Source organism: Aquarana catesbeiana, linkage group LG03 (genome assembly GCF_042186555.1).
Source record: "Aquarana catesbeiana isolate 2022-GZ linkage group LG03, ASM4218655v1, whole genome shotgun sequence".
Classification (NCBI taxonomy): Eukaryota; Metazoa; Chordata; class Amphibia; order Anura; family Ranidae; genus Aquarana; species Aquarana catesbeiana.
In genome coordinates, this window is record NC_133326.1 from 271,375,812 (window position 1) to 271,519,990 (window position 144,179).

Below are 144,179 nucleotides of genomic sequence, written 5' to 3' on the forward strand. Positions count from 1 at the left end.
TACCTGTGTAGAGTGCTGTGAGTGCCTGGGTGCTGTGAGTACCCGAGTGCACAAGTGCTGTGATTACCTGTGAATTGTATTGTTGAGTATTAGTGTCAGGAAGCTAGTTAGTTAATTGGACAGAGCATAATTCCCAATCCCCATGAACTTAGTAGGTATGATGACCAGCGGGCACAGAGATGCGACTCGGTGTACATCTTGCGTCATGTATGTGTTCCTTGATCATCTGACCGAGGGCGAATTCTGCTGTGCAAAATGTAGGCACGTTGATTCCCTGGAAGCCCAGGTTCTGAATCTAGGGAAGCAACTGTCAACACTGAAAAGAATCTCCATCCCAAAGGAGAGCTGAGAACGTATCTGGCAGGGACCAGCACAGAGGCGGGTGGAGACAAAGTTGTGCAGGCACCAGAGCAGTGTAGATGGGTGACAGTGAGGAAGGGTAGAGGGGAAAGGGAGGCCAATCCTGAGCTGGAACATCCCAATAAGTACATCACGTTTCGTGACATTGGTGAAACCAGTCAGTGAGCTGCATTGCTAGAGCAGAGTGACGCCCCTAGCTGCCAGGGGAAGAACTCCTCCAGTGAGAGTGGGGGGGAAGCCAAGGGCAAGGAAAGGAAGATTTTAATGGTAGGGTACTCAATTCTCAGAAGGACAAAGAGGGCAAGCTGTCACAAGGACCTGAAGCACCGATCTGTATGTTGTCTACCGGACGCTTGGGTTCATCATGGATCTGGTGGACAGATTACTGGGGGGCTGAGGAAAACCCAGGTGTCATGGTGCACGTTGGCACCAATGACAAAGTCAGAGGAAGATGGAGTGTCCTAAAAAATGATTTTAAATTGAGGAATAGGACCTCCAAGGTAGTATTTTCAGATATATTGCGGGTACCTCAAGCCACACCAGAAAGGCAGTGGGAGATTAGGGCAGTAAATCAGTGGCTGAGGAGCTGGTGTAGAAAGGAGGGGCTTGGGTTCCTTGAGAACTGGGCCAACTTTTCAGTCGGTTACCAGCTCTATAGAAGGGACGGACTGCACCTCAGTGAGAAGGGAGTAGATCTACTGGGAGTGAAGATGGCCGAAAAGTTAGAGGGGCTTTTAAACTAGGCAATGGGGGGAGGGTCCAGACATAGAGATAGCCAGTGTGGAACGTATTTCAGTGGGTTGTATTGGGGGCATTAGTGGTAGGTTGACTAAAACACCTAAACCCATGGTAAGTATAGTAACAAGTCCTATTTGCAACCTCAGAACACCCAATAAGGAGATAGTATGCGTCTGGACAGAACTATAAGGCATGTTCACTAATGCCAGGATTCTGGCGGACAAGATGGGAGAACTAGAGCTGCTACTATATGAGGAGGAATTAGATTTTGTGGGAACTTCAGAGACCTGGTTCAATAGCTCTCATTATTTGCTGGCAACTATTCAAGGGTATTCCCTATACCCCAGGGACAGGGAGGGTAAAAAAGGGGAGGAGTATGCCTGTATATCAAAAATTATAAACAGGTGAATGTGAGGGATGACATCACTAATGGAGCAAGGGAAGAGGTGGAATCCTTATGGGTAGAGTTACAAAGGGAGCAAACCAAGGAGAAAGTAATGCTGGGAGTATGCTATAGGGCCCCTAACCTGAAGGAGGAGGGGGAGATGGACCTTCTATCATAGTTTGGAATGGCGGCAAGGATGGGAAGTGTCATTATAATGGGGGATTTTAATTATCCAGACATAGACCAAGAGGAAGGAACCGAACATTCATCTTAGGCTCGCCATTTCCTAAATGTCTTACAGGAGAATTTCATGGGTCAGATGGTAAATGCACCAACAAGAATTTCATGGGTCAGATGGTAAATGCACCAACAAGAATTTCATGGGTCAGATGGTAAATGGACCAACAAGAAACAATCCGTTACTAGACCTACTGATTACTAACAATGCAGACTTGATCACGGATGTAAAAATACGGGGCAACTTAAGAAAGAGCGATCACAGGTCAATTTGTTTCAGCATGAATCACACAAATAAGAAACATAAGGGGAATACAAAGACACTGAATTTCAAAAGAGCCAACTTCCAGAAACTATGCTCCTTGCTAGAAGATACTAAATGGGATAAAATCCTAGGAACAAAGAACACGGAGGAAAAATGGGTGTGCTTTAGTAGCATATTAAATAAGGGTATTAGCCACTGCATCCCAAAGGGTAATACATTTAAAAGAGCTAATAAGAGCTTTGGGTGGCTTAACGCCAACGAAAAAATTCATATAAAAGCAAAGGAGAAGGCCTGAGGGATCATTATCAGCATTCCAACTGTACATAGAATGTAATAAGAAATGTGAGGCACATAACGGAGGAGAGTAAGAAGAATCCCAAGAAATTCTTTAAGTACAGTACATAAATAGTAAAAGAGGGAGGACAGATCATATTGGCCCCATAAAGAATGATGAAGGGATTCTGGTTACAAAGGATGGTGAGATGGCAAAGGTTTTGAATGTATTCTTCTCCTCAGTCTTCACAAGGGAAACGGGGGGCTTCAGTAACCAAAACTGCAATGTTTATCCTCATGAAACCTCACAGGAAGCAACCCCATGGTTAACAGAGGATAAAATCAGAAACAGACTTGAAAAACTTAACATAAATAAGATGCCAGGACCAGATGGTTTGCACCCGAGGGTCCTTAACCACCTCAATACTGGGCACTTTCGCCCCCTTCCTTCCCAGACCAATTTTCAGCTTTTAGCGCTCTCACACTTTCAATGACAATTGCGCGGTCATGCAATGCTGTACCCAAATAAAATTTTTATCATTTTGTTCACACAAATAGAGCTTTCTTTTGGTGGTATTTATTCACGACTTCGTTATTTATTTTTTGCGATATAAGCGAAAAAAGAGCGGAAATTTAGGGAAAAATAACAATATTTTCTTCTTCTTTCCACTAAAATTAGAGGAAAAGCGATTTAACCCGGAAACTGCGTAGAGGGTTCTTTAAGATAAGAATTTGTCTCTAGTAGACTGTCTTTGGACAGGATTTATAAGATTAGAAGTCCTTTTGGGAAGGACTTGTGGACGCCAAGTGGTTCCCTACCATTCTTTTGCTTCTTCTCTTTCTATCGCTACATGCTCAATAAGAGTATAAGTTTGAATAGAGAATAAGTAGTAGCGTATAAGTATAAATAATAGAGTATAAGTTGCATGATATTTAATTGATTGGTGGAGCCTTGTACGGTAAGACAACGGCTACTGCCCATGGATTTTTTTGGTCTAATTAGGAATGGGAGAAACGAGTAGCAAACAGTACCCCCCGCCCAATCTCTGGGAAACATGCAAAGATTATGTAGCTAGAGTATGTGGAACGGATTATTCTTTAATAAATCCTTTTGTAGATGAACTGACAGCATGGACAGAGAGTATGCATAGCAGTTCCCCTTTTCCACGGGTGGGTGCCAACGATGAATTCCATATGGACATGGTCAGAGGACTCTGCCTGGGGGACAAAAAGGCATTCCCATGGTATATGGGGGACCCCGAGTGGGACATAAAGTACATGAGAGAGGCAGGGGAGAACTGGGTAAATGTAGCCCCTTATTGGCGCGATACGCAGCCAGAAGGGAATAAAAAGAATAAGTGGGACAAAAAGAGTTTGAATACAAAACCTCTCGCTGTCTTTTACAGCAGAACAATTGCACTTATTGGAAGCAAAAGTAAAGCCAAATACAGCCAGCCGCCCCCATCCTTTTGCCCATTAACCCATTCCTCAGCATACTGCCTGATGCACCCTCTCAGCCACCACCACCTGCCTACACACCCCTGTATCCCAGCATACCTGTGTGCAAGGCTTCAGGGGATGACGAGTTGATCCAAATAGCCGCTCCTTCGGTGGCAGCGGCTCCACCTCCACAGGTACTCCACCAACAGATACCCGTGGAGGTGCAAGTCGAGGAAGCTTTAGACTCTGATGAAAGCGAGGCAGGATCAGAAATAATTGTTGAAAAGAAGACGTTAGAAACCCTTATGCAGCCGTTACCATAGCAGTTTTAAGATACACAAATGCATTAACCATTTCATCATTCCATTTTACAAGGTCAGGGCTGTTGGGCAAGGCAGACTGTCTCAACATGTCGTCATAGTAGGAGCAATCAGGTATCCATTGGCGGCAGTAACCAATAATACCTAAGAAGGTTAGAATTTACTTCTTGGTGTGTGTGGGCGGGGCAGACCCACGAGAGCCGCAGCTCTTTTTGTGACTGATTCTCCTTTCACCATGAGACAAAGCGAAACCAAGATATTCAACTGTCTCCTGACACCATTGTAACTTTTTTTAGAAGCTTTGTGACCTGTCCGAGCTAGATGTTCTAACAAAAAACAGAATCTTTCCGACCGGCTTCCTGGGAGGGACTACACAATAGTAGGTCATCGTTGTACTGAAGAAGGACGGAACCATGGCTGGGTGCCCAAGACTGTAAGGTGGCCTGGAGAGCTATTGAATAGACTGCAGGTGAGTCTATATATCCTTGTGGAAGATGATTCCAGGTTATCTGGTGCCCTCCAGTGCGGTAAGTATATGGAATTCTCTCAGTGGTTTCAGCAAGGAGCACAGATAATTTCAAAGACCTTTTAGATAGGCACCTAAACGACCACAACATACAGGGATATACAAGGTAATATTGACATAAAAGCGCACACACACAGGTTGGACTTGATGGACTTGTGTCTTTTTTTAACCTTACCAACTATGTAACTATGTCCATCTAAAGCTGGATACACACTATACAATTTTCTTTAGATTTACCAAAACCATATAATATGAGGTCAAACCTAAACACTTTCAATTTGTATGCAATCAGTTGAAGGTAAATCTAGAGCCCCATACACACTATCAAATCTGAAGGAAAAACTCAGCAGAAAAACTGATAGTGTGTATGGGGCTTAAAGGAAATCGAACAAAAGTTGTATCGTGTGTATCCAGCTTACAGTGCCTTAAAAAAGTATTCATACCCCTTGATATTTTCCACATTTTGTCATGTTACAACCAAAAATGTAAATATATTTAATTGGGATTTTATGTGATAGACCAGCACAAATTGGCACATAATTGGAAGTGGAAGGAAAACGATAAATGATTTTCAATTTTTTTATTAATAAATATGTGAAAAGTGTAGCATGCATTTGTATTCAGCTCCCCTGAGTCAATACTTTGTGGAACCCCCTTTCGCTGGAATTACAGCTGCAAGTCTTTTTGAGTATGTCTCTACCAGCTTTGCACATCTAGAGAGTGACATTTTTGCCCATTCTTTATTGCAAAATAGCTCAAGCTCTGTCCAATTGGATGGAAAGCATCTGTGAATAGCAATTTTCAAGTCTTGCCACAGATTCTCAATTGGATTTAGGTCTGGACTTTGACTGGGCCATTCTAACACATGAATATGCTTTGATCTAAACCATTTCATATTAGCTCTGGCTGTATGTTTAGGGTCATTGTCCTGCTGGAAGACAACCCTCTGCCCCAGTCTCAAGTCTTTTGCAGACTCTAAAAGATTTTCTTCTAAGATTGTCCTGTATTTGGCTCCATCCATCTGCCCATCAACTCTGACCAGCTTCCCTGTCCCTGTTGAAGAAAAGCATCCCCACAACATGATGCTGCCACCACCATGTTTCATGGTGGGGAGGGTGTGTTTAGGGTGATGTGCAGTATTAGTTTTCTGCCAAACACAAGGAGAAGGAGGCGCCTCTGGGTGCAGACGTTTAAAACAATTTATTAAAACAAAGCAACAAGTGGTATAGCACTCACATTTGCGTGGTCAATGTAAAGCATAAAAGTGTCCCAGATCAATCCAGGGGGTTCGTGGAGTCATTTCATCTCTGCTGGTAGATGTAGGGGTCTGGGCTGTCTCACAGCGCTGGATGTGCTCGGCCGAGCAGTAGAGACAGGCACCAGAGCGAGGCTTGAATGGCAGCCGATCCAGTCGAGGGATGATGACGTCACACGATGTGCACATCGTGTGACGTCATCATCCCTCGACTGGATCGGCTGCCATTCAAGCCTCGCTCTGGTGCCTGTCTCTACTGCTCGGCCGAGCACATCCAGCGCTGTGAGACAGCCCAGACCCCTACATCTACCAGCAGAGATGAAATGACTCCACGAACCCCCTGGATTGATCTGGGACACTTTTATGCTTTACATTGACCACGCAAATGTGAGTGCTATACCACTTGTTGCTTTGTTTTAATAAATTGTTTTAAACGTCTGCACCCAGAGGCGCCTCCTTCTCCTTGTGTTTTGCAGTACCTTTGGGATAATGGCTTTCACTCCCACCAGAAGGCTGCCCTGAATGTGGACTCTACACATAACTTTTGCCCCCTTCACTCACTGTGTTACATTATGGACTCAGTTCTCATGCTATATTTATGAGATATATATATACAATGTTTTTTTAAAATCCATCTTTGCACATTACTGTTATCTGGATATAGCTGTCATTACTTGCGCCGAATACTTGTTACTTAGTTTTCTGCCACACATAGCGTTTTGCTTTTAGGCCAAAAGAAAAATTTTGGTCTCATCTCACCAGAGCACCTTTTTCCACGTTTGCTGTGTCCCCAACATTGCTTCTCGCAAACGGGACTTCTTATGGCTTTCTTTCAACAATGGCTTTCTTCTTGCCACTCTTCCATAAAGGCCAGATTTGTGGAGTGCACAACTAATAGTTGTCCTGTGGACAGATTCTCCCACCTGAGCTGTGGATCTCTGTAGCTCCTACAGAGTTACCATGGGCCTCTTGGCTGCTTCTCTGATTAATGCTTTCCTTGCCGGGCCTGTCAGTTTAGGTGGAAAGCCATGTCTTGGTAGGTTTGCAGTTGTGCCATACTCTTTCCATTTTCAGATGACTGATTGAACAGTGCTCCATAAGAGGTTCAAAGCTTGGGATATTTTTTTTTATAACCTAACCCCGCTTTATACTTTTCTACAACTTTATCCCTCTAACAAACCTCTGAGGTCTTCACAGAACAGCTGCATTTATACTGAGATTAAATTACACACCAAAACACTCTGCTATGTCTCCTGAATATGGGGATAGCACATGTGTGAGACTTTTACACAGCCTAGATCATAGAGGGGCCCAAAATCCAAAGAGCACATTTGGGCTTTCAAGAAGCATAAATTATGCATCTAAATTCCTGACTACATAACACATATTTGGAGGCCCTGGAGCACCAGGACAGTAGAAACACCTACAAAATGATTACATTTTGGAAAGCAAATACCCCAAAGTATTTTTTTAGAGGCACAGTGAGTCTTTTGAAGACTTGATTTGTTGCTATTACATGAAGCAGAGGCAGAATTACACCCCAGAACACATTCTACTACTCCCTCTGAGTATGGCGATACCACATGTGAGACTTTTTCACTTTTTGGACTGATTATGTACCTGGCATTGTATCTTGTGTATCACACAAAGCAACCATTTGTACCAAAACCCATGTACTGTAATGGTTGCCTCTATACGAGTGATCAGGGATTATAGCTTAGTGTAGGGTCCTCTATAGCAGTCCAAGTTCCTAAAAGCCAAGCAAGCCTAGCCTATTGGTACATGGCTGCCCCCAGGAATATCATGTTCACTGACCAGGAAGTGCAGGAAGCTAAAGAAAGGAAGAACAAGAGAGTCCCTGTGGTTCCAGGAGTGCAGCTGTCCGCAGGGGATGGTTGGGACTGGTGTCAGTCAGACGTATAGATGGGTCAGTTCAGGCACCAACAGAGACACGATCAGCAAACAAGCAAAGGATCGGTCTAGGCAACAGGCAGAAACGTGGTTAATAAACAGGCCAGGGTCAGTACAAGGACCCAATGCAAGGACAGTTGTAAAAATCCTGACACAGGAAATAATACCTAGATGGGGATGCCGTTGCAAATTAACTCAGATAATGGCCCAGCTTTTGTTTCCAAGGTATGTCAGGAGTTAGTCAGAACCCTGCAAATAGAGTGGAAATTCCACATTCCCTATCACCCACAAGGCTCGGGTATAGTGGAAAGAATGAACAGGACAATCAAGGACAAGATTAGGAAAGCTACGGGTGGCACATTTGGCAAATGAAAAACTGTGCTCCCTGCAGTTTTAGCAGAGATTAGAATGACTCCTTCCAAGATTAATCATTTGTCACCCTTTGAAATTTTGATGGTTCGCCCATTATCCACCACTTGGGCCAAGAAACCTCTGGTAATAGAACAAGGTGACCTGGGCATGATACAAGAAGAATATTGCAGAAATTTGATTATGGAATTGAATGGCATCTACGGTAAAGTATCCTCTTTTCTCCCGTTACCTTCACAGAAACCAACGCATGAATTCCAGCCTGGTGACACGGTGATTCGTCAGCTGAACCGGACCAAGAAGCAAGACTATCCCTTTGGCCCACCCACTACTGTCATCACAGTGACCAGAAACGCTGTCCTTACAGAACAATCTGGAGTGTGGATCCATGCAAAGAGGTTAAAGAAAGTACCACAAAGGACCCAGAAGCAAGACACAGAGGTGTCCGTTTATGAAGCAGTGATCAGCGGTGATCCCGAGGATCACCGCTGATCACAGTCCATAAACAGTTTATGAAACAGTGATAATCGGGGGAGAACATGTTTGAACTTGTTCTCCCTCCGATTATCTCTACACACGGAGAATCCTCATTGAATGACACAGAAAGGGCCAGTTTATGAAGCGGTGATCTCACCGCTTCACTGGTGATCTGAGTCAGAATTCACACTCCCAGGTTCACCAGCTCAGAAGTGGTGAATCTGGGAGTGAAGAGGAAATCTGGGGGGATCTGAGGGGGAAGGAGGAAGATTTTTAACTTCCTTATGCCTCGTTTAGACCCCCCAACACTGTAAGCATGTCCCCCTGTCATATTTATGTGTATACATATATATACATATATACATATAATGTGTATATGTATATATATATAATGTATGTGTATATACATGTATATATAATGTGTGTGTGTGTATACATATGTATATAATGTAGGGGGACTCATTATTTTATTAACAGTAATTCACACCGTCTGTCCATGTATTGAGCGGTGATAATTTATCACTGCTTAATAAACTGACATCTCTGTATTTCTGGTGCTGTAATCTCGTAAAGTCTCACGAGATTCCAGTATCAGGAGCCTTTCTCCACTGTTGAAAGCATTTGTAGATCTCTTCACTCCTCCAAAGGTGAAGCGATCTACAAAGCTTCATAAACTGGCACACAGAGGAGAAAAATCTTCACTGTGAATGCCGGAGAATGAAGCAGTGAATAGATTTCACTGCTTCATAAACGGACACCTGATAAAGGAGGTGAAACAGGTGATATAAATCCTAGAAGAGCGAGTGAAAAAGGTGACAGAGATTCTGAAACAGATGACCTCACTACTTTCTCCACAGACTTCTGGAAAGATCTTGTGCCTGCTCTTTATGCTGGCACTGATAGTGTCTTTTGCCCACTTGGATCATTACTAACTGTATCTACCACCCTGAGAACTTGGGTGCCATTGGTATTATATGTGGCCGCCCTAGTAATGAGACCATGACCCGAAACAAGAGAGAGACTAATGCACAGAGCCCAAACTCTTTTACTGATAAAATGTTGTTGCTTCAGTTTAAATACTCTTGCGCCCAGAAATCAGGATATGAGAAGTGCTGGGTATGTAGTAAATTGCACCCCAGCACGGCTTAAATCCCCCTAATGGTTGTTCCCTTGAATATAACCCCATTTCTGAATGGTACCCCTCCTGTGACCATAACCAATGACATGAGGTGCACCAAGATGGCACCACCTCAGACGAGGTCTAGTGAGGAAACGCGTAAGGCGGGGCTACGCACACACGTAATTTCCGGTCTAGCGAAGTTCCGGTCTGTGGAACGCATGCCGACCTAAAGCGCTTGTTGATTTTAAACTGCATTGGGTTGGACATTACCACCCATTGGCTTTTTTAAAAAGAATTTTTTTTAATAAAATACTTTTCGGATTTACACTATGGGAGCCAATCTCTTTTCTGTATGAGGACACAATATCGGGGTTAAGGAGAGTGCCAAACTCTGACCCAGGGTTAACAGTGAGTTCCAACGGTTCCTTGAGAATCTGGAGTCTTTGGAGTTCCTTGGTAGGGATGGGCCGAACGGACCCCTGTTCGGTTCGGACCAGAACTTCCGAAAACCGAGAACATTCGGACCCGAACAACGAACCCCATTAAAGTCAATGGGACCCGAACGTCAAATATCAAAAGTGCCCATTTTGAAGGCTTAAATGCAAGTAATTAGGCATACAATGGTTATAGGGGTTCGGGTCCTGCCCTGGGGGACAGGATCAATAAAAAAAAGTTTGTGAAAAAAGTCATTTTTTAAATGAACAGTGATTTTTTGATATTTAAAGTGAAAGCCTAAAAATGAAAAATTCCTTCCAATATAGTGCCAGGGGGTCCCCTTAGTCTAACTGTAAAGTGGCAGATCTGTACCATGTCTAGAATCTGCTGCAGCAATAATTGAATTTATAAAGCCAAAAAAATGACATTTTTCCTGCAAGCTGCCTTTATTTTGCTCAGCAACAGCTGGGGAGCCAGTGTGTATGATGAGGCCACAATGTAGTGCACTGGGAACAAGATTAGAGATTTTTTTGGATACATTCTGGTGTCACTTTGACTTTGGATAGAAGTAACGGGTGCGTTAAAATTGGTCTTTGGGTGTCGGTGGAGCCTTCCCACTGTCTTTGGCTATCGTTGGTAAGCCAGTCCACCACCTCCTCTGCATGCTGTGGCTGGATAGCACGGGCAAACTCACTAAACAGAGGAAATGATGCCCTGCCTGAGGACTGACCACCACGTCCACCTTTGCCTGTGGACACATTTGTTGCTGGCCCCCTTACAGTGCCAAGGGAACGTCTGCCTTTCCTTGTTGTTCTCCCAGAAATGATTGGGAGGGAGGGGGCGGTGCTTATAAGCAAATGTAAAGGAGAAGTTGAAATCTGTACGTAGATGCACTTTAATCAATGTAAAAGAGGTGTTTGGTGCCCTTTAATTTGAGTACTCACACTACACAGACACACTCCACGGATACAATACAATATACTGCAATATAATGCGCCAAACGTACAGTGATGCACAGAACTATATGGCATTAAACTGGCAGTAACGCACACACAAGTAAATAGCGTTAAACTGGCAGTAACGCACAAAACTATATGGCGTTAAACTTGTAGTAACGCACACAGACCTATATGGCATTAAACTGGCAGTAACGCACGCAAAACTATACGGCGTTAAACTTGTAGTAACGCACACAGAACTATATGGAGTTAAACTGGCAGTAACGCACACAATACTATATGCCGTTAAACTGGCAGTAAAGCAATCAAATAGATGGCATTCAACCGTCACTACAGTGAAGCTATCTGAACTGTCCTTACTCTAGCTATATACTAATGTCAAGATTACTGACACGGTCTCACTACACTACACTGAGACTATCTGAGCTGTCCCTACTCTAGCTGCACACTATGAAAAGCTGAATGATCGTCCTCCTCACTACACTCACACTATCCCTAGACTGACACTAAACTAATATTCTACACTGACAATTGAAGCAAAATAGCACGGTATAGCACACTAATAGCACTGAACAGAGCCCTGTTCTATCTCTCTCCACACCAAAATCACACTGAAAATGGCTGCCATTGAAAGAATACTTTTATACTGTGGGGCGGGAATGAGCCATGATTGGATAAAGTCATGATGAGTGTCCAATCATGACTCTAACAGTGCTCTGTGCCCTGATTGGCTGAAGCTTTCATTGCTTCAGCCAATCAGGGCTTGCAATGCACTGTTCAATGCCACAATGCATTGTGGTCAGTTCGGGGGGCCGAACAAACAGTCGAACGACCCGTTTGTTCGGCTACTCGCCGAACGTCCGAACAACAAAAGTTGGGCCCGAACGTATGCTCGGGCCAAACCGTTCGCCCATCCCTATTCCTTGGATGTGCTGGAGAAGGGGGTGATCGACCCGGAAGCCACCATATACTCACCACATGCGGTTTGCCCCTGCAGGGTTGCTAGGATATGGTGAGTAGGAATTCAAAAGGGGAGCACAACAGTCACTCATCACCTTGCACAAGTATTGGAAATGAATTCAAGCACAAGTCACTTTGAACACTGCACAAGTCACTTGAATATTGCGTGATCAACGTTTACATAGGATTGGACTGCCTTTTAACATACTAATATATACATATTGTGTTTTTGCACTGGGTTTAGTCAAAACTTTTTAAAGTATACATTCATCATTTCAAGTGTGGTCACAAACACTTTTTATATGTTGGTTTCTCAATTGTTTACACTTATAAGTCTTAGAGGAGACTCTAGGAAAATGTACTCTTATATTAAGGAGTGGTTTATGTATATTGTGGGATTTTGATGAATGCATAGTGTTTCACATTTAAGGTTTATCACTTAGTAGGTGGAATATTTGAGCCATCAAATTTTCCAACACACAATAAGGCAACTTATTTTAGTGCATTCACACCTGAGAAGGTTGAGCCACTAAAATCAACTTTCATTTTATAGGCAGCGCCACTCACCCCTAACTCACACTTTTAACCTCCCTGGCGGTATGATTATTTCGGATTTTAGGTGCTGAAAGCGGTACAATTATTTTGCATGGAAATTTGGCGTGTTATATTGTAGGTCTGTAAATCTTAACAATAACACACTTAAATCTGTCCAAACCAGAGTCCAGTAGATATCCCGGGTATGATAAAGTTTGAAACACAAAAACATAAATTATAATATAATAAATAAAAATAAATAATTAAAAAAATTTTAAAAAAATAGTAATAAAATAAATTTCCCCACAATTCACTATCGCTCAATTCTGCAAGTGTTCTAATTTACTATCGCTGTTTTCTAGCTGATCTAAAGCCACTTTTGACGTAAAGGGACACTTTTTGGTTGCTATGGACAATCTCCAGTTTCCAGGCAGAAAGAACAGTGTATATCACATAAAACTGCATGCAGGGCATAGGACAAAGCACTGGGGACAAAAGGGATGTGAAATCATTTCATACAGTACTGTAATCTGTAAGATTACAGTACTGTATGTGTTATGATTTTTACTTTTTTTTTAATTTGCCGCCAGGCTCCGCCCCCGTGCGTCGCGCCGCTCGCAGGGAACGGAGCCTGGCACGGAGAGGCTTCGGAGGAGGACGGAGCCCTCGGACACTGCGGGTGACATCGCAGGATCCCGGGGACAAGGTAAGTAACGCCGCCCCAGGATCCTGCAATGCGATCCCGAGTGTGGCTCGGGGTTACCGCTAATGGTACTGAATTTTAACCCCGAGCCACACTCGGGAAAACCGCCAGGGAGGCTAAATATTGCTAGCAGAGCTCCTTGTTCGGGGCCCTAAGGGGAGGCTACAGCCTAGCTTATACCCAAGCATGGATCGATTAAAATATATATAAGGTTTGGATAAAACCCTTGAAACTGGAACAATCCCTCCTAAAACGTGAAGCTGCTGCAAAGCAGCGTGAAGATCCTCCAATCTCAGTGGAGTAGCAGATTTGTGGGCATGAATCAAGGAGGAGACGAGGGCTAATTCCAGCCTGTACCTCCGGGTCATCAAACCCCAGACCCAAAAACAGAACATGAAAAAAAAAAAAAGTGTGGCACCAGACTTGGCTGGCTTAGATGTCCAGGACTTGCAACAAACTTGAGCAGAGGACTTGGCCTTAGAAGTGGTAGGGAAAAAAGATAACTTCTGAAATCCAGGAACACATTTTGCCATGGGTACCTTCACTTTCTTTTTAGTAGGTGCTCTTGCTGCACAGGACTTTGTTAACAAAGTTGTCAAAAGACTTTCTAAAAACTCGTTTCCCCGTAGAATATAATTATTTTCAGATGTTTCTTACAAACTGCCCCCACAGACCAGCTTCACAGCCACAAGATCCTGCACACATCTGCAGTGCCATAACAGCCAGGCCAGGACCTTGGCGCAGGGAGTCCACCAAATAGTCTACACGATAGTGTAGACATCCAGTCCTACAAAAAACCACTGACACTCTTGGACACACCCTCTGAGCTACAGGAGGTGTCAGTCATGGCAACTGTGTCCTACGTGATGCATGCAACTAACAGCTCCAGATTTATCTGGAGGAGGAAGGTAATTCACATGAAATCCTAGGAAGAGTAGCTATCAGTATACTGCAAGTTGTTCTGTGGCTCTTAATGTGTAAACGCAGTGTTACTCAGTGGGTAGAACATAATTCTTGTGTTCCTTATTATAGTAGGTGATATTTTCTGTTTTATCTATTCATACACAAGCATAAAGAAATATGGAAAGGGAGTGCAGACGATTGTGCATGCAGTGTAAACTGGACTGCAAAACACAAATCGAAAGCAGCACAATACATAGTATCAATTTTTAAAAACACAAAACAATACATAAAACAGAATGCAATAATTTGCAAATCTTATAAACCCATATTTTATACACAATAGAAAACAAAATGTTTAAACTGAGATTTGCCATTTTAAGAATAAATATGGTAACTTTTAAATGGATGGCAGCAACACCTCTCAAAAAAGTTGACAGCTAGCAAAGCAAGTGATACTAACAAGGAAGAGCTGGAAGAACATTTTGCTACTAATCAGGTTAATTGGCAACAGGTCAGTAACCTGACTCGTTATAAAAAGGGCATCTTAGAGAGTCAGAGTGGCCCAGAAGTAAAGATGGGCAGAGGTTCACTAATCTATGAAAAGCTGCATCTAAAAATTGTCAATTTCAGAATAAATGTTCAATAATAAAAAGCATAGATATCATCAAAAGATTGAGAAACTGGAGAAATATCTGTGCACAAGGGACAAGCTCAAAACACAATATTAGATGCCCGTGATCTTCGGCCCCTCAGACACTGCATTAAAAAAAAAAAAAAAAAAAAAAAAAAAACAGGCATGATTCTGTGATGAAAAAAGTACAATTAGTGCTTTGTGCAAAAAAAATCCTTTGTGTAAAACATAAGTTCTTTAGAATGTGATAAGTCTTTCAATGTCTGTGTTATCAATAAAGTGCCATGCCGTGCTCCCCTTTTATGTGCCCTCACTCACCAGCTCATAATGGGTTAAACACCCTTTATTGGTTACCCTCCGAGCCGTAGCTGTATCTTTTCTCTTAGTATTCCAGCAGGTAGGTTAAAGCTCCTCATATGGGTATAGGAAAATAGAACCAGAAGAATTCTAAAGAAGTTATGGTTTACACAAATTATTTTTTTTTTTTTTGCACAAAGCACTGATTTCACTTTTTTCATCACAGAACCATGCCTGTTTTTTTAATGCACTGATTAAAAAAAAGTGCAATCAGTGCTATGTGCAAAAAAATCCTGTGTGTAAACTAGGTAGGGATCGACCGATTATCGGTAAGGCCGATTGCGGGCCCATATCAACATTTTTCGAAATATTGTTATCGGTCGAATACGAGAGTGATATTGCCAATAATGGTCTCCGCGCGCCGCGGCAATGCACACGTCATAACACCTTTGCGCACTAGGCCTAAGCCTCCCTCTCCTCGACACCAAGGCGGACACGCCAGCCGGCCATTCAGCAGCCACCCACAGTAAGGTGCCAGGCCACTGAGGCCAGCCAGCTAGCAGGCAGCCACCCACCCACAGCAGGCCACAACAGGGTGCCAGCCAGCAGCCACCCACCGCAGGGCACCAGCTAGCCAGCACTCACCCAGCCACAGCAAGGTGCCAGCCAGCATCCACCCATGCACAGCAAGGTGCCAGCCAGCCACAGCAGGGTGCCAGCCAGCAAGCCCACTCACATCAGGGTGCCAGCCAGCAAACCCACCCACATCAGGGTGCCAGCCAGCAAGTCCACCTACAGCAGGGTTCCAGCCAGCCAGCCACCCACCCACATCACGGGGCCAGCCAGCAAGCCCACCCACAGCAGGGTGCCACTGCCCGGTCAGCAAGCCCACCCACAGAAGGGTGCCTTCCATTTTTAACCTTACTCTTTCAAATTCCAATGCAGATGGATTCAGTGAGAAAAAGTAAAAATGTGGTCTTACACTATTTCTCGTCTCAACCATCTCCAGGAAAAGTAGCAGTATGCAATACATGCACAAACAATGTGAGCATGGGATCAACTGCAAAAAACAAAAATATGTCAAATCTTTGAGCTCATCTAAGAGTTCATCATGTTGAATTATATAATGAAGCACAGAGAAAACAAACTGAATCACAAACTGAAATACCACAATCCCAACAACAATAAAAGATAGTTTTTTTTTTTTTTTTTTTTGAAACCTAAGGCCCCTTTCACACTGGGGCGGTGGGGGCGTCGGCGGTACAACAGCGCTATTTTTAGCGCTGCTGTACCGTCGTTCTTGCAGCTGTATTCGGCCGCTAGCGGTGCGGTTTTAACCCCCGCTGGCGGCCGAAAAAGGGTTAAAATCACTCGTACAGCGCGGCTATAGCCGCGGTATTGCCGCGCTGTCCCATTGATTTCAATGGGCAGGAGCGGTTTAGGAGCGGTGAATACACCGTTCCTTCACCGCTCCAAAGAAGCGGTTTGCAGGACTTTTTTCACTGTCCTGCCAGCGCACCGCTTCAGTGTGAAAGCCCTCGGGCTTTCACACTGAACAAACAGCGGAGGCTGTTTAGGGGCGGTTTGCAGGTGGTATTTTTAGTGCAATACCGCCTGCAAACCGCCCCAGTGTGAAAGGGGTCTTAGGCTAAATTGGGATGGAAGATCTGTACAGCTGGACAAAGCAATCACAGAGATGATGGTTACGGATAACCAGCCATTTACAATGGTGTCTGACTCTGGATTTCAGCGGTTAATGTCCATAGCTGAGTCAAGGTACCTACTGAAGAAGGAGAAAAGAATTATTGAACCAAAATGCTGGGAAAGATTCACCAAAAGAGAGTTGAGAAAGAAAAGGCTATGCTGCAACCAGAAAATGCTGCCAACTCACTCTCATTCACGACTGACTGCTCGTCAGGACCAACAGAGTCACTAATGAGTCTTACAAGCCACTTCATTGACAGCGGATGGACAAAAAGGCAATTGGTGTTGAATACAAAGGTGATGCAAGGATCCCACACTGTGGAGTACATTAGAGAAATGTTTCTAGGCATGCTTCAAGATTGGGGAATAAACAAAGACCGAGTGATGCTTGTGCTTCGTGACAGCGGCGCAAACATGGTGAAAGGAATGGGGCTTGTTGAAGTGTCAGACCTTAGATGCATGGCACACACCCTGCAACTTGTGGTAAACAATGGTCTGTCAAGCCAGAGACCTCTGATAGATATAATCGGCATGCTGAAGAGGTGGGCAGGCCATTTCCACCATTCAGTCCTTGCCAAGCAGCGACTGAGGTGCATTCAGGCAGACTTTGGCCTACCCAAAAACAGCCTAAATCAGGCTGTTCCAACACGGAATTCAAGACTTCACATGCTGCAAATGCTTGAACAGAAGCGAGCTCTGAGCATCTATTCAGGCAAACATGGAGGATATAGTTGTCCTACTGCGGATGAGTGGGACATTGTAGCCAATGTGATTGAGACCCTCCTCCCCATAGAGGAAATGACACTAGAGGTAAGTCAATACAACTCATCTGTGTCATCTCATGTGTGAGAGTGCTGAAGATGTTTCTTCAAGAGAATGAAGGACCACGTGGCATTAAAACATTCAGGCAGGTCATGAGGGACAGCCTCACCAAACGCTTTGAGAAGCATGAAGAGAATAAAAATGTTTTGCTGACATGTCTTTTGGATCCTCAATACAAGAATCAAGTTTCCTCTTCTGATGATGTATTGGCCAAGGCAAACGAATGGCTGGCAAAAGATCAACACAAGCTGCTGAAGGTTCCTGCAGAAAGGTCAAGTTTGGAAGAGCCGGTTGCTAATCTGGAAAAGCAGAATGCTGCAAAAACAAATATCAAAAAAGACGAGCAGAAGAGAATCTTCATCGTGGTGGAATTGATGCCATGTTCAGCGTGTTATTGGGGCCACATGCGGAGGATTCTTCTGAATGTGCAGCAATCAGCCTGGATGATGAACTCCATCTGTAATTGAAGGAACCAGTAATTGACAGAATTGGTGATCCTCTTCAGTGGTGGAAAGAAAATGAGTCTTGCTATAAAAGACTTGCCTCATGCTGGAAGATACCTCTCCGCTCCTCCTTCATCTGTACCAAGTGAGCATGTTTTCAATGAAGTGGCAGCAATTTATGAAAAAAACAAAACCAGTTTAACAGGTGAACATGCAGAAATGTTATGCTTTTTGCACTAGAATATTGTTCTACTTAACTGGGAGTATTGAAGAAAGTGTAGTATCAGTGTGCCCTGTCCACTCTCTAGCTTTTTGCACTGCAGTAGTGATTTAAATGTAATCAGTGCAGTGCAATGCACTAACAGTTATACTTTTTCTATGTTTTGTGAAGCCATTTAGGAAGTTGTTTTCCAAGCACTTTATTTTTTTCCAAGTTGTTTACTTTTAGACCTTGTTCATCACACCATAGTGCACTGCAGACAGAGATGTCAGTTTTGAAATCTGTGTGTGCTTTTCTCCCATCACTTTTCATGTGAAGAACGAGCATAAACATGTTCAGTTTATAACAGATTTGTGCATAAAATTGGTGTTATTTTTTAGACGTTTAAATGTACAAAATATCAGCAGGAGATGTGGCAGAAATATCGGTATTGTTTCAGAACAGAAAAAATGATATCGGTCGATCCCTAGTGTAAACCATAAGTTCTTTAGAATTCTTCTGGTTTTATTTTACTATACCCATATAAGGGAGCTTTAACCTACCTGCTGGAATACGAAGAGAAAAGATACAGCTACGGCTCGGAGGATAACAAATCCTTTTCAATACAGGCGGTAAAACCCATTATAAGGGCACATAAGAGGGGAGCAAGTCATGGCACTTTATTGATAACAGACATTTGGAGACTTATCAATCACATTCTAAAGAACTTATTGTTTACACAAAGGATTTTTTTACACAAAGCACTGACTGCACTTTTGTTATGGAAATTTATATGAACTTTGCATGCAGAATATGATTTAAATATTAGGTGATAAAGTTATAGAGTTGTGTATATAAAGTCATATATAACTTATTGTTGAGAAAGCGCTGTCTTATAAGTTTAACCTCTTGCTTACTGGGCACTTAAACCCCCTCCTGCACCGACCAATTTTCAGCTTTCAGCGCTGTCACACTTTGAATGACAATTGCACAGTCGTGCTACACTGTACTCAAATGAAATTTTTATCATTTTTTTTTTCACACAAATGGAGTCTTTTGGTGGTATTTAATCACCATTTGGGTTTTTATTTTTTGCTAAAACAAAAAAAAAAATTTTTGAAAAAATGAACATGTTTCATAGTTTGCTATAAAATTTTTCAAACGGGTCATTTTTCTCTTTCATCGATATTCACTGATGTGGCTGCACTGATGGGCATAGATAAGGTGACAATGATGGGCACTGATAAGATGGTATTGATAGGCGGCACTGTGGGTACTGGTAGGAACCTTCACAATCATGGCCGATGTCCTTCTCGCAGCCGCCGGTGATCGGCTTTTTTCCTCCTCGCGCTATCAGCACAAGGAGGAAAAATAGCTGATTACCAACTCTGTTTAAATCACTTGATCAGCTGTCATTGACTGACAGCTGATCATGTGGTAAGGGGTCGGGATCGACCCCTTACTACGATCTGTTATCAGGCGAGTCTCAGACTCGCTGATCACAGGGCACGCAGGCCGCTCAAGCATGGGAGGACGTCCAGGGACACCCTCCCGGCAAATTAAGTCCACGCTGTAGCCGTCTTTCGGCTATAGCGTGGACGGCAAGTGGTTAATCACCATTATCACAATACACATTGCAGCACAGGGATTACTAAATTTAAACATGACATCACTGCATGGGTTCAGGAATACTTCCAAAAAAAAAAAAAAAAAGCACTGCCTGAACACAGTTCGCTGGGCCATCCAAAAATGCTCTACCATGCAAAGAAGCAGCCACATCTGAAAATCATCCACAAATGCTGCTGTCTTCTCTGGGCCAAAGCTCATTTAAAATGTTCAGTTGCAAAGTAGAAAACTGTTCTGTGGTCAGACAAATCTGACATTCTTTTTGGCAACTATGGATGCCGCAACCTCTAGACTAAAGAGAAGAGGGACCTTTTAACTCATCAGTGCTCAGTTCAAAAGCCTACATCTCTGATGGTATGGGGGTGTATTAGTGCATATTGAACAAGCAGCTTGAACATCTGGAAAGGAAAAATCAATGCTGAAAGATACATTCAGGTTTAGAACAGCATGTGCTCCCATCTTTTTCATGGAAAGCTTTTCATATTTCAGCAGGACAATGATAAACTGCAAACTCCATCTATGACAACAGCATAGCTTTGTAGTAGAATAGTCCGGGTGCTTAACTGGCCTGCCTGCAGTCCAGACCTTCCACCAATTGAAAATATTTGGCGCATCATGAAAAGAAAAATACAGCAAAGTCCCTTGAATGTTAAAGTGATTGTAAAGGATCTTTTTAATTTTTTTAAAATAACAAACGTATCATACTTACCTTCACTGTGCAGCTCGTTTTGCACAGAGTGGCCCCGAACAGCCTGTTCTGGGGTCCCCCGGCGGCTATCGCGGCTCCTCCCCGCATCAATTAACTCCCTTGGGAGCTTCTCCTAGGGGGTTACCTTTCGGGCGCGCTCCAGAGTCCAGCATTTGCGTCCACAGACACGAATGCCAGATTTGGCCCCGTGTCATTGGATTCGAATGACAGCAGCGGGAGTCAATGGCTGTGCTGCTATCAATCTATCCAACCAAGAGCTGGGACCCCATGGAGAGAGGGACAGCACATCCTCGCCGAGGAGATGAAGGGGCTCAGGTAAGTAAAACGGGGGGCGGTTGAAGGTGAAAAAACACGAGCAGTTAGAATCCTATATTAGGCAAAAATGGGACAACATTCCTCTCCCAAAACTCCAGCAACTGGTCGCCACAGTTCCGAGATGTTTACAGAGTGTTAAAAGAAGAGGGGATGCTAAACCTTGGTAAACATGGCCCTGTCCCAACTTTGAGAGGTGTTGTTGCCATCAATTTCAAAATTAACTTATTTTTTTCTTAAAATACATTTTCTAAGTTTAAACATTTTATATGTTTTTTATTTTCTATTTTATTTCTATTCCAAATCATTGCATTTTATTTTTAGGAAGGTTTTATACAGCGACCCAACTTGTTTGGAATTGTTAAGTGGGTGTTATGCCGCGTACACACAGTCGGACTTTTCGTCTACAAAAGTCCGACAGCCTGTCCGACAGACTTTCGACGGACTTTTGGTGGACTTGCAGCAGACTTTTACGAACGGACTTGCCTACATACGATCACGTAGCCAATAGCCGCCCTAGCGTGGGTTTTTGTCCGTCGGACTAGCACACAGACGAGCGGATTTCTGGGTCCGGCGTAGTTACGACGTAAAGATTTGAAGCATGTTTCAAATCTAAAGTCCATCAGATTTGAGGCTGGAAAAGTCCGCTGAAAGTCCGGGGAAGCCCACACATGATCGGATTGTCAGCCAGCTTTAGTCCGTCGGACTTTTGTTAGACGAAAAGTCCGACCGTGTGTACGTGGCATTACTGTAGTGATGTGCTGGATAGTCAAGTGACCTTGCTCTCCATTTTGCAAATCAAATGGTGAAATCTCACTTAAAATAGGTTTTACTTTTTAGGAGGACTTCAGTTGCAAGAGGAAAAAAAAAAAAAAAAATTAAGAATCGTGAGAAAGTTTTAGAGCCCTTGCACACTGGGGCGGGGGGCGGCGTTTTACCGTCGGTATGCGGCTGCTAGCGGGGGGGGTTTTACCCCCCCGCTAGCGGCCGAGAAAGGGTTAAATACCACCCAAAGCGTCTCTGCAGAGGCGCTTTGCCGGCGGTATAGCCGCGCCGTCCCATTGATTTCAATGGGCAGGAGCGGTATACACACCGCTCCGAAGATGCTGCTGGCAGGACTTTTTTTACCGTCCTGCCAGCGCATCGCTCCAGTGTGCAAGCCCTCAGGGCTTGCACACTGGAATGAAAGCAGCGGCACTTTCGGGGCAGTTTGCAGGCGCTATTAGCGCAATAGCGCCTGCAAACCGCCCCAGTGTGCAAGGGCTCTTATGGATTTCAGCAGAAGTGATGCCTATTCAAGGCAGAATAATAAAGGCTTTTACTCAATAGCAATTATTTTAATACAACAAATGAATATAATGGCTAGAAAAAGTGAACCTTTATATTCAGCAATCTCCTTTAGACCCCTTTCACACTCACAGCGCGGCCACTTTAGCGGTAAAGCGCCGCTAGTTTTAGCTGCGCTTTACCGTCCACTAGCGGGGCATTTTTAACCCCCGCTAGCGGCTAAAGGCAGTGGTGCCCATTCATTTTGATGGGCAGGGGTGGTGGAGGAGCAGTGTATACACCGCTCCTCCACCGCCCCAAAGATGCTGCTTGCAGGACTTTTGCTAACGTCCTGCAAGCGCACCGCTCCAGTGTGAAAGCACTCGGGCTCTCACACTGGGGCTGCAGGGGAGGCATTTTTCAAGCACTTTACAGGTCCTATTTTTAGCCCTTTAGCACCTGAAAACCACCTCCAGTGTGAAAAGGGTCCAACTAACAATCTCAACCACTTTCTGAATCTGTAATCGAAGTAGAAGGGCCTCAGTAAGAGGTGACCAAGAACCGAATGGTCACTCTGAGCACCAGAGATCCAGTGTAGAGATGGGACCAGGTTCCAGAATGACAACCATCACTGCAGCCCTCCCCTGATCTGGGCTTTAGGTCAGAGTATAAACAGAAAAGTCAGTGCTACTACCCATATGACACATAGATAGTAGAGCTCCCAGGTGCTCAATCCACAGTCTGGCTGGCTTAGTATAGTAATGTGGGAAAAATGATCTGCACTCCGGTTGTTGCTCTTAAAATTGATTCATTTTATTGAAAAGCCACAGTGGACAAATGCAGATAAAGTCAGTTGATGTGTTTCAGCCTATAAGGCCTTATGTCAGAGTGGCTAGGCAGAAGCCACTCAAAACACAAGAAAGCCCTATTAGAGTTTACAAAGAAGCACCCAAAGGACTCTCAGACTGTGAGGAACAAGATTCTCTGGTCAAGATTTAACTGTTTGGCCTCAATTCTAAAGCGTTGTGTCTAGAGAAAACCACCGCTCATCACCTGCCCAATACCATCCCAACAGCGAAGCATTGTGGTGGCAGCATCATGCTGTGGGGGTGTTTTTGTAGCAGCAGGGATTGAGAGACTGGTCAGGGTTAAGGGAAAGCTGAATGGAGCAATGTACAGAGACCTCCTCAATGAAAACCTGTTCCACAGCGCTCAGGACCTCAGACTGGGCTGAAGGTTCACCTTCCAACATGACAACGCCAAGCCACTGGAGACCGGACTAGATTGACTGCAGAAAAGGCATGTATAGCAATTTTTGCTTTACAGGGTTAGATTAGTCTTCGAATGTAGCTGCCAGTAGAGTTAGAGTTAGTTTTTGGCTGAACTTCCACTTTAGGAACATGTGACATTTCAGTTTTTTATTTTCATTAAATTCACAGACACGTCTAAAATTCTGTTTTCACTTTGTCATTATGGGGTACTGAGTTTAGACCAATGAGGAAAAAAAAAATGAACTTCAAAAACTGTTGTATGGGCTGTAACTAAACAAAACTGAAAAAGTGAAGGGGGTCTGAATACTTTATGAATGTACTATATACAGAAAATACATCAACTTTTAGTTAAAGCGAAACTATACTTACCTGTTCTCTAGCACAGCAATGTCCCAGAGCTCCACATCTGTCACTGACAGTCTTGCACAGGGATATGCAATTAGCAGACCTCCAGCTGTTGAAGAACTACAATTCCCATGAGGCATAGCAGGACTCCGACAGCCACAAGCATGACACCCAGAGGCAGAGGCATGATGGGACTTGTAGTTCTGCAACAGCTGGAGGTCCGCTAATTGCATATCCCTGGTCTAGCAGCTTCTGTGCATTGTTTCCCCAGCTGTTTCCATTTGCCAGGGAGAGATGACGTTATCCCGACATTGCCAAAATTCTTACACAAAGCTGTGCATGCGCAGCTCAAAGTAAAGTAACTTTAATGGAGAAAAGACATAGCATGTCTCTTCTGCATTAAAAATCCCGCCCGTTTGCTTTTTTTTTTTTTTTTTTTTTTTTTTTTTTAGTTAAAGTTTCACTTTAAAGAAAGAGCCAACAAGAATATCATGTGTAATCAGTATTTTATTGCCATGCTACAAAATGATGTTGGCACCAATGAAATGAAGAATGTAGTCCATATCAAAAAAATATATATTTTAATGAACATTTGGTAAGCAATATCAGTACCTGATGCACACCAAAATTAAATTAAAAGCAACTATTCAGAATGGAACACAGTTTTCATCTTAAAAAAGTTGTCTGCATAGTATAATTTGCTTGAACCCTTCAGTGCAAACAGCAGAAGCTACTCTGCAAAATGTGGTAGTCCAAGAAAAGACAACCGTCAGCACCCAGTTGGCTCAGCATAACACATGATGTAGAAACAAAGATTGCCAATTCTCTTGCTGAGCGCTTCCTAGCATTCGAAGGGTCACATATCAAGACAGTATCATGGAATGTTAAGTCCAGATATAAACCCAAAATATTTTTTTAAATGTCATGGAACGTTTGGCAATGCACATCTACATATCTTAAAAAAAATCAAAATTGTCTACACTACCTTTATACAAAAGTTACTGTTTATATACTTTTAAGTATGAAAAAAAAATTTGAATTTATAATGCAAATTAGGAACATACAATAATCTTACAATATCATACAATGTGATAAAAAAAAGGGGGAGAATCATTTTTGGCCTTTATACAAAATGTATATATGTCTGCATTATATAAATGCAACCCTGACATACTGTAACTAAAAACACCAAACCTTCACAAATAGAACTAGATTCCTATACACCCAAAGCCTGTTATGAAAATTAAGACACCAACAGCCACTTTGGGAGAATAGTCTGAATAGTGCTTCATGTGCAAAAAAAAAAAAAGAAAAGTAACACGCTTGAGTGACGTCGCATGTTGGAAGGCTGAAGGCCAGCACTTTTTAACACTCTGTTCGTCAAATGTAAATATACAGTCGTACCAATGGCCTCAATGCAAACTGCTGGTGCGACAAATTTGGCAAAATTCTGGACTTATAAAAAGTTAGTATAAAAATACATACTTGTATATAATTTCACACATTCATACTGTAAATGACATCCCAAAAAATAAAGTTATCTTTAGCTTTAAATGGCAACAGTCTAGATGCAAAAACATAGGCAAATGTCTAGTAAGTTTATAAACTCAAAATTGGCATGTCACTGCAACCTAACTTAATTAAATAGGTAAAAAAAAAGGCAATACAGCTATGCAACTATACAGTACATACTACTACTGTAGAGTGAACCTTATTTAGGAGTACCTGCTCTACATAAATTCCCTTTAGACGAATGCACATGGAAAAAAAAAAAATAAAAATAAAACCCATGAAATAGTGTTAGTGTTTAAGACGTGAATTGTAGATTTTTCCCATTTCTGTTTATACAAGCATTTGTCTTTTGTAAAAAGTACACAAAAAAAAAAAAAGGTGCAAAAAGTGTAACCTGCTCACATGGGTAGGTCAGTACTGTTGTGTCTAGTCTTTCTAGAACCACCATCATCACGTGGCAGTGCTTTCTGCAGGTTGGACATAGCAGCAGTTCTTTCAATGTCTATCACAGCATAAAGCTCTGTGCGTCTGGTAGGAGTTTGCGGAAGAGGAGTGGTAGGGGTCTTCGGTGTCTGGGGGTTGTCAGAGTCACTGCCACCTTCCAAATCAACCTGTATATAATTAAGCTGCCTATGTTCTAAACTTGGGCGTCTTACATCAAAATTAAAAACAGTTGGTGTGCAGTCCCGACGCCTAGAAAACTCAACCTTGTGAGCACTTAGTGGGACAGTTACGTTCTCTGTGTTTACATAGTTATGCATGGGGTCTAGGCTATTATGAAATCCATTTATAGATGGCGTCTTTGGTCCTAAAAGGTCATCTTCTTCCTTACTGGATTTTCGGGCTTCCCAAACAGGAGGAAGAGATGGTAAATTTTCATAGTTTATTAATGCAGTTCTCCTCTGGGCAGAGTTATTAATATTTTGGACATCAGTGGACAAAGGTGGTGGAATACGGACCCTCCTAAGCCCAGAAGGCGGTAGAGATAGTCCATTAACATTTTCATACACCATTTTACTGCCAGAAGGGGTATCTCGGCGTTCATCACTGTCATAACCAGTGTCCCACTCTGTGCTATTAGGGCAGCTAGTGCTGTTATCCTTTCCGACAGCTTGTTCCTCAAGTTTCTCCAGTTTTTTTTTCTCCATCAATTGTCTTTGAACAGGTGTTGGTCCTAAAACAAACTTCACTCCTTCAGGCTCCAGGATAACCTGGGGGTCTCTCTCTGGAATGGAACTGGGCTCCCCTCGGGCTATACTTCCTTCAGCGGTGGAAAGACGTTGCTCAAGTGGTGTCGGTACACTTTGCCTTTGATCTTCTTGCACCCCAGTCGTATTAACATATGTATGCACCTTGAGAAAACACAAAAAGTAGATTCAATAAAATAGAACAAGAGACTTATCCTATAGGTATATATATTTATGGTGGGTGGAATCGAATTCCTGACTCCCTTGCCAAATACTAGTTTGGCACACCGAAGATTCACTACTAGTTTTGGGAACTGTTCACCATAGTAGTAGTGCAATTAGCCTGTGTCATTTGAGTTTAAGTTTCTATGAGATAAGGTATTAACATTGAACAGTGAGAGTGATAGAACCAGTTCACACAGGGGCGACTTGTCAGGCGACTTAGCCGCATGAAAAGTCGCATTCCGTACAATGGAACCGTTCTAATAGGAACGACTCAAGTCGCTCCGACTTAGAAAAAGGTTCCTGTACTACTTTTGGGGCGACTTCAGGCGACTTGCATTGACTTTTATACAGAAGTCATTTTGCAAGTCGCCGCTGAAGTCGTGTGCAGATCGCCTCTGAGTCGCGCTGCCCGTGTGAACCGGCTCTTAAACTGTTTTTCTCCGACGCCAAGCAGCACCAGAACCACCCCATAAATACTGCCGTAACATGGACAATTCATACCCCTATATGTTCTCCATGGTGTCACACAACATTTAGCAAGAAGCATTTATCGTGAACTGAATTAGAAGATGCACACAAAATACACTGAATATAGCTATACTATGGAGCTACTTACATGGTCTTCAGGAGCAAGCAGTGGGTGTGTAGACTCCTCTCCCACAGAAGGAAGGCGTGTGCTCCCTACTGATGGATGTCTACTAGAGGGATGTGAAGATGCATCACCAATAGATGGGTAACGTGGATATCCATTAGGTATACTTGAACCACTAAAACCAGGAGCTGCAGAAGAACAAACAAAACAGATTATATGAGTACTAAGGCTGTACTTTAACCTGAAAAAGCAATTAAAGGGTTTGTCACCAAATGGCCTTAAAATGTATGAACTGCATTTAAGGTAATCCTATTCTGCAGTGCTGCACATGTGGAAACTGGGTGTCAATGCTAGCTTTGCACTCTTGTAAAGTGGGAAGTGAACCTCATCTGTAGTTTTAAGTAAAATGGCTTTTTGTATTCTGCACTAAAACCAAGCCCCATGCCAGTTCTTTTTATATATTCAGAAAATCTACATTTTATGACTTGACAATATACTGTATGTTGCCTTATTGAGCTACTCCAAGCAACGCATACAGGCATTAGGCAATTCTATCCAGGAAACACAGCAACTGTTTCAAAAGTCAAAAAGTTCACGTACAGCAATAAAAACCAGGAAACAGGGAAGTCAACGCTTCTCTACTTTATTCCACATCATAGCTAAAATTAGTTTTAAATATATTTTACAAGGTGTATCTAAACACCAAAAAAAAAAAAAAAAGTTTGACAGCTTATCAGTCCTTAGACGAGGTAACTGCAATAGTTTTCTATTTTCAGGCTTGTTTTCCGATATTTTCACCTAGAAATCCTGTAAATAACACTTCCTGTCCCTGGGTGTCTACATTTTCTTCAGTGTATCTATGGTGGGACCCATGGAAGTCACACAGGCTGGACTTTAACCAACCACTTGATCTCCGGAAGATTTACCCCCCTTCATGACCAGGCCCTTTTTGTGGTATTTCATTGCGTTACTTTTAGGCTTAATGTACACGGGACATTTTTACAACCTCTCCTGAATGATTTAACTTGACAGATAGCAACCCACGTTTAAAACGTCTGTTTTGCCACATTTACATGCCACATTTGCTTTTAGAAGCGTTTGAAAAAAATATATTTATATTTTTTTTAAAATAGCCAAAAATGAAAAACGCCTGTACACGAAACACGGCTAAGTGCGAGTTACCGCGTTTAGAAATGTCTGGCGCTTGAAATGCCTCTAAACTCAGCATCTGAACTCAAATTTTTTGCTTTCCAAAAAAGGCCTCTAAACTCAACTACCTAAAAACGACATTAAACAAACCTGCAGCAGTGTACACGAGGCCTAACCAACAAATGCGCAATCATGCAACGCTGTGCCCATATGAAATTTATGTTTTTTTCCCACAAATAGAGCTTTCTTCTGTGGTATTTGATCACCTCTAGGTTTTTTAATTTTGTGCGCTATGAATAAAAAAAAATAAATAACAGTTTTTAAAAAAAATAAAAGGTTTTCATAAATTTAGGCCAATATGTATTCTGCACAAGTTATAGCGTCTACAAACTATGGTATATATACTGGAATTTTTTTATACACTAGTAATGGCAGTGGGCAGTTTGACACTTTGTGGGAACCAGTGACACCAATACAGTGATCAGTGCTAAAAATATGCACTGTCACTGTACTAATGACACTGGTTGGGAAGGGGTTAAACATCTAAGGCGGTAAAAGGGTTAAATGTGTGCCTAACCAGTGTTTTTTTGTATTATTTGTGGCGCTTTTACTTAGGAATGTGATTCATTTTATTCCCTGCTTTGCAGGGAAAGAAAATCCATCAAATCCCTGCTGACAGAACAGAGCTCTGTTCTCTCTCCCCTCGCAGATCAGAGGGTGCTGGTGGACATTCATTGGCCAGCACCCACTGATTGCTTGTGCTGTGTCGAATCACAGCCGCCCCCCTACCCGGAAGTGATCACGTACTAGGTACTGCCGCCCTATAACTAAGTTATGTACAGCATCTCACAAAAGTGAGTACACCCCTAATTTTTGGAAATATTTTATCATATCTTTTCATGTGACAACACTGAAGAAATTACACTTTGCTACAATGTAAAGCAGTGAGTGTACAGCTCGTATAACAGTGTAAATTTGCTATCCCCTCAAAAAAATCCTCAACACACAGCCATTAACGTCTAAACCGCTGGCAACTAAGTGAAAATATCCAAATTGGGCCCAATTAGCCATTTTCCCTCCCTGGTGTCATGTGATTCGTTAGTGTTACAGGGTCTCAGGTGTGAATGGGAGCAGGTGTGTTAAATTTGGCGTTATCGCTCTCACTCTCATACTGGTCTCTGGAGGTTCAACATGGCACCTCATGGCAAAGAATCCTGAGGATCTGAAAAAAAAAAGAATTGTTGCTCTACATAAAGATGGCCTAGGCTTTAAGAAGATTGCAAAGACCCTGAAACTGAGCTGCACCAAGACCATACAGCGGTTTACCAAAACAGGTTCTACTCAGAACAGGCCTCGCCATTGTCGACCAAAGAAGTTGAGTGCACGTGCTCAGCATCATATTCAGAGGTTGTCTTTGTGAAATAGACGTATGAGTGCTGCCAGCATTGCTGCAGAAGTTGAAGGGGTGGGGGGTCAGCATGTCAGTGTTCAGACCATGCGCTGCACACTGCATCAAATTGGTCTGCATGGCTGTCGTCCCAGAAGGAAGCCTCTTCTAAAGATGATGCACAAGAAAGCCCGCAAACAGTTTGCTGAAGACAAGCAGACTAAGGACATGGATTACTGGAACCATGTACTGAGATCTGATGAGACCAAGATAAACTCATTTGGTTCAGATGGTGTCAAGTGTGTGTGGCGGCAACCATGCAAGGAGTACAAAGACAAGTGTATCTTGCCTACAGTCAAGCATGGTGGTTGGAGCGTCATGCTCTGGGGCTGCACAAGTGCTGCCGGCACTGGGGAGCTACAGTTCATTGAGGGAATGATGAATGCCAACATGTACCGTGACATACTGAAGCAGAACATGATCCCCTCCCTTCAGTGACTGGGCCAAAGGAGAAGTATTACAACATGATAACGAACCCAAACACACCTCCAAGAAGACCACTGCCTTGTTAAAGGGGTTGTAAAGGTAAAAATTTTTTCACCTTAATGCATTCTATGCATTAAGGTGAAAAAACTTCTGACAGAACCGCCGCCCCCAGCCCCCCCGTTTTACTTACCTGACGCCTCGAAAGTCAGCTTCGCGTTCCCGACATCTGTTCCTCCGCTCACCCTGGCCGCTGATTGGCTGCAGTGGATGGATTGAAAGCAGCGCAGCCATTGGCTCGCGCTGCTGTCAATCACATCCGATGACGCGGCGCGCCGGGGGGCGGGGCCGAGTGATACAGCGAGCGGCTATAGCCGCCGGCTGTATCACGGGAGCGCGCCCGCAAGCACTCACCACCGTGCGAGGGAGCTCGCATTAAGGTGGTGAATGCTTGCGGGGAGGAGCTGAAACAGCCGCCGAGGGACCCCAGAAGACCAGGTTCGGGGCCACTCTGTGCAGAACGAGCTGCACAGTGAAGGTAAGTATAACATGTTTGTTATTTTAAAAAAAAAAAAAAAACACCTTTACAAACGCTTTAAAGAAGCTGAGGGTAAAGGTGATGGACTGGCCAAGCATGTCTCCAGACCTAAACCCTATTGAGCATCCTCAAAACGGAAGGCGGAGGAGCGCAAGTTCTCTAACAAGTGGCAATCTGTGAAGCTCTGGTAAACACCATGCCCAAGAGGGTTAAGGCAGTGCTGGAAAATAATGGTGGCCACACAAAATATTGACACTTTGGGCCCAATTTGAACATTTTCACTTAGAGGTGTACTCCCTTTTGTTGTCAGCGGTAATTGCAGCAAAGTGTAATTTCTTTAGTGTTGTCACATGAAAAGATATAAAATATTTACAAAAATGTGAGGGGTGTACTCACTTTTGTGAGATACTGTAGCTGGCAAGAGGTAAAACATGTCTGCCTTTGTTCATCACCAATACATGGTCGATAGAAAGAATTAGTAGATTACAAAAATAAAATAAACATTTTTTGCGGTCTTTTCTGCTCAGAGGAAATGACAAGATCGATGGGTATATTCTTTGCCACATTGTGTTATAGCATTGTGAGTAACATTGTCACAGCAGCGTGCAAATACATGTTTGGATGTATTTTTGTCACTTTTAAGTTTATGCTTTTTTGTTAATATATCATAGCACATTTTAGTTTATGTATTCATAGCTCATAATGTGGACTCAGAATCTGTAGAGGGGAGTGCTTTACCGTCCATTCACATCACACACTAGCAGCAGACCCCATCACGCTTTGTATATTTAGGGGTTATGCACAAAGTAGCACAAGGGATCAGGCACTTTTTGTATATTCTTTACTTGCTGAAAATGTTCCTAGTCTAAGAGATGAAAACTAATGCAGTCACCACATCCAAGCAACATATTTTACATTTACGTTTTGTGTTTAGATACACTTTCATCTGAGTTCTGTAATCCCATGCAACAGAAGCAGCCAAAGGTCTGCAGAGGGTCAATAGGAGTGTGCTCCCAGGCAGGTTGTGAAAAACTTCTGGCAATTGCGTGTGTGAAGGACAGAAAAGGAGCATGTTCTAGCACCACCATTTCAGGTTCATCAGATTACAAACAAAAATGAGCAGGGTGGTCAGGTATAATTCAGTAATGTCTGGATTTAAGAGAAAAATAAATAAAAACAAAGATCTACTCAGCAAGTAGGCCATGCTCACAGTGAACATCTGAAAGTATAATATTCAGTTTTGACAGGAGTATATTTATGGAGGAAGTCAAGAATTTATTTTCTTTGACCAAAGGAATGCTCTGCAGCCAGCATTCTGGGAATGGGTTGTAGTGTTAGAACCACAATAAACTGGAACTTCTTGTGCGACCATGGCTCAGGGTACTGAGGACTTCTTGGTGTGGGTTAATTGTTACTGCGTGTATTTATGTCAACATTCTCTGTGGGTCCCTCATCAACAGAGGACAAGCTGAAAGAAAACTGGTACCTTAGCATTTTAGTATACGATTAGTGCTTACTTGTGGGGGTACGTGGAGTTCTTGGGACATCAAGCTCTGTCTGAGGACTTCTTTCCACCACTGGTTCTTCTACAACACTTATACTATTATTCTGCATGATTTCTTGCAACATATTAAAAAGCTCTTCTGCACGAGCACATTTAAAGGCAAATATTCCTGGAAACAAAAGAAAAAAAGGAATGAGAACTTCCATCATAAAACTCGGAGATAAAAAGCTAGTTACACACAATCTGGGATAATCACAACACTACTGATCATTCACTGTGACGAGAAGAATACACAACATACCAAGATATCCTGCATAAGGAAAGCAATAACACGAGGTAGAGGTTGTATGCTTGGTACATGAGGATGCAAATACTAGGAGACATTTGGGCCTCTAAAAGGACTAAAGAGAAGTGGCAATTATGTAGCTATGAAGTCATGATATGCAATACACTATTTATTTTATTCCTTGGTGTGGTGAAAAAGAAAACTGCCCCCTCCTTGTAGGCCTCTGGGAGAGATGGGAGAGGGAAAGAAGACAAACAGTACAAAGGAGGCATTGATATTGATGTACCGTGCCTCTTTGGACAGCAGAGGGAGCCCAACTTACCAGTACCAGCAAAGACAACCAGTGAGGTCCCAGCTTTGGATTGCTCTTCCTTTTGCAAGCATTAATTTAAAATTAATAATCTTGTTACAAAAGGATCTTTACTGTACGATTTGATTTGCGATCCTTGAGTGCTTATTCAAAACATGCAACATGTTATTTATGACATCATCTTGGCTAACTGATGCTCACTAGATAAGACAACTGTACATTAAAACTAAAATCCTCTAATTCGCCATCCTACTCCTCTTGAGCTAAAACTACAGTAACCGCCCCCCGTCCTATATAGCAAAGCTGCATCCTGCAGTACTGTGTATTTCTCCTTGACAGAAATCCTCTCCGGTACCAGTAGTGTCTGTGCAATGAGGAAGCAGACTTGTACGATTCATCATGGATGTTAAAATGGTTGTAATGGCTTAAAAGTTTTTTTTATCTTAACGTACTCTCCATGTTAAATTGGTTGTAAAAGCAACTTATTTAAAAAAAAAAAAAAAACCTAACAAACGTGTCTATACTTACCTGCTCTGTGCAATAGAATTGCACAGAGCAGCCGAATCCTCCTCTTCTCAGGTTCCCTGCCGGCGCTCCTGGCTCTTTCTCTCTTGCTGGAGCCCCAAAAGGAAACCGATTCCTATAAAGGGCACCAATGCTCCCGAGCCCCGCTGTCTGTCAATAGATGCAGACCCACCCCCACTGTCATCATTGGAGTTGATTGACAGGAGTGGGAGCCAATGGCTCCTGCTGCTATCAATCTGCCCAATGAGCAGGGGGACAGCAGCTCTCTCGTGCATGGCGCTGGACTGGATCGGGCTCAGGTAAGAAGGCTGGCCCATATTGCAGATGTAGCTACGTATAACATTAAAAATAAGTGTCCATACGTTTTCTTTTACGTTCATTGATGGACACAGCTCTGCCTTATTCTTGACCGTAGAGAAGTCCCAACGCAGTGCCACGGTGAGGGGTGGATAACCAAAGAACATGCAATAGCACCTGAGAATCAAGAAACCTCCAATGGCTGCCTGCAAAATGTCACAGCCGAAACACGCATCCAAAGATGCCCAAGCATCCACTTTATAAAAATTTGGTAAAGATGTGGACAGACAACCAGTTAGCCATCTTGCAATAGTGAGACACAGACCTGATGTCGGAACGTCCAGGAGGCACCAAGTGCCCTGGCAAGTGTGTGGCAACAGGGAAGGGAAGGATCTGCCCCTTAAAAAAGGCACAAGCCTGCACTATGGAGAAATCGTGTCAGAGGAGATCGCCAGGCCTTTTTTAGGCCCACCCATATTCACAAAAAAAAAAAAAAATCCAACCTTCGTTAGGCAGTAGCAGACAGGTACATACAAACCGCCCAAACCACATCAAAGAAGTGCAGGGCAACATCCACAGGTAAGGAAGGATGATGTCCTCAATCAGGTGAAAGTCAGAGACCATCTCCAGAAGGAAGGAGGGATGCAGATGGAGAAATACCTGATCCCTGTAGAAAAACAAAAAGAAAGACTTGCAGGACAAGGTCCTCAGCTCCGACACGTGGTGTGCGGATGTGACAGCAACCAAAAGGTGACCTTCTGAGAGAGCGTAAGGGAAGATCCCAAACATTCTCCAAGGAAGGCTTCTGAAGAACTATAAACAGGTACTGGTCCCACAACGGCAACGGAGATTGCACTAGGAGTAGCTACATGCTGAACACCCTGAAACAAGGTACTACTCAAGGAGTGTGTGTGGCCAAATGGTGTTGAAAGAAAATCGCAAAGACAGAAACCCAGCCCCTTAAGTCGTACTCAAGGCTAGCTTCTAATCAAACGCCCTGTTGGATAAAGGCCAACATTCGAGACACCAAGAAGAAACAGTGGTCAAATCTGCAGCCTCATGCCACGAAATGTAAGCCTTCTAAATACGATGAAAAATCTTCTGAGAGGTGGATTTACACACCTTCAACATGGTGGGAATTACAGACACGGGTGTCTCTTAGAACCTGGCTTCAATAGCCAAGCCAGCGATATTATAGCACAGTGGAAGAGTGGTGCTTGAGACAAAAGATCTTCCCGCTGAAGAGCCACACTACGTCAGTGCATCAGAATCACCAAGGCCAATCTGGAGCCACCAGAATGACCAGGACCTCTTTGTGCTCTATCCCGTGCAGCAGATGTGGAAGACGTTTGAGAGAGGATAAAGCATAATGGCTCCAGATGCTTGGTTAGGGACTTACCGAGGTTCAGAAAAAGAATCATGGCTGCCTTTAAACCTAGAGATGGGAAGGTCCATGACAGGAGGTGGAGTCCACTTCCACAGGAGGGCCTCCTCAAAGGATTAATGTACCGAAAGGCATTTTGAAGCAACAAAAAAAGGATACCATGGGCATTCCTAATCCTTGTAAAACATTTATAAAAATAGGTAGGGTAAGGAAAAAAACCTTAGTTGACTGTACTAGCTGAGTACCAGAAGGACAGCCACCACACTGGTGGCCCCAAATACAGGGATATTCTTGAGCAAAACCTGTACCTGTGTGATTTTGAGGCTAGGACGGAGGTTCACCTTCCAGCAGGACAATGACCCCAAACACACTGCTAAAGCAACACTTGAGTGGTTTAAGGGGAAACATGTAAATGTGTTGGCATGGCCTAGTCAAAGTCCAGACCTCAATCCCATAGAAAATCTGAGGCCAGACTTAAAGATTGCTGTTCACAAGCGCAAACCATCCAACTTGAAGGAGCTGGAGCAGTTTTGCAAGGAGGAATGGGCAAAAATCCCAGTGGTAAGATGTGGCAAGCTCAAAGACTTATCCAAAGCTGTGATAGACGCAAAAGGTTCTACAAAGTATTGACTTTAGGGGGTGAATAGTTATGCACATTGACTTTTTCTGTTATTTTGTTTTATTTGTTGTTTGCTTCACAATTAAAAAAAAAAAAAATCTTCAAAGTTGTGGGCATGTTCTGAAAAAAAAAAAAAAAGGTGATGCAAATCCTCAAACAATCCATGTTAATTCCAAGTTGTGAGGCAACAAAACAATGCCAAGGGGGTGAATACTTTTGCAAGGCGCTGTGTGTGTGTGTGTGTGTGTGTGTGTATATATATATGTATGTATGTATGTATGTGTATATATATATATATATATATATATATATATATATATATATATATATATATATATATATATATATATATATATATATATATATATATATATATACACACACATACACACACAGGATATAAAAGTCTACACACCCCTGTTAAAATGTCGGGTTTCTGTGACGCAAACAAAATGAGACCACAATAAATAAATTTCAGAACTTTTTCCACCTATAATGTGTCCTATAAACTGTACAACTCAATTGAGAAACAAACTGAAATCTTTAAGGGGGGAGGAAACAAATAAACTAAAATAATGTGGCTGCATAAGGCAGACCCATTCATGGGTCGAATTTCGGAAGAATTTTCTTTCGAAAACCTTATCTAAGAATTTTCATTCGTATTTCGCACCATTAGTGGGCTGCAGCAACAGCCGATTTTTGTGCGGCAATCAAATTTGAGTAATCGGACATGTTGGAAATTTTTTGAAAAACGAACATTTTTCTAATCAATGATGGGAGATTCGTGTGAGAAATTGTAAATCGAAAAAAACGCGCATGTGCAAGAAAAGAAAATTCCCGAAAAGAAAAGATTCCCAGCCATGAAAATTCTTTTCTGTAGCATCATGAGGTGAAATTGAAGGCTTGGTTGGCCGAACTTCGAAATCAATGGTGGCACCATCGGATCACAAAACACAAATTTTCTGATTTTCAGAAGAAAATTCTTTTGAAATTCGACCATGTATGGCCAGCCTAAGTGTGCACACCCTCTTATAACTGGGGATGTAGCTGTGATTAGAATTAAGCAATCACATTCAAACTCATGTTAAATAGGAGGCAGTACACACCTGCCATCATTTAAAGTGCCTCTGATTAACCCCAAATAAAAGTTTAGCTGTTCTAGTAGGTCTTTCCTGACATTTTCTTAGTCACATCCTACAGCAAAAGCCATGGTCCGCAGACAGCTTCCAAAGCATCAGAGGAATCTCATTGTTAAAAGTTATCAGTCAGAAGAAGGGTGCAAAAAAATTTCCAAGGCACTAGATATACCATGGAACACAATGAAGACAGTCATCAAGTGGAGAAAAATATGGCACAACAGTGACATTACCAAGAACCGGATATCCCTCCAAAATTGATGAAAAGACGAGAAGAAAACTGGTCAGGGAGACTGCCAAAAGGCCTAGAGCAATATTAAAAAGGAGCTGCAGGAATATGACGGAACCCTTTTCTTACGAAGAAAAACATCCAAGCCTGGCAAAATTTTGCAAAAACACATCTGAAGTCTCCCAAAAGCATGTGGGAAAATGTGTTATGGTCTGATGAAACCAAGGTTGAAATTTTTGGCCATAATTCCTAAAGATATGTTTGACGCAAAAACATCACTACACATCACCAAAAGAACACCATACCCACAGTAAAGCATGGTGGTGGCAGCACCATGCTTTGGGGCTGTTTTTCTTCAGCTGGAACAAGGGCCTTAGTCAAGGTAGAGGGAATTATGAACAGTTCCAAATACCAGTCACTATTATCACAAAACCTTCAGACTTCTGCTAGAAAGCTGAACATGAAGAGGAACCTTATCTTTCAGCATGACAACGACCCAAAGCATATCTCCAAATCAACAAAGGAATGACTTCACCAGAAAAATAAAGTTTTGGAATGGCCCAGACCTGAATCCAATTTAAAATCTGTGGGGTGATCTGAAAAGGGCTGTGCACAGGAGATGCCCGCACAATCTTACAGATTTAGAATGTTTTTGCTCTGTAATAAAATCAAAAGGTGCTTCAAGAAAGTATTAGTTTAAGGGTGTGCACACTTATGCAACCATATTTTTAGTTTTACTTCCCGCCACCTAAACGATTTCAGTTTGTTGTTCAACTGAGTTGTACAGTTTATAGGTCACATTAAAGGTGGAAAAAGTTCTGAAATTATTTATCCGGCTCATTTTTTTACATCACAGAAACCTGACGTTTTAACAGGGGTGTGTAGACTTTTTAGATCCACTGTAATATATAAAACTCTTCATACATCTTCACAGATGCAGTGCTGCAATTTGTCCAAACCAAAGCTATATGCTGTTAGATTGCAACACCGAGATACTAGCCATTATGCTACAAAAAAAAAAAAATTCTTACCATTAAACACAACAGAATGGGGGAAAAAAAAACAAAAAAAAAAACACATTGCAATTCTAATTATGTTTATTGTCACATGTACATTTCACTAGAAATGTCAGCATTTAAGTCCCCCCCCCCAAAAAAAGCTAAAACAAGGGCATTTACTTACTATCGATTCAAGTCCCTGGAACTGCTGGGCTTTAGCAGTTATTGAAATTCTCATGTGATCACTAAATCACCGAAATTTCTTAAAAAGGTGAAACTTTCTCTTACACATACCATTCTTTTGTCTTTTAAATGATAGCGCCCAAGCTTTTCCCTCAACTTCTGTTGTGGTGCACGTCAATCACACACCCGTGTACCACTCTGTTCAAACTATATTTCTCAACTATCAATGCACTCAGAGATGGGCTGCTCCTGATGACATCTGATAAAATGCGTAAGGCGGAGCTTGAAGCGGCATTACGTCATTTCTGTTTTCGGAGATCCTTGTCCGTGGAACACAAGGCGTCCTGGCCAATTTTATTGTACTGGCCCCGTAGCACTTTTGTAAGTGATTTTTAACATTTATTTTAATAAATACACATTTATGGATTTACACTATGAAATGCCTTTCTGCCCATCCATCCCTATATGAGTGTACCCAATTACCAGACCTGACGAGGAGGAGACACTGGATAAGGATCAGAAGCAGCTTTAGTGTGGTGCCTTGTACACCTGCAGGGGTTCAGATTTCTGGTGAGTGCGGATCTGAGGGGGGAGCATGCGTGGAGTTCACCCAACTTTCACCAGTGATTTACACTGCACCATTTGCCCAGGCACAAGTCACTTTGGATTAGGATCACCTATATGGATTCATGAACTGTGTTTTTTGTTATATTGATTTCCGTTTTAATATATATCGATATTTTTGCACATCAAGCACTTTATTCATAAGTTTCATACAGTATATTGTGGAATACAAATTTTCACATGAAATCATGGACTCTTTTTTTAATATCTTTTGTGATAAATTTTTATGGAATTTTTTTATGATATTGGCTTTACATATGTGTTTGCGCATTTAAGCACAATTCATTACTGTGCACCTCAGAGTTGCACGCACTAGATTTTTATATGCACATATGATTTAAAGAGACAGTAAACAAAAAATTGTGTACATTAGAAGGGACACAGGTAACAACCAATAAAAGGCAAGGTATATGATTTTTTTTTTCTTGGCTTTAGTGTCACTTTAAATGTTTTCATATGGAAAACGCTAGGTGCTTTATTGTAGCAGAAAGAGTATATGCCACTACTTCTATTATGTTCTTCCTGACATATAATAATAAAAAAAAAAGTCTATAAACTCACCTTGTCCAGTCTGGCACCGACGCCCACTTTCAAAAGAGAAAAGGTTTGAATCATATCCATAGCGGCGTAAGCAGAGGTAAGGCCATTTGACTGAGTCGCGCTTGCGTGTATACAGGATGAGTTCATTTTCTGTCAGCTCCATCACGCCAGAGCCCAACTCATTACCATCATCATCCACATTAATAACCTTTCAGAAATACAGGAAGAAAAAACAACAAAAAAAAAAAAAACACATCCATCACAAAACTGTAAAAGTTTGCAGTGAAACTCCACTTTGTTGAACAAGTTCTCTGAAGCATACATTAACATTCTAAAATCAGGATCCACATTCAAGTTAACCTTCAAACTGAATTCTAGTTCCCATAGCAAGTTGCTGCCCTGCTGGTTAGTAACCTCAGAGGGTCTCTCGCTCGACATGGGTGCCATTCAGAAAACATTCCTTAATAAATACAAGGCGTTGTCTTAATGGATCAAGTGGAGATCATACATCACCAACCCACCTCGTCCAAGCAGAGAATAATTTGCATTCATTGAAAAAAAAGGTAAAGTTCGCTAAACTGTGCCCATATCAAGCAGGTGAACTCCTGAGGTTACTTTGTAGGAGGGCAGCCTTCCGGGCATTGGACCTGGAAGACAGCTAAAATTAGTTTAGTAGCAGTGGCTACTATAGAGATTCTCTTCCACAGGGATCGGTCAGGTATTGAATATGCAATGTAATTACGCACCAAAAAAAAAAAAATATGGAATTAACATTTAACCTAATTTATCCATTTTCAATGTAGCTAAAATACAGGACACCTCAACAAGGTCACCAAGTGTACTCCCTGAAGTCTGTGTGGGTAACTTCCTCTCTCTATGCTTCTTGTTCACACAAGTTTCCAAAGTAGGTTTGGTCATAAGTCGTGGCTGGGAGAAACTTCATGGTACAGGCAATTTTGTTTTATTCGCATGACCTTTGCTTGATTGGCTTATTTTATTGAGCCACTTACACCAGACCATCTCTAAGCAGGTGGCACAACATTGTGTCCAAGTATTATAGCATGCAAAGCCAGCTAATAGTTAGGCCCACTAAAGGCTTCAGATGTAAAGCAATTTGCTGCCAAAATGAGTCCCCGTTTACTAGAAATATATATATGTGCTTTTACAAAACGTCTTTAATAAAATATAAGAATTTAAAAGTGCTCTAACTTACAAAGTTGCTACAGACACTGTTTAGCTTTTAATATACAATTTTAAAATTAACCACCTGTCTAACATCATACTTTTTAAAATGGCAGTAGGGTGGATGTGGTATTCTGGAGTGCCTGTGATCACAGGGTCAGAAGCAAAATGCACAGACACAGTGCAGCTTTGTGGGTTGTGGTCATTGTGACGCCCATTACAGTAATTACAGTTTATAAGTGAGAGCACCCCCCCCCTTCCTCTCACAACGGAGGAAGGAAAATTTCATGAATAAAGGGATCTTAGGGAGGTAGGTAGACACAGATTCAAGGAATGGGAGATTGGAGCGGGTTAAATGCATTTTGTTGTGCGATTTTTTTTGTAAACCCCTTTACATCTCTTCCTCTTTTGCACATCTCATCTTCAGTCTCTGTAGTGCCTGTATATTAACATCTTCACCTCCCTTTAAAAGTGCACATTAACCTCCTCATCTGCATCCTCCCATTGTATGCGACCTGTACATTAATCCCTTTGTCTCTTCACTCTGTGAAAGACTTGAACATTAAAGTGAAATTAGTTTCAATGAAAATTTGCCCTTGGTTAGTATGTATGAGAACTAAAACCTTTATATTATGCATTATTGTAATCGTCGATTGTTTGATTAGAAACAATAGTCTAATCTAGACAATCAGCAAACCTCCTGAGCTTTACTGACAACAGCGTGCCTGTGTAGATGAACGTAGCTGCTCACAGGCACTTCAAGGAACCGTTGTCGGTGGCTGTGTAGGCATCACAGCACAGCTCTGATGTGTCCTGTCCCCACACATGTCCCGTTTCCAGCTGGTCTTAGCATCATCTGTAATGCCCTATGTTTTTTCATGAATGAGGATGCATAACATGCTCATTAAAAGCAGGTTTGACACGTATGTATTGTCGCCATGACGCATACCATATTTGATGGATTAAAATGGTTGTAAACTGCTGGGTGCCTTTTTTTTTTTCAGACCTGCAAGGTAAAGCCATAATGTGCTAGTATGCATCGCATACTAGCACAGAATGTGAAACTTTCCTGAAAATGAAGCACTCCAGCAATGTGCTGTCATCGCTGGAGGCTGCTTCCATCTTTACCAGTCTTCCTTCCGGATGCGCGGACTCCGGCAGTGTGACTGGCCGTAGCTGTCATTTACGACACAGGATTCTGAAGGAACAGCCCGGGTGGCTGTTCCTTCAAGGGGAAGCAAACTTCCATCTTTTGCCTATAGGTAAGCCTATAATAAGGCTTACCAATAGGTAGTGTAAATATCTCCTAAATGTGCACTGTTTAGTGCGCGGGAGGGCTTCGTTTTAAGGTAACAATCTGCTAGTATGAGATGCATACTAGCACATTAAGCATTTACCTTGCAGGTTACCAAAAAAAAAAAAACATAGCACATGCATCCATGACGTCGGCTGCATATATAGTAAATATCTCCTAAAGTGTGCACTTTTAAGAGATATTTACAGTACCTAAAGGTAAGCCTTATTATAGGCTTACCTAAAAGGTACAAGGCAAAGATAAACGTTTACAACCAGCCCTCCTCCTGCGTCACCCAACACCTATGTGTATGTGAAACGGTCCCAGAAGACAATTGAGGAACCATCACATCTGGAAGTGTTAATCTCAATGGTTGCCTGCAGTGTCCACTGGTTCAAATTGGTGACCTCCACACCTTTGCAAGACACAGTAATGACATAGAGATCAGCAGCAGGAACCAGTGAAAGCTGAACGGTACCCTGGAGATCAAAACTCCCAAAAGTTTCACTTTCCCAGCAGATTTTGGGGGACCATTTCTCATGAACATAGGGACATCGGCAGCGCAAGAAGGAAAAAAAAAAACATTTACGTTCTTCTTTTACAAGCTAAGCTTTGCTGAAAAAGTTTACTATAGTGACAGGGTCACTTTAAGCCTTAACAGGTGAAAAAGTTAAAACTTACCTTGAACCTATTTTGCTGGTTATCTACAAAAGCTTCTTTATCTGGACAGCTACAACAGCTACCCATTGCTTCTTTAGAAGACCATGTGATCACTAGAAACATAATATTTAACAGCAGTGTTAGGAGATGGTACACAAGGTCAATGTGTCTCCAGAAACTACAACAAAATATCTGTGCACATGAAATATTTATAATCACAGTATCACAATTACAAAATTTAAGACAAAAGTTTTGACCTTGCAAGCGCTTGGCAGTTTAACCACTTGCAACCCACCCTACAGCCAATATACAGCTCCAATGCAGCTCACAGCCACGCCAGTGCAGCCTCCTCAGAATCCTGATCACAAACACTAGAGCAGCCACCTTGGGGTATTGGCTTTCCAAAATGGGGCAGCAGAATGTGTTTAAGTGCAAGTATGCCAGTGCTGTGTGCAAGAACCGACTTTAAAAGTTCAGCTGCAGTGCACAAAAATGAACGAAAGGTTGCACTGTGGCATTTCAAAAAATTAAAAAAGAAAAAAGTAAACAATGCTCTGCACTTTAAAAGTGCAAGTCACCACTGGCTCAAACTGACATTTCCTGCATTGTAAATGACGGCGTTTTATCACGCAGGCTGTGTGAACTGTCTCTAAAGCCAGACTTACTATTTACACAGGAACAGCTTTACATTTACTAAACGATGTACAACAATTATTTCTCCCCAGCATGTTTTACTAATAGTGCACCTAGACACTTAGATTTTAGACACAGGAAATCACAGCAATGAGAACTTACGTAGATCTGGCCATTAATCTCCATATCCTCTGCTGCAGCATTAGGGCGTCAGTCACGTACCATGATAGCATACCGTACCAAATTCTTAAATAGCCTCCAACCTTTACAGAGAGAAAGGAAAATTATTAGTAACTTCTTACTGGCAACAATGATTTATATTTAGGCACTACACTCACATATTCCACGTAATCTACGCAGGTCACTTACCCAGAATTTCACATCCTACACTCAAATTTCCAAGGTCTTTTGTTCTTGTAATATTTGCAAAATAAATCTTTCTGAATCATTTGACAGAACTTTTTTTTAACCTAGGTATCTTTCTACTATCAGCCATTAGGCAGGTTTTAAACACCCAACGAAAATAGAGTAATTAAAACTATCTGAAAGAGTCATCATAAATGGTAAGGAACAATTGATCAGTCTTAAATGAATGTAACATAAGCATCCCATAAGAATGCATTTACCTGAGAAAATGTTCATCCACCTACACATAAGCAAACACTCCCTGGGACACAGCCTGGAGACATACAGGCAGTTCAAGAAAATTCACACTGCTTAAAGTGAACTTCCACTTTTCAGCCAAATAGGGATAACAACTACTTTAAAGCTACAGGTTCCTATTCACATAGAATCAATGTCATTTTTTTTAATTGCCGCTTACCTCCTCACTTGCAAAAAAGAAAAAAAAAAAAAAAAAAAGGAAGGACTTTGCTCTCCTCTTATGTTTACCACAATGCATCCTGTCTGTAATGTGCTGGCAGATCTTCACCATCAGTTGCACACTGAAACCGGATGAAACATTCATGCTATTTCTCCAGTAATAAAGAACAGCCAACACATATCTGTACAGCATGTGGGGGGGGGGGGGGGGGGGATTACTAAAACTGGAGAAGACAGAATCTGCAGTGCAGAAGTTGTGCATAATAACCAATCAGCTTTCAACTTCAGCTTGTTCAGTAAAGGTCATCATATATTATCCCTATGCTGAGAGAAAAAGGGTCAAATGAGTTAATTCCAGTGATGGGCACAGATGAACTCGTGGCTGCAGGCCTCATTGGAAAAAGCTGAGACTTACAGTTCAGTATAAACCATTTTCTGATACTTTCTGGACACTGGAACTGTTGTGACTTGTAGTTCCAAATAGTCTGTACTGCTTTCTAGACACCATCTCCTTTTTCTCCCCACTATGTACACCCTTTTCAGTAGGAGCCCTTTGCTGCCAGAACCTGGTGTGTTACCAGAGTCCTCCACAGATTGCCCTGACCGCCCTCTCTGCTGTGTGCCTAGAGTCTCCCCACAGATTGCTCTCCCTCCCCTCTGCACAGTGTACCCAGAGTTCCACAAGTCCTCTCTGAATTGTGCCCAGAGTCCTTCACAGAGTACCCTTCCTGGATCCTGTCCCCCAATACCAAGACCACCACACCCTCTACTCAAAACAGTCAGACTTCAGCAGCGTTGAGTCTCTGAACCATTCCACCCCTTATTTCTCCTTGCTGGGCCATATTGCTACCCTGTGGACTAGTTCCCTTACTGTGCCATATTACCGCCCTGTGGACTTTTTCTCCTTTCTGTGCCATATAGCTACCCTGAGGATTATTCCCCCCCTTGCTGTGCCCTATTGCCACCTTGAAGATTACCTCTCCTTTCTTGTAGTCCCAAGTTCCTCAATAAATGCCAGCATGTTGGGTTCTGTGTGATCTGCCTTCAGGTGCTCTCTCAGTTCACCACAGTTTTTATTCATGGGGAAATAGTGTGAATGCTTTGTCGGTTTTGATTGATTTAGAGCTGCTAATTGATGTTGGTGGCTGCTAATGGAGTCAGGCATGTCACACGTTTATTTGATTTGGATGTGCATACTGTCTATCCTAAAGCTGGCCATAGATGGATCAAATCTCTGTCAATTCAGCAGGGACTGGCCATCGATCGACTTCAGAACAACCAGCATGTCGGATTTTTTGCACGTGATCACTACCGGTGGTTATAGCAGCCAGCAGGAAGGCTCCCCGCCAGCAGAACACAAAAGTGCTGTGTTAGGGATTCCCCATCAACACTGTGTTGATGGGGGGAATCAAGCAATTTTTAATCTATGGGCTTAACAAAGGTTTAAAGATATCAAGGGTAGTACATTGATGCACAAAAAACAAAAAAAAAAAAAAAAAAACCACACAACCCTTTCCTTAGTCTTTCACCCAATTACACACTGCAAGCTATTCTAAACAATTGAAGCTGCATTTAAAGTCCTATGTATAAACCTGCTCCAAACCACTAACTAGAAAGGTAAGACATATAATATATATATATTTTTTTTATCAAAGTGACAGCATAAGTGGAAAGAAATACACTTTCAAATGGATATTACACTGCAAATTTAAGTGAACACAATAGCAAATTACAACCTAACAACTCAAAGTGGTTGCGTGTCCCTGTGTTCATGTAACATCCAATGAAGTGATTTAAAATACAGAATGTGATTAAGTTATTCGTGCCATGGACTCTGCACACCAAAATACGTCAATGAAGGGTGAGGCTAGAAAACACACTTTGTATAGGGATTGCAGCTTATATGCACCTTTGTACGATAAGCAAAAAAAAAAAAAAACTGAATGATGAGCCTGCCACACCCAAAATTAAAGCAATTTGCTCTCATTCACACTGAACACGGCTTTGAAATTGTACAAGCTCATATGAACTCGGATGATTTTAAAGCTGCATTTCAGTCCGACATTGGGGCGACTTGAAAGACATCTGTGCAAGCTCATGCACAGATGTCTATTGAAATCGTCCCGAAGTCTCCAAAAGTAGCACAGGAACTACTTTTGGAAATCTTTGCAGCGCCGCAAAGTTGGCGTCGCACCGATTGGGACACTACTATTGCTGGCAATAAGCTCCGACCTGACCTGTCAAATCACGCCGATGTGAACAGGTCTTACAGAAGTTTTAAAACATGAATCAGTGATAACCTGGTTGAATGCTGCCTGTCATATTCAGTACTGGTCATACTCCGTACTAGTGTCCTGAAAGAAGCTGCCAGAAAAGAGAATATTTTCTCATTTGTTACACCAACCAAGGAAAACAATTTCGAGACGCATACAAAAGCACAGTCTACTGTCGCTGTATAAACATTTTTTTTATTTATCCAAGCACTGCTATAGGGTACTCAGGCTGGACTTCATAAATGTCTGCCTTTGTTTGTCTCTATTTTATGGGGATGGGAAAATTTGTTGTTTACAGTAAAACAACCCTTCCAAGTCCACTACAAAAATTATCAATACACTGCATTTCTCGCAATATCAACAGGTATTTTCTGTGCTTGCTGAAAATGTTCTTAGCCTGAAAAAAAAAAAAAAAATGCAGCCACATCCAAGGACTAGTAACCTGCTATACATCAGACACAGCGGGAGCCAATCTGCAGGTCTGGCAGGCCAACATGGCCACCGGCAACCCACAATCCATCGGAAGAGAGTAAGAACAGCGGTCTGCCTATGTAAACAAGGCAGACACTAGTTCTGTCAGACAGGGAGAGAGATCTTGTGTTCCTCCTAATCAGGAGCACAGATGTCTCTCTTAATGCAGTCAGTCCATCCTCCACACAGTAAGAAAGCACACCCAGGAAACACACTTAAGCCTTTGATTGCCCCTGATGTTAACCCCTTCCCTGCCAGTGTCCTTTATACAGGGACAGTGCTTTTTTTTTAGCACTGATCAATGTATTGGTGTCCCTGGTCCCCAAAAAGTGCCACATTTGGGGGGGGGGGGGGGGACAAAAATTTTGTTTGGGAACAACTTCAGCTAAAGTAATGCAGTGCCGTATCACAAAAAAATGACCTGGTCATTAACCACTGGGCACTTAAACCTCCTTCCTAACTAGACCAATTTTCAGCTTTCGGTGCTCTCACACTTTGAATGACAATTACTCAGTCATGCAACACTGTACGCATTTGAAATGTTTGTCCTTTTTTTCACACAAATAGAGCTTTTGGTGGTATTTAATCACCGCTGGGTTTTTTATTTTTTGCGCTATAAATCAAAAAAGACTGAAAATTCGGTAAAAAAAAAAAATTCTGTTTCTGTTAAAATTTATTGCAGAGTATCGGCGAGTATTACATAGTATTGCAGAGTATTGGCACTGAGCAGCGCTGTGGGCTGGATCTGTAGTGCCCACAGCGCTACAAAAGATCTCTCCCTCTCACACTGTACTGATCGTTACAGAGAGGGGAGGGAGGAACCGGCATCATGAGATGACGCCGGTTTGTTTACAAGTGATACTTCGTCATTTGACGGAGCGACCACGTGGTAAACGGCCACCATCAGCGGCCATTTACTGTGATCCGTGATGCCCGGACCAGGCGGTAACAGATGTTCCCGGGTGCGCGCCCCAGGGGGCGCGATTCCGTGAGGACGTCCATGGATGCCCACCCTGAATAAGCCGACTGCGCTGTAGCCGTCTTTGGGCTATGGCCCGGTCATCATGTGGTTAAGGGAGTAAAACCTTCATACTCAGAGCTGCACAATTAATCGTTAAATCGTGATCTCGATTCAACCTCCCTGACGATCTCTATTGCAGAGTTTGCCGATTCTTTCATAAAAGTGGAGAGACTTATCTGCTCACTCAGCTGTCAAAAGAAAACATCCAGTCTGCCAAGTTTTTTAACACAAAACATTGTAACTAACTCTTCCTTCTTAGATCAAAGGGATAAACGTCTGTGTGAAGAAAAAAAATCCAGGCAGTCTGCCAAGTTTTTAAACAACTGTAAATGCAGGAAGTTTAACCACTTGAAGTCTAAATCTTTTTCTGACACTTAAAGTGGAGTTCCACCCACTTTTACAACTCTTCAGTATCCCTCACTAAACTGTGCACTGCAAACGAATTGGATATTTAAAAAAAAAATTTCTCAGCACCTATTGTAAATCTGCTGTATTTATTTTTTACTTCTTCCTCCCTAGCCGTGGCTCATCGCATCATTTCCTGTTTGCAATGCCTTCTGGGAAGGGGCGGCAACTTCCTCTGACACTGCTGTTGCTATGGAAACCTGACCTGAAACCTATTACACTGCTTGTGCTGCACTGAGCATGTGCGAGATCTGCAAGGATGAGATCCAGGAAGAAATACAGTCTGGCTTCAGATGCCCACACTTAAGATGGCTACGGCCTGCTGTAAGTTTATAAAATAACAAACTACTGCTAGAAACGAACAAAACAGACCTTAGTTTACAGACTAACTTTACTAGAATACATTAAGCTTGTGTATTATATGGGCATTTTATTTAAAAAGTATAATTTTGGCCGGAACACCACTTTAAGTTAAAATCAATATTTTTTGCTAGAAAATTACTTGTAACCCCCAAACATTATATATATTTTAGCAGAGACCCACTGTAGTTGCCCAGCGGTCTTTCAAATGCAATTTTTTGGGAAAAAATACACTTAAATGAAAAAAAAAAAAAAAAATAAAGAAAACCGAAAACAGTAAAAGTTAGCCCAATTTTTTTTGCCTTAAATGTGAAAGATGTTGTTACGCCGCGAGAATCGTGATCTATCTTCTAAGCAAAAAAATTGTGATTCTCATTTTAGCCAGAATCCAGCAGCTCTAATACTCATACTCCATGACGCTGCAACTGTATCCTGCCGGCTTTAAGCCTGAGAACTGAGTGATCACATGATTGCTGATCGGTCAGCTCTGAGCAGATAGCAGTGACCGTCAGTCCCCTCCAACACAGTAAACACAGCGCAGGCTCAATCTGATAACTACATTCCCCCGCTGTTTGCATAGCGTTGGATAATGGCTCCACGATCTGCACAAGCGCTGTATTGAAGTCACGCCAGCTGATCAACATATCAGCTGGAGTGGCGTTTGCTACTGCGCATGCGCAGACCCATCCAGGGCATTTTTCATTGGGAGGCATTCCTCGATAGAACACCGGCAACACTCCACAGAAATGATCTAAAACTCGCCAACTTACTTTTACAGATCAGGATGTCACACCACTCCCACAATCTCAATCTTTCCAAAACCAAGCTCATAATATTTCCTAACCCCTTTCATCAACTCATCCCTTCACAGTTATGTTTTGTATTACTTGTTCTTCCCTTTTAGATAGGAGGCTTTGATCATAAGCATACAAACACTAAAATGTGCTGCAATTGTACGGTCTTATTTTTTTTCTTCTTTTAAAACACTGCGCAAACTGTTGGTGCTATATAAAATCGAGAATAACTAGAATTCACAGCGATTTCCCTCTCTATTCCATCTTCGATCAAACTATCAAGCAGGGTACTCCAATTCCTCTCATACTGAATTGATTGTAACTGTACAGTCTGCCTTCATTTTTAAAAGGACTGTGCAAAATGTTGGTGCTATATAAATCCTGTATAATATTTTCACTGGAACAGAGTCAGACGAATTCTTCCCAACAGAAACAGAGCCAAAAGAATTTAAAAAAATAAACACCACTTTTTCTTTCAAATTGTACTTTATACAATGTTCCAGTAGGTGCAGCATAATGTGATGCTCAAACAATGTTGTGCGTCACATCACTGTGATGGAAGGTCTCACTATTCATGACAGGACATATAGGAGGCTGGCCAGAGCAGACATCCGATAATTACTATGGGTGTTTTATAAAAACACTTTTTTGGCCTCCTAGATATTTTATAGGCAATGCGTTACTTGGAGACAAGTACCAATTGGCCATCTTTTCTTTTCCTCTGAATACAACCCCAATTCCAAAAAAGTTGGGACACGGTGTAAAATCTACATAAGAGCAGAATGCAAGGATTTGCAAATCTCAAAATCCCATATTTTATTCACAATAGAAAAAATATGTTTGACCTCTTTGGCGTCTCGGCAAGTGGGCTTTAATGTGCTTAATGCGGCCTAAATGTAAACATTTCCGTGCTGGGAGTGCGTGCCTTGCACAGCTGCCGGCGGGGATCGGAAAGCTCCCAATGTATACTTATGATCAAGAGTTTTTTAATCATGTGACCACTGTGACAGCCAATTACAGCGGTCACATGACCAGAATGCCCGCCCCCACCTTACAGCATGTAGAAGCTCTTAAAGGGTCGGGAGGCAGTTATCACTGTCTGAACACAGTTTGCCGTGCCATACAAAAATGCAAGGTCTATTATGCAAAGAAAAAGCCATATCTGAACATGATCCAGAAATGCCACAGTCTTCTCTGGGTGAAAGCCCATTTAAAATGGTCTGTAACAAAGTGGAAAACAGTTCTGTGGAAAGATGAACTGATATTTGACATTCTTTTTGGCAACCATGGGCACTGCGCCCTCTGGATTAAAGAGAAGAGGGGCCTTCTGGCTTGTTATCAGTACTCAGTTCAAAAGCCCAATGATGGCATGGGGGTGCATTAGTGAGTATGACCTGGCCAGATTGCCCATCTGGAAAGGGACCATATCAATGCTAAAAAAAATATATCCAGTTTTTGGAGCAGCATATGCTCCCATCCAGATGTCTTTTTTTTTTTTTTAGGGAAGGCCTTGTATATTTCAGCAGGACAATGCTAAACTACATACTGCATCTATGACAAAAGCATGGCTTCGTAGTAGTAGAATCAGAGTGCTTAACTGGCCTGCTTGCAGTGCAGACCTTTGACCATTTGAAAATATTTTGTGTATCTAGAAAAGAAATATACAACAAAGGCGGCTTGGGACTTTTGAGCAGTTAAAAACCTATATCAGGCAAGAATGGGACAACATTCTTCTCCCAAAACTCCAGCAATTGGTTTCCTCCATTCCCAGACGTTTACAGAGTGTTAAATGCAGAGGGGATGCTACACTGTGGTAAACATGGCCCTGTCCCATCTTTGAGATGTGTTGGTGCCATATTTTTCAAAATGACTTTTTTTAAATGATGCATTTTGTCAGAATAAGCATTTTATATACGTTTTCTATTGTGAATAAAATATGGGTTTATGAGATTTGCAGATCATTGCATTCTATTGTTATGTAGATTTTACACAGCGTTCCAATACTTTTGGAATTAGGGTTGTACATTTTAATGGCTGTATCATTTTAATTGTAATCCAATATTTGTCAGTATAAAAAAGGTTTACAGTACATGTACACTGAACCTCTAGATCAGATCTCCAAACTATGTCCCGGGGGGCTGGATGTGGCCCTTTTCCTGCTTTTATCTGATTCTTGATGCATTATTCCTCCCACTGTCAGAAACAGTGGGGCATAGTTCCTGCCATTGCCACCGTTAATGGGGCACCATTCCTCTCACTGACCCCAATGATAAGGCACTATTCCTACCCCCTAAAATCATCATCGTTTACTCCTACAGACATGGGGGCATTTTCTACTCGCACAGGCCACAGTCCAGTCCCCGCAACAAATGAAAGACAGTAAAGTGGCCCTTTGTTTAGGAAGTTTGGAGACCCTTGCTCTAGATCAAAACTTACAATTAAATATTCATTCCCCTTTTCGCAAATCACTGTTTAAATACTCTTTTTACCTTTTATACAGGTTATCACGTGACAACAAAACTCCAAGTCCTCTCTGTAATTGGGAGGGCTGACAACAGGGATGAACTGAATAGAGCAGTGACATCATCCACCAGCGTTTACTACTCTATCCGTTGTTGAGGGGGAAGAGTGTGTCCTCTCACCAGCTGCAGCAGGCACGCCTGAGGGGGGAAGAGGACCCGAAGCATTGCAGCCACATGATTGCATGTATAAAACACATTTCTGATAAAGGGCATGCAGGGTCATAAGATGAAAAAAAAAAGGGAGAGGGTGAATATATCAGTGTCATTCATAGCCTTTTCTTCTGCTTCAATTTCTGCAGAAAACAAAAAAAAAAAAAAAAAACAAAAACACAGTGTCAGCTCTTCTTTACAATCATCAGAGCAGGATGGTCAGGGATTGTGTGCATGTGTTATTTTTTTCAGTATACGGATGCTTAAAGCTCTAGTAATTTCTAGACAGATCAGAACTGTTATTCTGAAACATTTCAGAATGTTTATAGAGTTAAACATAATACAAATGCTAACTATATTAAAACAATTTTTAAAAAAAGGCATAAGATACATGTGCACAGTCCCTTGGAAAAAAACAAAAAACAAAAAAAACAAAAAAACAAAACTACTATCATCAACTCCAAATAGAGCACATTTCTTCTCTCCTCCATCTCCATATACTGAGAGCTCACCCAGCATTCTTCCCCTAACAGCACAAGTTTCCCTAGCAACCTTTTGTATACAATATGGACAGCAAGTCAGTTTAAGAGGTTCCTTGGCAACAGAAATTTCTGCTGTTTTTAAAGTGGGAAAGGTCTTTCTTTTTCATTCTCACACTACTTATATCAAACTTGAGGCAACATTAGTGCAGGGTGGTAAGAGGCAGACAGAGGAGTCACATCAAAGGCAGAAAGACCACTTTTATAATGGATGAAGTGACCAGCCTTCATCTAGAACAAGGAAAAAAAAAGGGAGCTTTTGGACTTAAGTAGAAGGGACTTAAGTATAAGGGTGGCTGGAGCTGCACCCAAAAAGTTTTTTTTACCTTAAATGCAGAGAGACTCAATTAACCACTTAAGCCCCGAACCATTTGGCTGGCCAAAAGACCAGAACACTTTTTGCGAATCAGCACTGCGTCGCTTTAACTGACAATTGCGCTGTCGTGCAACGTGGATCCCAAACAAAATTGACATCCTTTTTCCCCCCACAAATAGAGCTTTCTTTTGGCGATATTTGATCACCTCCGCAGTTTTTATTTTTTGCGTTCTAAACAAAAAAAAGAGTGACAATTTTGGAAAAAAAAAAAAAAAAACGCAATATATTTTCTTATATCCCCCAAAAATATATAATTTTTTTTTCCCCTCAGTTTAGGCCGATACGTATTCTTGTACATATTTTTGTTAAAAAAAAAAAAAGAAGAAGGATTGCAATGAGCGTTTGGTTTGCGCAAAAGTTATAGCGTCTACAAAATAGGGGATGGTTTTATGGCATTTTTATTCATTTTTTTTTTTTACTCGTAAAAGGCAGCGATTTTTATCGTGACTGCGACATTATAGCGGACAGATCAGACCCTTTTGGCGCTATTTTGGGACCATTCACATTTATACAGCGATCAGTGCGATTAAAAATGCATTGATTACTGTGTAAATGTGACTGGCGGTGAAGGGGTTAACCAGGAGGGGGTGCTGCAGGGGTTAAGTATGTCCTAGGGATGTGTTCTAACTGTGGTGGGGGATGGGCTACGTGTGACACGACACAGATCACCGCTCCCGCTTAAAGTGAGCTGTGGTCAGTGTCATTAGGCAGAATGGGGAAATGCTTGTTTACATCAGCATTTCCCCATTCTTCCTCTCTGTGAGACGATCGCGGGTATCAAGTCCGCGGGACTCGTGATCACACGAAGCTTGTGGCAGGGTCGTGTGCGCGCCACCACGGCAAATTTAAAGGGACTTACCTGTACTCCCATTTGCCTGTCCGTGCCATTCTGTCGACGTATATGTACATGTGGCGGTCGGCAAGTGGTTAAAGTAGTATTAAAGTCTCTTCCAGTTGTGTCAGTTGTGTTCAGCGATTGATGCTGAAATGTATCCAAAAAGGTATCTATATCATGGTAACTAGATTATTATACCTCGTTAGGAAGCCAATTGCCTGATTTTGGATGGCATCTAATGTACCTACCAAGGCCCAGTGCGTGACTTATGTTAATTCTATTCTACTTATAAAACTGGCTTATCGCCATCGTAATGCTGTCAAAAGGTTCAACCTCGTCTGGCAGAGCTGACTTGACAACCCGAGTCTCACTCCTCCACAGTTAGTGCTGGATAGATTGTTACGATTCTAAACCCACCAAGGAGTTTTAATGGTATTTACCTGAGCTCTGGGCTTTCCTTGTGTTTTCTATACCAGCGGAGATAATTTGACATTCTGTGAAGATGTCGATTAACAAGCTCTGGTGGTTTTGTTAGTTTTTGTTCTACGTTTCTGTACAAAACCCTATATACAGTATCTCACAAAAAAATGTTGTAAATATTTTATTATATCTTTTCTTGTGACAACACTGAAGAAATGACACTTTGCTACAATGTAAAGTAGTGAGTGTACAGCTTGTATAACAGTGTAAATTTGCTGTCCTCTCAAAATATCTCAACACACAGTCATTAATGTCTAAACCGCTGGCAACTAAGTGAAAATATCCAAATTGGGCCTAATTAGTCATTTTACCTCCCCGATGGCATGTGACTTGTTAATGTTACAAGGTCTCAGGTGTGAATGTGGAGCAGGTGTGTTAAATTTGGTGTTATCGCTCTTACTCTCTCATACTGGTCACTGGAAGTTCAACATGGCACCTCATGGCAAAGAACTCTGAGGATATGAAAAAAAAAAAAAAGAAGAAGAAGAGTTGCTGCTCTACATAAAGATGGTCTAAGCCAAAGATAGGCAACCCTGGCACTTCAGCTGTGCTGAAACTACAAATCCCTTCATCCTTCTCCTGTGGGTCATGCCTGTGGCAGACAGTCTTGCAATGCCTCTTGGGACTTGTAGTTCTACAACAGCTGGAGTGTCAGGGTTGCCTATCCCTGGTCTAGGCTTTAAGAAGATTGCCAAGACCCTGAAACTGAGCTGCAGCACGGTGGCCAAGACCATACAGCGGTTTAACAGAACAGGTTGCATTCAGAACAGGCCTCTCCATGGTCGACCAAAGAAGTTGAGTGCACGTGCTCAGCGTCATATCCAGAGGTTGTCTTTGGAACATAGACATATGAGTGCTGCCAGCATTGCTGCATGTGTTGAAGGGGCGGGAGGTCATCCTGTCAGTGCTCAGACCATATATCGCACACTGTATCAAATTGGTCTGCATGGCTGTTATCCCAGAAGGAAGCCTCTTCTAAAAGATGCACAAGAAAGCCCGCAAACGGTTTGCTGAAGACAAGCAGACCAAGGACATGGATTACTGAAACCATGTCCTGTGGTCTGATGAGACCAAGATAAACTTATTTGGTTCAGATGGTGTCAAGCGTGTGTGGCGGCAACCAGGTGAGGAGTACAAAGACAAGTGTGTCTTGCCTACAGTCAAGCATGGTGGTGGGGGTGTCATGGTCTGGGGCTGCATGAGTGCTACCGGCACTGGGGAGCTACAGTTAATAGAGGGAACCATGAATGGCAACATGTACTGTGACATACTGAAGCAGAGCATGATCCCCTCCCTTCGGAGACTAGACCGCAGGGCATTACTCCAACCCCAAACACACCTCCAAGATGAGCACTGCCTTGCTAAAGAAGCTGAGGGTAAAGGTGATGGATTGGCAAAGCATGTCTCCAGACCTAAACCCTATTGAGCATCTGTGGGGCATCCTCAAACAGAAGGTGGAGGTGCGCAAGGTCTCTAACAGCCATCAGCTCCGTGATGTTGTCATGGAGGAGTGGAAGAGGACTCCAGTGGTGACCTGTGAAGCTCTGGTGAACGCCACGTCCAAGAGGGTGATTAAATACCACCAAAAGCTATTTGTGTGAAAAAAAATTATAAAAATGTCATTTGGGTACAGTGTTACATGACCGCGCAATTCTCATTTAAAAGTTCGACAGCGCTGAAAGCTGAAAATTGGTCCGGGAAGGAGGGGGGTGAAAGTGCCCAGTATCGAAGTGGTTAAATACCAAACATGTCATACTTGCCTGCTCTGTGCAGTGGTTTTGCACAGAGCAGCTTGGATCCTCCTCTTCTTGGGTGCCCTGCCGGTGCTCCTGGCCTCTTCCTCTCCTCATTGGCTCACTGGCTGTGATTGACAACCAATGGCTCCCACTACTGCCTCGGCCAATGAGGAGTGAAAGTCCCCAGAGAGAGCGGAGGTTACTGAGCACATCGCCGTATCGAGATGGGGCTCAGGTGAGTATTAGTGGGAGTTGGAGGCCTGCTGCACAGAGAAGTTTTTTACCTTCATGCCTTGAGCTTGTAGAAACACCTCAATTATCTAATTCTAAGCAGTCCCTCCCTAGTTCCTTCAATACAAGTGATACAAATACATGGGATAAATGAGCAATGCAACTGAAGTTTTTTTCTAATTATGAATGCACTAGTAACGCCACAAAAAATAAAAACACAGAATAGGCTGGAAAGGCTGAAGACTTAGGCACTACATATGAATCTGGATTTAAATGATAAAATGGGGCATCACATTTCTATTAGTAAGGTTAGCTGCTCTAGTTCAAGACAGATTGAGAACCCAGTTCTAAGGGTGCCCAATCACAGTCCAGTCCAAGCATGATCCCCCACAACAGAGCTTCGGTATCGAGCAATACTCTTTAGCATACACCGATATTTGTTGGAAAATCTTGTCCAGTTGTGCTTGCCTTTTTTTATGCAGGAAAAGAAAGGAGTTGATAAAGCTGTGCCTGCACTGCAAATCCATGAGGCCAAACTGTGCAAATTATTGGGGTGGGCCCAACCAACTATCCCACTGCCACGGTTTTTGGTGAAATATCTGTGCATCCTAAAGTCCATGTATGGAAGTGCCAAGAACTGAATCAGACAAGCTTTAATATTATTGAGTAGTTGTCCGAGATCGGTTTTCAAATCTGCCTTCAAACATTAGGCGTAATCTAAGAAAAAAAAAAAATATCTTACTACAAACACACAAGTTTGCTTCAGGTTAGGGATACATGGATGACCAACTATTTATTATTCAGCAAAAGTTTTAACAATGTGTAGACAACTGCCTCAGTACATGCAATTTTCATTACGGAGTTAAATCTTCTAGCTTAAATTGTCAAATAAGCATATAACAACTTTGGTGCTTTTTGTGTATTTTAATTGACTATGTGATGCTTGTTTTAACACAACGTTTTAAAAACACATGCACATAAAAACAAGAACAATTTAGCTTTTTTGTACACTGGGTGCATTTTGATCCAAACAGCACGTTTGACCTTTTTCCTTTTTTAAAACAAAATATCTGGACAACATGCAATGGCTAAATCTAGAATCTACACTCGGGTAGATGTGAGCTATTTGTACCATATACAACACATTACTTTTATTCAGAGCACACTTTCATGGTGATCACACCAATTCATCAAATCAAACTTTGTTTTTGACCACCCAGTGCACAAAGACCAGACCACACAACTTGTGCATGAAGGAAAATCAACAGCTACAAAGCGCACAAGAAATGAAATGCAAACCATTCAGAAGCCATATGTTGCAAGCATAGCTGTATTTAAGCTGGCTACCCACTATAAGATCAGGCGAACGATCGTCCGGTTTTCCTCAATGTTTCACAGCAAGTCGAAACAGAGGATGGTACTAATTGTACGAAAATTCTCGTACGATAAAGGCTTTTTTTGTTTAATTTTGCTGTCGTTTATGGTTTCTGATCATGCAGTCTTTTGTATCCAATTTTTCTCATATGAAAACAGTACACATTACATGATATCGTTAGTTCAGTTCACGTACGAGAAAAATTTTTGGAGTTTGTTCCTTCGAAAATTTTCATTTGGAAAGTCTGAATCGGGTGTCGAAAGTTGTGTACACACTCAGAAAAAAAAAAAAAAAAAAAATAATCAAATAATCGGGCCATGTGGGGAATTTTTCTTCCGATGTTCTCATGGTGTACACCATCAGCAGGGATCAGCTCACACATTCCCTGTTAATCAGAGCAGAGTGGGTGGATGACACAACCATGTTTGCTCAGTTTCTGTAGAGATTCGCCCCCTTTATTTTTCCTGTTTACCGTGATCATTGAAAGTGTAAGTAAAAGAAAATCCCAAATTTTGGGTTGTCCCCAGAAAAGTAATAGAGGGGAAATCTTCCAATGGGGACACTAGTTCTGGTTACCCCAAGGCATTCCCTTAACCACTTGGCGACTGGGCCATAGTAAAATGACGTCCTCACTTTGGGGAGGGATATCTGAATGATGCCTGTAGCTTAATGCATCATTCAGATATTCTTTTCAGCAGGCGATTCTGTGCACGATAAGAACGATCATAGCGGCACTTCCGCCGCTTGATCGTTCTTATAGGCAACTGCCGCCATCTGGTGCTTCTCCGGGCTCTCCCGTGCCATCAGGGACCCGGAGAAAGAATCGCCCGCCGCCGGATGACGAGCATAGAGATTTCCGGTGACCAAATTGTCACCAGTCATCTCTATGACCTTCAGAGGCCCGGGCGCGACGTTATGACGTCACGTCCGGACCCCGCATTGTAAACAAAGCCGCGATCGCCAGCATGAGATCGGAGAATTTTTTTTTCTGATCTTATGCTTTACAGCCTGGAGGAGAGATGTGGGGGTCTTATTGACCCCGCATCTCTCCATAAAGAGGACCTGTCACGATAGATTCCTATTACAAGGGGTGTTTACATTCCTTGTAATAGGAATAAAAGTGATCAAAAAAATTTTAATGTAAAAAAAAGTGTAAAAATTAAAAAAAATAAAGTAAAATAAAAAATAAATAATAAAAAAAAGTTTAAAACGCCCCTGTTCCCAGTAGCTCGCGCTCAGAAGCAAACGCACACGTAAGCCCCGCCCACATATGTAAACATCGTTCAAACCACACATGTGAGGCATCGCCATGTGTGTTAGAGCGAGAGCAATAATTCTAGCCCTAGACTTCCTCTAACTCTAAACTGGTAACCTGTAAAAATTTTCAAAGCATCACCTATGGAGATTTTTAAGTACCAAAGTTTGGCGCCATTCCATGAGTGCGCACAATTTTAAAGCGTGACATGTTAGGTATCTATTTACTTGGCGTAACTTTATATTTCACATTGGGCTAACGTTACTGTTTTGTTTTTTTTTAAGCACAAAACTGTTTTTTTTTCCCAAAAAAAAAAACGCATTTGAAAAATAACTGTGCAAATACCATGCGAGATAAAATGTTGCAATGACCGCCATTGTATTCTCTAGGGTTTTCGCTAAAAAAAAAACATATGTTTGGGGGTTCTATGTAATTTTCTAGCAAAAAAATGATGATTTTTACATGTAGAAGAGAAATGTCAGAATTGGCCTGGTAGGCAAGTGGTTAATTTGCAGGAATTTCTTCTCACTTCCTGTTTTGGCTATGGGACAAGAGGTGAAGGTTAATCTCCACAATGGGATGCAGACGACAGGGGGGGGGGGGGGGAGCACCCGACAGAGGTTTTAATCTCCCTTACTCTGTCCAAAACGAAAAAAGAGAAACATTTTTTCTATAAGTTCTACTTCATCAGTCCAATTTCATAGCTAATAGGGTGAAGGCATCAAAACGATAATTTAACCACTTGCTGCCCGCCCACCGTCATATGACGGTGGGACGGTGCAGCTGTTATCCTGGGCCGCCGTCATATGACGTGACGGCCTTTCATGTAAAGACACAGATCCACGTCCTGTCAGAGGAGTGGAGACCGATGGTGTGTTCCTTGTACAGAGGAAAACCGAACGGTCTCCTCCCCTTGTGAATCCCCTCCCCCCACAGTTAGAATCACTCCTTAGGAACATAATTAACCCCTACAGCGCCCCCTCCTGGTTAACTCCTTCATTGTTAGTCACATTTATACAGTAATCAATGCATTTTTATAGCACGGATCGCTGTAAAAAAGTGAATGGTCCCAAAAATGTGTCAAAAGTGTCCGATGTGTCCGCCGCAATATTGCAGTCATGATAAAAATCGCAGATCGCCGCCATTACTAGTAAAAAAAAAAAATTTTTTTAAATGCTATAAAAGCTATCCCCTTTTTTTGTAGACGCTATAACTTTTGCGCAAACCAATAAATATACGCTTAGTGTGATATTTTTTACCAAAAATATGTAGAAGAATATGTATCGGCCTAAACTAAGGAAAAAATTTGTTTAAAAAAAAAATTGGGTATTTATTATAGCAAAAAGTAAAAAAGTGTTTTTTTTCAAACTTGTCACTCTTGTTTTGTTTATAGCGCAAGAAATATAAACCGCAGGGGTGATCAAATACCACCAAAAGAAAGCTCTATTAGTGGGGAAAAAATGATAAAAATTTAATTTGGGTAAAGTGTTGCATGACCGCACAATTGACATTCAAAGTGCGACAGCGCTGAAAGCTGAAAATTGGCTTGGGCAGGAAGTGGGTGAAAATGCCCTGTATTGAAGTGGTTAAAAACACAAAAAGCAGCTCTATTTGTACTGATTTGGGTATTGGGTAATAATGCAGCTTTAACAGTCAGAACCAAGCTAATTATTTTTAACTTTGCCAAACTACCTTGTCTGACAAGAAATACTCAATGTGATGTATAAAAGGAGGCAAAGAAAATTGCAGTATTCATTTTAAAGTTAAAACAAGTGTAATACATTGATCATGTCCAATGCCTACCAGACTATTTTTTCTACTCCACTGGTTTTATTTTTGTGCGTTTTGCTGTTGGAAATTTCACTAATGGAGCTCTAACAGCAGTAAAAAGTAAAAGTGTTAATGCATTCACTGCATTAAAGGTAAAAAAACCCCACAATGTTCAGCTCCTCCTAGCACCTCAAATACTAACCTGAACCCGATCTTGATCCAGCGCTGCTCAAGGAATCAGCAGAGGGAGCCATTCGCTCCCACTGATGTCAATCAAATCTAGTAGGAGGGAGTTGGGTTAAGCCACACTGTGTTAATAAACACTTAGCCTGCCTCAGGATCAAGCCTGCACATATATCACCACAGGAAGCGGCTTCCTATGGTGGCATATTGAGAAAAGGGGAGCCAAGAGTACTGGCAGGTCTCTGCTCAATTTTGTTGTAGCCTATAATTAAAAAAAAAATAAAAAAAAAGTATAATATATAAATATATAAATATATATATATATATATATATATATATATATATATATATATATATATATATATATATATATATATATATATATATATATTTATATTTATATTGAGTCCACAGTGTAGTTTTAAAGCGGCACAGAGAGCAGATATTCATCCATAACACTGTTTTGAAACAGCACTGGAAATCAAGCAGCTCCTAGGTGTCCTCCTGGCAGGGGTTGGCATCAAGGATCAAGTCCAGGAGCTGAAATGATCAGATCCTGGGCTTCTGATACCATTACAGACCACTGCATAGGAACACATTGAATAAGTAAACGTAAAACCTATAATTCTGTATAGTATTTAATATCAGGAGTGTAGTTACATCACAAGCGACGCAATCACACGTCCTGTCATTATGGAGGCCCAGGCAGAGCTGTTTCAACCTCCCCCTACAGCAGTAGATCACTGCTATAGTGATCTCTTGCTATTGTATTAGAAGTGGTCTGCTGCTAAAAAGCTGCATTAAGGAAACAAACAAAAAAAAAAAATAAAAAAAATTAATATATATATATATATATATATATATATATATATATATATATATATATATATATATATATATACACACACATACATATACACACACACACACACACACACATACACTTCATATACAGCATATATTAAGGAGAAAAAGGACTGGGGTTGATATGTATTTAAACTAACTGAGATGTGTTAGTTTAACTATGTATAAAATCTTTGTTATACAAAAACATGCAATACATGCAGGGTAACTAAAAACACAGTACAGCAGTGGCTTGTTGCCTGCCTTGAGGCTCTGTTTGTCCAACATGCCTCATACAGGATGAGTCACTGCAGAAAAATTCAAACCCTGTTTGTAAAAGCTATTGGGGTCTCTAAACATGCTTTCAGCACAAGGGCTAAAGACAGCCTGTAAATATTTTAAAGAAGCCTAATACTTTTTCATTCAACCCAGTGGCCCATATGAAAAAAAAAATAAAAAATTGAAGAGCTCAGGAGGAGCTGCTGTACTGTGTTGGGTACAGTGATCTTCGCCGCTGAGCTTTTGTGTTCTGACAGGACTTGCCCACCCAACCACACCAGAACACACCGGTCAACCCTCAAAGCCATTGGCTGAAAGAGCTGATCGGACGCCAATCGACAGATCTTTTCCAATCAAGCCCCTTTGACCGAAGGCTCTGCCAGACCGACTGTCGTATACACAAAGGCCAAACGTCAGATGGTTTCTATTGAACCAGCCAATGCCACCTGACATTCGGCCTATGTGTATGGCCCTTAAAGCTCCATCTGCTGATTTAAAGAATACAATTTCTCATTTATTCGATGAAAAAAAAAATTATTCCTTCTTAACTGAAAAACAACAAACTACACTAATCCACACACCGTACATTAAAGTGGTAATAAAAGGGGCAGAATTTTTTTTTCAAAACATATGTCACACTTATCTGCTCTGTGCAATGGTTTTGCACTGAGAAGCCCCGATCCCCCTCTTGGGTCCCCACTGGCGCTCCTGGCTTCTCCCTCCGCATAACCACTTTAAACTCTTTGAATAAGCTCATTCCACGCTACTGAATTTTGGAGAACAAATCTCTTGGTGAACTGGCACCCGGGACTGGAAGAGTGCGGGCAGGATATCTGGATTTTTCACACCAAATAACTTCTAGTCTGCTTCATACTGGTGTCAGCATTTGCAAGCAGCCTCTGTACCAATAGCATGCAGGCCCCGCAATGAAAGCATGTGGCACCAAGACCCTGAAGCCAAAATAGGATTTGTCCTTCCTGTGCTATGGGTGCTGAAGGAAAAGGACAACAGTCTCTTAAAACCCTCAAGTAAGAAAAAAAAATGATTAGATGCAAAAATGATTAGATGCAATCAGATTGTGTTTCTGAATTTCTGTTGACATGAGCTCTAGCAGTTAAATTGCTCTAGCATGTGAAACTTGCCTGAAAAATAAACTTTCCAGCGCTGCAATGTCATCGCTGGAGGCTGCTTCCATCTTCATCTGTCTTGCTTCCAAGTTCATGGACTCAGGCTCTGTGACTGGTTGGAGGCTCAATGACGTTCACGGCAGAGGGCTCTGAAGGAATGGCACAGGTGGCCATTCCTTCAGACTGCATGCACCAGTGATGTCACTGGCTGCAACTCCCAAACAGTGCAAGCTTAGGAGAGATTTACACTACCTATAGGTAAGCCTTATTATATGCTTACATATAGGTAAAATTTAGTGATGGAAGTTTACTTTCACTTTAATATCTCAGCAATCTCTCATGAAGCGATCACATGCGAGTGATTGGCTCTGAACGCAAGCATTCTGCGTTCAGGGCTGCTCACTCATGCTCGCTGCGTAAGCGATTACATGCGAGTGGTTTTGATTAGCTGTGCGAGCCAGCAGCCTCCCATTGCAGCTAATTATAGGAACTGGGGTTCTTGCATCTAAATCGCAGTGTGGGTGCATGTACCCCAACAGTTAATACACTGAAGAGGTCCAAAAAATATTCTGAATGAAAAGAATAGTCAGCATTTATTCTCACTATGCTCCCAATTTAGTTCATATGAAGCAGTGAATTGTTACTTTACCCCTAAGGCTTCTTTAACCAGCGTTTATGTTTATTCCTAGAACGCACTGCAAAAAGGTCAAGACATCTAGCGGCTTCTGGCAGTTACAATTTATGCATTATTCCAACTCCAAGGCACTTGAGAAACACATTTGGCATACAGCAAGTCTAAGGTTCAAGTGTTTAAATAAGCCCAGAGAGCACAGAGTCTCACTTATCCCTGGCCGTTGGGAAGGTTTCACATCTCAAAGCACATGAAAAGCATGCATTCTTTACAGCTCCTGGGATATGTCCAAGCCTTGACATTTTGAAGGAGCTGAGCGTGTTACAGATGGAAGGGGCAGGTTTGAGGTACATTTTTACCTATCAGCCTCCTGAGATAAACGCTGACCTGCATAGCTGTTTGTAAGATAAATATACAGCTGACAGAGCTGAGAATCTATGAGGTAATGCGAATAAACAAGGTATCAACAAAACAGGTTTCCTCTGTTTAATGTAATACAAGGCATCTAACAGAACATTCAAAATTACACTTGTGTAGCCTCCCTTTTTGTATAAAACATCAAAAATAGGTTTTATTTGAAAATTTTAAGTAACCGTTAAAAAAAAAACCCATTCATGCAAGAAAATTACAAATGTGGGCAGGAGAAGAAAATAAACCAAGCGATGTACATTTCAAAATTAAAAGTTCTGTTTGAATTTTCCTCTCCAAGCATTTACCCCACCACATACTGTCACCAGGACCAAAACAATCCTCAGTTGAAAAACGGAGGCTGGGAGGAAAGAAAGAAGGAAAAAAAAGAAAAAACTGAACACATTCTCTGGCCTAACAACTTTAAAGGATAAGTGCACTTTAAAAAGAAATGCACTTACCATTTTCCCCCTCCTGACATAACGGTCTCACCCTTTCTTACCACAGATGTAGAGTTACAGTGACCTGACAGCCACGGCCTCCAGGACTGGTTAACATTCAATGCTGCAGGTCTCGCTATATTGGCCTTGCTTAAAGTGATTGTAAAGTTTTTTTTTTTTTAGTAAAAACAAACATGTCATATTTACCTGCTCTGTCTAGTGGATTTGCACAGCCCAGATCCTCCTCTTCTCAGGTCCCTCTTCGGCTCTCGTGCCCCCACAACATGCAGCTTGCTATGGGGGCACCAGAGTAAAGTCACAGCTCCTTATGTCCATTCAGACACAGAGCTGTGGCCCGGCCCCGCCCCCTTCTCTTCTCATTGGCTGACAAGCTGCTGTCTCAGCCAATGAGGAAGGGAGTCCCGGAAAGTCGAAACATTGCTGGAACTAGAGAGGGCTCAGGTAAGTTTTGGGGGGCTGCTGGACAAAGAAGGCTTTTAATTTTAATGCATTAAGATAAAAACCTTCTGACTTTACAATCACTTTAAGCATTGCAACCCCATTGAGTTAAGAAAACTGCAATGTTTGCACAGCTTACCCTTGCATGTTGAATTGTGTTAACTATATCGCTTTACCCTATTCATTACATTGCTGACCTGATACACAAACAAGGAGATTTTGATGCCAAACGGCCTATCATTGCTCTTCAGTTACAACCCTTCTGACTCATTCACACCAGCCGCATTGAACACAAGGGCACATCTGTATTTTTACACAGCACAACACACATCACTTCACGATATTGCACTGCAGTGCGTCACAATGGTGGTTGTAAAGTCAGAAGGTTTTTAACTTAATGCATTCTATGCATTGAGATTAGACTTCTGTGTGCAGCAGCCCCCCTCGACCCCACTAATACATACCTGAGCCCCATCTCTGTCCAGCGATGTCCACGAGTGTCTCAGCCATTCGGGACTCTCCCTCCCGATTGGCTGAGACACAGCAGTGGTGCCATTGGCTCCTGCTGTTGTCAAAGTCAGTTAGTCAATCAGGAGAGAGAGGGACGGGGCCCAACCGCAGCTACATGTCTCAATGGACACACAGAGCTGTGACTCGGCTCGGGTGCCCCCATAGCAAGCTGCTTGCTGTGGGGGCACGCAACAGGAGGGAAGGGCCAGGAGCACCGAAGAGGCACCCAAGAAAAGGAGGATCTGGGCTGCTCTATGCAAATCCACTGCACAAGGGAGGCAAGTATAACAACATTTTTTTTTCTATAAGTATACCAACAACGACTTTACAATGACTTTAAAGGTTATTTTTGTAATTTTAAAATAGACGACATACAGATAATAGAATAGATAGATGCCCTTCTTATGCTGAGTACACATTCAAACAGTCGGTTCAGCAGGAATTTATAATTTTTTTTTTTTTGTTTTTGTATTTATTATTTTAGGCCATCATGTAGCGGATGTGCATTTTGAATATGGACATAGTTTCATGTCACTTTAAACAAAAGCAAGATCTATAGGCGTAAGCAAAGCACAGGGATAAGCTGCATTTCTCTTACTTATTCCTGGCTTCGGCCCTGTCCTCGCATTTCAGGAGGGCTCCGGATGGTCTCTCTGAATCATCTCTTGTAGTGCAGGGCTATCAAATAAGCATTGGAATTGTGAAGGCGAGCCTGCAACCGCAACCAGAAATGCCTTTAAAAAAAGAGGACTCTGTGCGGGACCAGTCACATGGACTGAGGGACCCTACAGTAACACCCATCATCTTATCCCTGCACCCTTACACTAAATGAACATTTACCGCAGCAGCGACAGGCAAGAGGGTAATTGCAAAATTACATTTCCTCTCTGTCCAGTTCAGTTTAAAATGACTGTATCTATAAGGTACATCTCAAGCAAATAAATAAGTTACTTTGCTTCCTCAAAGATCAAGTTGAAAGTGGGAACAGGTTCAGGCAAAGTATGTTTGTCTCAAACCAAATATTATGTTTACTAATGTAGAACAGTAGAGGCATCTTAAACATGCATTTGGCATTATTGTAAAGCAAAATTACACAGTTACACATTCCAGAGCTAGATTTCACCGATTGCTTCAAATATTGAAGCATCTAAGCCATACACGACCCAAAGCCATAACACCACATTTCAGGCATGTTTTTTCTTTTTTTAATCAAAGGTAGTTCCACGATAAAAACAGGTTTGCATATGGACATCCCCCTCAAGTGTTTGCATATGTACAGGGACGTACGAGTAGCCCTGGACGCAGCTTGCATCTAGCGCCACTCACTTTTGTCTGTATGCATGCACACACTTGGATGCGCAGCGACACAATACACATTTTTTTTTCTTTCAACGGAAATGTTTACATGAAGAGTTTTGGCAAGACTGACATTAGCTGACACATTTACACCTCACGCACAACTCAACTTTGTTTGAGCCCACGTTCACATTGGGCCGATTTGGCATGCAATTTGACTTGTCAAAACTTCACCCTTTTGGGTGAAGTTCTGCTTTAACTGCTTGCCGCCCGCCCCCAAATGCCGGCAGGGCAGTGCGGCTCTTGTTCTGGGACGAAGTCATACGACGGTGTCTCAGAATGCCCCCCCCTACACAGCGATCATGGCCACGCTGTGTTGCAAGGACACGGCGCGACCCCGATCTCTGTAAAGAGCCGCGGCTCTTTAACCATGTGATCGGCTGTGTCCAATCACAGCTGGTCACATGTAAACAAGGAAGTGCTGGTAATCGGCCCTCCTCGCCTCACACTGACAGAGTGCGGCATCTCCTCACAGGAGGTCATGTAGGAATGTAATCAGTGCCCTGATTTCAATAGTGCAAAAAAAGTGTCACAAAGCAGTGCCCACACAATTGCCCATCAATGCCAGCTATCAGTGCCAACCAGTGGCAGAAATCAGTGCCCACCACTGCCCACAAGTGTCACAAATAAGTGCCCATTAGTGATGCCAGTCAGTGCTGGCAATCAGTGCCACCTATCAGTGCTGCCCATCACTGCTATCAATGCCCATCAGTAATGCCCATCAGTGTCACCCATCCATGCCTTCTACCAGTGCCACCTAACAGTGCCACCTCAATGCCCACCAGTTCAGCCTATCAGTGCCGCCTCATCAGTGCACATCAGTGAAGGCAAAAAATGACTTAGTTACAAATACACAAAAAAGTAAAAAAACATTTTTTTCCAAAATTTTTGGTCTTTTTTTTTTTTTTTGTAAAATAATAAAAAACCCAGCAATGATCAAATACCACCAAAAGCAAGCTCTATTTGTGTGAAGAAAATGATTTAAAAAATTGTTTGGGTAGAGTGTAGCACGACCGCTCAATTGTCATTCAAAAGTGCAACAGCGCTCAAAGCTGAAAAATGACTTGGGCAGGAAGGGGGTGCAAGTGCCTGGTAGGCAAGTGGTTAGTGCTGGTTCACACTGGGACGACTTAGCCGCCTGACAAGTAGCGTCCCATTCTGTACAATGGAACCGTTCTAATAGGAGCGATGCAAGTCACTCCAACTTAGAAAAAGGTTCCTGTAAGACTTTGGGGGCTTCTGTCGTGTCCAGGTCGCCTGAGGCAGTCGCGCTGCAAGTCGTGCTGCCTCAGTGTGAACCGAAACTTAATGGCACTTTAAAAAATGAGCAGTGATAAAACTGCACGTTGAAACAAACTATATTGAAAACGGTATGTATAAGCTTCAAAAAAGGATAGTAGTGTGTATTCATACTGAAAATAAATAAATCAGCTTGATGTAAATCTATTTCAGAGTGTGTTAAAGAAGAATTCCATGTATGAATATATGTACAGTTACGTCCAGCTCATACCAATGAATATACCATACATGCGAGAACTCCTCTAGAAGCTTGAAAACACTGTAGTAGACACCGCTATTACAGTGGTCTCCACTTGCTTCCAGGTTCCATGCCGAGTGGCTGCCCTGCTACATTCTCAAGAGTTCAGCTGTTGTGCGCGGGAGCCAATCAGAGATTGCTTTGCAATGGAGACATCATTCTTTCCACCACATCCAATCAAAGAATGCTTTGCATTAATTGAGAAAACGCAAAGCATTCTGTGAATGCCGCCCATGCCCAGCAGCCCTCTTCCTGTGTTCAGAATGCAGAGGTACAGCTGCTCAGCACACGATGAAAAGTGAAGAAAACCGTAGTATGGGTGCCTACTACAGCAATTTCCAGCTTTCTTCATTGATCCCACAAGTATGGTACATGCATTGGTCCAACCTGGACCAATCCATGTGTGTAAAATATATCCATATCTGGTAGTTGTCGTCTTTGACACAAAATTAAATAGATTTACATCAAGCTGTTTTTTTTCGCGTATAAAATGCACACTATTATCCCTTTAAAGCTTCTGTACAACAGTTTTCAAATTATTTGGTATCAACATGCAGTTTTTTGGCTGCTCATTTATTAAACAAAGTTAAGATGTACATGAGCTGTAAAATTTGTCAGCTAAGGTCAATCTTGCCAAAACTCTTCATGTGAACAAAAAAAAAAAAAGTGTAATTGTGTTAACTGCACATTAAGGATGAGCTCAGGCGTGTTCGTAACCCACATGTGTGGAGCCCGCCAGGAAGTCGGCACTGCACAGTGCTAATCACAGGCAGCGAGACATTTCTCGATCTCTGCAGCCACAGATTGGGTAAATGTCTCACTGCCTGTGATTAGTGCTGTGCAGTGCCGACTTCCTGGCGGGCTCTGCACATGCGGGTTGCGAATATGCCTGAGCTCATCCTTACTTCACATAAGTGTTTGCAAGTGTACAGGGAAGAATGAGTGGCACTGGACGCAAGCAGCATCCATGCATCCAGGGCCACTCATCCTTCCATGTACATAAGCAAGCACTTGGACATTCGGTGACAAGTGTACAGCAGCCACAATCTGTCATTGATTTGTACAAAAGGCTTTGTGCAAACACCTGTCATTTTCAGGCTGCTTTATGCTGTATGGTCCTCTGCTCTGACTGGACCAGTGTAACTCAAAATATCCATATGCAGAACTCTTCTTTATATATTTTAAAAATCATGTTCATACATACCATCTGTAATTATATTTGTGGTTTGGGGCAGAAATATTTCCTCATTTAAGAATCCACACTTTGTGGTGCACACAATGACTGAGGTTTACTGTACCGTCTCACAATTTAACTCTATATGTGGCAGTTATTAAATTAATTGCAAGTCAGTGACAGCATTTTCTGGCTAACCTACACATCTCATTTTATACATTAAAAAATAAAGCAAAGCAAGGTTGTAAAAGCCAAATATAAAACTAAAAGAAACGATGTGCTCATTGAAAGCACACAAGAATTTCCCTTTGAGGATTCAACAGGAGAGGAGTACAGTCTGAAAATAATTTAAATATGGAGATTTATGGATAGATAATGAGTACCTCCTAAAAGCGTAGGTTTAATAAATCATGCATGGCTGATTTTCCAAGATATTGATGAAAAGCTGTAAGTCTTTTTGACATAGCTATGAAGCACTTAGACCTCAATTTTCTTTGATAAACTTCTCTTGAAGCTGATGCTCAATGGTGCATTCCACATCTTTATACAAAAGTACTGTGGCCCTCTGCAGGGGAGCTTTTGTGAGATGGCCACCTGGCTAGCGTTCATTCACCATTTTATAGAAAATGCAAAGCCCAGAGTGCCAAAGTACAAGGGCTTGCTCTGCCTGCTTTGCAAGACTGCTAAAGTGGATACTAATAGAGAGATCTCATCTCCGGAGTGACCATCATGATTCAGTTCATATTCTCTACTTCTATTAAAAGACAAACTATCTTTCATGACATTACATACTAAAAATGGTCAATACTAAAAAACATATTGATGGTACTTTAGACCAACTGAGACCAGGCACATTTGTCAAATATATTTCAGCCAGAAATGTTAAACATTACATGAATACAGGACATATGAGCCTTTAGAACAGTGGTTCTCAACCTTTCTGGTGCCGTGGGCCCTTGATAAAATTTCCCAAGTTGTGGGGACCCCTAACAGTAAAATTATTTTCGTAGCGTGGGTTGTCAGCACCCATGGCAAGACAAGTAATTTGCGCACCTATCCCACGGACATTTAGCGCTCCCTGACTCTTCCACCCGTACAGTATTAAAACCCCTTATGGTACAATTTAGGATGTAGCACTCTCTTTGTTCTTTTTACTTTCCCTTTTATCTCTCTCTATCATAATTTCTTGTTTTTTTTCCCCCCATCCCTCTTTCTAGCCGTCTTCCTTGTTCTCTTATTCTTTTTCTCCCTTTTTCTTTGTTCCTTCCCCTCTTTTGCTCTCCCTTCCATATATTCTCTATTTTTATTCATTCTCCTACTCCTTGGTGGGTGGGGGTAATGGGATGAGTGGCAGTGCTGGTGGGGGTAATGGGATGAGTGGCAGTGCTGGTGGGGGGTGGGATGAGTGGCAGTGCTGGTGGGGGGTGGGATGAGTGGCAGTGCTGGTGGGGGGTGGGATGAGTGGCAGTGCTGGTGGGGGGTGGGATGAGTGGCAGTGCTGGTGGGGGGTGGGATGAGTGGCAGTGCTGGTGGGGGGTTCTGATCAGCCAACTTAGCTGTTCTTGATGAAGGTCATCTGCTGATCCGAGAACTGTAGTGGGGACTTTTAATGGCAACTATAATCACAGGTAGGCTGGGAGAGCGGGCTTCAGGAACAGCCCAGGACTCGGTGACCCCTGGCAAATCGTCATTCGACCACCGAGGGGGTCCCGACCCCCAGGTTGAGAACCACTGCTTTAGAAGGAACTACAGCATGTGGCAGGGGTAATCGGTATTCAACCCACCCAAAGAGCCAAAAACTTGCTGTTACCAGGGAGCAGCAAAATGATGCAGTTTTAATACATGGGTTACTAGAGAGACAAGTATGGAACTTGTTCTTTTAGAGGTTGTTTATTGAGTACACAAGATAGCAGGATCACTTTAAAGTGCTTCTATACGGAGAGAAAAATAGGGAACAGTCATGTTGACTTTTTGATTAAGGCAGGCCATACATTTAAGCGTTTGTTACCCCCACATTTCATTATACCTGATATGAGCCTGCTGTACCATGTACTTGTATGAGAAAGTATCCTGTTCTCTTTGTATTGCTTCCTTTGTGTGAAATCCCTGGTGTTCCTGCCAGTCCCTCTGCTCCCCTATTAAAAACTGACCACACTAAGCAGGAGAGCACACCATGGTCTAGTTATGCAGGGAACTCAGCCTGCTCTCCTCCAATGATCAGACTTGTCCTGACACACCACCCCTCTGCACAGCCTTTTACTGGGAAGATTAGTTTGCTGCAGCTTCTCCTCCCCCAGCTCTTGTGCAGCTGAGAACACAGGGAATTTCATCAGTTATAAATAAGTAAAAAAATATTTTTATAATTATTTTTTTTATAGCTGTACAGAAATGTTTTGCCTTTCATTTCCATTTTAAACTGAATGGATTGTTTTACAAAGTGAAGGTTTACAATCACTTTAAGCAATTTTCTTTCCTTTAGCCATGACTTGAAGGAAAAGAAAGGTCGCTCTATTCTATTCATCAACACATTCAGTACTGCTGGGGGAATCCCTCCCACTGCGCTATTGTATTCTGATAGCAGACGGTTTCCCCGTCATCAGAATATAACGATTACTACTGCCAACTATAGCCAGCAGCAAAATCCAAAAGAGAAAGACCTGACAGACTGGCTTTACTGAAGCCGATCGATAGATCGACTTCAGTACAACCAGCATGCCCATAAATGGATTGACATTCGACTGGTTCAGTAGGAATTTCAATCCATATATGGTCACCTTAACACATTTAAAGAGCAACTGCAGTCTGCTCATATAATTTGTAATAAAAACATCTTTGCCATTCTGAATCTTTCCTCCAATCACTTTGCATATTATTTTATAAATACTGCAATTCTGTACTTTCCAAAAAATGCTACAGAAATCTCCCTCCACCAAATCTGGCTGCAGCCATTTTAACTGTGGGCAGCTGAAGCTGCTGCCTGTTCACTTCCTGGATTTACACAGAGGCACTCCTCCAGCTCTGCAGCTTTCATTGGCCCTCTATTGACTCACCCCCCTCCCTTCCTGGCAAACTCTCACCAGAGTGAGAAAGAGAGCTGTGCATGATGTCATAAGCCTAGGCTTATTACCAGACAAGAAACAGGAAGTGGGCTGTATAAGGCATTTACTGGCAGAAAAAAAATGTTTTACTATCCAAAGTTAAAACAAGGGCAGAAGATCTAATAGGTGGAAAGTTGATAAAATAAGTGAAGGTCTGCTTTAACGGTGGAAGTAAAGGCATTTTTTGAAATTGTGCCAACACAGGATATTTATGACAGAAGACCCTATTGGTCTCCCTTCTGGTGGGCCCGAAAAAAAAATTGTATTGCGGAGTTTACTACCGCTTTAAAGAGAAATTATGATTAAAAGTCAGCAGCTACAAATACTGCTGGGAAGTTGGGACTTTCACATTTAAAGAAAGTTCTACTTTAAAGCGGAGGTTCACACAAAAATTGAACCTCCGCTTTTTGGAACCCCCCCCCCCTCCGGTGTCACATTTGGCACCTTTTAGGGGGGAGGGGGGTGCAGATACATGTCTAATACAGGTATTTGCACCCACTTCCGGGCGTAGACTCCCACGGGAGTCTACGCCACTTCCCACCCCCCCGCGCTGTCTGCTGGGACACACACAGGTCCCAGAGACAGCAGGGACCGTTCTGATTGCGCAGCGCGACTCGCGCATGCGCAGTAGGGAACCAGGAAGTGAAGCCGCAAGGCTTAATTTCCCGATTCCCTTACAGAAGATGGCGGCGGCAGCACCCGAGAGCCGAGCGACAGTTCAGCCTCGGGTGCCGACATCGCTGGACCCTGAGACAGGTGAGTGTTCTTATTTTAAAAGTCAGCAGCTGCAGTATTTGTAGCTGCTGACTTCCACTTTTTTTTTTTCGCGGGACTCCCTCTTTAAAGTCATTGACCACAAAACAAGCTTCAGAATGAGGCAGAAATAGCTTTCTCAAAATTTCTTTCAACCTATGTTTCCTTTAGGACTACTGACAAGGATAAAATTCAAACAAGTTCATTTAAAAAAAAAGCTGGAAACCAATAGCCGCCAACCATTTAACCAAAAATATCTTAATCACTTAAAATTTCTCTTGTCAGCCAGAGCTACAACAATTAGTCATCATGACTCTTCATTATCTAAACCAAAGAACCCAGCATTAGTATTTTTTCTTTGTGCTGGAATGTGGTTAGATTAACAGAAACCATCTAAAGCAGAAAGAAAAGAACTTAAATATATTTCACAACTACTGTAATGCAAATGGAGGGATTAATGCAAGCTTCAGTTAAAAAGTTCAGAGAGCCCTTGTAACAAAGACATTCTCACGAGTACAATAGGCCAAAAGAAACCTTTTCAATGTGTCATGAAACCACAAGTCACTATGGTGTCCTTTTATGAAACTGAGATCAGCGGCGATCCCGAGTCTCACCGCTGATCTCAGCTCATTACCAGTTTATGAAACTGAGATAATCAGCGGAGAACATGTTCTCCGCTGATTATCTCAGCACAGTGAGAATTTGTAACTGACTTCACAGAAACGGCCAGTTTATGAAGGTGCGATCTCAGCACCTCACTGGCGATCTGTGACAGAATTCTCACTTTCTGATTCACCATTTCAGAAGTGGAGAATCAGAGTGAGAAGCCTGAAACTGGCTGATATTCTGGAGAAAGCAAGAAGTCTTTTGACTTCTTTCTTTCACCAAACAGTCAGAGCACATCTTCCCCACCATTACACACCCCAAAACCAGCAGGATAAGAATTTATAGTATATTATATATATATATACATATACATACATACACACACACACACTTTTTTTTTTTTTTTTTTTTTTAGATGTTCACGTCTCTGGCTGGGTTCACACTTGAACCAGCACGATTCCTGTGCGGGTTTTCACATCGCACCTACATTGACATCTGCGCACCACTGCGGGTGTCAATGTAAAGTTAATGACACCCCCAGATCATTTCACAGATCGCAGTGCGAACTATGTAATGGTGCAGGAATCGGATGGCATGGGTGTTCACACCCATGCCATCCGATTCCAGTGCGGACCAAATAAAGGGTCCTGTACCATTTTGGTGCAAATGCAATATGATTTAGGGCCAGTTCCCACTGCTGCGGTGTCCGAGATCGGATGTGATTCGCACCGCACTATCACATCCGATCTCTGTGCGACGCGATTTCAGCCATACAGATAGTATTGCTAAATTTGCATTGCCCTCGGACCAAACTCTTACAGGACCCTTTTTTTGGTCCACAGCAGAATCGGATCGCATGGGTGTTCACACCCATGCGATTCGATTACTGTCCGAGTTTGCAGATCGCACTGCGATATGCGAACTGATTTGGGGGTGTTGTTAACTTTTAGGCCCAGTTCACACTTGTGCGATGCCGGACATCCCACAGGCATCACATGTTATTCGCAGCACACTGCCATTCACATTACATGCGATGTCTGTGCGGTGCGATATCAGCTGTACAGATAGTATGGCTGATATCGCACCGCATTCGGTGCAAACACGCACAGGACCCTTTTTTCTGTTCGGACCAGAATCGGATCGTATGTTTGTTCACACATATGCGATCCGATTCATGTCCGAACTGTCAGTTCGCAGTGCGATATGCAAGCTGATCTGGGGGTGTCGTTAACAATGTATTGACACTCCCCAGCGATTCGCATATGGCAGTGTGAACAGACATGCGAGTCGGTGCGATGCGGGAACCCGCAGTGGATTCGCAGTGTTCTCGCATCGCACCAGTTTATCAATTTTTTTGTTTATCTATAATGAAATATATTTTATTTTAATTTACTAATAAATATTTATACTTGTATACTTTATTAAAATTATTTTTTTAATGATTATAAATGTATTTTGCATTTATATGAATGGTGTATAGCTGCATTACATATGTGCATTACATTCATTTACTATACACCATTCACATTTAAATAGGGACATGTATGATCTTTAAATATTGATAAAAACAATGTTTTTTTTAATAATTAGGTTAATGTATATTGTGTAGGGGGAATTTAACTTTATTATTTTATTAATATGTTGGAGAATAATGTGTGCCGATTTGTGTTAAACTTTTGTATTTTATGGTTACTCATACTGTAATCCCGCTATATCACGCGAGATTATAGTGAGAGGAGCCATTCTCAGGAGTTCCTGGCGTTTGTAGATCGCTCCTCAACTCAACATGAGAAGCGATCTACACACTTTCATAAACAGGCACTCAGAGGAGAGCGATCTTCCTCTGAGAATGCCTGAGAACTGAAAAGCGGTATTTTACCGCACTTTCATAAATGGACACCTATGATTGGTATTTAGATACAGGTTCAAGTGAACAAACATGCATATACACACACTATGAAAAGTGAAAGGGACAACAGTGTGCACAGTTAAATTCAAAACGACAAACAAAAGGTAACAATACACTATACAATCCGATTGTACAATTTGATCTAGCAACAAAACAATGTAGTATGAAGCCTGCTTAATCAAATAAATGCAAATTAATATGACTATTTAGGTTTGTCTTCATTAACCACTTACTGGGCACTTAAACCCCCTTCCTGCCCAGACCAATTTTCAGCTTTCAGCGCTGATGCACTTTGAATGACAATTGCGCGGTCATACAACACTGTACGCTAGGGCTGAAACAACTAATCGATTAAATTAATCGATTACTATTTTCATAATCGATTAATCGGCCAGTAACATAATAGGGTTAAAAAAAAAAAAAAAAAAACTAAAACGAGCCCTTTATAGTACAAAAAGAGAAAATAATCGCTACTGTAGATGTTACTTTAACAGTTCTACAGTAAAAAATGAACCCCTTACAGTAGTGATTATCTGTTTTTTTTTTGTACTATAAAGGGCTAATTTTAGTTTTTTTTAACCCCATTATGTTACTAAACGTCTTAGACCTGGTTCACATCTATGTGTTTTTTTGGTGCTTTTTTGCAGATGCGCACTACACTTCATTTACATGGTCTCCTATGGGACACGTTTACATCTATGCTTTTTTCAGCCGCTGCGTATTTGGAAAGGGTCAGGGACTTTTTTTTTTATGCAAAAAACTGTGTTTTTTTGGTTCAATATACTTCAATGGAGAAGCTGCGGAAAAGCATTTAATGCGTTTTTGCAGCAATTTGTGTTTTTTAATCTGCCCAACAACAAATTGGCCAAAAAAAATGCAAAAATGCAAATCGCAGCAAAATCATGTGCGCAAAAATAAAAAAAAAAGTCCCTGACCCTTTCCAAATACGCAGCGGCTGAAAAAAGCATAGATGTAAACGTGTCCCATGGGAAACCATGTAAATGAACTGTAGTGCGCACTGTAGAAACAGATCAAAAGAAAACTGCCTAGGTGTGTAGTGAGCCTTATTCTGGCCACATGGATCAATTTTCAGACGAGAATATTCAGACGAAAAATCTTTGTACATTCGCTGAATGAAAGAATGTAGTTTGAAATTTTCACTTGTTTTTAACATTCTGTTTTTAAAATGAATGTAATTTCTGAATGAAAACCACATACACTGAAAATTCCTTTGACCAAGAAGTTTTCTATTTCCAAATTTTCCCGTCACTGTGGTTGAAAATGAATGTCGACTTGACCCCACTAACGATTAGAAAATCGAACGAACGCTCTTAAAATGAAATTTTTTTTTGAAGGAAGACATTTGATCTCTGAGTCTGATAATATTTATCAGATTCACCCTTTAATAGTATGTACAGTATCTCTTCTCTAACAGTTTATACAGTATATCTCCTCTAATAGTATATACAGTATATCTCCTCTTCTGTCTGTTCTGTTATTCTCAGAGTGGATTAGATATTTTGCTCCCTAACCATATAGTTGCTTATTTATATTTACCACTGCATAGAGATATTTAAGAATAAATTGCCTTTTTTTAAAACTTTACATATTAACTAAATTATACGCCACACTTTTTTTTTTTAAGGTTATTAACCGATTAATCGAAACAATAATCGGCCAACTAATCGATTATGAAAATAATCGTTAGTTGCAGCCCTACTGTACGCAAATGACATTTTATAATTTTTTTTCCCACAAATAGAGCTTTCTCTTTTTGGTGGTATTTGATCACCTCTGCAGTTTTTATTTTTTGTTAAAAACATTTTTTTTTAATTATATTTTTTTTATAATATTTTGCAAACGGGTGATTTTTCTCCTTCGTTGATGTACGCTGATGAGGCTGCTCTGATGGGCACCAGAGCTGCACAATTTTTCATCAAGAATCGTTATCGCGATCTTGACTAAAGTGTTTCACAATTCTTTCTATGCAAAGAATTCTCTCTGCTCTTCTGAAGCCACAGATGTCAAAAGAAAGGAAGAGGAAAAACTGGGCAGTTTGCCAAGAATCAAAACATTCTTTATGAACTTAAAGCGGAGTTCCACCCAAAAGTGGAACTTCCGCTCATCTGATTTCCCCCCCCCCCTCCAGTGCCACAATTGGCACCTTTCAGGGGGGAGGGGGGTGCAGATACCTGTCTAAAACAGGTATTTGCACCCACTTCCTGGAATAGACTCCCACGCGTCACGCCCCTTCTCACCCCCCCCCCCCAGCTGTCTCCTGGGAAACACACAGGTCCCAGGAGATAGCGGGGACCACTTAGGAAGCGCAGCGCGAGTCGCGCATGCGCAGTAGGGAACCAGGAAGTGAAGCCGCAACGCTTCACTTCCTGATTCCCTCAGAGAATGGCGGCAGCAGCAGCCGAGCGATTGATCGGCTGCTGACATCGCTGGACTCCAGGACAGGTAAGTGTCTATTTAGTAAAAGTCAGCAGCTGCAGTATTTGTAGCTGCTGGCTTTTAATAATTTTTTTAGGTGGACTCCCTCTTTAAAGTATAAACATTGTAACAATTTGTCAATGGAATAGACTGTGTGTAAGTGAAAAAAAATTTTAACCACTTACTAAACCTTTATCTGACATTTACTTAGAACCCCCACACATTTTATATCATTTTTTTAGTAGACACCCTAGAGAATAAAATGGTGGTTGTAGCAATATTTTATGTCACACTGTATTTGCGCAGTGGTCTTTCAAATGCAATTTTTTGGGAAAAAATTACTTTAATGAAAAAAAAAAAAAAAAAAACAAAACACACACACACACACACACACACACACACACACACACACACACACGTAAAGTTAGCCCTTTTTTTTTTTTTTTTTGGATAAATGTGAAAGATTTTATGTCGCGAGAATCGTGACCTTTTTTTTTTAATTCTAAGAAAAAAAAAACGTGATTCTCATTTTGGCCAGAATCATGCAGCTCTAATTTGGGCACTGAAGGGCACTGATAGGCGGCACTGAGAGGTAACAGAGGTGGCACTGAAGGGCATTGATAGGTGGCACTGACAGCTGGCAGTGATGGGCACTGATAGGGGCAGTGATAGGCAGCACTGCTAGGTGGCACTGATTGGCACCACTAGTGGGCATTGATAAGTGGCACAGATGAGGCAGGTGTGCCTCCTTCCTCTTCGGGACCGACGTCCCTTGCACATAAGCCGGTGATCAGCTTTTTTTCTCCTCACACTGTCAGTCGATTACCGAGCTTTTGTTTAGATCACGTGATCAGCTGTCACTGGCTGACAGCTGATCACGTGGTAAGGGGCCGGGGATCAGCCCCTTACTCGGATCTGTGATCACCCGATTCTCAGTGACTTGGTGATCACAGGGGGCGCACAGGGAGCATGCAAAGTTGAGGACGTCATATGACAGCCTCCCGGAAATTCAGGTCCGCGCTGTGGCCGTCATTTGGCTATAGAGTGGTTAAATATAGTTATAATAAATCTAGAAGATCATAACATTTATTTTAATAGTGATGTTAAAAGGAGAAGTCCAGCCTGAGCTTTTTAGGCTGGGCTTCTCCTCTGGGTCACAGAAGTGCAATTCGTTTTGTACTCCTGTGACCCGTTTTCAGTGGAGATTGGTCTGAAGTCTGCTCTCCGCTGACGTCACTGTCATCAGTTGAGGCAGCGTGTCATCCCGACTTCCCAAGTCTGGATCTGCCAGCTGCTTTGATTGATGCCAGTCTCAGTGAGCCGCTAAGAGGGCCTCTCTCCCCGTCCCTCCACAGCTCATCGCTCCAAACCAGGAGCGATGCTGACTGACAGTCAGCATCACTCTGCTTGGGGAGTAAGAAGCAAGCCATTGGAGGTGTTCGGTGGTTCGATTCTCAGTGCAGAGATGCCAGGGGACAGCTGCAGCATCGGTCTGATGCTCCTTCCACCGAGGCAAGTAGGATTAGGAAAAAAAAAAAAAAAAAAAAAAAAAAAAAAAAAAAAAAAAACACCACACCATACCATACTTCTCTTTTAAAGCGGTTGTATACCAATTTTTTTAAATTTTTACCTACAGGTAAGCCTATAATAAGGCTTACCTGTAGGTAAAATGAATATCTCCTAAACCTGTACATTTTAGGAGATATTCACTTTGCATGCAGCCACTGACGTCAGCAACGCATGCGCTGTAAATGCCCGGCTGAAGGTCCGGCAGACGCTGCCATCCCTTGCACGTGTGGAAGTGATGTCATCGTGGCTCTGGCCACTCACAGCGCCGGAGCCGTGAACCCGGAAGACACGCCGAGGGCAAAACATCAGCTCCCTCGACGTGGACCGGGATTAGATACCGACGCCTCATTCTAAGGTAAGTATTTCATAATGACCTAGAATGCAGTGTATACTAGCTCATTATACCTTTGTCTTACAGGTTGTTTTTTTTTTCTCCCTGCGGGTATACAACCACTATAATGGAAATATTACAAATGCGCTGAAAGGTGCAAAAGACAATCTGTGATGGACCTAATGTACACACACAGTCCAAACTGAAAATGTGCCATCAGAAGCATACATGGAACAGCATATTCAGTTCTTCACCCAGGTAGTACTTCAGCAGTCCCTTCTGTCGGTAATTCCATGTGCTCCTCGAATATGCCCGCTTGTGATGCAGAACAAACTGCAGGTCTCTTTCTAACTCCCACATAGATAAAGCCAGGTTTAAAAAAATATATCTGCACAAATGAGTTTCTCTCCACCACCAGAATCAGAGTTACCAAAATATCAGCTTTAAAATCTGTATAAAAATTGACTATCTTCTAAAGTCAAAATGCCCATTGCTGTCCTGAAGAAAAAAAAAATCTTATTTGTCCTTTTCTGATTAGCTCATATTTTTATTACTTTGACTGTGCTGCCATCAATAGAATATACACAGACGTACACAATCTTTGTTTTACAAATAAAACACTTTCAAGGGATTCCCAGAGTGTCCTTGGTTTTCTAAAGACAGCACAAGGCTCTTTCCTTGCAGATACACTGCAGTTACGGTGATTGTTAAAAGATGATTGTTTACACAGCTTATCAAAGATGAGAACTGGAAAAGGTGAGAAAGAGCCTATTTTTCAACCTGCTGGCTGGATGAGAAAACAAAATTATTAATTGGCTGAGAGCACCGATTGGATGCTGATCGGCAGATATTTCTCATGTGTGCATGTTGGCACGTGTGTATTAGGCTTTAGACCCCTGGCCAATTGTCGGCATATGTAAGCCATGCCGGACCAATGTAACTATGTAAAAACTGCCACAGCTAAACTTTGGCTTTAATTATGTATAAGGCCTCATGCACACTGGACGTTAAAATAACGTTAGAAAAACGCCAGTAGCTTTGCAGTAAGTTTTTCAAAGTTTTTACAATAGCGTTTTTTTTTTTTTGTTTTTTTTTAAATAAAAAAATTTCTCTTCAATGGATCAAAAACGTCAAAAAACGCTGGTGAGACCCGTTTTTCAGCGTTTGTCGGCATTTATCAGCATTTGAGAAAGCATTTTTTACAGCTGAAAAACTCCTCTCAGAACTAGTTTTGTTTGTTTTTTTAAAGCCAAAAACGCCCCAGCCAAAAACAGTTGATAACAGCCTAATCTGCATGGCAGGCTAACACTAAGGCAGTGGCTTGCCATTATTAACCTGAAACAAGTAAGGGCAGATTCATGTTGGGAATCGCACAGGAGCAAGCTATGCATTCTTGTGTGATGCGATTTCAGCACGTTCATTTTGAAAACCACATGCACTACTTTTGAAAAATCACAACTGCATTGCGTGGTACTTCTGTACCATGCACTCCGGTGCAAGGAAACATACTACGTTTGTGACCTTCGTTTGGGATGTCTTTGACTTAATATTGACACCCAATTTATTTTAAATGCGGTATGGGGAAAGCACACAGAATACAGATTTCCCGCACCGTGTTCTGGTGTAAACTTGCCCTAAGACCCACATACACACAATTAGATTTTCTGCAGATTTTTGTCTTCAGATTTACCAAAACCATATAATGAGGTCAAACCTTAAGAGTTTCAATTTGCATGCAATTAGGCAGGCCCTTGCACTACATGTTTTGGTAAATCTGAAGACAAAAATCTGCAGAAAATATACTAGTGTGTGTGTGTGTGTGTGTGTGTGTGTGTGTGTGGAGTCTCTAAAGGTTGTTGCTGTCAGGAGAATTCTTAAAAAAAAAAAAAAACAAAAACAAAACACAACACCCTTTAGCACTCCGATTTTTCAAGTGCGGAAAGAAAATACACTAGAACACATTAAGGGGTAACTCCACTTTGGTGCGAAAAAAACAAAAACAAAAAAAAACAGCAGGTCTTATTGTAACTGAATGTTATTAAAACATTACCGTTCCACAGATAGTAGTGTACAGAACCCCCCCTGCCAAAGGGAAATCACGCCTGCCACTTTCCTCATTGGAACCCTGTAAATGCAGCAGCTGATTGATAATCATAACATCACTCCCATTCAATTTACACATGGCGAGAGACAAACCGCTTTTTCTTCAGAAAACCAAGCAGGATGCTGCAACAAAGTTTGTTAAAATTAGTTACACTGTACAATGAATAGCAGCTAGCACGGCAAATGGACAGTTGTAAAAATAACAGAAATAAAAAGTGCAGCGCTAGAAACATATCTCAAAATGAACTGAAGCCCTGTCGGCGGGGGGGGGGGGGGAGTTGGCCCCACCTCCACGACTTTCTCGGACCGAATGGCCAACTCACTGCAGCTGCTGGGTTGGAGGCCTTAGACCCACCATTGGATTTCTTGAGCGGTCTCCAACTGCGTAACTTTTTACGCCGATGTGCACGGGCTCGGGGCATATCGCGTCCACTTACAGAGCTGGAACAAATATGTCGCTGCAGAGAACCAACCCGCCACTCCCTTTCCCTGATCTATTCCTCCTTGATCTCACCAGTCGAGGGGTTTATCCCCCCCTTCCTCTCTAAATGGGAAGAAGACTTGGGAGTTCGCTTTGATGAATCACAGAGGGAAAAGATTTTACATTTCGCCCAGAAATCATCCTTGGCCACCAAAGTCCAAGAGACCCGTTATAAAATTGTGACTCGTTGGTACAGGGTGCCTTCCACACTGCACCGGTTTCTTCCGCAAGTTCGTAGTCACTGCTGGCGATGTGGGGTGGGAGAGGGAACAGTGTTCCACATCTTTTGGGACTGACCTAAAATTAAACCCTACTGGCTGGAGGTGGCACGCACGATCAGACACCTGACTGATGTCACTTTGGAAGGGGATCCTGGGCATGCTTGCTGCACCTTTCTAGACGACCAATCAAGAAACATAAAGCCTCCCTTACTATTCAGCTATTGAATGCAGCCAAGGCATGCATACCCCTGTGTTGGAGATCGGAGACCCCACCAACGAAATCCCAGTGGTATGCCAAGGTCAATGAATTGCCAGACATGGAAGATCTCACTGCCACTCTGTACGGCAGGGAGGAGGCCATTCGGGAGACATGGCGACCTTGGCAACACTATATCTATCTACTCTGAGGCATACCTTCATGAGGTGGCACAGACTGAATGACTCCTGGATTGGGGTCTCCACCGCCGTTCCTCCCCTCCTTTTACCCTCCTCATACATCCCTTTTAACCCTCTTCGTTCACTACCTGTCTACCCGTCCCCCCCCCCCTTTTTTTTTTTCCACCTCTCCCTTCTGCGGGAATTCTTTCCCTCCCCTCTCCCTCCATCCCCTTTTCTATGTCTCCCTCCACACATCCTCCAGTTTTGGGAAGGTTTAGTCAGATATGATGAATATCATGGTTTGCATTACGTTTTGGTTATATCCCATAACTGGACTCCGCTGGTCCCCTAGGAGGTATCCCTCCTAACCAGCTGAGAATATTTTATTCACTGTCTGGCCACGATAGTTATACAGTCTAAGTGAGTAAATAGGGTCACTTTCAGGAAACTTCCCTGGTTTGGCACACGGACAGCTATCTCGTATGGCCCATTCCTTATGTATGTTTTGTAGATTGTATAATCGAGGGAACTGTTGCTCTACACTACTAATATGGCATCTAACCCTTTAAGTGACTTGTTTCTGTTTTTACTATATTCATATACGCTGTCTTGTGTATTTTGTCCACTGAACTGTAACATTTTTTGAAAATAAAAGGAATTACAAAAAAAAAAAAAGGAAGAACTGAAGCAATGTTGTGAATCTCACATTCAATATTAAGAATTATGTGAAACCTTAATTAGGTATATTCACAGCGATACTACATCAATAATGAAAAACAAATAAATGAATGAACGTGGAGTCCATGAATAGTACAAACCCAATGTGTAGCGAGTGCAAAAATAAAATGAAGATAAAAAAAAAAAAAAAAGAAGTTCATAACATCCTCTTGATGTCAAAGGTGAAAACATCTTTTAGATTGTAAGCTCTAACGAGCAGGGCCCTCTGATCCCTCCTGTATTGATTTGTATTGTAAGTGTACTGTCTGCCCTCATGTTGTAAAGCGCTGCACAAACTGTTGGCGCTATATAAATCCTGTATAATAATAATAACTCATGAATTAAAGTTCACAAGTAGATAATCCACCACCAATTGGATGAAGGCTTACCGGAATGTTTGAAACGAGGCTTGGCTTATTGTGTCAACAAGGCACCAAATGGATGACGTTGGCGCCTCGTCTATGATCCTCCCCTCAAAGCGAGGTGAGATGCGCATGTTTTTACATCTTCCAGCTACGTCAGGAAGCGATCCACGTTTTATATTGAGGCTTGCAACGTACGCCGCGTCGCCATCTTGTTACAGGAAGCAATCGCGGTATTACATTTCCGCATTCAATGACACACCACGGGTCTGTGTCTCATCATTGGGGTCAAACTTCATATATAACGCAATGGCTGCAGTGGGCTAGCACCCCAGATGATGTCTAGACGAAACATGACAGGCCAGGCTCTACTGCTGCCATTATACATGTACCAAAAGTGCTGTTTATCTTCTTAAATGTGAGTTTTTTAACTTTAATAATTATCCAATATTTTTTATAGAATCACGCTATGTGGCATTTTGTTCTACTCTCCAACTATACATATGAATGCATGGGAGAATCTATCTTGCTCCATGAATACCTACCTACCTTGGAGGTTACTACCCTTTTGAAGACTTGTGGGATTACCCGATTCATTTATCAAAAGGTTTCCAAGATATGAAGCCTTCATCTTTGGTGTACACCACCACAAGCTTGGTTGACTCACTGGGCGTACACCCTTCTGGGTTCAAACATTCCGGTAAGCCTTTATCCAATTGGTGGTTGATTATCTACTTGTAAACTTTCTTCACAAGTTGTTTTCACTTTTGACATCAAGAGGATGTTATGAACATTTTGTTTTTTTATTCATTAAATTTTTGTACTCACTACACATTGGGTTTCTACTATTCATGAATTCCACGTTCATTTCTTTATTGGTCTTTCATTATTGATGTAGTATCACTGTGAATATACTTAATTAAGGTTTCACATAATTCTTAATACTGAATGTGAGTTCATTTTGAGATATGTTTCTAGCGTTGCACTTTTACTTCTATGTTACCTTAATGCAAGGAATGCATTAAGGTAAAACATTTTTAAGCTTTAGAACCACTTTAAGCATATGCCAATGGGAAGGCCATATTTGCCCACACGCTGATGCACAAGTGTGCGTCCCCATGTACGTGCAGCCACTGCTCCCAATTTAACATACCATGTTTCCCCAAAAATAAGCCCGGGTCTTATATTATTTTGGCAACAAGAGACACAGTAGGGCTTATTTTTGGGGTAGGTCTTATTGTGCCATGTGCAGTCTTCCCCCACCCCCCCTCCCTCCCTGTCAGGAATCCCCAGTGGAACTGAGTAAAAGTGCTTGTAAAAAGCTAGAATCCACTCTGTTACAGCATTATATAATGTAAACAGCTAAAGTATTTGTAGATGCTGACTAACATTTGTGTTTCTAGGCTGAAGCTTCTCTTTAAGCATGACCATGTGAATAAGGCCTAAATGTGTATGTGCAAACGCACACTGAATGTAGGGACTGCAGTGCAAACTAGCCCCTAAATATTTTTGGTGCGGTTACATGCACTTGAATTTAGGGCTGCAACTAACGATTATTTTCATAATCGATTAGTTGGCCGATTGTTTCGATTAATCGGTTATTAACCTTAAAAAAAAAAAAAGTGTGGTGTATAATTTAGTTAAATATGTAAAGTTTAAAAAAAAGGCAATTTATTTTTAAATATCTCTATGCAGTGGTAAATATAAATAACCAACTATATGGTTAGGGAGCAAAATATTGAATCCACTCTGAGAATAACAGACAGAAGAGATATACTGTATATACTATTAGAGGAGATATATACTGTCTATACTATTAGAGGAGATATATACTGTCTATACTATTAGAGGAGATATATACTGTCTATACTATTAGAGGAGATATATACTGTCTATACTATTAGAGGAGATATACTGTATATACTATTAGAGGAGATATACTGTATATACTATTAGAGGAGATATACTGTATATACTATTAAAGAGTGAATCTGGTAAATATCATCAGACTCGGAGATCAAATTTTTTTTTTTAATTAAAAAAACAAACAATATCTTCCTTCAAACATAAAGGCATTTTAAGAACGTTCGTTCGATTTTCTAATCGTTAGTGGGCTTAAATTGATGTTCATTTTCAACCACAGTGATGGGAAAATTTGGAAATAGAAAACTTCCTGGTGAAAGGAATTTTCAGACAGTGGATGTGGTTTTCGTTCAGAAATTACATTCATTTTAAAAACGGAATGTTAAAAACAAGTGAAAATTTCAAACTACATTCTTTCATTCAGCGAATGTACAAAGATTTTTCTTCTGAATATTCTTGTCTGAAATTTGATGCATGTGGCCAGCATAAAGCTCGGTGCACACCTATGCAGTTTGCTTTTGATCTGCTTCTGCAGTGCTTTTTGCGCATGTGATTTTGCTGCAATTTGCTTTTTTTGCATTTTTTTCGGCCAATTTGTTGTTGGGCAGATTTAAAAACACAAATTGCTGCAAAAACACATTACATGCTTTTCTGCAGCTTCTCCATTGAAGTATATTGAACCAAAAAAGCACCGTTTTGTGTTTAAAAAAAAAAAAAGTCCCTGACCCTTTCCAAATACGCAGCGGCTGAAAAAAGCATGGATGTGAACGTGTCCCATAGGAAACCATGTAAATGAACTGTAGTGCGTTTCTGCAAAAAACACATAGACGTGAACCAGGTCTAAGACGTTTAGTAACATAATGGGGTTAAAAAAAATAAAATTACCCCTTTATAGTACAAAAAAAGCAGATCGCTACTGTAAGGGGTTAATTTTTTACTGTAGAACTGTGAAAGTAATATTTACAGTAGCCATTTGTTGCTCTTTTTGTACTATAAAGTGCTCATTTTAGTTTTTTTTAACCCCATTATGTTACTGGACGATTAATCGATTATGAAAATAGTAATCGATTAATTTCATAATCGATTAGTTGTCGATTAATCGATTAGTTGTTTCAGCCCTACTTGAATTCATGCATGATGCGCTGTATATCATCTCACAAAAGATTAGAACAGGGTCACTCATAATTATAGCAGATTCCAACAAAACATTTTGCAGGCAATTTCACGTGAACTTAATCTTGTCTCGAATGCACAACCATGCACCTTTTAATTCACATAAGTTTAAGAAAAAAAATTGTCTGGGCAAATCCTCAACCTTGACTGTTTTATTTCCTCAAGTGTTTGTATATTAGAAAAGCACAGAAAGCTCAACAGAAATAAGTCTTACTTAAACCAGTGGTCATCAACCCTGTCCTCAGGGCCCACCAAAAGGCCAGGATTGCAAGATAACTGAAATACTGTATTTATTGGCGTATAACTCACTTTTTCACCATGAAAATCGGGTGCAAATAGTGCGTGCGTGTTATACACCAATACTTCAGTTTTAGCTGCCTCGGAGGGGACAGGGAGGGGGGACAGGACGAGCACCATCAGATTACATAAAGTGAGAATCTCCTATTTACTTGGTGGCCTCTGTAATAGGAAGTTCCGTCTCCTGGACCTCCATTGGACCACTGTTCTGTCTATCATAGGAGATTCTGTATGTAATCTGTCGGCGCTCGTCCCGCCCCCCTCCCTGTCCCCTTTGGGCTGCAGATGGGCATCGATCAGGCTGCATTGATGGCAATGGTGAGGCTGCATTGATGTGGAATGATGAGGCTGCACTGACGGCACTTGTGATGCTGCAGATGGGCATTGATCAGGCTGCATTGATGGCAATGGTGAGGCTGCAGATGGACACTGACCCTTATTTTGCTTCAAAGATCCTTATTTAAAATTTAAGTTTTTTTTCCCTGAAACTTCCCTCTTAAAATGAATGTGCGTGTTATACGACGATAAATACGGTAATCACAGGTGATATCATTTGCTGCTCAGTGATTGCAGTATTCTAGTCTGCATCTCCCCAAGGTAATTCATAAAACCTGGCCTGTTAGTGGGCCTGAGGACAGGAGTTGATGACCACTGACTTAAACATTTACATGCAGATTGCACATGAATTGGTTTTCATTGTTGTAATGTTGTTATATACATTTATGTCCACCCTGCAGTTTGCACAACCTTTTACATAATGTGAAAATTTTGAATAAAAGAGATGAACATTTTTCTGATGCAAGCAAAACAAATTTGAAAATGGCCCTATAATGATTTGGAGCCCCCTGAATATTCTAAGTGATCTTCACCAGTGTGTGAATTTTGAACAGTGCAGGAAGCTTATGAAGTCTGGTGCCATGTTAATATGGGTCTGTGTCCAAAGTACTTTTCATTGCAACTATCATTTCATGCTCTGTCCCATTCACCTCAATGAACCGATATGACCTAGAGCGGCAACTAGGGTCTGCCAAATCTTATATTGAATGTTGTAGATAAATGACATGCAAATTCCTACATTTGTATGATTGATCATATTTGCAGCAAATAGAAATAAATGCAAACGCATCTTTAGAGGATCCCTGAAAACCCTTCTCTTTAAATAAGCCTATCCTACTAAGACTGTTTTACTTCCTCCATCAGCTCATCCCCCCACAGCTATTACCTTTTGTATCAATTGACCCTTCCTTTTTAGATTGTAAGCTCCACTGAGCAGGGCCCTCTGATTCCAATTGTACCAAATTGTAATGTAAGTAATGTCTGCCTTTATTTTGTTAAGCCCTGCGCAAACTGTTGGCGCTATATAAAACCTGTATTATAATAATAACAGCTGAAGCAGATCAAATAAACGCATGTGCATCCATTAGACTGAAGAGCTAAACATACCAGAAATAATAATTTATTGCCAATTTGCCAACATGCGACTTGAAAATCTGGACAACCGCAGCATTCTTGAAGTATAGCATTCTCAAAGACAGCTCAGTTTTTTCTTTAAGGGCTGAGTACATACCTTGGCGATTGGGTGAACTACTGTAATGCACTTTACATGTGTTAATGCATTGAGGTGCCCTTCATTTTGAATGGCATCTCAATATGCTAAAGTAACACAGCTCCAACTGCAGCACAGCAATACACTATACCACACGCTAATGTGCACTGTGATGTGCTGCACATACTTTTTTTTGTACGGTGCCCAATGCGTTAGCAGCTTATTCCAAATGAATAGGCCATCTTAACCCCAAGCATATTAACCACTTACCAACCCGGCCAATTCTGACACTTTGCTCCTACATGTAAAAATCATCTTTTTTTGCTAGAAAATTACACAGAACCCCCAAACATTATATATGTGTTTTTTTTAGCGGAGACCCTAGAGAATATAATGGCAGTCATTGCAACTTTTTATCTCGTACGGTATTTGCGCAGCAATTTTTCAAACGCCTTTTTTTTTGGAAAAAACAGTTTCACGCTTTAAAAAAAAACAGTAAAGTTTACCCAATTTTTTAGCATAATGTGAAATATGAAGTTGCACCAAGTAAATAGAAACCTAATATGTCACACTTCAAAATTGCACACGCTCGTGGAATGGCGCCAAACTTCGGTACTTAAAAATCCCCATAGGCGATGCTTTAAAAATTTTTTACTGGTTACATGTTTTGAGTTACAGAGGAGGTCTAGGGCTAGAATTATTGCTCTCGCTCTTCGCGGCGACACCTCACATGTGTAGTTTCAACACAGTTTTCATATGTATGTGGGCGGGACTTACGTAAGCATTCGCTCCTGCATGCGAGCACACGGGGACAGGGGCACTTTAAACTTTTTTTTGTTATTGTTAATTTTACTTAAATTTTAATTTGACACTTTAAAAAAAAAAAAATTTTTTTTGATCACTTTTATTCCTATTACAAGGAATGTAAACAACTCTTGTAATAGGAATATGGCATTATCGGACCTCTTTACAGTGAGATATGAGGTCAATAAGACCCCACATCTCACCTCTAGGCTGGGAAGCCTAAAATAATTTAAAATATAAAACAATTACGGCTTCCCATCCGAGGCGGCCCAGTTTTTTTGAATGCAGAGGCCAGGGGTGACGTCATAACATCGTGCCCGCATTCCGACGATCATAGAGACTCCGGCGACCATCTGGTCCGCCGGAAATCTATATGGTGGACATCCGGGGCCAGCGGATCCATTCTCAGACTCACCAATCTTATCAGTGAGTCGGTAGAAGCACCGGAGGGCGGTGAGGGCGACGTCCCCTCTCGTTGCCCATAAGAACGATCAAGCAGCTGACCCGCCGCTATGATCGTTCTTATGATGTAGGGAATCGCCGGCTGAAAACGGCAATATCTGAATGATACCTCTAGCTGCAGGCATCATTCAGATATACCCCTACAAACCCAGGACGTCCCACGGTCGGCAAGTGGTTAACGCATGACAACACATTAATGCACATGTGTCAATGCAATCCACAGCAACAGAGAAGTGTGACTGGGCCCCAAGTGAGGACTGGACTTTGGTTTTATTCCTTTGATTCGCTTATGTGGAACAAGCATGTAGATCAATCGACAAGAGTGAGATCAAAACTGCCGATCTCCAAACTTGTTTCAGGTCAGGAAAGACGGAGAAACACAGGGGTTTATTTACTAAAACTGGAGAGTGCAATATCTGGTGCAGCTCCGCATAGAAACCAATCGGCTTCCAGGTTTTTTTTTTTTTGTCAAAGCTTAACTGAACAAGCTGAAGTTAGAAGCCGATTGGCTACCATGCACAGCTGCATCAGAGTTTGCACTCTCCAGTTTTAGTAAATCAACCCCATTGTCTACAGTTTTAGGACTCAGTGTACTAGAAAGGGGTCTTTGTTAGGGACACAGACAGCAATGAAACCTAGTAATAATAAATGGCCAGCACTCCAGACAATACGATATCAATATTTACTGAAGATATGTGTTAAGGCTGGTACACAATGGCCGAATAGCAGCCAGTATGGGCTGGTTCAACAGAAACTAGCTGACATACAGCTAGTGTGTACAGCAACCTGTCTGGTTTCTGTCAAACGGGCATGCTGGAAAACCAACAGCTGATCCGCAACAGAACAGCGCTGGCAGCCAATGGCTGTGAGCGCTGACCGATGTGTTATGGTTGGGGGGGGGGGGGGGGGGGGTGTTATCCCCAGAACAAAATAGCTCAGCAGGGAGATCTCTGTACTAGCATTGCATAGTTAGTTCAGTGAGCTCCTCTGTTTCTTTTCATTCAGCCAGCTGGGTTGAACGGAAATAAAAACTGCCCGTGTGTACCAGGCATTAGACACACCATGCATCACTGTTGTCCAACAGCGCTATTACCTGGAATCTTAGCCATCTTCTGCCAATTGGTATACCTGGCATCTCTGCAGGCCATGCACCCATAAACAGGAAGCGTATGAAGGACCAGAGCAGAACAGGCTGATAAATTTAAGCAATAAAAACCTGACGGAGGACCAAGTACACACACACACAGTCTTGCTGGATTGAATTCCCAGTTTACCACAGCTCCTCCGCCCCCCGCCCCTCCTTTTACATAAGATAATATATTACAGCTAATCACCTACTTTATACTAAAGAAAAATATCTTGAATAAGCACAGTACACGTCCCAAAACATCATGCCTTATTGCAGAAAGCAAGCATTAGGGTAACCTCTATATGCAGTTGAAAACAGATACATCAAGACCCAATTACGGTACTTTGCATGACATGATTCACAGAACTCGAGACCAAGCGACACTCGACACTCAAATGTATATTGCAGATGATGAAAACACAACGTTTCAATATCTGTATGCTATCAAACTTTTCATAATGAATATGAGCTCTGTACTATGTACCTGTTTTTTCTGAAACCTTCTCAATAAACATTTATGGAAATTAAAATCCTGACCTACCATGTTGTTCCTGGTTTATCCAAACCCACATTTTGGCAGCAGTTGGGCTTTAAGCCCCCGTTCATACTGGTGCAACTGGTAATGCGATTTGACAGTTCCAAATTACACAGCAAAGTCGCACCCCATTGCCAGCAATTGAACCGTTCATATTGTTGCAACTCATGAAAAAGGTTCCTGCACTACATTTTACCAATTTTATTGTGACTTGCATAGACTTCTATTAAATGAAGTTGAAAGCCAAAATGGAATCGGCAGTACAAAGCGCACTGATGTGCGGCTTTAAAATAGCGCTCAAGTAGCGCGATTTCAAAGCCGCACTGGTGTAAACTAGGGCTAGAGAGGCTAAAATGCGGAAACATTTTACATTTTCGTATTGAGTAGAGGAGGGTTACAACCGCTGTTTGTTTTCTTACCATCTGATACTTTTTCCCCTTCCTGTCCACTCAACAGGAAGTAAGAGATTATAATTTCAAATTTGGGGGAAGTCACCTTTTAGTTGTTATGGGAACAAGTGTCCCCAGTGGATTTTCCCCCTATTCCTGTTCTGGTGGAAACTCAAAATTTTGGATTTCCACTCACTTTCATCTCTGGTGACCTCAGTGATCTGGTCAACTAGAGAGTTCATAATGTGGACACAGACGGCAATTAAATCCCGATAACCCCTCACCACTATCCAGATCTACAAATGTGGCTTTTAGCCTAGGTTCACATTGATGCGATTTGACATGTCAAAACGCATGCCAAATCGGCGACTATTGCCAACAATGGTACAGTTCAAATCGGTGTGATGCCGCACCGATTCCCAAAAGTAGTTTCTGTACAACTTCTGGCGACTTTAGGGTGCGATTTGTATTGACATCTGTGCAGGAACCCACACAGATGTCTCTGAAATCGCCCCGGAAGTTGGACTGACATGCGGGAATGAAATTGTGCGGGTTCAGCTGAACTCATACGATTTAAATCCCCCATCAGTGTGAACCTGGGCTTAGTTATACTTTAAACTCGGTTCACACTGCTGCGATGCAAGAACACGTGCAAATCCAGTGCAGGTTCCTGCATCGCATACCCTCAGATTGGTTTGCATAGCGCAGTGCGAACTGTAAATACGGACAGGTATCGGATCACATGGGTGTGAACGATCCGATTCTGGTGTGGACTAAAAAAGGGTTCTGCACGACTTTGGCCTGAATGCAATGCAAATTCAGCCATACAAACTGTATGGCTAAATTTGCTTCACACAGACGTTGCATGTAATTTGCACAGCAAATGCGAATCACATGCGATGTCTGACATCGCAGTAGTGGGAAACCAGGCTTAAAGTCAAAATATTTGTTGTCCACTGTCCTACTCTCCACCCCTTGCTATTCAAAAAGAGCAACATGTTTTGCAACAGCTTCCACCATCTTCTAGCAGTCCAATCCTACATCATGGTGGGGAGTGAGCTCTATGTGAGACAAATGCACTGACTGGCTGTCTCTGTATAACACAGATCCAACTCCTCACTGCAGTCCACCTTAGAAACCAGGGATGAGTGAATTAGCCCGACTTCAGTCCATAAATAGTTTAGTGAATCACACCTGTAGTTTGCACAATTTGCAGTAAACCCTAATAGTCTATTGGAGCGGTGAATCTTGTTAATTTCGGCAACTTTTAGGGCTAATAAGCAAGCTATTGTCAAACAAAAAAAAAGGTATGGGAAGTCAGGCACTGCTACAGACGACATGTACCAATGCCAAATAAAAAGCACAGCATCCCTGCCTATACAGATTTGTCTACTCTTCCTAGAAACATCACACACTAACAACATGGCTGTTGTAAGTGCACCTTTTGGCCTAGCTTACACTTGCTTCAAACACGCTTTGTTAAAGCTCTCTGAATGCCAGTCAAAGCTCCTGTCACTAAATAAAATAGTTAGCTTACAGTCCCGTTCACACCTGCTTTTGCTTGGTGCTTCGATGAGGCTTCGGCGGGGCGTTGGTGGAGTTTCCGTGGGGCTTCAAGCGAGCTTTGCCACAGACGTCTACGGAGGCTTTGAAGACACTTTGAAGCACAACTGAAGCTACATGGGGTATAATTTTTGAAGCGAAGCCAAAGCAATGCAAAAGCAGGTGTAAATAGGACTGAAAGCTAACCATTTCATTTAGTGACAGGAGCTTTGACTAGCATTCAGAGATCTTTAACAAAGCCTGTCCGAAGCCTTGTTGAAGCCAAAGCAAGTGGAAATGAGCCCTTTAAAATTTATTACGGGCATATGCGTATTTTTCTGCATGGAACTTAAGTTTATGCTGGCTGAGCTAGCAGAAGATCCTGCATAAAATAATTTTTTCATTCCAATAAATGACTACATATGTACGGGTTTATGCGCGTAGACACAGCTGTGTCTACGGGCTCATTGATTACTATACTGCTGTTTAAATGCACATAAAATTATACAATATGCGCATCTAAATGCAGTGGTTATTTTTGCCGGTGTGAATGAGCCCTTATAGCGAGGGGGCTGGGTTATCCATTGCCTCAGATTATTGGCTATGGTGACCCCGCAGGCCAGAAGCCGGATATACACTAAATGATATGATGTTCCTTATTTGTGGCAGCAAGCCTCAAAAGTTTGCAGTCAAAAGCTCACGATTCATAAATCGCAGCTTACCATAGGGTTGGCCTAAATTCACACCCTATGGCCCGTACACACAAAGCGAAAATCGGACAAAAATTACCGCTTTCGAAGTGATTGCACGTTAATCGATTATTGGAAGTACATAGCTTTCAACGCTGCGCAAACTGCTGGCGCTATATAAAACCTGAATAATAATAATAATAATAGATATCCTTTTAATGTAGAAAATACCAAAATATGGACCAGAAATGTAGGCTTATGTGTTTTATTGTTGAAAAACAGACAAAGCTCTCCCACAGTACATGTCAGATAGACCACCTGCCATACAGCTAGGAATCAGGACTGGACTTCTCCTGAACCCTGCGTCATGTGATTAGGAAATGTCATATCTTTAGGAAAATTATGTGCAACACTGTGCTGCAAAACACAGAAGAAGCCGAGTCCCACAGGGTGCCTGTCTGACAAGTAGATCAGAATCATGTGCAAGACATCCCAGATGCCAGGGGACTTCTATCGGCTCTGCTATAAAATACACATAACCAGTGTCATTAACATAATCACATAAATTATGTAACGAGGAAAATTATTTGGAAAGTCTTGCAGCAACCTTCATCTATAAAACCCACAACTTAGGCTTCATGTACACAGGACTTTTTACAACCTCTCCTGAACAATTTAACTTGATAGATAGTAACCCACGTTCAATACGTCAGTTTTGCCGCATTTACATGCCGTGTTTGCGTTTAGAAGCGTTTACAAGCTGTTACAGGCATTTGGTGATTCAAATGCATCTGAACATCTGTCTGAACCTATTTTTTGCTTTCCAAAAAAAAGCTTCTAAACTCAACTGACTAGAAACAACTATAAAGGACCCTGTGCACATGTACTAATAAGATAACAGAGGAGAGTTCAGGAGCAGTTGAAAAAAAAAAACAAAAAAAAAAAAAACGCCCAACTGCTCCTAAACGTCCTTTAGGGCCCTTTCACACTGGGGCGGGGGGCGTCGGCGGTAAAGCACCGCTATTGTAAGCACCAAGCACCACTTGGTGCTAGGAACCCCAAATTTGGTGTGCAAACACAGTGGAACTAACACTACAACATATCCAAAGTTGGGGTACCTAGCACCAAGTGGCCCCGAGATATGGAGCCCCAAATTTGGGTCGCAAAATGTCAGTCTCTGCTGCAGAAAAGTGCTTGACATTTTGTGACCCGAATTTGGGTCCTAGTAATTCTTTGCTGCGGTTTACCATCATATTTCTGTGTTTTCTGGTCCAAAAAATAGGGTTCCTTTAAAAACACTTATAAACGCAAACGCGGCACCGGCGTTTAGCGTCTGAAACGTGGAAAACGTTTGCGTCTGAACCCATTTTTTTTTTTCTTCTGGAAAAACGAGGTTAAAACACAACTGCCTAAAAACGCCAAAAACGAGACTGTGTACATGGACACATAGGATAACATTGAATGAGTTCAGGGGCAGTTGAAAAAAAGTGTCCAACTGCCTCTGAACGCAAGTTTAACAGCGTCTCGTGTGCATGAGGCCTATGACGTTGTAAACGTAATGTGCTCATCAGGATCATGTCACTGGAAGTTGCGACATCCAATGCCATGTCACTAGAAGTGACGTGCCGCTGGCTATCCAGAGAATGAATGCATCTTTGGTCTCCAGAATGACAAGTTTTGAGGCTTGCCCTCTTTTTTCAAGTCATACGAAGTTCTTATCACACATTGAGCCCTTGGATGGGGATATGCCTATAGCTCATGTTATGTTTTAAAGTTTTTAGTGGACAATTTTTAGACATATGACTGCTTTGTAGTGACATGATTGGTTTTGGACAATAGGGCTATATATTTATATAATTGATGTGTCAACCCAGACCCTAACACACAATTCTATTGATACCAATTCATGCCATTTGATGAGAATTTCAACAGTCCATATGGGGCCAGTTGATGAAGCACATCCACATTTGGAACTTCTCATTATTTCTTCCCAGGGACTCTGCGATTTGTAATTGGTAATAGTTTGTTTTGTTTATACCTTACTTGGTTAACATACAGCAGCAAGAGCATGGGACTTCTTGTATAACCTCTACATTATGACATTTGTAAAGCACATTAACCCTTGGTTCTATCAGTGAACAAGAATTTTGTTTCTTCATGCCAGACTTTTTTTTTTTTTTTTTTTTTAACCTAGCCCAACAACCTCCCAAGAACCATAAACTAATCAACATAGGACCACCAACCCAGATGCTCATACACCTTTTCCAGTGTTTACCCTCCATGGCTTAAAATCTTTGCTGGCAGTGCCTTTGCGGTGTATCCCCACAGATTTGAATGGACCCCCTACACTAGAGATACTATAGGTACAGGCCCCAAGTCCAGTGGAAGTCCCTGTGGAGGCACAACCAGCGTTGGAAATGTGCAGGAGAGCATCTAGTTGTGGGAGTTCTCGGTTAGTGGGCTAAAGAAGGAGAGGGTGGAGACTAATAGGTTCTTGTTTAAAAGTGAACAAGTCCTCAAAATTCAGCCATGCCACTGCCAACATTCACATGAATGAACTTGTTTGCTATCCTATCATGCAAGGTTTGCACGGAGTAGGTTAACCTGGCCATACACTATTCCACTGGTCTCCAAACTGTGGCTGGCGGGGGGGGGGGGGGGGGGGGGACTATTTATTCTACTAACACCAATGAAGGGGCACAATTCTTCCCTATGACTCCAACAATGGCACGCAATTTCTACCAATGACGGTGCACTGTTTACTCCCACTGACATTTTCTACTCACACTGGCCACCTGAAAGACACCTTTGTTTGGAAAGTTTGGAGACCCCTGCACTATACAATATTTTATATTTTCCAAAACGACATTGTCTGAGGACAAACCCAAGCATTCATTAAAATATTACCAATCAGGGCCCTGCACTACATAGTGGATCTAAAGGAGATTGTACAATGTACGGTCAGCCTTAAAGCAGTAGGAAACTCTCTAAAAAATACCCTATTTAAAACAACATTCTAATGTAAATATCGATTTTCAATCAAATGGGCACTAAGAGTATGTCCAAAAATCGTTCTGTTTTTTTTTTTCTTTTATATTATAAACGCCATAGGTACTGTGGTCTTCCGGGTTCTACATTCTATTTTACTTCCTTCCACAGCTAGTATTGTCCCTAATCCCATGCATGCGCAGCAATAGCGCTATCCAAGGTGTACACGATCTTCACATTGCAGAAGTACAATCAAATCTTGCATGATGTCGGGGGGCTGACGCCTGAAATGGCACAGACCCTGCATTTTTCCGGCAGGGTCTCTAACGGAAAAATAGGAAATAAGGTGCACATGCGGATGACGTCAGAAGTGAAAAATATCCAGGAAAGGCAAGCACGTAAGGAGACTTTCACATAGCGCAACTCGTTTTAAAGCCTGCCATTTACATAAAAGTCATTGGAATGGGTATACAACCACTTTAAATTGAAGCCTCAAAGCCCCCTTACAAGAGGCTTTCCATTCAGCAAGGGGGAAAGGTGCAGGTTTGGGAAGGAAAGCGGTTAACACTCTTGGAAGTGTTGGGGTGACTTAAAAACAAAAAAGGACAGTGATACATAACAGAGGGAGCTACACTAAGTGCTACATGCGTACTGCGGTGACACGGGCTCTTTACCAGGGAAGCAGATGACCGCTGTTTGTATAATGTATATAGTATCGTCAGTCTTCTAGGTGCCAGGCACACCAGTATCACTCCTATTGAAGTGAATGGGCCTAGTATGGTGGCACTCATCTGCAGGCCCTGACCTAGTAAACATTGCACAGCCGTGATATCATGGAGAGGAAGCAGATCCCTAACGGCTACTAGATAAAGCAAAGCTGGAAATCCCATGTAAACACTTCCAACGTACATTGGGGTCGTACTTCATACACACAACAAAAAGTTCACAACAACCTGGAAGAGACGAAGCCCCCTCTATATATATATATATATATATATATATACACACACACACACACACACAACGGGGTAATAGGGGGGACACTTCACAGGCCTCACCGCTCTGCCCATCCAACAGACTACACAACGGGGGCAGCCATGTTCCCCGCCACAGCTCAGCCCTAGGCTGCTGCGGAGATAAAAGTATCCGCGTGCACTGCTACGCCTAAAACCTCGCCTTCTTACCGTCGTCCGGTCATTTAGGACTCTCCATCAGGAACCCGGGAGGCTCCACTCCCGGCTGTAACTTTCTCCCCGGGCTCCAGGCCGCCAGCTGGGCCGACGCTGCTCGCTCTGCGCAGATTCCACAGGCTACTACTTCCGGGTCACACGAGAACCGGCGCGGGAGCGCGCTCTATCCAGCGGTGGGTGGGTGGTGCACGAGCGCTTCGCCTCATTCCTTCTTGACGTCACCGGCTGGAACGCGCGGCGGGGAGGGGGGGGTGTTCCCTGTAGAATGCAGGGCAATGGGCATAGCTGAGCTTCCTCAGGCTCCAGATCCTTCTTGTCTCTCTTTTTAGTCTGATACATATATCTCTAAATACATGGACCAGTTAAACCCAATACGTGTTTTACTGCTCTAATGGCGCGTACACACGAGCGGAATTTCCGTAAGAAAAAAACTTGGATGTTTTTTCCGACGGAATTCCGCTCAAGCTTACCTTGCATACACACGGTCACACAAAAGTTCTCTGAACTTTCGACCGTCAAGAAGGCGGTGACGTACAACACTACGACGAGCCGAGAAAATGAAGTTCAATGCTTCCGAGCATGAGTCCAATTGTTTCCGAGCAAGCGTGATTTTGCGTGTCCGAATTGTATACAGACGATCGCATTTTTGGATAGGAACTTTCCCAGACCGAAAAATAGAGAACCTGCTCTCAATCTTTTGCTGGCTGGAATTCCGCTAGCAAAAGTCCGATGGAGCATACACACGGTCGCATGTTCCGACAAAAAGCTCTCATTGGAGTTTTCCTGGCGCCTTTTCTGATTGTGTGTACGCGGAATTAGACTTTTATCCAACCTATGAATGGTTTTGTTGATTATTTGGAACGGACACATTAACCACTTAAGGACCGGAAGGATTTACCCCCTTCCTGACCAGAGCACTTTTTGCGATTCGGTACTGCGTCGCTTTAACTGACAATTGCACGGTCGTGCAACGTTGTACCCAAACAAAATTGACGTCCTTTTTTTTCCCACAAATGGCACTTTTTTTGGCTGATATTTGATCACCTCTGCAGTTTTTATTTTATTTTTTGTTCAATAAACAAAAAAAGAGCGACAATTTTGAAAAAAAAAAAGCAATATTTTTTACTTTTTGCTATAATAAATATCCCCAAAAAAATATATAAAAAAAATGTCTTTCTCAGTTTAGGCCGATATGTATTCTTCTACATATTTTTGGTAACAAAATCGCAATAAGTGTATAATGATTGGTTTGTGCAAAAGTTATAACGTCTACAAACTAGGGGATAGGTTTATGGTATTTTTATTATTATTATTTTTTTTTTTTTTACTAGTGATGAGCGATTTTTAGCAGGACTGCGACATTGTGGTGGATAGATCAGCTTAAAGAGGAAGTAAATTTCCTCTGCTGACATTTACCAATAGGTAAGCCTATAATAAGGCTTACCTATAGTTAGTGAAAATATCTCCTAAACGTGCACCATTTAGGAGATATTTACATTAAATGCAGCCAGTGAAATCACTAGCGCATATGCTCTGAAGGAACGGCCATGGGTGCGTCCCTTCCAACCCCCATGCCGTGAACGGCAGCTGGTTCAGCCACTCACAGCGCTGGAGCCCACGAACCCGGAAGTAACTCCGGGAAAGATGTCAGCCGTCTCAGCGTTTTTTTTTCATAATGAGCCAGCATGCAATGCATACTAGCTCATTATGCCTTTGTCTTGCATTTTTTTTTTTCAGAGTTTACAACCTCCACTTGCCAACCAGCCTCGGTCATTATCGCCGTAGCTGTACATCGGTCCCTTTAACAGCTATAGCAGGCGCATGCGCGCCACTGCACGGTGGGAGAGCTGATGCGCATGGCCGGCGGCCGTGATGTCCGCTGGCCGCCTGCAATCACTCCTCAGAAAGCCAGAACATGGATCTGTCAATGTAAACAAACAGATCCCCGTTCTGACAGGGACGTAGAGAGAGATCTGCTGTTCCTAGTGATCAGGAACAGCGATCTCCCTCTACTCTCAGTCAGTCCCATCCCCCCACAGTTAGAAACACCCCCCTAGGGAACACTCAACCCCTTCCCTGCCAGTGATATTTATACAGTAATCAGTGGCTGTTTTTAGCTCTGATCGCTGTATAAATGTCAATGGTTCCAAAAAAGTGTCCGATCCGTCCGCTGTAATGTCACAGTCCCGCTAAAAATCGCAGATCACCGCCATTACTTGTAAATAAATAATAAAAATGCCATAAATCTATCCCGTTTTTTGTAGACGCTATGACTTTTGCGCAAACCAATCAATATACGCTTATTGGGATTTTTTTTACCAAAAATATGTAGAAGAATACATATTGGCCTAAACTGATGAAGAAATTCGTTTTTTTTGTTTTCTTTTTGTATATTTATTATAGCAAAAAGTAAAAAATATTGTTTTTCTTTTTCAAAATTGTCGCTCTTTTTTTGTTTATAGCGCAAAAAATAAAAACCACAGAGTTGATCAAATACCACCAAAAGAAAGTGCTATTTGTGGGGAAAAAAGGACATAAATGTTGTTTGGGTACAGCATCGCACGACTGCGCAATTGTCAGGTAAAGCAATGCAGTGCCATATCGCAAAAAATGGCCTGGTCATTAAGGGGGCAAGTCCTTCCAGTCCTGAAGTGGTTAAATAGAGTCTAAGCCTATAGCTTACCCTATACACAGTCCACAATATTTGCAGCCATAAAATACTGTTTAGTTACTGTGCTATGAATGAGAGCCTCACAGATAGACATATACCTAAAAAACAATTTAATAGAAACTAAAACAATATACAGAGAGTTGACATTTAGTCAGAGTCTACCTTAAAGTGGAATGTCACCCAAAAGGGGACTTTCCACTTGTTTGTATCCTCCACTCTTTAATAACTGACACTTTTGGGGGGAGTGGGTACCTGGTTTTGACAAGCACCTACTCCAACTTCTGGTCGGATCGTCGAGCAGACGTTCGGTTCCCACCTCCTTCTCCATCTGGAACACATCACAGGTCCCAGAAGACTGTGGGACCATTCACAAAGTGCAGTGCAGTTTGCCCATTTGCAGTGGAAAACTGGCCGCAAAGCTGTTAGGCTTCACTACTGGTTACCCTTAGCCAAGATGCCGGCATCTGGACTGAAGCCAATTGAAGAAGCGTCTCAGGTGAGGACAGCTCTGGATCCCTGTACAGGTAAGTGTCCTTATGTAGTATTGGTAGCTGCTGACTACAAACAGTTGTACAAGAGTTTGGAGACGAGCTGGGTGCTGGAATGCATTTTCTGCCACTCGGTCCAGGGACACTGCCTGGATACGTGAAACGCCAGGACCATGCTCAAATTCTAGGACAGTCCTGTGGAATCAGACAGTTGGGGAGTATGTTTATGGTCCAAATAAACAGAGGACATGGCAGGTGTGTGTTTATATGCTTTGTGTTAAAGTATTTTCATTCTGTTCAAACCTGTGTTGTAGTATGGTGCACTGTAAGAAATCTTGTTTGCTGCATCTTTGTTGTGTTTTCCAGCAAAGCAAATGTCCATATGGATGAATGGTATTGCACAGGGTAAAAGTCATCTAAAACTCATCTGTCCTGCCGCCCACGCCACTGATCTTTGCTCTGTGCTAATGCTACAGAGGCTAAAAAAGCCTCTGTTGACACTCTTCCTGGTGTAACAGATGTCTGGTCTCTTGCGGTGGTTCTTCTCTTTGACATTTTAATAAGCGTTATAGTGCACATCCATGCATGCATTAACCATGCCTTGGAACTTTCTAAGCCTGTGGTTGGGGTAAGAGTAGGGGCTAAAAGCAGGGCATACTACGCTGAAATGGAAGCAGTGGTTTAATAGTGGTGCACATAGTATACCATAGACAAATGTAGCCCTAACAGTACTGTGGATTGATCTTAGCAGGCATGCAGGGGATTCAATTATTGTAATATGGTCCTCTAAACAAACAGATGACGACAATAAGGAGGCAAAAAAGGCATTCCTGACCATGCCTGAACAAGCAATTGTTAGAATGCAAGGGCAACAAATGGGCAATCATTTCAGTATTTGGGCAACTGTGAAAATATACAGGCAACAAATGAACAATTGTGACAACACGCAGGGGAAGAAAAACAATAACTGGAATATGAGAGCAAGTGGACAGTGGTGGCAATATGAGAGAAACAAACAGGTAATCATAACGTATTGCAACAAACAAGCAATTGTGTATATACACAGGCGACAAACAGGCAATATGTGGTCATGGAAAAAACAGCAACAATAATAGAGAATATCTTAAACTCATTCTGCCTCCCTCTTCCCTCCTTTATTCATCTGTAACTTCAGGCTTCTACATCTCTGCATGCAGGCATCCTTATCCCATGCTCGGGTGCCCCATGGAGACACAGACTGCCCATACTTGCCTGGGCAGTGTAAATGACCTCTAAGTATGCATGGGGCCATCTGCTCTATCCTCCTCCTAAGCCTTGAAACACCACTCTAGCTGACAGATGTAGTGCCATTCCTATCAGCCTTTTAGCAGCTGAGTTGATAGGAACTCCCAGATGCCCAGAGACCTGGCAAGCAAAGTGATTAGCTGGACTCTCCAGGCAAGATCTGGGGAGCAGATCTATAAATGGGCCTTATGTTTAGTACCCCGGAAGCATTTACCTTTCTTTCACTTCAACCATCAGCATAGCTCCCAACTGTCCCTGATCGCGAGGGACTGTCCCTGATTTGGATTAATGCCCCTCTGTCCCTCTTTCCCTCTCATTTGTCCCTCATTTTGGTCTGATCTATATAGTTGTATATAAAATGCACTTTTTATCTTTCAAAAAGTGTTTCCCAGTTCTAAACCTTTCATCCAATTTCTAAATTGCTGCACTTGTAAATTTTAAAAGCCAATATAAAGGAATAGTAATGGTAAAAAAGCCCCTGTAGATTTAATTAACCTTTTTTTTTTGGTTAATTCTCCTTTAAGGGGATGTGGCAGGGGGCGTGTCCTATGCCTACATCCATTTGCTAGTAGGTGTCGCTCTTTCCCATCTCAAAATGTTGGGAGGTGTGCATCAGAAGTGAAGAAAGACCAGGAGGTTGATTTACTAAAGGCAAATATACTGTGCACTAGAAGTGCACTGCAGGTGCAGTCGCTGTAGATCTGAGGGGAAGCTCTGAAATGAGGGGAAGCTCTGCTGATTTCTATCATCCAATCATATGCAAGCAAAAATGCAGTTTTTATGTTCCCCTCAGATCTAGAGTGACTGCACTTGCAGTGCACAGACCATTTACCTTTAGTATATCAACCCCCATGTGTATGTTTTGAGTTGCACTAATCAGAACTTACGTAGGGCTGAGGGCCAAGTCAAAGATTATTATGTGCATATGATATTATCTGTTACTTAAAGTAGAACTATAGGCAAAATGTTTATTTTCATTTTGGATAGAGCAAGAGAGGGTTATATCCCTTGTCAGATTTTTTTTTTCGTCATCTGCCCCAGATAGCAAACAATTGAGCTGCAATTTTAAAAATGACTTGCCAAGGTATTGCTAGACTTGCCAGGCTTCGTTGCATAATTGCAGCAAGTCCACATTGCATGACTCCAGATCAAATTTCTTTGCAAACATTCTGTAAGTCTGCTGCAAGTTCTGGTTCGGTTATGTTGTACAATAATCATCCCACCACAGGGGTCACTGTGACTTGCAGAGCTCTTGCTGTACACTCACCACTGCAACTTTGCTATTACTAGAGACTTGCTTTTGTGACTAGTTTTGTCAACTAGAAGTTGTGCTTCAAGTGCTCTGCAAGTGTACAACTTGCCAGTGAAAATGTGCAGTGAGTCAACAAGACTTACAATTCAACACTGCCACAAATTTGTGGCAAGTTATCCTTGCTGATAAAATCCATGCAAGTGATTCCGTGAGAGACCTCCTCCACTGATAGTACTAGCAGCTCCCCTCTCAGTGTGGACCCCTGAGACCAGGGTCACAAGCGTATTTCCCCAACAGGGTATCAATATCTGTAGATAACAAGGGGCGGTGCTGACATAAACAGAGCCCTCTTACCATGCTCCAATGGACTCCATGCAAACGGCAACATGTATCCGATTTCATATGTATAACATGAAATAAAAAATATATATTGCGCTCTCTACCATATAGAAATTTATTGAATAAAAAGATAATAGCACTTGCAAACAGGGCACTGAATCCCAGTGCTTGGTGTTCAAGCGTGTGTTTGCAGAAACAACAGTGGCCACGGGTGACGTCACACGATTTCCTTCAGTCTGCTGATGCCCCCTGGGATGTAACATGTACGGACGGAAGGAAATCGTGTGACGTCACCTGCGGCCACCGTTGTTTTATCAGCACAATTATGGACACATAATATTGGTGATTATTTTCTTGCATATGGACATTTTATTTATTTAGCGCTGCACTGTTTTTTATTGTTTTTATTGTTTTTTGCTTATCTGGGGTTTGATCTATTGACCCTTAGTGCATAGCAGCTGGAGTTGCATTTAGTGATTGTAATTGTGCTGATTGATTTTTATATAAAGTTATCCTTGCTATCTGGGGTGTTGCATAGCCAAACAGGAAGTGAGAGGAAATCCCTGCAAACTAAGGGAATTCCTTGAGGACCCCTGGGTCACCAGAAGTGTCCCCATTGGAAGATTTACCCTTTATTACTTTTCTGGAGTCAGCCCAAAATTATGTTTACTTTCACTTTGCATGATACTAGCAAACAGGACAAATAGAGAGGGTAAATCTCCCTAACAGGGCACAGACAGCAATAAAAATTAACAGGGGTTCTAATCCCTCTGCGCTCTATCCAAAACTAAAGAAAAAAAGGATTTGCATTTAGTTGTACTTTAAAATAAAACTACTACCATGTATAAAATGCAGGAACCCCTGATTAGCTGCCCAGTGCTCTGCTGCCTTAAGTGATTTAAATATGGGACTTTATCTCAAGACCACATAGGAGGCCCTCCATGTTAGTGCATCCCTTATAATCTTTTTCTGTGTACATTACCTGGAGCATGAGTTGCTGCACTGCTGGTTGGACCTTTAATAAAGTTAAATAAATATATGTACTATAATTTTCCCATGTAACTATTAACAAAGGTAAATTTTATTGCAGTCAAAACAAACACATCAGTTTACAATATATCATACATGCGAAAGAGAAGGAGCATTAATGTATTACAGTTACAGAAATTATCACATAGGTACTTGCATTACCAGTAGTTAATCATTTGAGAATAATGTAGCTGTTGAATTATTTGAGATCTTGTAGTGATTCATTATCAGGGAGAGAGCTCTCTCGCCCCAACCAATAACTTTCAAATGGGCATAATGATAACCGATCCCTAAAAGGGAAGGGGATTGGAGTATTAGAGGAGAATTGAGGATGGCCTAGGGGGGGGGGGGGGGGGGGGCCGACAGGATCAGATGGGGGGGGGGAGGACCAGGAGGGGAAGGGGGGGGGCAGAAACCCATCAGCATTCTTTGCAAATCAGTATGCAATAGATCTCTACCAGTGTGATCTACAGATCCAATCCTGGGCTAGGTGGAGAGACCTCCAGCGAGAGGGATCCCCAGGAGTCAATCCACGAAGACCATATTTTATAAAATTTAGATGGACAATTCCTGTTGATATATGTTATCTTATATAGTGGCAAGACAGCATTTAGGGTTTTCCTCCAGGCATTGACGGCAGGCGGCTCACCCGACTTCCACCTCAGCATTATCTCCCTTTGGGCATAATACGTAGCGAATGCTATAAACAATTTGGTATATTTCCCTATACCAGAGTCTGCCAGTACATTTAGCAATAATGCACGTGGACACATTGGGATCATAGTTTCCGCTGTCTGGTTGATGTCCGCCAAAACCCGCTCCCAAAACCCCTGCAACGTGGGGCACGACCATGTCATGTGCAAGAAGGAGGCCTCCAGGTCTCCGCATCTTGGGCATGCCGGAGATCTGTCACGATAAATAGCAGCCAGTCTGCGCGGCGTGTAATAAGCCCTGTGCAGGAATTTTAGTTGCAGGAACCGGTCCCTGGCGGAGATCAAGTTAGAAACATATGAAGAGACACATGTCTCCCATTCTTCTTCCTCGAGGGATGGCAAGTCCCTCTTCCACTTCATAAATGTTTTTTCAAGTTTTGTGGGCTTGGAAGCTGTTATGTGAAAGTATATTGTTGAGAGGGGGGCTATCAAAATTTTTGTGGAAAGTAACCTCTCCACCGGATCCGACTCAAGGGTGATTCCCCCGGGAAACTGATGTTGAAACACATGGCGCACCTGCAGGAAGCGGAAAAACATCCAGTTGGGCAGCCTATATTTTCCTTTTAGTTCCGGGAATGTCATCATCCTACCCCCCACTACCAAATGTTTGAGAGCCACTATACCTCTAGTTGCCCAGACCTGTGGGTCCAGCACCGTAAGTAGGTGAGGAAGATTGGGGTTACCCCAAAGAGGTGTATGAGGGGAGACTTTACCTTCAGAGCGATAACTTGCCCTGGCCCTATGCCAGACCGTGATGGTAGTGCGCATTAGAGCCGTCAAGTTTGGATAGGCCTTGGGTCCTCGGAACACCAGGTTACTGAGGGCGGCATATGAGCCCAAAACAGCAGCCTCTAGGGTTACTGCGGGGTTATCTCTGGGCTGGGAAAACCACCATCTGGCCGTCACCAATATGGCTGCCCAATAATATACCTGGAAATCCGGGAGAGCCAACCCCCCCGACCCAATGTCAACTGTAGTGTGGTCAGCGCCAATCTGGGCACCTTCCCCAGCCACAGCCACAAAGGAGTTAATTATAGCTTTTATTTTAGCAAAGTAAGAGGCTGGGATCGGTATTGGGCTATTCCTAAACAGGTAGAGGAATTTTGGGAGGAAAACCATCTTGTTTAAATTCACTCTCCCCACTGGCGTCAGAGGGAGTGACCTCCAATCTACGCACTTCTTGGAGAACTGCGCCAATAAGGGGTTTAGGTTAAGATCCATATATTTGGCCACCGGTCCCCCCAGATGAATCCCCAAATACTTAAACCTGTCGAGCCAAACCAACTGACTCTGAATGGGTGGTCTAGGCCTGCTGGGACTCAGGGGATAAATCAGGGATTAACCCCAGTTGACCCTAACTCCTGAGAAGGATCCAAACTCATCTACCATCTGCAAAGCCACTGGGAGTGAGGAGGAGACATCATTCAAGTACAGGATAGTGTCATCAGCATACAAGGATATTTTCTCCTCCACCACTCCCATTTGAATCCCTCGAATCCTAGATTCTGCCCGAATCTTTGCCGCTAAGGGCTCCACCGCCAAGGCAAACAGCGGACACCCCTCCCTGGTACCCCGGCGTAGAGGGAATTCCCTCGAGAGTGAGTTATTAATACGTACTTTGGCCTTGGGCGAGGCATACATCAGGCGCAGCCACCCAATAAACGTTGGTCCAAACCCAAATTTCCGGAGGACAGCCCAGAGGTATTCCCATTCAACGGAATCAAATGCTTTTTCGGCGTCTAAAGACACCACCACCCCTGGGCTGTCCTCCGATGCAACGTCCAGGTGCGTCAGAAGTCTACGTATGTTTATGTCTGTCCCTCTGCCCGGCATGAACCCCGACTGGTCCGGGTGGATCAAAGCCGTGATTACTGAATTCATGCGACCAGCCAAGGCTTTAGCAAGTATTTTTAGATCCATATTTAATAGCGAGATTGGTCGATAGGAGGAACACAGCTCCAAATCCTTGCCAGGCTTAGGGAGGACGACAATCACCGCCTCTGACATAGAGGGGGGAAGAGCCCCACTCTCAAGCGTTTTCAGAAACACCTCCCTGTATATAGGTAAGATATCGTCTGCGTATTGCTTATAGAACTCCGCCGGGTAGCCATCCGGTCCCGGCGTCTTTCCGCCCTGCAGGGATTTCACTGCCATCTGGAGTTCCTTGAGAGTAAGAGGGCCATCCAGTCTCTCCCTGGTAGCGTCTGTCAGGCATGGTAAATCTATCCCCTCAAGGTACGCCTGCAACTCAGATTCAGTGAATCGCACTCTGGATCTATAAAGTTCTTGATAGTAAGCTGCAAATTGTTCATTTATTTGGGAGGAATCCGTTAGGACTTCTCCGTCAGAAGACCGGATACGGGGTATAGATACTGGGGAGGAGTACTCCCTTGACAACCAGGCCAATAGACGACCACTTCTCTCCCCCTGCTCAAAAATCCTCTGACTCTGATGCAGGAGATGCACTTTTGTGATTGATGTGCGTATGAGGGAGACATCTCTCAGTGCTTCCCGAAAGGAAGCGTACGCCTGGGAGGTACGGTCTCTAATGTAGGCAGCCTCTAGCCCACTCACCCTAGCCTCTGCCCTCTCAAGTTCCCTACGGGCCCCCCTGCGATTGTGCCGATGTGTTCCTGAAACTTCCCTCTCATACACACCTTAAATGCATCCCAGACAACGGGGACAGGGATAGATCTATCCCAAGCATCCCAAAATTCTGTCATATCAGCTCTACTTGGGACATCCACCCTTGAGTCAGATAGCCAAAATCTGGAAAGACGCCACAACCCTTCTGAAGCACAGTTTGTCAGTTCAAGCTGCAGGGAGACAGGAGCATGATCCGAAATCCCTCTAGGGAGGATGGTAATGTCCCTTATACTAGACAGGACCATTCCCCCAGAGTAGACCAGATCTATCCTAGAAAAAGTTTTGTAAGTGGCTGAATGACAGGTAAATGCCTGCACTTGAGGGTTTCTCCACCTCCAAACATCTGTAAGATTAAATGCCTCTGCCCACGCTTTAAGGTCGGACACGGAACTCGATGATTGAGACATTCTATCCACCTCAGAATCTGGGACCATATTGAAGTCTCCCAACAGCAGAACATTATCAGTGGCATATTGTGAAACTTTAGAGATCAGCTGGCATAGGAAAGAAATCGAAGCAGGGGGGGGGGGAATATACAATCCCACCACCACCAGCTCCAAGTTCATTATAATAGCATGGATAATTATATATCGCCCTCCGGGATCTATATCTAGTGCTAACAAACGAAAGGGAAGGGACTTGCATATTAGGACACTCACCCCTCTTGCCAGGTTGGAATAAGTAGAATGATACGCGTGTCCCACCCATGGTCTACGTAAGCTCATCGTTTTCCCTCCCATTAGATGAGTCTCTTGGAGTATACATATATGAGGAGACTGTCTCTGCAAGAACTGGAACACCAATGATCGTCTGATTTTGGAATTTAGACCTCTGGTGTTCCAGGACACAATTTTACACATAGACACTGAGCCACCATAGCACATTAAAAGCAGGAGGGTACACCACCGCCATCAGCGAGCTGCCTACCGTCACACTATTCTTGACAATTTGCACAACTTTCTCAGCATGTAATATACAGTAAGTAATACATTGATCGAACTGACTTCTATTGGTAAACTTGCGTACAAACCAAACAAAACCCCCCCCCAACCCTCCCCCCAAACCCACCCCCCTCTCTGCCACCCCCACCCCAACCGGAGGGAGCCTCTTTCCCGAAATAACTGGAGGCAACAGGCCTCTGTGGAGGTATCGTGTGCAAGAAGGCACCGGAGTCCCGTCCTCTGGAATACAGTACATGGACCGGGTAATGGAGACCAGAATATAGGGGACCAGTGCAGTCTCCCAGCCTAGGCTGGGGGTAAGAAAACTTAGTTGCAAACCCAACAATCTTAAATTGTAAAGGAATCCACAGTATGTCCAAGGATCGTAGTCTTTTGTCGCAGAGCTAGATAGGATGGGACATGCAGCACAGCCTCTCAACCTCCCTCTGTATAGAGGAGGCTTGTCTTTCAGAGAGAATAGTAGGAGGGTGGGGAGAGGTGAGACCCCCCTGCAGTCAGGATCACGGACAAGGCCCATAGTTCAAATCCCATGCAGCTCCAACCCTTCTCATACTTCTGCTCCTTGATAGCTCCCACCATGGTAACCCAAATAGGAACACAGGTTGCATCAAGGCAGGGAGGGCTAGTAAAAGGAGAGAGGAATGCCGCATTAGTCAGGATACCCCTTGCATATCTCTGTTCATAGTCCTCCGGAACCTGGGAAAACCAAGAGCAGCCCTGTCAGGGGGGCATTTTAGGAGTAAGGGACTCCGCCACCAACTGGGCCTAGGGAGCTAGTCTGCTCTGCCATCCTAACTCCTCTAAAACACTGGGATTACACTATTACATCCGTGCAGAGATGCAGAAATATGGAAGTATAAACAGTCATTCTCAGTGTCTGCGTACCATCTCTGTCCAGGATGAGGCTTCCGCTGGTGAGGTGAAAAAACAGGTTGTCTCTCCATCTTCCACCCGGAGTCGTGCCGGAAAAAGCATACTGTACTTTATTCCCTTAGCCCGTAATTTGTCGCAAACTGCGTCGAACGACTTACGCTGCCTCTGGGTCTCCATGGAGAAGTCAGGGAATATCATCAGCCGTGTGTTCTCATATTTCAGATCTTGTATTGCTCTAACTTCTCTCAATACCATGTCCCTATCTTTAAAGTGAAGCATTTTAAAGATAAATGAGCGAGGGGGGAGCCCTGCGGCCCTCGCGTCGCCGGCATGCGATGAGCCCTTTTGATAGTGAAGAAGGGAGAGAATCTCGCCCCAGGGAGCAAGTCTTTCAGGAGACGCACCGTGAAGGCGGTAGGGTCCGTACCTTCAGCTCCCTCCGGGAGGCCGACGATCCGGAGGTTGTTTCGCCTGTTCCTATTCTCGGCGTCCTCTGCCCTACTCTCCAGGGCCTTCACCCTCGCCTTCAATGTGTGTAGGTCTCCTGAGTGGTCTCTCACTGTATCCTCAGTCCCCGAGACCCGCTGCTCCACCTCCGCCATGCGGCCGCGGAAGGAGTCCAGGTCTCTACAGATAAAGTCCACATTAGTCTGGACATGGTCTATTTTATCTATCAGGGCGGCTTGTCCCGAAGCAATGGTTTGTATGGCTGCAGCTAGATCAGCAGCCGTGGCTGGAGGAGAGTCTGTTGCCTCTGTCTGGGAAGCCATGTGCGTTGTAATGGCGGCCTGACTCCTTGTCCTCGCTCCGTCTGAGTGTGCCGCTGCCGACTTGGACCTTCTAGGATTGCCGCTGGGCATGACCCGGAAACACCGCCGATCACCTGGGCTCTCGCTCGACTCAGTATTGGCACTGGGTCCGGGATTACATTGAGGATAACGAAGCAGTCTCTGGGAGCTCTGTTACTGAGCGTCCTCTCCCGTCGCCATCCTGGACAAGCCCCCCCCCCATGTAACTAAACCTGTGGACATTTTACTCGTTGTGCATCCAAGATCAGTTTTCATTGTTTTTAAATAATTTTTTCGTTATTATATGCATTGCTGTATCTCTGTTCATACACAATATGGATCTCCTACAAGAGGTGAAAAGTTCCAAAAATGCTATACTTGATTTCCACTCTTTATACCTGCAGCACCCTGCATGCCCCTTGCTTTGCCTGAATGTCAGTCTGTTCTTATCTGGCAAAGCTCTGATACTTCCTGGTAGTATTGAAGATTCCCACCCCATCCTGCCTCCTGTACATTCATATTAACTAGTGAGGCACCCCATCATTGTAAAGAAGGACCAAATAAGCTATTTCTATTATGCGTGATTTTTCCCAAGGATCAGTTGGTTGGTAAATAAGTGTAGTGTACCCTACGTAGGAGCTGGAGGTGAAATGGGATCCCCCACCCTGCATAGCCAGGCACAATTTTAAATTTCCACGGTCTCCCAGAGTCAGAAAACAGTCCAGCACGTTGGGGGTATTTTGTGTGTTTTATTCAGGGGATAAAACTTGGATGGGGAGAAGGGGTATTATGGGATGCCCACTTGATTTCAGACAACTTCAGGGACAACTTTCCTATGTACAGTCTACTGTATATACACTCCTCTGCTCCTCCAGTACACTTGCTTGCAGAACTCCACTGGTACACTTGGCAAAAAGATGATCCTGACACAGTATTCAGTCAGATCTGGGAGCAACAGCTTGCTATAGGCAGGAACCTGAGGCCCCTTTAAATGTGTAGCAAAAGTCAGTGCCCAGCTTCCTTCCCTGTGGCCACTAATCCCAGCTCCACCTCTCCAGGCACTGTCAGCCCACCTAGCTGCAGCTGCCCCTCTCACCAGCCCTCCTGGCTACTACTCCACAGTCCTCCCAGACTGCTCACTCACCAGCCCACTCGGCTGACTCCTCAGGAGAACTCCTCACACTTACTCCCTTGCATCCAGGCAAGAATTCCTCTGTGTGTGTTGTAGAGGGTCCCTCCAGCACCAGAGACCCAGGCCTGAGAGCCCCCAGACTAGGGAGCACCCTCAAGGGCCACCGACAGCCTCCTCGGCACTCCATCTCCATTTTCCACCAAAATGCCCCTACTGGCATGACCCAGGAGTTTTTAAGAGGTTGCTTCCCGATACCAGCCCATTTTACTGGGGATTGGCTGGAGAGGGTGCTACATAAGCTAATACCTCCATACCTTTTAAAATCAATAATATCTCTCTTCTGTGTATAAACTACCTTTTTTAATATACAAGAACAAGACCATACAGTTACTTTATTGTACTGTTTTATGCTACTGTAAGCAGTTGTGAGCTTCTTTCCACTGAAATTCAATCAGCTGAACGATTTGCAGTGATCACACAAAACTGATTTGGAGCCATGTGCTACTCTGCAATTACAAGTGTTATTGCGCTACTGAAAGTCAACCACACATCTACTTTATTCCTAAACTGTCTTTCTCAAGCCAAAAGATAATGCGGAGATGATTTTAGAGGCATGATCAAGTTTTTCAAACATGTCAGTGTAGCTTAAAGGGTAACTCCACTTTCGTGGAAAAAATTTAGTAAATAAATAAAAAAATAATAATATAGCAAATACAATTGCTACACAAGCCATATTGTAATTTAATGTTACGAAAAATGTAATTTCCTTTTTAAGCTGCAGCTGCTGTAATTTAAAAAAAAAAAAAATGCAATATGGCAACACGGTGTACAGAACTCCTCCAAAAATCTAATTTCCTGCTTTTGTGAAGAAAGCTGCACTAAGATACGAGTCATGTTTATGGCATTCTCTGTAACAATTATGTCATTTTTGGTGAGCTACTCCTAGGGTTGATCACTTCTAGGCTGCATACACACTAGCATTTTTTTATAAGCTCAAAAAACACTTGGAAAAGATACTGATAATAGCTTTTTTTGCAGATGGAACATGAACCTTTAAATCTTTGGTTGATAACCAAATTTTGTCACCCACATGAAAGGTAGGAAGTGATCTGTGATGTCTATCAGCAGCCTTCTTGAAACATTCCTGAGCCTCCCTCAAAGTCTTGATCAATTTCTCTTGAATCTCCTGCAATATAGTTAATCTGTTGGCAACAGAAGGAATTGGAGTGGAGTTAGGGAGATCAGGAAAAAAACTGGGTGATACCTGTTGTTTAAGTCAAAAGCACTTTGCGAAGTGGAGCTATATTTAGAATTGTTATAAGCAAACTCTGCTGTAGAAAGATAATCCACAAAGTCATCCTGTTGATAACTGTTAGAACATTGAAGGTACTGCTCCAAGGTTTGATTGGTCCTCTCAGTCTGACCATTAGACTTTGGATAAAAAGAGGAGGACAGATTAATTGTTATACCTAAAGCTTAGCAAAAGCTTTTCGAAAATTTTGATGTAAACTGCACTTTTTACTCTGTCAGGCACCACATCATCAGGAATTCCATGTAATTTAAATACTTCTCAAACCATTAACTCTGCAGTTAGAAGGTACCTCCTGAACAGGTATAAAATGAGCCATTTTAGTTATTTCTTTTGAGGGCAGTAAATCTTCCACAAAGTCCATAGAAATTGACCCCCATAGTCTTGATGGAACAGTGAGTGGCTGGAGCAACCCCAAAGGAGAAGCTCGGGGAGTCTTATTGTGTGCACAGGTTAGGCATGAGGCCACATAGTGTTTGACATCTTTCTTATAGCCTGGCCACCAAAAGGAACGTGACAAATGTTCTTCTGTCTTAGAAACCACAAAATGCCCCACAAGTTTTGAGCCTTGATCCAAGCTGAGGGCTTCAACCCAAGCAGATTCAGGTACATAGAGACAATGTGCATGGGTCCAAAAGTTGTTCTTGTACTCAAGGCTAATATCGGTAGGAGGATGGTTGAGAAGTTGGTAATTTTCATACCCCTCCTGAGGAGACTCAAGAATGTCTTGAAACTCATGGCCCCTAGGAAGTTTTTTTGAGACAGGATTGTACATTCAGAGTTGCCTTCCTGAAGAGGTTCAGTCAACATCCTCGATACCTTTCCTTGACCAAGGTCGATACGAGATAATAAAATGAAACCTGTAAAAGAACAGCAATCAACGTGCTTGTCTAGAAGACATCCTCTTGGCAGAACAAATTAATTCTAGATTTTTATGATCAGTGAGAACAGTTGCCAGATGCTTAAGCCCTCCCAGCAGATGCCTGCATTCAGAAAAAACGTCTTTAATTGCCAGACACTCCTTATTCCCAATGTCATAGTAATTTTTAGCTGACGACATTAAAGCGGTTGTAGTCTCCTCTTGCACATTTTTACCTATAGGTAAAAATGCAGCGAACCCGGAAGAAACGCAACATGTCAGCTCCCTTAGCGGTGAACGGGAGGCGGTGCGGGTGCTTCGTTCTAAGGTAAGTATTTTCTAAAAGGAATTTCAGGATCGGGGGTGTACCAATATTGGTGCAGAAGTGAAAATAGTCTTTAGCTTAATAAAAGCAGTCTGTGCCTCAGATGACCATAAAGGGCATCCCTTTATTTGTCCCTTTCTTTGTCACCTGTGTAATTTGTGCTATCACCTTAGAGAATTTTCTTATGAATTTTCTTATGAATTTTCTGTAGAAGTTGGCAAATTCAACAAATCATTGTATTTCCTTAATATTTTTAGGGGCAGGCCAATTCACCACTGCTTTGATCTTCTCAGTATCCATGCTCACTCCTGTAGAAGAAATAATATATAGCAAGTGATAAGGTCAGGGATTTAATTTAGAGTTCTCACTTAATATGATGCCTACATGTAAATCTGTTTTTTACTTTTTGGCTGTTGAACTCAATTGACGCTGTTTTTGTTTTCTTGTAACTATATTGCCATGGTGTTGAAGCTTGTGTTCGTAGCCCAGGTGACTCCTGTTGTTGTTTACCATTGCCCTTTGTGAGGGGTTGTGCTGATGCTATTGTTTGTATAATTGCCTATAAAAAAGGCCTTTGAAAGAAGTAAAGAGCAGCAGTCCATTATGCTCAGAACTTTGATACAGACATACCTGACTCCGTGTCATCTTTCTTATAGAAGCAATAATTTGGCAAAGCAATATAAACTATAAGCAACTTATTTAAAAGTTGAATCTAACATTTTGGCGCCCGGACGAGGAACTCACCGATGATACTACAAGAGGTGGATGAGCTACGCTGACGGAACAAAAGGCAGGCATTCCGGGAACCACAGATCAAAAAACCTGCGCAGGTAAGAAAAAGCTTTATTTTTCTTATATTCTGTGCTCCCCTGATTTGTGCCTATCCGTTCTGTCAGTTACGGTTCTCCTGGTTTTAAAACACCAGCCTCTGTAGTGGTGAGTCTAGAATTACTGCATATTTTCGTTTATATTGCTGGAATTATTTGTTTGTTTTTGTTATCTGTGTTTGTCTTGTCTGTCTTGTTGAGAAAGTGAATGAGCCTTGTCAAGGATGGTATGAGTTAGAAGGGGATTGCCGAACTAAGCAACGGAATGCGCCTTACCTCACACGATTGGGAACCTGAGGGCTTGTGAGCTTGGGGGTCTGACGCTTATGCTTAACCTCACATCTAACTCATAAACCATAGACGGGTTGAGAGTATAAGCCCTGTCTGCTCCATAAAGCAGGGATAAGAGTGTATAAGAGGGATTCCCAGATACGAGGGGGGAATAAGGTCTCAACAAAGTCCCGAGATCTAGTCGGATACCTGGCCACTTAAAGGAATGCTTGTATATGTTGTAGCCGCATTTTTGTATATGTTGTAGCCGCATTCTGGTTTGTTATTGGGCTAGCATATAAAGTAATTATTTATTTTTGGGCTAGCATATAAAGTAATTCGGTTTCAGAAATCTCATTCCGGAGAGGTTTCTAGAATTCTAGCACCCTAGGAGGAAGGCAACGAGGAACTAGTGTAACTTAGCTGGTTTGCTATTGGGCTAGCATATAAAGTAATTATTCATTCTTGTATATGTTGTAGCCGCATTATATTGTACACTAAGTGTCCCACACGCTACCTAGGCAGGACTGTTAGAATGGGCCAGAGGAACACAAAACCCCGTCAGGGAATTGTGGCGCACTATACGGTGCCACAGATAATTAAGAACATTTATGGGAAAACCGAAGCACAGGACTTAAAGGATGTCCTTCGTAAATTTAAGGTGAAAGGAGCAGCGGGCTTAGACCCGGATGTATGGAGTGAAATAAAAAGGGACAGACAAGGAGAGGTGTTAGAGAAGCAATGGATGCGTCAGGTTCAGTGCTTAATTAAGGTCTCAAATAGAGCGAAAGAAGAGGGGTGGAAATATAATCCAGATTGTGATGGTTGGGATATGAAAGATAGAAGAACAAAAAATGTCGAGGCTCCCAGCTCAGCCATCCCACCCCCATACACTGACGTAGAACGCAAACCACACAAGATATATCCGGTACTTGAGCGGAGAGGATGGGTTTGTCAGGATTGTGGAGCACAAAACCCAGAATGGGCAGTAGAATGTGTGCATTGTGGGGCACAAAAACCTCATCCAGAAACTGTAGCTCCCGTACGCACTGATACACGCATTGTTCAGGTAAACAATCCAGAATTTGGACAAGCAGCCCATCCAAATGCCCCACCTACTGTCACTCGTAGAATGCAAATAAGGACTTGGGCACCATGGTCGGCAGACACCCTTATGGCATTAATACAGAGCGCCCCAGACCCGGTAGCAAAGCCAGCTGCTTTTTGTAGATTTGTGACACAGTTAATGAATACACATGAAGCGACCTGGCAGGATGGGGAGGATCTATGCAGACACAAAATGACTCTGACCCTGTTTAACCAGTTTATGACAGAAACAGGTCCACACAGACCTGCAGGACAAGTTGATGGGGATGGCAACCTGGAGGCAGGACATGTCAGACATATAGACTCAAGGGCCCCTTTTATTGCTAGATTAGAAGCTTTTTGTCAGGCAAAACAACAGGAGAGGGGGTCCATATCACCCATGAAGCAAATGCCAGGACAGACTGTATCGGAATTTTACTTATCTATGGAAAGTATGATGGCAGATGAGGGATTGGACTTGGCCCTGCCAGTCACAATCCGAGCCTTCAATAGACAATTTATGGAGGGATTAATTCCACAGATAAGTGAGAGACTGAAAGCCTGCACACCAGAGTGGAGGGCAACTAGAGATAGAGGGACGTTGTTACAAAAAGCGCAAGGCATAGAGGCGGACTTAGCAGAAACCAAAGGGAGGAAATCTCATGCTATCAACGCACTCGGGGGTCCCCAAGAGCAAGGTAGAGGTTCCTTTCGCAAACCCCTTACCTGTCACTACTGTAACAAGATTGGTCACATCAGACGCAACTGTAAGAAAAGAATAAGGGATGAAGGAGAGGAAGGTGTTGATTCTCCAGTTAATCAGAGAAGGAACCAGCCCAGGGACAACAAAAATAGTCATATCAGGCAGCAGGGAGATGGTCCACGAGCATGACTCACCCCGGTTTTAGAAAAATCCAAAACAACAATGCTTAAGACAAATATAACAGTTGGTAATAAGAAAATCTCTTGTTTAGTCGATACAGGAGCTTCACGCTCGTTACTTTCTGACTCTGAACTACTCCCTGGCCAAAAATCACCTGACACTTTACTAATAACTGGATATGATGGCATTTTAGCCGACGCCCCGCTTACAAAACCTCTGAAAGTTAAAGTAGGAAACCACATGTTCCTTTCACGCTTTCTGGTATCCAGAGGAGCCCCCACTAATTTGTTAGGAGCTGACATTTTGCAGAAAATAGGAGCTAACATTACCTATCACCCAGATGGCACTGTCACCTTAGCTATAGGGGATAATCAAGAACACATGGAGATGTGTAACCTGATACAATACCTAGAGGAGGAATCGGAATTGTCCGGCCCACCTCCTTCAGACTTAGATCAGATTTTGTCGTCCCTTCCAGGAGAACTATGGGAGAAACATCCAGCTGATGTTGGACTTTTGCCCATACCTCCGGTTACCCTACAGCTGATTCCAGGAGCAGTGCTTCCCCAACAAAAGCAGTATCCACTTAGTGCACCTCAAGAGACGGCCATAGAAATGCAGGTCCAATCCTTCTTAAAAAGTGGAGTTCTAAAAGAGGTAAAATCACCGGCAAACACTCCCTTGTACCCGGTTAAAAAGAAATCAGTAGCCGGTAGTCCGGTTAAGTATAGAATGGTCCAAGACCTTAGAGCGGTCAACAAAATACTAGCCCCGATGACACCTTTAGTACCCAATCCACATACATTACTGTCACAAATACCATCAACCCGTATGTACTTTACGGTTATAGATTTAGCGAATGCTTTCTTTTCCGTCCCGCTTGCTGAAGAATGCCAACTTTGGTTCGCATTTTCAATCAAAAATCGGCAACTAACCTGGACACGCCTACCTCAGGGTATGGCGCATTCACCTACCTTGTATTCGCAAGCATTGCAAACGGTGTTGGGAGAATGGGTACCACCAGATTCTTGTGTATTGTTACAATATGTGGATGATTTATTGTTATGCTGCCCTGACAAAGAAACTTGTTTGGCCACCACCCTTGATTTGTTGCGATTTTTGGCAGAAAAAGGTTGCAAGGTTAATAAGAAAAAGTTACAAGTGTGTCAGGAAAAAGTTATCTTTTTGGGACATTGTATATCACAGGGTACGAGACATCTCACTGAGGAGAGGGTTCAAGTGATAAAGATAATGTTACCCCCACGGAATTTCAAACAATTGCATATGTTTTTAGGTATCGTGTCATATTGTAGACAGTGGATACCACATGCTAGTGCTTTGATGCAGCCATTATACGATTGTTTGAAAATTGTACCGTATATGCTTACAGAAGTAGCTTATGAATCGTTTATCACTTTGAAAAAGTTGTTGATTTCTGCCCCGGCTATTGGTATACCAGATTACACCAAGATATTTAATCTGTACATTGCTGAGATCACTGGACACGCCACAGGTGTTCTGACACAGGCACATGTAAAACAAAGACCAGTCGCTTACTTTTCAGCAGCATTAGATCCAGTATCTAGAGGTTCACTGTCTTGTGTACGGGCGGTAGCTGCAGTGTCAATTATCATAGATAAGTCATCAGAGATTGTTCTAGACAATCCAGTCGTAGTGCATACCACACATGACATACATGCAATCTTGTCTCAGGTACAGCCCAAACACATTTCAATGGCTAGGCAATTAAGATTACAGTGTACTTTACTCTTACCTCCAAATGTTACTTTTCAGCGCTGTACAACCTTAAATTTGGCTACCTTTTTGCCTCTTCAGTCACCAGATTTGGCAAGGGGGAATAATAGTACTAATAGTACTAGTGAGAAAGGAAATGAGGTACCTGACACTCTTTTGTTTAAACAAGTAGATGAACACGATTGTTTTCAGCTCATGGAACAGGAGACAATGGGATTCCCACACGTTACAGATACACCAATTTTAAATGCTGAGCACACTTTGTACATAGATGGCAGTAGGTTTGCTGATGACAAGGGTAAATATCACACAGGGTATGCTGTAGTGACTGATACGCAGGTAATTGAAGCACAGGCCTTACCGGCCCACATGTCAGCACAGGAAGCAGAATTAAAAGCTTTAGAACAAGCCCTAGAATACTTAAAAGAACGAGAAGGGAATATTTACACTGACTCTGCCTACGCTTATGGTGTAGCGCATGATTATGGCCATATATGGAAGGCTAGAGGTTATCTGACAGCAGCAGGTACACCTGTAAAACATGGAGAAGGGATTAAGAGAGTCCTGAACAATCTTCAAAAGGTTAAACGAGTGGCCATCATGAAGATAGCGGCACACACGAGCGCAAAAACAATTGAGGCAAAAGGAAATGCATTTGCAGATTTGACTGCAAAACAGGCAGCTCTAGGGGAAGGAAGCCCTGAGACCTTAGCAGCGGTAGAGGTGAGTATCCCAGAACCAACATGGCAGCAGCTGAGTAAATTACAGGAGCAAGCAGGGGAGAGCGAGAAAGATAAGTGGGTCAGAATGGGAGCAGCACCAGACCTTGACAATGTATGGAGGGAAGGGGGCAAAATATGCCTGCCTGCCTCTCTGTACCCAGCAATGGCAGCGGCAGTTCACCTACCCACACATGTCAGTTCCAATTCCATGTATAGGATTGTGAACCAAGGATGGCTCGCCCCTGGATTCAGTAGTACTGCAAGAAACTACTATGCAGCCTGCCAAATCTGTCTCCTGAATAATCCAGGACAGAAAGTGAAAACCCCACGAAAACACCAGGTCCGGGCCCAATACCCCTTCCAGAGACTGCAGATTGATTACATACAAATGCCTAAGAGCGGCCCTTTTGAATTTGTCCTCGTGTGTATCGATTTATTCTCAGGTTGGCCCGAAAGTTATCCAGTAAAATCGGCTACAGCTAAAGCCACAGCTAAGAAACTGATCACTGAGTTAATACCTAGGTTTGGTCTTCCTGAAACCATAGAATCAGATAGGGGGACACACTTTACAGGAGAAATCATGCAGAATGTGATGACCATGTTAGGGGTTCAACAAAGTTTTCACACCCCTTACCACCCACAGAGTTCAGGATCAGTGGAGAGAGTAAATGGGACAATAAAGTTAAAAATACAAAAAGCCATGCAAGAGTTAAACAAGCCTTGGCCAGAATGCCTGCCTTTGGCTTTGTTCTCTATAAGGTACACTCCAACAGGAAAGACAGGATTATCCCCATATGAGATACTTTTTGGGAATGCACCTAGATTGGGTTTATACTTTCCACAGAGTATGCAATTGCAATGTGATAGTTTGACTGCATATGTGATACAATTACAACAACGTCTAACTAAGATCCACAAAAGTGTGTATTCTTCTCTTCCAGACCCTAATTCAATAACAGGTACACATACGCTGCTACCAGGGGATTATGTATATGTAAAGAAACACACCAGAAAGACATTGGAACCCAGGTTTGAAGGTCCTTACCAAGTACTCTTGACCACAGCCACCTCAGTAAAGCTGGAAGGAAAACCTACCTGGATACACGCATCACATTGCAAGAAACAACCCGAGAAAACAACATGATGAAATATCTACTTACATATTTTTTTGTTGAAGATTGTTGTTTTACAAATATATGCATGGACTCCTGGTATTAATGTACTTGAGGTAGAAGAAACAATGACTTTTGAATGGAGTATAGATGATCCTAAAGTAGCAAATGTATCAGGATATGAGATAAATAAGGATTACACTGTGGGTAATTATACTGTTGAAGGACATAGGCGACCATTTCATGTAGATGTAGGTATAGCATGGATACAGTCAGACCCCCTCTCAGAAGTAACCGTAACTTTCCAGTGGAATGATAATATGGGTTTCCCCTTTAACAATAGTAAGAACCATAGGTGTCATAAAATATCCCTTTCACAGACATGGAAACAAGCCCGGGAACGGGTAGTGGGACAAATGTACCAAATATTAACAGTCATGGCAGAAGGAGGGAATATAACCGAAGGGATGTTCAATCTGACAGATATTACCGTTAATCAATCCAGTACTTTCCTCTGTGCCTCTTGGTGGAGGGAAGAGAGAAATGATGGGTGGTATTGGAGTGCAGAGGCCTATGGGTTTCACATACAAATGGAGGAAGAAGTAATGCCAACAATTGAATCTTCCATATTAACACCCGTACCAATCACTTGCATAAATGTATCAACATCACAACAGAAAACAAAAATAAAATTCAATATCACCTTTCCCTCGATACCGGAGTGTAGATATAAACGAGAATGGTACGACACACTATTGGGACTGACAGGTACAGGGATGGGAATTTTAAACTCGGTCGAGATAGAAGAAATGAACAACAGATGGAAGCATGCAGGGGGGACACATAGCTGACAGCTTGACTATCACAAGCAAATGGTTACCCACCACTTTTGAAACCCAATTGCAAGAAATACCCCTATTACAATTTTTGGGAGGGTTAATAAATCACACGATAGGAGCAGAGCTCCAGCTGTGGAATCAAAATCAACAGTTTGTAAATTTCACACAGTGCTCTTTTAACCTCTTATCCTATCATATACAAATAAATAGGGCCAGGACTGAACTACAGTTGGGAAATTATCATACCTGGATGAAATATTTTTAAGGGTTTAACTGACGATGGTGTATGGTTCCAAGTAAAAGGGGACAAGATAGAATGTGAGGAGAAATGGTGTGTAGGAAGGTTCGAAGCATACCGGGTAGCAGATGTAATGGAAATGTGTAAAATAGTGGTCATGCCACTAGTAATTAAAGACGAGTTTTGGTATCCAGAAATATATGGGAAATATGTAGATAAAAGAAACAGAACCCATGATTTAACTCTATGTGAAGGAACTAATAAGGGAATGGTATGTGGCAGAAGTTCCCCAGTATATGAACCTTGCTTGTTAAAATACCAAACTAGCATATGCAAAATGCAAAGAACACCGATAAATGTGAACAATAGATTCATAGAAATAGGACCCCAGCATATATGTATCATTACTAATGATAACCGCACCATGTCAGCATTAAATAAATCGGCGCCGTTTGCGGGATGTATAAAAAAGATTAAAATATTACAATGGGGTAACGACACCTATCTTTTTGAACCAGACGCCGATAAGATATTCTCTTCAGTCTATGAGGTACATAATCTCACTGACACTACACCCTTTATAATTTCTTTAGACCCACTAAAACAGGTTTTGGAACAATCAGAGTTGTTAAGACAACACATAGAAACACTAGAACATACCCTACAGAATAACCTTGTATCCGCAATTATTGACAAAGGTAGACTAGTACATCTTTCCTCACAGATACAACAGGATACTGCACCACATTGGTGGGATATATTCAGTGGAATGTCTTCTACAGCAACCAATACCTTTCACTGGTTGTTAAGTCCAATGGTAATTATTATTCTAATATTAATATCACTTACAATCACGAATATATGTGTATACAGGAAAATAAATAGGAAAATTAGGAGAATAGACAGGGCATACCGATAAATGTGTATTGACATCACCCTACTCCTATAAAACTCCTCTTCTTGAATTTTAAGATGTTGGTAATACCTAGGGGGATGGGTTCTACCCCTCTGACAACCCGCGGTCAGGGAAAGGACTCTGGGGAAAAACTGACTAGAACTTATTCATGAGGACCCAGGGGGAAGGAGAGGATGATGTCAAAGGGGGAAATTGATAAGGTCAGGGATTTAATTTAGAGTTCTCACTTAATATGATGCCTACATGTAAATCTGTTTTTTACTTTTTGGCTGTTGAACTCAATTGACGCTGCTTTTGTTTTCTTGTAACTATATTGCCATGGTGTTGAAGCTTGTGTTCGTAGCCCAGGTGACTCCTGTTGTTGTTTACCATTGCCCTTTGTGAGGGGTTGTGCTGATGCTATTGTTTGTATAATTGCCTATAAAAAAGGCCTTTGAAAGAAGTAAAGAGCAGCAGTCCATTATGCTCAGAACTTTGATACAGACATACCTGACTCCGTGTCATCTTTCTTATAGAAGCAATAATTTGGCAAAGCAATATAAACTATAAGCAACTTATTTAAAAGTTGAATCTAACACAAGAACTTCATCTGGGTTAATTCAAACTCACATTTCTCCAATTTAATATAAAGTCAGTTCGTCCTTAACCTTTCAAAGACAGTGCAAACATGCTTGTGATGCTCCTCTGGGTTATTAGAAAAGATGAGAATATCATCCAGATAAGCAATCACAAACTGGTCCAATAGATCTCAAAAAACATCATTGATGAAGTGTTGGAAAGTTGTAGAAGCATTGCAGAGGCCAAAAGGCATAAACAAGGACTCAAAATAGTCATATCTGGTTCTAAAGGTAGTTTCCATTTGTCTAAATGACGAATGCCGATGAGGCTATATGCCCCCCATAAGTCTAGTTTTATAAAGACTTTGGCAGAATGGAGTCTTTCCAATATTTCAGGGATTACAAGAAGTGGATAACAGTTTTTAATAGTGATTTTATTCAAGTCCCTGTAGTCAATGCATGGACGCAAGGTGGAGTTTTTCTTTTAAACAAAGAACAGGGCTGCCCCTGCAGGAGACGTTGAGGGTCTAATGAAGCTCTTCTCTAAATTCTCATCAAGCCCCTCCCTGAGTACCTTTAATTCAGGTTCTCATAGATTGAAAAGGCGGTATTTTAGCCCCTGGGAGCAGTTCAATGGGACAATCATATGGGCGATGAGGAGGTAACTGATCGGCATTCTTCTTATCTTAAGGGTGAACCATCCACCATCTCCATATTGATAGGGGCAGATATATTTCTTGTTTGGATATTATTGCTGTGAGCAAATTCTATGTCCATAAAGCTTCCCCCAGCCCCAGAGTCCAACATAACAGAGCAAGGAATTTCTTCATGAACCAATGGGGAGAGTGGCTAATGGAGTTTATTTGTTCAGGCACAACCACATCAGTCGCAGCAATTGTTCTTCTAACTTTGTCAATTTGACAATTAACTGTGTAATGACCAGAGACCCCACAATATAGACATAAGTTATCAGAACGTCTTCTCTCTTTCTCTTGGAAATGGTAATTGATCTCTTAATAGCATCAACCTGCATAGGCTTGGGAGTGTTAGAATCCAGAGAAACTTTGGAATCCTGCTGAACAAATAGACTAGCAAGAAAATGCATGCCACCATTACTTTTTCTCCTGAATGGAAATTAATCTCTTAATAGCATCAACCTGCATAGGCTTGGGAGTGTTGGAATCCAGAGAAACTTTGAAATCCTGCTGAACAAATAGACTAGCAAGGAAATGCATGCCACCATTACTTCCAAACAATCCCAACATCTCCTTCCTCCTGTAAGTCTCTGATGAGTTTGGATACATAATTGGATGATGGCCTCAAGATCATTAGGAGTCTCAATTCTGGCAAGCTATAGACCTGTTCAAAAAGCCCTTGGCAGAACTGGCTCTTTTGCGCTGACGGGTTCCAAGTGGTATCTGCAATCCAACATCTGAATTCAGCTGTATACTCAGCGCCAGAGTGTTTACCCTGCCGCAGACTATGCAACTTTGCTTTGGTAGTAGCACAGTGGTTGGGATAATCAAAAACTCGATTCACCGCGGTCAAAAAAGTCTGTAGATTATTTAAAGTGGCACCATCTTTTTCTATATACAGAGAGGTCCAAGCTAGACCTTCCCCGGTCAAAAGTTTGAGAATAAACATTACCTTCCTTTTCTCATTTTGATCAGGGGTAAGGTTCGAAGACCAGTTGATATAGTAGTAGGGGAACTACCACCGACTAGCAGGATAGGTACACAGGCAGTCACCCTGGCGGATGACACAGGCTCACCTGAAGTGCAGAGTCTAAGTACTAACCGGTGTTCACCAGAGCTCCTGATGATGAAGATGTATTTAGCTATATGTTAGTACCAGGTTGCGGTCCTCATGATTACCCTACCTGGAGGTGAGCAAGTGGGGGTCCAGAAGCAGATAAGCAGATAAGGATCAAACAGAAGCACAGTCAGTAAAACAAGGATAAAGTCAGTAAAGAGTAGTTGCAGGTTGGGATCAGGCAGAAGCGTAGTCGAGGAACAAGCCAAGGGTCGATAACCTAGCACAATATGGACGGCAGCAGGGAAGACAAGCGTGAGATACTGGCTGAATAGAGGAAAATAATCTGGCAAAGAGGACACGCAGAGACATGGCCTAAATCAGGAAGTTCTTGGGAGGAGCAAAGAGTTCAAGGTTCAGCAGAAGTCAAGGGACAAGGCGGGGTTGCCCAATGGATCAGACAGGGTGCTGTCCAGCATCTCAGATAGCCCTGTCCTATTGGACCAGTGTGAAACCTTCAGACAACATGAGCACATACCTCCCAAATTTTGAACTTCAGAATGAGGGACACTTGAGGAAGGAAGTAACCTTGCATAGTGTGCTGCGGCAAATGTGGGCGTGGTGGAACTTTTGACAGTGGGAGGAGCTTAAGAGGCATCATTAAACAAAACTTGGGCTTCCTTGTACCTATAAAATATGCATTTATTATTGTTCCACAAGCAAGAGTCTCATGGATACATACAAACCCCAGCACATTCATTTAAAAAAAAAGGATAAAAGAATGCAGGGTTTTGGAATGCATTACGTGCAGAGTGCAGGAATCTGGGATGAGCTGCGTACAGAGTGCAGGGTTCTGGGATGAGCTATATACAGGGTGCAGGGTTCTGGGATGAGCTATTTACAGGGTGCAGGGTTCTGGGATGAGCTATATACAGGGTGCAGGGTTCTGGGATGAGCTATATACAGGGTGCAGAGTTCTGGGATGAGCTATACACAGGGTGCAGGGTTCTAGGATGAGCTGCGTACAGAGTGCAGGGTTTTGGAGTGCATTACGTACAGAGTGCAGGGTTATGAGATGAGCTGCGTACAGTGTGCAGGGTTCTGAGATGAGCTGTGTACAGAGTGCAGGGTTATGGGATGAGCTGCGTACAGTGTGCAGGGTTCTGAGATGAGCTGTGTACAGAGTGCATGGTTCTGGGATGAGCTGCGTACAGACTGCACGGTTTTAGGATGAGCTGCGCACAGAGTGCATGCTTCTGGGATGAGCTGAGTACAGAGCGCAGGGTTCTGGGATGAGCTATATACAGAGTGCAGGGGTCTGGGATGAGCTATATACACAGTGCAGGGTTCTGGGATGAGCTGCGTAGAGAGTGCAGGGTTCTGGGATGAGCTTTATACAGAGTACATGGTTCTGAGATGAGCTATATACAGAGTGCAGGGTTCTGGGATGAGCTGCGTACAGAGTGCAGGGTTCTGGGATGAGCTGCGTACAGAGTGCAGGGTTCTGGGATGAGCTATGTACAGAGTGCAGGGTTCTGGGATGAGCTATGTACAGAGTGCAGGGTTCTGGGATGAGCTGCGTACAGAGTGCAGGGTTCTGGGATGAGCTGCGTACAGAGTGCAGGGTTCTGGGATGAGCTATATACAGAGTGCAGGGTTCTGGGATGAGCTATATACAGAGTGCAGGGTTCTGGGATGAGCTGCGTACAGAGTGCAGGGTTCTGGGATGAGCTGCATACACGGTGCAGGGTTCTGGGATGACCCCGGGACAAGGGCAAAGATGCGGGAGTGTCCCGCCTAGGATGACCACATTTCTAAACTGCCATTCAGGGACACCCCCCTTTCCCAAAAAAAGATGAGGGGGGGGGGGTTGGTGGAGTGTAGTCTCGGGGTTGACGGGGAATTAGGCATTATGGTGAGTTGAACTATTTCATTATATATTATAATGTAGTACAACACCAGCCATTCCATCCGTGTGAAAGGGGCCTAAGGTGAGTATTTCATAATGTGCCAGTATGTGATGCATACTAGCACATTATGCAATTGCATAAAAAGTTACAGGGGAAAGTTTTTTTTTCTTTTTCACTACTGCGGTTTACAACTGCTTTAAGTTGATACATGTGCACGTTTTTTTTTTAATTCAGATTGCTAGCTGACGGGTTATTGCATCTACACAAGTGATATGGATGCAGGCATCCCCCTTGCTGGGACATCGTATTCTGACAGCGGGGACTCTCCACCGTCAGAATACACTGATTAGTGCTGCAGCTGATTGGCTGCACGAAAAAGGTTTCCAGTAGTCCTGGCCAAGAGAAGCTGATCTAATGATTGGCTTCTTTCTTACAGGGAAGGGTACACATAGATTGAAATACAGTATATCCAGTCCCTGGTGAACTGGACAAATCTCAATCTGTGTGTGCCCAGCTTTACCTTATTTCTTGCTCCGCTCCCTCCACTGCTGTGACTTTCCCCCTTAGCTTCTATGTAAGTTACTGGCTGTGGTCACACTCCAGCCTCTCCATCATACCATACAGGGTGAATGTCTCTGTATGCCCCTGTATCCCCCTCCCCCCACATGCAAGGATGGACTTTTTTTTTAAACAGAAAAGTTTTATTAACCACTTGGCGTCCTCGCTATAGCCAAATGACGGCCAGCGTGGACCTGAATTTCCGGGAGGCCGTCATATGACGGCCTCCCCTTTGCACGCCCCCAGGGCGTGCGCGGCACGAGCTGTGATCACCGAGTCACTGAGACTCGGGTGATCACAGATCCGAGTAAGGGGCCGATCCCGACCCCTTACCACGTGATCAGCTGTCAGCCAATGACAGCTGATCACATGATGTAAACAAAAGCTCGGTAATCTGTTTTTTTTTCTCCTCACGCTGACAGTGTGAGGAGAAAAAAAAGCCGATCACCGGCTTATGTGCAAGGGACATCGGTCCCGTAGAGGAAGAGGCAATTCTGCCTAATCTGTGCCCACCAGTACCCCCTGCTAGTGCCACCTGCCACTGCCACCTGCCAGTGCCCACCAGTGCCACCTTTCAATGCCCATGAGTGCCACACATCAATGCCCACAAGTGCCACATATCAATGCCCACCAGTGGTGCCAATCAGTGCCACCTAGCAGTGCTGCCTATCAGTGTAACCGACCAGTGCCGATCAGCGCCCATTATTGCCACCCATCAGTGCCCATCACTGCCACCTATCGATGCCCATCAGTGCCGCCTCATCAGCGTACATCAGTGAAGGAGAAAAATTACCTGTTTGCAAAATTTTATAACAAAATATAAAAAAAAAATTTTTTTTTTTAAATTCGGTGTTTTTAAATTTTTTTAACAGAAAATAAAAATCAAAGAGGTGATCAAATACCAACAAAAGAAAGCTCTATTTGTGGGAAAAAAATTACTAAAATTTCATTTGGGTACAGTGTTGTATGACCGCGCAATTGTCATTCAAAGTGCGTCAGCGCTAAAAGCTGAAAATTGGTCTGGACAGGAGGGGGGTTTAAGTGCCCAGTAAGCAAGTGGTTAATGAACTAAGCATATACAGAATCCATTTGTAAAACAGTGAGGTGTGTGATACATCAAACCAGTGGGTATACAGACAGTCCTATGCACATAGCTGGTCAAAACAAAAAGAAACATGACATAGCAAAGTACACCAAGTTATTGTCTATAGGGCATTAAGCGAAGGGTTAATATAATCCGGAAACAAATATAAAGGATGGACTTTTTTTACTTTCCTGAAGTTGGGATGTATTATGGAATTCCATTCCTTGATGTTAATGCTCAGATATTTTGCTAGCTTGAGAATTACTGGGACTACATAGATGTAATTAACATACACATTATATCTTATTAAAAAAGAATTATTTTAATAAGATATATTATGAATGTTGAATAAACCTATGTAGACGTCCCAGTAATTCCTAACCTCTTCAAGAATGTCACTTCTCTTTCAGTAAACTTTCCTTGCAAGGTGCAGGACAGGTTTACAGTTCAGCATAGTGTAAAAGGCAGAGAAGGTCGGGACTCACATGTGGAGAAGATGCAGGCTGCCATCATTCCTCAGATATTCACTCTATGCTGTATCCAGGACTACAGAGACCGTATCGGAAAATGCGGCTGCCTGCTTGTTCACTCCACGGCCAGTGGCTGCGGTTCTGACAGGAATTTTACATTCAACTAATAAATAGTCACACTGGCAGCACTATTAGTTAGCAGGGGTGCTGAACTGGAGTTGTCACACACTGTGGGGTGCCTGGGATGTGCCTGGGCAATAGGGTGTGCCCAGGCACACCCCCTGCACACGCCTATGCTTGCCACCGTTGCCTGCAGCCAGATGCAGCGTGTCACTTGCCACTGTTGCCTGCCGCCAGATGCAGCGTGTCACTTGCCACCAGGGCACCTTTAACGCAGGGCAAACGGGGCACCTGCTCTGGGCCCAATCTTTGTTTGGGGTCCCAAAGCATTGAGCATGTGCTGCCCATGAATTGGGGCCCCGATGACGGCTTTGCAGAGAGCACAGAGGACACGGGAGGCTGTATTCCCAAGCTAGCTAGCAGAGAGAGTGAGAGGACAGGGCCGGGAGCTCCACTGATGCTCTAACCCCACCCCATGCCTGTATGCTCAGGATGGAACAGTTGTAGTGAGAGCAGAGAGTGGAAGCCCCGCCCCCAGACCTCCGAATGTATGCAGTGAGCTTGGCTGGCCAGGTATGTCCTTACACCCATAAAATGCCTGACTGCCGAAACCCTGAGCTGTGTTATTCAGCTGTAAAGCTGTGCATTGCTGAAAATTCTCTGACCATCTCCTGTATAACGTCTGCAGTCTCTGATTGTTACCTGTAGCATGTCCGCAGTCTCTGATTGTCACCTGTAGCATGTCCGCAGTCTCTTATTGTCACCTGTAGCATGTCCGCAATCTCTGATTGTCACCTGTAGCATGTCCGCAGACTCTGACTGTCACCTGTAGCATGTCCGCAGTCTCTGACTGTCACCTGTAGCATGTCCGTAGTCTCTGATTGTCACCTATAGCATGTCCACAGTCTCTGATTGTCACCCGTAACATGTCCACTGTCTCTGATTGTCACCTGTAGTATGTCCGTAGTCTCCCTGATAGTCTCCTGTAGCATGTCCGCAGTCTCTGATTGTCACCTGTAGCATGTCTGCAGTCTCTGGCTGTGACCTGTAGCATGTCCGCAGTCTCTGACTGCCACCTGTAGCATGTCTGCAGTCTCTGATTGTCACCTATAGCATGTCTGCAGTCTCTGACAGTCACCTGTAGCATGTCTGCAGTTTCTGATTGTCACCTGTAGCATGTCCGCAGTCTCTGGTCATCTCTTGCAGTATATTTGCAGTCTCTGATGATCTCCTGCAGTATATTTGCAGTATCTGATCATCTCCTGTAGTATTTGTATTAATGTGTCGCTTTACTTGCTCAATTATTTGGGATTGCTCCACTTCTCAGTGAGTGGTAATAATGTGCATTAACCTGTAGCAACCAATCAGTGAACAGTAGTGATCTGCTGTAATCTCTGGCAACCAATCAGTGAGTGGTAATGATGTGCTGTAACCCCTAGCAACCAATCAGTGAGCGCTAATAATGTGCAGTAACCTCTAGCAACCAATTCGGCAAGCAGAAATTATGTGTTGTAACCTCTAGCAACCAGCCAGTGAGCGGTAAGTATAGGCTGTAACCTCTGGCAACCAATTGCAATCGCTGCGTGATCTGCTGCAGTAAACTGATTCGGAGTCCACCTGCTATTTTTTTGTATGTCTCAGTATGGGGGGGGGGCATCGCTTGCCACCGGATGCAGCGTGTCACTTGCCACTGTCGCGTGCCGCCAGATGCAGCGTGTCACTTGCCACCGTCGCCTGCCGTCAGATGCAGCTTGTCACTTGCCACCATCGCCTGCCATCAGATGCAGCGTGTCACTTGCCACTGTCCCCTGCCGCCAGATGCAGCGTGTAACTTGCCACCATCGCCTGCAACCAAATGCAGCATGTCACTTGCCACTCATAGCCTGCCACCAGTCCGACACAATGGAGCCCTTGGAAAGTGAACGCCCCTCCCGCAGCTAGCTGCTGATATGACCGCTGCCGAGGGGTGTCACATCATCAGCACTGAGGGATTTATGCTGGGACCTGTAGTCCTTCACTTTTGGGGAGGTCACATCCCCCAAAAGTGAAGAACTACAAGCCCCAGCATGAACCCTTGATATCTAAGGATGCGACCCCCCGAAAAAATTTTTAAGGACTACAAGTCCCAGCATGAACCCCTGAGAATTAAGGGTGTGACCCCATAGATTTCACAGAGTCATTCTAGGACCTGTAGTTCTTGACTTATTGGGGGGGTCACATCCTTAGATATCAGGGCAGGGTTCATGCTGGGACCTGTAGTCCTGCACTTTTGGGGGTCACATCCCCCAAAAGTGCAGGACTACAAGTTTCACCATGAACCCTGCCCTGATATCCAAGGATGTGTCCTCCTCCCATCCCTCCGAGGGTGTCATGTCATCTGTCAGTGTCCTCTCTTCTGCCAGCATATCTGCCGATTCCCGACTGTCCTCTCAGCAGTCACGATCTTTCAAGATCTGCATCCATGCTGCTGGAGAACATACAGGGAAGAGATGGGTAGAGCTAACTACTAGGTGCGAGGATGAGGAAGTTAAATTCTCCTCAGGCGCTCTGTATGCTGGGGCCCCGCTCTCCTCCTTGTCATGACGACACTGGTTGCTAGACGCCAGGCGGGCTGCGGCAAGCAACCAGTTTAGGCAGGGAGCCAGTCAGTTGGTCTCATCCAGGAGTACAGGGCAGTGAGTGACAGTGGCGATAATTTTAGGGGGCATCAGATCACCCCAGGGGACACTGAATTGTCCTGGAATTAAGTAGCCGGGATCCGGGACAGACCTCCCAGAGGTGGGACTTTCCCGGGCAATCCAGGATGGTTGGGAAGTATGGCAGCACCTGAGCACCATGAGAAGACCCTATCAATGGACCCCTGCTCCCTGGCAGGCAGAAAGCATCTAAATGTACATGGCAGTCTTCCTGGTAAGTAGAAAGACCCCAAAACTATACTCTCTTCTAGCACCTACCTAGGAGGGCAATACAGTGGTTATAACCCTCCCTTACTCTATCCAAAATGAAAAAAAAGTTTTGCCTATACTTCTACATTAATACAACTCAGAATCAGCTCAAAGTAACTCAGAAGCAACGTTATTTACCACAGAAGCAGCTTGATGAAGCTCAAAAGCAAATTGAAGCAGTTCCTTTAGCTGAAAAGCAAATAAAAGCAACTCAGACATATGACAAATCATCTGAGAAGCACCCGAAATATATTGTATTTAACTGTACCTGTTAACACAAGTCCTTAGAGACTCATATTCCAGGCTCCAATATATATATATATATATATATATATATATATATATATATATATATATATATACAGTATTATCTCTTGAGTCTCCATAATGGTCTGAATCCCATGTTGGCTGTGGGGCAAGGGCATATAAAGTATTTTATTAACACAAAGTATGTACATTTAGTTGTAATTGCAAAATGGGCAAAGCATTTTTGACCTGTTATATTAAACAGATGTTTTTGGCATTTTAAAATACTTAGTTCAAGTGCTCCATGAAACAGTAGAATACTTGAATCTGCATAGACTGGCAAAATGTCCCAGCTGTGTGTGCATGATTATTAAAGGGGTGTTCTTATTCTGCAGACAGTCTGCGTGGTATAATTAATTTGCAAAATTACACCGTCTCTGTCTGGAACTGTTGGGGCAGTCTTTGTGTTCTCTGTGCAATAGGATGCACCTTTTATGGTCTGATCCCGTCAGGAATATGTGTGTCTTGGCAGGTTTTTACCACTCTGTCCTCTCTGAGTTTTGTTTACACTTGTTGGCAAATAGTTTTTGTTAAGTAGCCTGCAGGCGTGAAATGATGAAATGCACGGCGTGATTGATCACTGCGTTGTAAAGTACATTCGATCTTTGGCATTTACTCATTGCACTATAGTCTTCAGGTTCTAAATAATTGTTGCATTGAGTAATTGCTGTGTATGGCAGTTTTCCTAAGCCAGTGTGAATAATATTAGTACATTCACATACACAAAAGAACTGGTAATACAGGTTGGTAAGCAAAGTTTCTGTAATCCCATTGCCCTGTGTGACACTGCTGTGAAACATTTTACATTCGCATAATAGAAGTTCTAATTGTCGAAAGGAATTGCATAGGTAATTATGTAGAATTAGCATATAGCAGATACTAAGTTAATGCACAAAGAAATCTTACATATTGCAGAGCATCATATATCACCGGGGCCTATTTATAAAGAGATAATATTGGCATTCCCATGCCTTTTAATGTATTTATTTATTTCATCCTTTGTTAAATTGATTGTAAAGGTTTTTTTTTTGTTTTTTTTTTAAATAACAAACATGTCATACTTACCTCCACTGTGCAGCTCGTTTTGCACAGAGTGGCCCCGATCCTCTTCTGGGGTCCCCCGGCGGCTCTCGCGGCTCCTCCTTACATCAGATAACCTCTTAGGAGAAAGGCTCTCCCAGGGGTTACCACGCGGGCACGCTTCTGAGTCCAGCATTTGCGTCCAAAGACACGAATGCCGGACTTGGCCCTGACACCCCCCCCCCACACCATTGGATTTGATTGGCAGTAGCGGGTGCCAATGGCTGAGCATAGGATGCATTAAGGTGAAAAAACATGAGGGTTTACAACCCCTTTAAGTCAAGTTATTAGTTCACCCCATCATTTCATGCTTTTTTTAAACATTTATATGAATGCACAATCTCTGTTTATCTAAAATGTTCTTACTATAGTTCTGTTTATCTAAACATAATCGTTAGCACGATTTTCACATTTTATTGCTTGCTGTACCTGGTTATTTTATTTCATGTACTAAAGCGGAGTTCCAGCTTTTTTAAATAAAAATAAAAGTCAGCAGCTTCTAATACTGTAGTTGCTGACTTTTAATATAAGGACACTTACCTGCCCAGGTATCCCGCGATGTCGGCACCCCTAGCCGATTCGTCCACCGACTTCAGGTGCAGGCACCGGCATCCTTACGGAGGGAAACAAGAAGTGAAGCTTTCACAGCCTGTTTCCTACTGCGCAGGTGCAAGTCACGCTGGCCATTTCTGAATGGTCCCGCTGTCTTCTGGGACCTGTGAGTCTCCCAGAAGTCAGTGGGGGGGGGGGAGAGGAGGGGCAAGAAATTAAGTAGATTGCTGCATCGTTGTGCAGTGATCTTACTCAGAAGTGGAAGCAGGTATCTGGTTTTGACAGGTATCCATTCCCCCCATCCCCCCAAAAAGTGTCAAATGTGGCAGTGTAGGTGGGGAGGGTGCGAACTAGCAGAGCTTCCACTTTTGGGTTGAACTCCGCTTTAAGTTACAGCTTTGTTTGGGTGTTCATTACATCATGTAATTTGGTGCTGCAGAGATTCAGTTACAAACTCATGGCAGCACCAGATGATAAAAAATAATTAATTTACCCTTTTTTCATTTTCCTTCCCCTGACCTATACGTGTTATATATTATGTATTTATTTGTTTTTGTTTGCCATTTTTTTCTGTTGGTTATTCAATAAAGGGTAACACCCTCTTCTAGTTAGGCTGCCTGGTAAATTTAGTTTTTGGCTCCATTGTAGTGAGTGGAGCAGTGATTGATTGTTTTGGTCTGTTCAGGGTTTCCTGAGCTGAGAGTTTGATTACTTGCACCTGCCTCTGAAAGAAGTTTCCAGAGCATAGGGCAGGGGGGTTCAAATGATCAGTTGAATATTTAGGCATCCAGAAGGTGGCTGGGAAGTTGATAAATGTGCAAAATGCCTGAGCAGAGTGTTATTTTCCCTCCAGGGAGAGTTCTGGTTCTAGCTGCTGGACTGAGGCCTGGAAAATGTTGCCAATAGATGTTTGCTGAAAGGCACTGCACTGAAGTCCTAGTCTGGAAAAGGATCTGGTAATCTCCCTCACTGAGGTTCTACCTGTGGATGTTGGGTGGTGCTGGGGACTATTAGTTGTGGGACTGCTGCTGTAGGATCCTGGATATACTAGCCATTCCCTGTTACCTCCAGAAAGAGCTGCTATTAGAAGATTTGCAAGAAGTTTGTCCTTCCCTTATTGCTATTGATCATTTTGTAGTATCCTGTGACCCCAAACCCCTCTCCTGTTCTTCAACAATAAATATTAACAAGACATCCCCTAGACTGAGTCTGAATTGTCAATGTGTGTGGAACTGTACTTGTGCGACTGGAAGCCTCTGTACTATTGTGGGAAACATGGGTACATTCTCAGTGGCCCCTTCAGGGGTAAGTGCTACAAAAGAAAAAAATTAAAATTGCATGAAATAAATGTTACCCTGTAATATTTTAAGCAATATAAACCTATGATCTCATTTCCTGTGCACATCATTGCAACGTATATTAATCATAATCAATTAATAATCATTGTTAACCACTTCCCTCCCAGGCCATAGTAATATGACGTCCACAGATGGGATCTCCCATCCTGGGTGGACGTCATATGACGGCCTGGGCTTCCCGGCCGTCTAGGGGGCGCGCGCCGCGTTGCTCGGGACCCGGTGCGTGTGCCCGGCGGCCGCGATGTCCGCCGGGCACCCGCGATTGCCCGTTAACCGGGCCGGACCGTGGATCTGTGTGAGTAAACACACAGATCCACGTCCTGTCAGTTGAGAGGGGACCGATCGGTGTTCCCAGTACAGAAGAACACCGATCGGTCTCCTCCCCTTGTGCGTCCCTGCCCCCTACAGTTAGAATCACTCCCCTAGGAAACATTTAACCCCTCGTCTCCCCCTAGTGGTTAACCCCTTCTCTGCCTGTCACATTTATACAGTAATCAATGCAATTTTATAGCATTGATCGCTGTATAAATGTGAATGGTCCCAAAAACTGTGTCAAAAGTGTCCGATGTGTCCGCTATAATGTCGCAGTCACGAAAAAAATCACGATCGCCGGTATTACTAGTAAAAAAAAATAAATACTTTTTTTTTTTTAAAAATGCCATAAATCCCGTATTTTATAGACGCTATAACTTTTGCGCAAACCAATCAATATACGCTTATTGCGATTTTTTTTACCAAAAATATGTAGAAGAATACGTATCGGCCCAAACTGAGGAAAAAATATGTTTTTTTAAAGAAAAATTGGGATATTTATTATAGCAACAAGTAAAAAATATTGTGATTTTTTCAAAATTGTCGCTCTTCTTTTGTTTATAGCGCAAAAAATAAAAACCGCAGAGGTGATCAAATACCACCAAAAGAAAGCTCTATTTGTGGGGAAAAAAGGACATCAATTTTGTTTGGGTACAGCGTCGCAGGACCGCGCAATTGTCATTTAAAGTGCCACAGCGCTGAAAACTAAAAATTGGTCTGGGAAGGAAGGGGGCGAAAATGTCCTGTATTAAACCGGTTAAAGGATCTGTCCATCCAAAAATAATCCTTCGATGCACGGGAAGTCTGTTGAGGTGGCTTTGTACATCTCTTCAAGACTTGAGTCGAGGGAGCTCTCTGCAATAGTTTCTGCCATGTTCCCACCAGTCTTGTAGCTTGAGTATTTCTGCCCTCCTTGGGGTCTTCTCTTACTCTTTTTACATAACCCACTGCAAAAATAAATTAAAAAGGAAACCCCTTGTATCAGAAATGTGCACAAAAGGAACCAGAAGCACAGAAATTACAGCTCTGGTGTTTAGGAGAAGTGAAAAAGTTGGATGTAGCTTAACTCTCCTTCTTCCACCAAAAACTGAAATATGAGTTTTGGGTGAAGTGACACTATAATAGCATTTCTTTTTATTTATATAGATATATAGTATTGGCATCTGTTAATGATCCTACAGTATGAGTATATTTCTTGCTGTTGAAAGGTGGGAAGAAAATGTTTTGCATTACAACATATTAATCCTCCTTTTCTAGGTCTGTCTGCCAATTTCTTTACACCTACACCTTTCTGGGATCCAGGCAACAGCAAGCATTTAATCTATGCCTGAGGCCACACAATAGATAGATTACAGTTGCCGCCTCTGCATACATTCTCTTATTCAGTGTAAAAGATCTTGGCTTCAAGGAGATCTCAGTGGAAACCAGATTCACTGAATACCAGGAAGATACAAATAGCCACAAGAGTTTCAGTGTAAAATGGTAGAGTGTGCAGACAACAGTTAACTCTTTAGTAGCCAAAAAAATCTTTCAGGACTTTAGCAAATGTTGTCATTCTGCATTTTTTTTTTTTTTTTTGATGCTATGATCAACGTGGAACTCCAGCCATTATTGTGCTTTGGATAGAGTAGTGAAGGACTAGAACCCTGACCCCTGGTGACCATCATGGCATTGCTGAACTTTGTTTCCAATCTCTAGAGTGCATATACATAACTAACTCCTACATAGATCTCTAATGCCGCGTACACACGAGTGAACTTTCCGGCAGAAAAGGTCAGACGGAACGATTCCGTCGGACATTCCGATCGTGTGTGGGCTTCATCGGAACTTTTCTTTTGAAAAATCTGACGGACCTAGAAATGGAACATGTTTCAAATCTTTCTGATGGACTCCTATCGGGAAAACCGCTCGTCTGTATTCTAGTCCGACGGACCATGAACGACGTAAGGGCAGCTATTGGCTACTGGCTATTGAACTACCCTGTTCTAGTCCCGTCATATGTCATCACGTTCTAAACAGACTTTGGTGTGATCGTGTGTAGGCAAGTCCGTTTCAGCGGAACTCGGTCGGAAAGACCGTCAGACTTCGGTCCAATGGAAAAAGACCGGTCGTGTGTACGCCGCATAAGCTATATACTATTTGCTATATACTCCTAACAAAGCCTGATTTACCTTTAGAAACAGTAGGCTTGTGTTTAGAGGTGTCTGAGAGGAAGAGACAAATTTATCTTGTTTTTGGCCACACATTTTTCCCATCATGGATAGAACTACAATCACCAGGAAAACAAGCAATCATTCCCTGTAATAGTGAGGTGATAAGGGCGCTCTGGTGGAGGTGGGTAGCTGGTCAGAGGGATGATAGTGATGAGATGCCACTTCTGGCAGCACTTTGGTTAGAGGAGAAGCAACTCTGAAGATATAAAAAAGGAAAAGAAAGGCGCCTCTAAGTGCAGTATGTAAAATTTAATAGAGTGCACAAAGGGTTAAAAGGACTTACAAGATTGTTGAGTGTTAAAAGACATGATAAAATCAGGAGTCCTCATCTGTGGCATGTGTCCATCCTCAGCATGGTGGTAGAGAGCAGTGTAGAGCCGTCCAGCAGCTGTAATGCCCCGTACACACGGTCGGACTTTGTTCGGACATTCGGACAACAAAATCCTAGGATTTTTTCCGACGGATGTTGGCTCAAACTTGTCTTGCATACACACGGTCACACAAAGTTGTCGGAAAATCCAATCGTTCTGAACGCAGTGACGTAAAACACGTACGTCGTGACTATAAACGGGGCAGTGGCCAATAGCTTTCATCTCTTTATTTATTCTGAGCATGCGTGGCACTTTGTCCGTCGGATTTGTGTACACACGATCGGAATTTCCGACAACGGATTTTGTTGTCGGAAAATTTTATATCCTGCTCTCAAACTTTGTGGGTCGGAAAATCCGATGGAAAATGTGTGATGGAGCCTACACATGGTCGGAATTTCCGACAACAAGGTCCTATCACACATTTTCTATCGCAAAATCCGACCGTGTGTACGGGGCATTAAGCGTTCTCATGCGTGTTGGAAAGAGGAGGCAGCAGGGAAGCCTGTATTCACTGCGGGACATACAAGGCTGATGGTGTCAGTGTAGAGAAGGGGGTGGTAACGCGTTTCAGAGCATGTGCTGCTCCTTTGTCAGACGGGTCACAGATGAGGACTCCTGATTTTATCATGTCTTTTAACACTCAACAATCTTGTAAGTGCTTTTAACCCTTTGTGCACTCTATTAAATTTTACATACTGCACTTAGAGGCGCCTTTCTTTTCCTTTTTTATTGCCTGTAATAGTGGTGATCATAGCACGGAGGTGTTGCTGTGGGCACCAGTGATGAAAATCTGACCTTTCCTCTCAACATTTTAAAATCTAAGGCAGGCCATACATGATTCATTTAAAAAAAAAAAAAAAAAAAGAAAAAAAGCAGATTCCCCCATCCACATATTAAGCCAGCCATACATTGAACAAAATTCGTCCAGTTCAGCAGGGACTGGCCAAATTTCGATCCATGTATGGGCTATTTGGTTGCACACAAATCGATCTATTGATCAACTTGTGTGAAAAGCAATAAAAACCTGTACCACACTTAAAGCAGTATAAAACCCAAAACCAAAATTGTAATAAATTGCAGCTTACCTATCTTTAGATGTCAGAACAATTGAACAACAGGGGAGGTTGCTGTACTAACATTGTATTGTTAGCACAGCGGCTCTGACGGCTCACTAATGTGCACTGTGCACGTGACAAAAGTGAAGTGATCTGATGGGGAGTTAGTCTCTCAGGCTCAGCCCACCTAGTAACAGATAATTTCCCACATATGGGCCTTGCCCCTATTTGGGTAATGACATCAGCTGTATCCCTGGCCCTTTTGTTTACATTTAGCTTTTGGCCGGGTAATCTCCCAGCCAACAGCTAAATTAGGCAGAGGATACAGCACTATACTGGAAGCTGTCACATATATGACAGCTTCCCAGCACAGACCTGAGAATTCACAGTATAAATAATATAACCTGGTATCAAGGTCAATTTGCTTAGTCCAGCAACAAAGGAATGATAATTATATTCTTCAGAAGAACACATGTTTAAATACAAAGATAAAGCTGACAAAAAGTATGAGACTCATGTAGCACTGCCCCCTTGTGGACTGCTGTCATCTACACGGCCGTGACCAAGTGAACCTTCCAACCCACGTGACACTCTGGGTTCAGACATCCTTGTAAAACTGTGCAGCAAGAATTAAACAACTCAGTAATATTAGGTTATGAAATAATTTACTTGAACCAAATAGAGGAAGTTATTTCACAAACAGAGGGAATAAATCTGCTGAGCCGGGATAACAGCGCCAACTCAGCAAACAAATTCCTCCCAAGGACACAAACATTGGTTCAGCAACAAACAATATTATATGTACACTATACTTAGATCCAAAGTCACCCCCTAGCGGATGTTTCAGTTAACTACTTATGTGGCTGCTTTGAGAAAGATGTAATCTAGCCAGCCTATGCTATCCTTTGAGTAATGGCAAAAGAGTTCCATGTTGCAGATCTGATGTTCTTCGCTAGCTAGTTGGAGCTCGTTAACTGTAATCTGTTTGGATGTAGATAAAGCAATAGGTTCCTAGTGGTGAAGATCTAAGATGTCTGAGCACAGTGTTCAAGCAATGCAGTAGAGTGTTCTTGGGGTAAAGATGTCTGTGCACAGTGTTCTGTAATAGTGGCAATGAATAGATAAAGGGTCAAGCAATTTGCCCTCTCACCAACGACCAAATTGATCCGAGGTCTTCTGAACAGGAACATGTGTAGCAGCACTCGGGCAGCGGATCTGCTGTCTTTGTCTTCCGAAGTGAAGTTTGCCCCATGCACCCACACCGACAGGCGGCCGATCCAAGTGATGTTAGCAATGGGATGTCCGACAGCGAATGACAGTGCTAGGCCCTCTAGGCCTCGGGTTGGAAGTAAGGCTCCGCCTGGTAGGCCACGACCCCTCTCTCCCTGTTACACAGAGAGGTGCTTCTCGCGTCAGGCCCAGGAGGAAGAGACCTCTGCGTGGGCTTCTCACTCTTTTTATGGTCACTCCCAGCAACCTTCATGTCACCACGAAGATCCCTGGGATGTGTAGTCTTAGGGTACATAGTTGTATAGTAATAGTCTGAAGGAGAACTAAACGTCCCATAATTCAGTTTGTTGGATGCACAGATATGTGGTCACTGATTGCAAAGGGGACAAGCGATGTCTAGAAACACTAAAAGGCACGGTGCTTTCTGCTGACAATCCATATTGCTTCACTCAAAAAAGGGATATTCTCATAAGAAAATAATACAGCTTACTTGTGTTTTCTGTTACCACAGGGGCATAGATAAAGGGTGGCATACAGTGCCTTGAAACAGTATTCATACCCCTTGAAATTTTCCACATTTTGTCATGTTTCAACCAAAAACTTAAATGTATTTTATTAGATTTTTATGTGATAAACCAACACAAAGTGGCACATAATTGTGAAGTGGAAGGAAAATGATAAATGGTTTTCAAATTGTTTTTACAAATAAATATCTGAAAAGTGTGGCGTACGTTTGTATTCAGCCCCCTTTACTTTGATACCCCTAACTCAAATCGAGTGGAACCAATTGCCTTCCGAAGTCACCAATGGTAATTAATACATAGAGTCCACCTGTGTATAATTTAGTCACAGTATAAATACAGCTGTTCTGTGAAGCCCCCAGAGGTTTGTTAGAGAACCTTAGTGAACAAAAGCCCCATGAAGGCCAAGGAACACAGCAGACAGGTCATGGATAAAGTTTTGGAGTTTAAACCAGATTTAGGTTATATCCCTAAATAAAAAAATATCCCAAGCTTTGAACATCTCACGGAGCACTGTTCAATCCATCATCCAAAAATAGACAGAGTATGGCACAACTGCAAACCTACCAAGACATGGCCATCCACCTAAACTGACAGGCTGGGCAAGGAGAGCATTAATCAGAGAAGCAGCCAAGAGGCCCATGGTAACTCTGGAGGAGCTGTAGAGATCCACAGCTCAGGTGGGAGAATCTGTCCACAGGACAACTATTAGTCCCACACTCCACAAATCTGGCCCTCATGGAAAAGTGGCAGGAAGAAAGCCATTGTTGAAAGAAAGCCATTAGAAGTCCCGTTTGCAGTTTGTGAGAAGCCATGTGGGAGAAAAAGCAAACATGTGGAAGAAGGTGGTCTGGTCAGATAAGTCCAAAATTTAACTTTTTGGCCTAAAAGCAAAACGCTATGTGTGGCGGAAAACTAACACACCATCCCCACCGTTAAACATGGTGGTGACAGCATCATGTTGTGGGGATGCTTTTCTTCGACAGGGACAGGGAAGCTGGTCAGAGTTGAAGGGAAGATAGATGGAGCCAAATACAGGGCAATCTTAGAAGAAAAACTGTTATGCCCCGTATGCCCTGCCACACGATAGGATTTTCCGACGGAAAATGTTTGGTGGGAGCTTCTTGTCAGAAATTCCGACCATGTATAGGCTCCATCGGACATTTTCCATCGGAATTTCCGACACACAAAACTTGAGATCTGGATCTCAAATTTTCCGACAACAAATTCTGTTGTCGTAAATTCCGATCCTGTGTACACAA

General features: G+C 42.7%; 1 protein-coding gene across 1 annotated transcript; it reads right to left on the bottom strand.

Moving 5' to 3' along the window:
* Positions 1-24,284: 24,284 nt before the first annotated feature.
* FRS2 (fibroblast growth factor receptor substrate 2) lies at positions 24,285-99,365 on the bottom strand. Its single transcript, XM_073620061.1, has 7 exons — positions 99,200-99,365; positions 43,435-43,535; positions 42,661-42,752; positions 39,525-39,711; positions 32,386-32,541; positions 27,336-27,499; positions 24,285-26,659 (listed from the first exon to the last, which is right to left on the bottom strand). Exons 3-7 carry the CDS (start codon positions 42,724-42,726, stop codon positions 25,706-25,708), a joined length of 1,527 nt encoding a protein of 508 aa, XP_073476162.1. The 5' UTR covers positions 42,727-42,752; positions 43,435-43,535; positions 99,200-99,365; the 3' UTR covers positions 24,285-25,705.
* Between the last annotated feature and the right edge of the window lie 44,814 nt (positions 99,366-144,179).

What these genes read in the sequence shown, in the direction of transcription:
- FRS2 (XM_073620061.1), bottom strand. Translation starts at nt 42,726, where the DNA reads ATGGGTAGCTGTTGTAGCTGTCCAGATAAAGAAGCTTTTGTAGATAAC. An exon ending in TCGGTGCCAGACTGGACAAG is followed by an intron (nt 32,542 to 39,524) that starts GTGAGTTTATAG and finishes TTTTGTTTCCAG; the next exon opens with GAATATTTGCCTTTAAATGT. An exon ending in AACTCCACGTACCCCCACAA is followed by an intron (nt 27,500 to 32,385) that starts GTAAGCACTAAT and finishes GTTCTTCTGCAG; the next exon opens with CTCCTGGTTTTAGTGGTTCA.